At 38.9% G+C, this 118,905-nt stretch overlaps 1 protein-coding gene and 1 pseudogene across 2 annotated transcripts; one reads left to right on the forward strand and one right to left on the reverse strand.

The window, feature by feature from the left end:
• The first annotated feature begins 6,180 nt into the window (after positions 1-6,180).
• LOC148117605 (kinetochore protein NDC80 homolog) lies at positions 6,181-30,648 on the forward strand (annotated as a pseudogene).
• A 13,841-nt stretch (positions 30,649-44,489) lies between these two features.
• LOC148117606 (zinc finger protein 431-like) lies at positions 44,490-103,911 on the reverse strand. 2 transcript variants are annotated; one of them, XM_087902469.1, is made up of 7 exons: positions 103,770-103,911; positions 102,143-102,247; positions 54,993-55,119; positions 54,737-54,797; positions 53,925-53,963; positions 48,427-48,575; positions 44,490-46,149 (listed from the first exon to the last, which is right to left on the reverse strand). In XM_087902469.1, exons 2-6 carry the CDS (start codon positions 102,161-102,163, stop codon positions 48,431-48,433), a joined length of 393 nt encoding a protein of 130 aa, XP_087758595.1. In that variant the 5' UTR covers positions 102,164-102,247; positions 103,770-103,911; the 3' UTR covers positions 44,490-46,149; positions 48,427-48,430. The 2 variants fall into 2 exon arrangements, with proteins under 2 accessions (XP_087758595.1, XP_087758596.1); XM_087902470.1 differs by lacking the exon at positions 53,925-53,963.
• Positions 103,912-118,905: the final 14,994 nt, after the last annotated feature.

Genomic DNA, 118,905 nt, shown 5'->3' on the forward strand with positions numbered 1-118,905 from the left:
ACAGCATTTTCAAAGTAAAGCAACACTCCTATCACTTTTCACAGTGATGTCAAGTGTTTCAACAGCGTTCTTCTCTTTTAGAGAAACACTCGTGCGTTTCTTATGAAAGCTTCCAATAAACTATATGCAATTTCAAAAGTAAGTGATTTTCTTTGAAAGAACAACATTTACAAAGTAAAGCCACACTCCTTTCACTTCTACCAGTGCTTTGAAATGTTTCAGTAGCATGGTTCATTATTAGAGAAATGCATGTGCATTTCTCATGAATGCTTCTAAGTAGCTTAATGCACTTTCAAAAGAAAGTGTTTATTCTTGAAACTAGAACATTTACAAAGTAAAGCAACACTCTTTTCTGTGCTCAAAGTGCTTTGAAGTGTTTGAACAGACTGCTTCTCCTTTAGATAAACACATGGGCTTTTCTCATTTATCCTGCTGTGAAACAAAATGCACTTTCAAAAGAAAGTGAATATATTTCAAACAACAGCAATTTCAAAGTAAAGCAACACTCCCTTCACTTCTCACAGTGCTTTGAAGTGCTTGAACAGGCTGCTTCTCCTTTAGAGAAACACATGAACTTTCCACATGTCTGCTACTATGAAGGTAAATGCATTTCCAAATGAAATTGATTATCTTTCAAACTACAGAAATACAGTGTAAAACAACATTCCTTTCTATTCTCACAGTGATTTTAATTGTTTCAACAGATGGCTTCTCCTTTAGAGAAATGCATGTTAGTTTCTCATGAGAATTTCAAAGAAGCAAAATGCACTTTCAAGAAAAAGTGATTATCTTCAAAACTATAGTAATTAAAAAGTAAAACAACACTCCATTCACTCCCTGAAGTGCTTTGAAGTGTTTAAACAGACTGCTTCTCCTTTAGAGAAACACATGTCTTTATCTAATCAAAGCCTCCTAACTAAAATGCACTTTCAAAAGAAAGTGATATTTTTGAAACTACAGCATTTAGAACGTAAAGCAACACTCCTTTCTCTTCTAACAGTGCCTTGAAGTGTTTCAAGAGTGTGCTTCTCTTTTAGAGAAATGCATGTACTTTTCTCATGAAAGCTTCTAAAAGTTTAATGCACTTTCAAAGAAAGTGATTTTCTTTGAAACTACTGCATTTACAAAGTAAAACATCATTCCTTTCACTTCCCACAATAATTTGTAGTGTTTGAAAAGACAGCTTCTCTTTTAGAGAAACGCATGTGCTTTTCACGTGTATGTTTCTGTGAAGCTGAATGCACTTTCAAAAGAAATTGATTATCTGTCACACTACAGCATTTTCGAAGTTAAACAACACTTCTTTCACTTCCCACAGTGCTTTCAAGTGCTTGAACAGACTACTTCTCCTTTAAAGATACACATGTGGTTTTCTCATTATAGCTTCTAAAAACTTAAATGCACATCCAAAGAAAGTGATTATCTTTAAAACTACAGCATTTACAAACTAAAGCAACATTCCAATCACTTCTCTCAGTGCTTTGAAATGTTTGAACTGACTGCTTCTCCTTTAGAGGAACGCATGTTATTTTCACATGTATGCTACTGTGAAGGTAAATGCGCTTTCAAATGAAAGTGATTATCTTTAAAACTACAGAGTTTTCAAAGTAAAGCAATACTCCTTTCACTTATCACAGTGATTTGTAGTGTTTCAAGTCTATGCTTCTCTTTTAGAGAAACACATGAGCATTTCTCATGAACGCTTCCAAGAAGCTATATTTACTTTCAAGAGAAAGTGATTTTCTTTGAAAGAACAGCATTTACATAGTAAAGCAACACTCCTTTCACTTCTAACAGTGCTTTGAAATATTTCAGTACCGTGCTTCACTAGTAGAGAACACACGAACATTTCTCATGAAAGCTTCTTAGAAGCTAAGTGCACTTTCAAAAGAAAGTGATTATCTTTCAAACGACAGCATTTACAAAGTAAAGCAACACTCTTTTCTCTTCTCACAGTGCTTTGAATTGATTTAAGTGCATGCTTCTCTTCTAGAGAAACACATGTGCATTTTTCATGAAAGCTTCTGAGAAGTGAAATGCACTATCAAACAAAAGTCATTATCTTTGAAACTACAGTATTTACAAAGAATAGCAACAGTCCTTTCACATCAAACAGTGTCTTGTAATGTTTTAACAGACTTCTTCTCTTTTAGAGAAATGCATGTGATTTTCTCATGTATGCTACTATGAAGGTAAGTACACTTTCTAAAGAAAAGGATTATCTTTCAAACTACAGCATTTTCAAAATTAAGCAATGCTCCTTTTACTTCTCACAGAGATTTGAAGTGCTTGAACAGACTGCTTCTGCTTTAGAGAAATACATATGCTTTTCTCATGTATGCTTCTGTGAAGTTAAATGCACTTTCAAAAGAAAGTAATTATCTTTCAAATGACAGCATTCACAATGTAAAACAACACTCAGTTCACTTCCCAAAGTGCTTTGAAGTGTTTGAACACACTGGTTCTTCTTTAGAGAAACACATATGTTTTTCTCATCAAAGCTTCTAAGAATTAAATGCACTTTCACATGAAAGTGATTATATTTCATAAGGCAGCAACACTCCTTTCACTTCTCACAGTGCTTTGAAGTGTTTGAAAAGCCTGCTTCTCTTTTAGAGAAACACCTGTGTGTTTCTCATGAATGCTTGTAAGAAGCTAATTGCACTTTCAACAAAAAGTGACTATCTTTAAAACTACAGCATTTACAGTGTAAAGCAACACTCCTTTCCCTTCTAAAAGTGCTTTGACGTGTTTCAAGTGTGTGCTTCTCTTTCTGACAAATGCAAGTGCATTTGCCATTTAAGCTTCTAAAAAGCTAAATGCACTTCAACAGAGAGTGATTATCTTTCCAACTCCAGCATTTACAAACTAAAGCAACACTCCTTTCACTTCTCACAATGCTTTGAAGTATTTGAACAGACTGCTTCTTTTTTTTAGTGAAACTGATTTCCTTTTCTCATGAAAGCTTCTAAGAAGGTAAATGTTCTTTCAACAGAAAGTACAGCATTTACAAAGTTAAACAAAACTCCTTTTACTTTTCACAGTGCTTTGAATTGTTTGAACAGACTGCTTCTCTTTTAGACAAAAGCATGTGTGTATCTCATGACAGCTTCAAAAAGCTTATTGCACTTTCAACAAAAAGTGATTATCTTTCATACTACAGCATTTACAAAGTAAAGAAACACTCCTTTCACTTCTAACAGTGTTTGAAGTGCTTCAAGAGCGTGCTTCTCTTTCCGAGAAACACATGTCCATTTCTCATGATTGCTTCTAAAAAGCTAAATGCTCTTTCAACAGAAAGTGATTATCTTTCCACCTCATGCCAAAACGTCCTCCTCAATTATTCAGATTGGCATTAAACTACTCTGTACTCAAGGAAAGCCTTGAACTCACAAACCTTCTTCTTTGGCTTCTTTGGCTCACAAGTAGTTGAGACTACAGGACTGGCACATATTGACTCTTAAATTACTGCATGTAGGTTGTTCTAGTTTATTTTGTTTTGGCTGTTGTAGTTAGGCATATTGTTACTTAGCTCAGTTACCACTTCCCAAAAGTAGTTGTGCTAAATGTGATAAATGGTTGAGTATGGTGGTACACTCCTATAACCTCAGCACACAGAAGGCTAAAAAATGGTAGATCATAAGTGGCAAATTATTTGTTGGTGAGGTTTCTGTCTTGGCCGGTTTCCACAATCATTAAGCCCCAAAGAACTCACACAGATATATACATTAGTTATAAACTGATTGGTCTGTTATGTCAGGCTTCTTATTAACTCTTATAATGTATATTAGTGCATTATTCTTATCTGTGATAGCCAAATGGCTCAGTACCTTTTTCAGCGGCATAGTCACATCTTGCTTCTGTGTCTGGACAGGACTAAAGAGGTAGCTTCCCTCTACCCAGAATTCTCCTGTTCTCATTGACCTACCTCTACTTCCTCTCTGGTTGTCTCACATATACTTCCTGCCTAGCTACTGACCTTTCAGCATTTATTTAAAACATAGTTAATGAAATATAGACAATTGTCCTGCACCAATTATTTTTTTAAAAGTAAGTATAAGTTGGTCCCATATGCTTTATTAGAACATAAAATGTATTCTAAAATACAAACATTAGCTCGAGAATAAACTTGAAATTATTTCAAGTTGAAAATATATATGCCTGATATATATTAAGGACCATAGGCATCTCAAAATAAAAATTGCTTTGTGCACTAGTTTTAACTGTGTCTGGTTAAAGCCTGTTTCACAAAATGAAAGTGGTAATCATTTTAGTCTCATCTTTTATGAATGCCTGAGAAATAGTTTAAAGTTATATTAACTGACTAGCATAATATCAATGACTCTTTTTTCCCTCAGAGTGTATATGTGTACATTCATGTGTGTCACATGCACATGTGAGATCAGAGGACAACTTTAAGGAGTTGACTCCTGCTCCCACTATACACCCTGAGTCTCAAACTCAAGTGGGCAGACTTGCAGAGGAAGGACTTTCACCCACTCAGCTGTCCAACCAACCCACCCCTTTGTTTTAAACAAGAATGAACATGCCACATTAAGCAGTGATCCAGGCTGCAGAGGCTGCTGGAGAACCTTTTATCCTTTCCTCTTTAGAATTCTCAGGCTGGAGACAGAGCTTTTCCAGAGCACTTGCCTGAAGCTCTGTCAGCCCCTCAGCAGTAATAGCAAAGCTCCTAGGGAAGATCCCTCATGGCAGGGCATGTACAGAAGATTCCATTTCTAGCCCAGTTTATCACAGGGTAACTCAGCTTCTGGGTCGTCAGCTTTGTGGGACTACAAACTACCTAAGGTTCAAATTTACCACACCTAAGGAGAGTGATTCACAAGAGAGCAGACTGAAGTAGCATGAAGGTATAGTCATTAGCCAAGAGTGGGCTCCCTTTCTGCCTACCGGAATGTTTACTGCCTATTTAGGCTATCTCTTCCACATCAACAGGGTCATGAGAGGGTTTCTTAGTAAGCACAGTATTGAGGAAAGGATGTGTGTCTGTCTTGGGAAATACTTACTTTATCTGGGCTGTAGAATACTCTGATTAGCCTTTCTTGGAGTCACGTGTTGTGAGACACTATGATTCCAACATTCATGGAGGCTGAGGAAGGAGAATCACCAGTCAGAGGCCACACTGGGCTACATAGTGAGTTCCAAGGCAGGCTGAACTACACTGATCAAAATGCTTCATGTTTGAAAACAGAACTTTCTCTTGGGCCACAGTTCTAATAGTCTCCTGTTAGGGCTCCACCTTCCACGGCATTATTCACCTGAAGATTCTGACTTTCATAATTAGTCCCTGTCTGTCTAATTGGAATTAGATAATCATAATCCATTTCAATTTTTCATAAAGTGCAAATCCTTTTTTTTCTGCCAGTCTTATAGATGTGTAGTATTGACTCATAGCTTTTGTTTCAGCTTGTTTCTTTGTTTAAAAAAATACTATTATGTTATGTATGTGGATGATTTGCCTGCATTTAAATCTGTGTACCATATGTGTGCAGTGCCCGTTGAGGCCAAAAGAGAGAGTCAGATCCTCTGAACTAGCATTACAAAGAGTTGTGAGTCACCATGTGGTTGCAGAGAACCAAACCTGCTCCTCTACATTAACAACAATTATTCTCAGACACTGAAATATCTCTGTAGCCTCAGCTTCATCATCATCATTATCATCATCATCATTATATTTATGTGTTTTTAGTTTTTTATGTTTAGACATATTTTGCCTGCATACATGTTTGAACCACATATGTGCCTATTGACCCAGGAATTCAGAGACAGCATTAGATCCTCTGGGACTGAGGCTGTGAATAGTTGTGTGGTGCCATGTTTAAAACAGAACACGTGATGCGAACAAACCTGGTCCTGTGTAAGAGGACCACTGAGCCTAGCCAGCCCCAGCATTCTTCTTAAAGAAGACTAAGTTTCTTCATTTCATGTCAAATTATAATTTTTAGTAAGCTTCCTGGGTTGACTTCAAAATTTCTTCCCAAATAGTGTATTTTCATCCCTATTCATGTTTAGAAGTAATAGATTGTGTATAAATTTATAGAACAGTTAATGGCAGGTTTTCAATCTCTTATTCTAAGGAATTTATATAACTGCCTACTCCATTTTATTCAAATTTAAATTTCCAATTAGAAAAAAATGAAACAAACTGAATAGAGAATCATGTCTTTGTTTTTAAAATCTACTCATCACAATCAGTTGTTTCTGGAATACACCATCAAATGCTATGAGAGTTTCATAACAAGCCATTATAATTCCATATACGTTATTTTTCTCTCAATATTACCTAGTGATGCAGGAATATCACTTTGACACCTATTGCACAAAAGGTCAGAGGGGAAAACCAACATTCCCCAGGATGCACTAGGAATGTAAGAGTAGAGGACACTCCAGCTGTTGTAACTATCTTCCATCTGTCCAGGGAGCAGATAGATACATTTAAAAAGACAAAACATGAGGGTAAGAGAAATGGTTCAGTCTATAATGTCATCCTCAATAAGCATGAGGACCTGTGTCTAATTCCAACACCCATAAAAATGTTGAGTGTAGCAGGTGGAAAGATAGAGACTTGAGATCCCTAGAGCTTGTCAGCCAGTGAAACTGACCAGACTGGAGAGAGATCTTCCCTAAGACATTAAGTGGAAACAGCTGAGTAAGGCTCACAATGTAACCTCTGACTTCTATAAGAACACTTGCATACTCATGACCACATACACATACATAATGCACACAAGGGAAAATTCATTGTGATCTAATAGGGAAACCATTTAATGAGTTATTTAATGTTTTTATATATAATTAAACATATAAACTAATCTACTCAAATATTTTGACATTCCTACTGTGTGCCAGGCACTAAAAATGCAGTTAGGAGGAACAGAAAATCTTCACATTATTCTGTTGGAAAGAAAGTAATGATAATTAAATGAGAAACCATAAAGCCAATTACAACTGGTGCTATGAAAGAAAGCTTAAGAAGGTTGAGGACAATAGACTATACCATGGAGTAAAAATAACACTTGCTGTTATAGAAGGTAGCATCTACTGCATTGGGGGAAAGAGGGAAATAAGGTACTGAAAACTTGAAGGATGCTGTAGGTTGATTTGATGAAGTGTTTGGGCTTTTTCCCAGAGGATTTATATAAGGTAGAAGCGTCCAAGCTGCAGTCATTAGCAGAAGAAAACAAATAACTCAATGAACAGATTGCAAGATTGGAGCAAGAAAGAGAAAAAGAATCGGTTAGTAACCGTGTTTTTGAACTCACTTGACAGCTCTTTAGACTCTTGAGCCTGTTTGAGAAGACCCTCTTATGGAAAGTGTTTTTAAATGGGTTAAAAAATAAGCTTCTTAAAGGTAAGATAGTATAGACTTTCAGTGAAGCCATATGTGATATCTGCGGTGCTTTGTTTTTTCTTGTGATCTTCTAGTCGTGAACTAATGGTGCTGGGAAAATGATGAAAGCTTCCTGCCTGTTTACATAAGGCCCAAACTACCATTTGAACAGGGTCCCTGGGGAAGGAACTTGCAAGGAACATTGTTCTCAAGAGGTCCTCCTGAGTTTAGGTAGAGAAAACACGGTGGTAACAAACTGGCTTATAGAGTATACTGTAACATGTATGTTTTTATAAAAGCAAGATGATATTGTTGCTGTTTATTTTAATATGTATGGGTATTTTGCCTACATGCATATCTGTGTACCATATGCTCACAGCGCCTGTGGAGAATAGAAAAAGATGTCAAATCTGAACTCAAGATACAGAGAGTTGTTAAACTGAATCCAGGTCCTGTGAAAGCAGGCAGCGCTCACACCCCTGAGCCAACTTTCCAAACTTGGTAGCAGAATCTTTATCTTGATTTTATTAGTGGAGCATGCAGATTGCTCTGAAAAGTAATCAGATATTAAGTATATGTGTTACATTATCCTTGATCTTTCCCTATTATAAAATGAAGTCTTTCATTAAATTATTACGTTATAGTAGTAATACCAAAGTTCTTTTTAGTTCTTTTGACTTCCTCTAAGATAAGTGTAAATAATATTGTTATCTTTAAAATACAGAATGCTTCTTGGTAAAAATAACTAACTTAGTATGTTTTTTTAATCAAGAATCGCCTAGAATCATTGAAGAAACTGAAAAATTCCTTACAAGAAGATGTTCAAAAGTATAAAGCATACATGAGCAGTTTGGAGTCACATTCGTCCATCCTAGACCAGCAACTAGGTGGTCTTGATGAAGAAATTGGGAGACTACATAAGCAGAGATAAGGGATCATGTAGATTGGCCTATAGGCCTAAATAAACAGCTATGTGACCTTTTTCTTCTTTGGTAACTTTCTGTAGCAGTTATCAAGTTTTCAGTATTAGTTCTTTCAGCCAGATATAATAGAACATACCTTTAATCCTAGCACATGAAAAGCAGAGGCAGGTGGATCTCTGTGAGTTGGAAGGAAGCCTGGGCTACAAAATGAGTGACAGGACAGCCAGAGCTGTATCGTGAGACCCTGTCTCAAAAAAAAAAAAAAAAAAAACACAGCAAAATAATAATTGTTGTATGGGTTTTCATCCTGCCTGGTTTCTGTTATCCCCAAAGAAAGCACACAGAGGTCTATAGTAATAATAAACTGACTGGCCCCTTAGCTCAGGCTTCTTATTAACTCTTATAACTTATATTAACCCATTGTTCTTATCTATGATAGACACATGGCTCTATACCTTTTTCAGCGGGGCAATCACATCTTCCTTCTTTTGTGTTTGGGACAGGAATGAGGAGGAATGGGCTTCCTCCTTCCCAGAAGTCTTCTGTTCTCCTTGACCTACCTCTACTTCCTGCCTGGATACTGGCAGATCAGACAATTGTCCTGCACCAATTAATAATTACTTTTTCTCTCATAGCTCCAAATGTAATTTAAGAGCCAATAAATACGTACTTACCAAAGGACTCAGGAAGAATCTGTTTTTCCAGCTTCTATGGTTGACAGCATACCTAGGTTTATGTCCACATCACTCTAATCTCTACCTCCATTTTCTTACTGTGTCTTCTCTGCATCCTCTTTTATCTTCCTTTTTAAAACTATATTTGTATCCCATGCTGTTTTTTATTGGCCCCAGCCTCCAGTGGGCCATAATGATAAATAGCCCTAGCTCACCTCAGACTCAGAATATTGCCTCCAAAAATTAGAATGATAAATTGCCACCACACCCTTCTTCTTTCTGTTCTCTTTCTTTGTTTTTTCTCTTTTCTTTTCTTTTTTTTTTGGTTTGTTGGCTTTTTGTTCTTCTGAGATAGGGTATCCCAGAAGTATATAGTGGTGTAGTGTAGTCCTGGCTGTCCTGGAACTCTCTTTGTATTCCAGACTGGCCTTGAACTCACAGAAATTCACTTCCCGAGTGCTGGGATTAAAGGTGTATGCCATTACTGCCCAGCTCTTCCTTTTTTTAAGTTTTAAGTGTATGTTAATTTTATGTCAATCTGATACCCTCAGGTCAGAAGAGGGTGTCAAATCTGCTGGAACTGGAGTCAAAGATGGTTGTGTATGTTGTCTGTATGAGGACATGCCACAGGATACAAGTGGAGGTAAAAGGACAACTCTTGCAGTCCATTCTCTCCTTGCAGTTTTACATAGTTCTGGATACCAATCTCAGTTTGTCAGGCTTGCTCAGCAAGGACTCTGCCTGCTGAGCATCTTACTGGCCCTAACCAGCTAGACTCTTGATCTCTGCCTCCTTCTGTTGCCTGTAACTGTCGTATCCTCTATCAGTGCCATGTAAGCAAGTCCGCAGCTGAAGCAGATTAAAAACAAAGTGGAAAGCTGCATGTGCCCCATCCTCTACATGCAACAGCACGGCAAAGGGTGCACCAGAGTGTCCTGTGTCTTCCTAACATTGGATTCAGGAGCACATGCCTACTGTAGTTAAGCTTTGGAAAATATTATGACACATAGTACTTGCTAACTTCTGTGATGGAGAAACAGAGCAGAAGTTGACTTAAGTCACAGAGCCATGAAACTACAGTTTAAAAATAAATATAAGGAGAGCTGCAGTTTTCCTAGAATCTGCAGTTTCTTCTTTCCTTATGTCACTCTTAATGTTTATCATATGTAAATTGTGAAGATGGTCTTTAGAGTTTTGGATTTAACCCTTAGTCTATGTAGTTCTGATCATCTACAAAACCAAAGCTTATAATTGTCACATAGTATATACTAAAATCAAGTTTATACAAAATACTCCAATTGTGCATATTGTGTTTGCTCTAAATGAACTCTCACTGTTTTCTTAGCCCATGATCAATGTCCTTTGCTCTTCCATATCATAGACTATTCTCTTAATCCCAATGTAATTAAATCAATACTAATATTATTCTTTTCTTTACACATAATCAAAAGAACTAGTACATATCTTCTTTTTGTGACTGTATAGAAAGTGGCATACATATGTCTATGTGTATTTTTATGTACATGTGCGGTATGTGCATACATGTGGAACATGGAGATTAATACCTAGGTCTTCCTTGATTACTCTGCACCTTACTTTGAATCATGGCATCTCTCTAATTTGGTGCTCATTTGTTCAAGTAGGCTGGCAGCCACTGACCTCTAGGGATCTTTGTCCACCTTCCACCCACAACATGAGGGTCACAGATGCGTGCCCAATGACCAACTTTTATGTGGGTGCTGTATCTAAACTTAGGCCCTCCTTTCCTTGCACCATAGACTCTTTACTAACCACACCACTTCGGCACCTCCTTATTCTTATGAGAATATTATATCCAAAATTGCCAGCTGAGTAGATGAGAGAGTAATATCATCTGTCATTTGTTTTAATTCTCTGACTTGGATAGCTTCCTTGATTACTTAAAACCATTCAAGACTACAATTGAGTAGGTCATACATACATTCTGTAGATCTATCTTGCTTCTGTGCAGAGACATAATAGAGTCATAAATTTACTTAAGCCAGCTCAGAGGTAGAGTTTACCAACAATTGTGTAAAAACCACATTTCTGAATAGTTCAAGTTTGTAAAAGAGTATTAGAAGCATTTAAAATGAACATAAAAAAGTTGAACTATGCCTGTTTCCAAGTTTTAAATGTAACTTTGGATGGAGCCACAATTTGTCAGACCCTTCTTTCTGAAACTGTAGTAAGGCAAACATGGAAGATATCAACCTAAAGCTCTAGTTGTATGGCTTATGTCATTAATGAGGTAGGATCACTTATCCATAAGAAAGAATGTATACACACACACACACACACACACACATATATAGTTAACATTTAAACAATCATAAATGGTGCCATCAGTTTCTCTGTAAAGTATTTTTTTAAAAAAAATTTTTTTGAAAGATTTTGTTTCTTCTATTGTCGAATTAGATTGTGAAGCAATGAGACAGGAGAATGCTCGGCTACAGAATATAGTTGATAACCAAAAGTACTCGGTTGCAGATATCGAGAGAATAAATTATGAAAACAATGAGTTGCAACAGACCATTAATAAATTAGCCAAAGACCTAGAGATTGAACAGAAACAAATGTGGAATGAGGAATTAAAATATGCCAGAGGCAAAGAGGCGCTAAGTCAAAGTGTATTCTTAGTAACCCCTCATCATGGAAGACCTTACTAAAGACCTGTGTAACCAAGGGGAATTCTGTAGGTAGAGAGATAAACTTTTCTAATGCTGACATTTAGCACAGCTAAAACACTCATATCCTTATGCCAGCTCATCAACACCTCTATTATTTATCAGTCAAATTTAAGATAAACTCAGTTTTCTGATGATGAACTATGATCTCAACAAATAAATAAATGTATGTATGTGATTATAACATAAGGTGACAAAACAGTTCACTGTAAGTAGTCATTTATCTTCCCTTATCTCCTAACTCTGGTAGGTAAGCTCCATTCCTGCGTATAATGGAAATAGGTATACATCTGTACACACATTTATAGGAGCTACCATCATTATGGGTCTACATAATGATGGAACACAAGCTTAGCATGCTCAGAGTATCAAGTTCAATACATAATACTAATGAAAAGGATGTGGCACCCAATCTTTGAGCACAGAATTTGGTCAAACTTGATTTAGTTTTAGCCTGTAATTTTTTATTAACAGTATTCACAGTCCTTATCATCTCGCATTTTATAGCCTCCACTTGCTTCTTTAGAAAACAAAGTGTAGGAGGCAGAGAGAGGCCAATGTCTGTGAGTTCAAGGCCAGCCTAATCCAGAGAGTGAGTTCTAGAACAGTCTCTAAAGCTCCAGAGAAACCCCGTTTTGAAAAAAAAATGAAAGAAAAAAGAAAATGAAGTGCAATTAGACCACATCAGTTAATCTGAAGTGAGTTACTTCAGAATACCTTGTCTCTCAGAGGCTGTGTAAGAAAGGAAAGGTTATAAATCTCTGGAATAAGTAAACATTGAGTTTATGAAACTAAAAAGGATAGCATTTTTTTGGTTGAACACTCTGAAAGAAGAAAATAATCTAGGGAGTAGGAAAGCTGAGTCCTAGGGACATTTTTCTGGCTATGAGAAAGGAACTTAGTGGGCTGGTCACCTGAGAGGTAAGAGTATCAAAGGTCTGTCCAGGTTACAAAAACTCACCTAAGCAATAAATCTGTAACCTTTTTTCTGTACGGATTTTGCCCTACTTGTTAAGTCTGGTAGTACAGCAGAACTCTTGTGAAATACAACTATATATATATATATATATATATATATATATATATATATATATATATGTTTATATATATAATAAATATATACAATTATATATATATTTATATATATGTAAAACATCTAGAACTCTTTTGAAATATAATGTTTACAACTGCATCTAGATCATCAGAAGTGTTGACTGTGGGAACTAATAATGAGAGAAAGAAGTAGAGACATAAGCAGTGAACTCCTGGAAGCTTTTTCATTAGACTGAAAAGAGGAGCCCGAAGCAGTAGAACAGACCACTGATTGGGCCTACAGAGCAACAGAAGAGAGCAGAAACTGCCAGGCTCTGTTCTAGGGCCAGAGGAGGAGATACACACAGAGATACACACACGCACACACACACACACACACACACACACACACACACACACAGACACACACACACACATACACACACACAAAGATATATATCAGATTCTATAGAGCTTACATTCAGCTAGTAAGAGTGAACAGATATGTCACATTGTAAAGTAAATTAAGAGTTTGGGAAAACTGGGGACTCCATTAGAGGGAAAAAACACTGTTCTGGTAACAGATGTACCCTTAAAGGACAGAGAAATATGAACTATTAAAAAATTTGATGGAGGAGGGTTATCTGTCTATTGTGTTATTTTCATTGGTCAATAAAGAGACTGCCTTGGCCCTTTGATAGGACAGAAAATTAGGTAGGCGGAGTAAACAAAATAGAATGCTGGGAAGAGGGCTATGAGCCAGACGCCATGGAGCCAGCCACCAGGTCAGACATACTGAATCTTTTCAGGTAAGCCACCACCTCGTGGTGCTACAGATTATTAAAAATGGGTTAATATCAAGATATGAGAGTTAGTCAGTAACTAACTCTCTAGAGATAATGGGCCAGGCAGTGCTTAAATGAATACAATTTGTGTGTTATTATTTCTGGGGCTAAGCTAGCTGTGCAGGAGCCGGGCAGGATGAAAAGCAGGCCTGCCCGTAGCCCCTCACTACAAAAATTTTTCAATGTATTTGAAATAATACTTTGAAATGTAAATTGTCTATATGTTTTATTTGGTGTAATAAAAAGGTGTTAATACTATAGTATGTAAGTTTTGAATTTCCACTCACACACTTTGGATTTTTTATTTTGTTTTTGTTTGCTTGTTTGTTTGTTTGCTTGCTTTTTCCAGGCAGAGTGTCTCTGTATGTAACCCTTGTTGTCCTGGAACTCCCTCTGTAGACCAGTCTGGCCACAAATTAACAGAGATCTGCCTGCCTCTGCCTCTGCCTTCCAATTGTTGGGATTAAAGGCATGCCGAGCTCTAAACTTTATATTTATATCTAGGTTTGAAAATGTAAATTTTAGTTGATAACAAAACATACTCTAAGTTATATGGAGTAAATGAACAGTGGTATACTTCTCACCAATCAATAATTAGAATTGTGGCCTTAGAATTATTGTTCAAACCTTTCATCCATATATTTTCATATTACTATAGTTAGCTATCAAACTACTAAAAACTGGCATAACTGCTTGTGTAGAGTTATAGAAATGATCATTGAAAACCACACAGTCTAAGACTGCTTTATTTTTAACATTTCTTTTTGTGTTCTCTTTACTAGATTGAAGCACAATTAGCAGACTACCACAGATTGGCTAGAAAATTAAAACTTATTCCCAAAGGTGCTGAGAACTCCAAAGGTTGTGACTTTGAAATCAAGTTTAATCCTGAAGCTGCTGCCAAAAGCCTTGTCCAATACAGGACTCAAGTATATGTAAGTCTGTGTCTGAACCTCACTTTACCTTAGTGCTATAAGACTGGACTAAGAAGCAGCACAATTCTTCTGAGTGGTAGACATCTCATTTCCTACCTGACTTTTGACTTTAAAAGTCTATTCCTCTCTGCCTCCTTTACTTCATCCAACTATCCATTAAAATATTGGTTACAAGTAAAACATATCAGGACTATGTCAACAATCTTAGGTAAGCATTGTTTTCTAGTTACCTTCAGTTCCACTTGGAAGATCATCAGTAGCAAATGTCAGGTGCCTGCTTTACTGATAGTAAAACTTACAAGGTTAGTTACCTTGAACTCACAGAGATCTGCCTGCCTCTGCCTCTGCCTCTGCCTCTCACGTACTGAGATTGAAGGCATGTGCTACCACTGTCCTGCTGGCTGGTACATTGATTTCTGTTAGTAGCCAGGTAGCTGGCTGATATTGCATATCACTACTTTGAGTGGTTTCATATTACTCCAGCAAGAAATTAATTGCCTAATTTAAATAATTTTGTAAAGAGTATTTAGTCACAAAGAATATGTTCATAAAATTTTCTTTTCCTTTAGAAATATTTTATACAGTAATGAGCAATGGACGTAGAAGTAGGAAGCTGGAGAGAAGGCTCAGTGGTAAAGAACATGTGCTGCATGAAGAGATATCCCAAATTAGAGGTTCAGTGCCTGCTGCATCTAATTCACATCTAATTTTACTGCATCTCCAGGAGATTCCCATGTCTCCGGCCTCTACAGGCATCTGCATTCAACTTGCACATGTATCCACAGAATTAATATAAATAAATCCCAAAAGGAGAAATTAGAAATAGTTAGGAATGAAGGAGAGCATCTGTCATCCCAGCCAATTGGAAGAGAGTTGTAAAAAGGCATTGAGTCTCAAAAAACAGGCCTGGGATGGGTTTTTGTTTTGTTGTGTTGTGCTGTTTGGGGTTTGGCAAGTATTTTCATTTGTTTTGCTTTTTATTCAAGTGTGAAAAGACATGTGGGAGAGTGCATTCCGTGACACACATGTGGAGGTCAGTTCTCTCGTACACCTTAGGTGGTTTCTGAGGATCAAACTCAGGTCTCCAGGCTTGATCAGCAAGCTCTTTATCCACTGTGCCATCTTTCACATCCTGTTTTTGTTTTGTTGAAACTGTAACTCGTAGTCCAGAGTGGCCTCAGATTGCTGTGGTTACAGGCATGTACAACCACACCCATTACAGGACGTTGGATTTATATTCAGTGGTAGAGCCCATGTTTGTTGTAAAATTTCTGGGTTTGATGGACAGTATAAAAAAGGAACTGATTAAAACTAGAAGTCAATAACAGCTTTAAAAGACTTACTTGAGAACTAGGTGTGATGACACAAGGCTATAATCCCAGTATTCAGGAGGCAGGAACACATGGATCTCTAACTTTGAGGCCAGCCTGATCTACATAGTAGTTGTAGGGCAGCCAGAAATACATAGAGAATCCCTGTTTCCTAAAAACAGAAACAAAGAAGACTTAATACATAATGACATATGGCACTTTCTTTTGGTGTAATGAAATATGTTTAAAGTACAAATGACATTTAGATAACAATGTAAGTATATTACAGCCACTGAGTTGTATCCTTTTTGTATAAACTAGTTTTATAGAAAGTTTAGTTTTAGGTTAAATTTAACATAACTATTTCTATTTAATCATTTTAAAGTGGGTATTACCTCAGTTTTCTCAATAGAGTGAGAAACAATGCAGTAGAGTGTTGAAATAAAATCAGCAGGTTAGAAGACAAATAGAAGTACAACAAGAATCTTAAGCAAGGTATAAAGAGAAATGGGGGCTGGAGAGATGGCTCATAGTTAAGACTGTTTACTGCTCTGGGAGGGGGCCAGGTTCTATTCCCAGTCCCCACATCAGTCACCTCATAGACTCCTGTAGCTCCAGCTCCAGGGAGACCCAACTCTGGCTTCTGCAAGGACCCGCACTTATGCATCCAGACACAAAAACAGATATGGACAGAAGTGGACTGTCAGGTACTGTGACGGATACCCATAATCCTCTCACTTGGAAGAAGGTTGAGAGCAGCTGTTTATTCTTTCCTAAACCTTGGCTTCAAGAAAATAAGATGTTTTCTCACCAATTGTATAGTATATTTAAAATGTCATGGCTTTATTTTTTCCTGTGAAACTGTCTTAGATCATAATATAATAATTTCTCTGGGAATTTCATAATATATCTTGACTCCCATATTTCATCTATTTTCTAGGTACCTCTCAAAGAGCTCTTGGCTGAAAAGAAGAAATTAGCAAAGTTTTAGATAAAAAGATTGCTTTGGAGGACAGTTTAGAGCAAGTAAGTGTGGTGCATGTAATGCAGCCTAGCGTCGAGTGTGACTTGTGATTGCTGAGCAACGTGGTTTAAATTCTGGTTAGTCTGAGACAGCGTTTCTCTGTGTAGCTCTGACTGTTGCTGGAACTCACTCTGTAGACCAGACTGGCCTTGAGCTCACAGAGATCTTCCTGCCTCTGGCTCATGAGTGCTGGGATTTGTTGGGATCAAAAGTGTGAGCCACTACCACCCAGTTTTATTCATTTTTGTTTTCAAAGTAATCTGTAATTAAAACCCACAGCTTTACATAAATAGCTATTTAAGTAATCCACACAAGTTTGTTTTCACTGTTAAATTCTATGGCATCTGACCTCATGGGCTACAAACATGGCCCTGTGGTAAAGTACTTTCTTAGCATATGGCTGCAGCCCTGGCTTCAATTCCCTGTACCAACAGAAAAACAAAACATCTACTTTTTACAAGGAAGACCTTTTCCTCTCCTCAATAAAGTAGAGGTCAGGAGTCTGCCTTGTCCTGGCAATTCCAGCACTTTGTTATCAGAGGCTGGGAGGATTGCAAGTACCAGGCCATGCTGGGTCACATAGTAAGACCCTATCTAAAAAAACCATAACAGCCAGGAAATTTTAAAATGAAAAATGGTCTATGTTTAGTAATAGTGCAAGTTAGTCTGTGTAATTAAAAATTTAAACAAAAGTCAATCTTTAAAAAAAAGTTAATGAGGGGTTGAAGAGATATCTCAATGACTAAGAACACTGCTTACTCTTCCAGAGGTGTTGAGTTCAGTTCCCATTAACCAGATGGTGGCTCACAACCATCTACAGTAGGTCCCAATGCCTTCATCTGACATAAAGTTGTACGTGCAGATGAAGTACTCATATACATAAAAATAAGTCTTTAAATAGAAAAAGAAGGAAGGAAGAAAAAGAAAGGAAGGAAGAAAAGTTAATGAAGCCCGTGGTGGTAGTGGTGGCAGCATACGCCTTTAATCCCAGCACTCAGGAGACAAAAGCAGGAGGACCTCTATGAGTTAAAGGCCAGCCTGTGCTTCACAGTGAGTTCCAGGACAGCCAAGGCTACACAGAGAAACCCTGTCTCAAAAAACCAAAAGAGTTGATGATCTAAACATTTGTGCAGTAGGACATACCTATAATCCCAGTTTTAGAAAGCAAGAGAATCCAGTGTTCTGGGCTACATAAACCCATGACTCAAAAAACAAACAAACAAACAAAAAACAAAACAAAAACAACAAAAACTATATATGTGTGGGACTGGAGGCTTTGTTCAGTGATTAAGGGCACTGGTTGCTCTAGCAAAGGACCTGAATTCAATTCCTTACATTCACAAAGAAACTCAAAACCATCTGTAACTCCAGTTCTTCTGATTCTAGGAGCAGGTAACACATGTGCGTACATGCAGGGAGGACATTTGTATACACACACACACACACACACACACACACACACACACACACATATATGTAATTGATGAGAGGTTGAAGAGGTAGCTCAGTGGATAGAGCACTTGTGCTTTCAAAGGGCCTGTGTTCATTCCCAGCACCCACTTGGTCAATCACAACCCTTAGTAACTCCAGTCCCACAGATCTGATGCCCTCTTCTGGCCTCCTTGTTCACTGTGTGCAAATGATCTATATATGCTTACAAAACACCCAGACACTTAAATTATTTTAAAACTTATTGAGCTAGACATGGTGGTGCATACCAGTAATCCCAGCACTCTGGAAGCTGAGAGGAGAATTTTGAGTTCAAGGTAAGCCTGAGCTACATAACAAGTCTAAGGTTACCCTGGTATGTATAGCAAAAACCTTCTAAGTTTTAGAAAATAGATATTAAGATGGTTGACAGCATGAACAATAAAATATCAAAATAGGAAAGTCAAAATAATCATAAAAAAGTAAGATTGATTAACTCTCAATAAAAGATTTCATTAACAAATTATTTTACAGCCGAATACTTTCAAATATTAAAGGTCAGATGACTTTTAGACATGAAAGTTGTCACAGAACATAAACATATAATTATCAAGAGGCTACTATAGGCCTGTGCAACAACTTATAGGCATCACAATAAAATTAAACCAAACACTGACAGACATAAAATGCAAGGTCAATAATTGCATCAAAATGTATTTGGCAAATATGCTTTTCTTATTTAAGACAAGGTCTTGCTCAGTATAGGTGAGTCTCTAGCCCACAATCTTCGGGGCTTACTTAGTCCTCTAAATGTTGGAATTAGATGCATCCATGCCAACAACTGGCTCAGCAAATGCTTTTTTATGACCATGTGCCTGGTACTGTAATAGATGTCTCTGTATTAATATAGTACAACACCTGCCCCATGGATACCATTTCAACTGCGATGATGGCTGTAAGAACAAGTATTTTCCATTACAAGATTATTAAGTTAGCTACAAAGTAGTATATTTCATAATGGCATTTTTTACATGCTTTCTTCTTCCATATCCTGCCCTCTGGCCTTTGCCTTCCCCTCCCCTGTGTCCCATTCTTGCTCTTAGTCCATTGCCTACAACAACCTAATTTCTGCTTTCCCAGTATAGTATTGCATTATCACTTTCAGGGCCCCTGTACCCAAATCCTTCAGGTCTCTTTTTCCCTCTCACAGTTCTCTAATTTCTCTAGTTTCATTCCACACATGTACACCAACCCACTCACACATAGAAACTTAAATCAAGGCTCCACACATGAGAGAAACCATAGTACTTATCTGAATACAGTCTATATCAGTTAACTTTCTGAATTGCAATTTGACCTTCAATTTTCCTACAGATGTCATTTGTTTGGTTGGTTTGGGTTTTTTTGTTATTTTTCTGCTTGTTTTTGGTTTTTGGCTTTTTTGTTTTATGGGTTTTTTTGTTCTTTTTTCAGTTTTTCAAGACAGGATTTCTTTGTGTAGATTGGAGACTGTCCTAGTCTGTAGACCAGACTGGCCTTGACTCACAGAGATATGATTGCCTCTGCCTCCCAAGTTCTGGTATTAAGATGTGAGCCACCACCAAGCAGCCATTATTTTGGTTTTGAGATAGAATATTTTTTATATATAGCCCCTGCTTTCTGGAACACATTATGTAGTTCAAACTGCCTGATATTGCTGGGACTAAAGGCATGCTCCACCACAGCCAGCTGTAGACATTTTAAATAATTCAGAAATGCATAATAATGCAAAATATGGAACTCTTCAACTTAAGAAGACCTACAAGGCCAGACAGGCACTGTAGCCTAGCACTTGAGTGAAGAGGTGGAAGGTTTGTCTGAAATGGAATGGAGGGTCACAGCATCAGGGTAGATGACCACACATCGAGTGAACAGAAGCAGCTGGTAGAGATCTGAGCTGTGTGCTTACATTTGCATTTGCATTTGCATTTACATTTGCATTTGGATGGATTCTACCAGCCATGGTTTTCTTGGGAGTGGGGATGGACAGGGTTTCTCTGTAACTTTGAAGCCTATCCTGGAACTCCATTCTATAGGCCAGCTTCAAACTCACAAATATGCGCCCATCTCTGCCTCCTGAGAGCTGGAATTAAAGGTGTGTGCCACCACTTATGGCCAGGTATGGCTTTCTTTATTCACCAAATATTTCTCAGGGAAAATAATAACATATATAAATGCAAAATTTATATTTTTCTCAGGTTACTACACTGTACCAATTTATTCATTTATTTTCTAGATATTAAGTGTTTTTTATTTTAATTCTGTAGATACCAACTGGTTCTACAAAGCACAGCTGAAGAAAGGAGAAAAGTGAGATGTAACTTACAGCATCTTTTAGAGATGGTTGCTACACATGTAGCATCTTTGGAAGTAAGTATGATTACTTCCTGCTGAATTGGGGCATTGAAGTTCTTGGGACAATCTTGATGTTCATCCCCAGGATATAAGTGAATGCACAGGCCTCTGGTTCTGTAGCTATAGGCTGGTAATCCTGCAATAGTAACTTGTTCAAAGTCTGGTTAGAAATCCTTTGGATTTGTTGTTGAAGAAATTTAGACAAGAGGTTTATGAGACAGGACGTAATTAGTAGAACAAAGAGAAATAAGGAAAGAGAGGTTAAGGAGGGTAGCATCCAGTTCCATATCTGACTATTAGTGATCCACTGGCTAGGTTTTGAAGATCCATTTGGAACTGTTGGGTCTTATCCTTCACTACACCAGATTGATTGATGTAGAAATAACATTCTTCTCCAAAAAAGAGACACAGACAAACTCTCTCTTTTGTGAAGAGTAAATCCACTCCTCCTCGATTTTATAGTACTAAGGTGGCCAGTGAGTCCATTCGTCCATGAAGACTAAGGATAGTCTGGGATACCTGTAGGAAATTCCCATGGATTCTGAGGAAAATGATGGCAAACAGCTAGGGAAGCAGTCAGTCCTGCTATTCCAGTGGCTGCAGTGCAGTTATGCCCAGGGCTGCTAGAAAGGGTATCACTTGGATTGCTCATTTGCCATGCCATGCCATGCCATGCCATGCAGTTATGAACTTGGCGATGGGAATTGACAAGGATTCTTCACCAGGAACCACCTCTAATTCAGGGAAGGGGAACACTATGACACAAGTCTCAGACCGCCTAGCTGGTAAGCAGGGTATCACAGAGAATAGAAGCATTATGAATGTTTGGATGTAGGAGCTGGGTGGTAGTACAAGGGTAGTGGTATTATTGCAGGTTTCAGAATCCTACATTCCCACAAAGAACCTACCACCTGAGTGATCTAGCTGAACTTCTGAGTATATTTGCTGAACCTCAAATCTGCACATGTTGAGATAGGGAGTGTATGAGGAGATAGAATGAGAAGAGGTGGAGCATAATCCAATAGGGTTCAGGATGAGTATTGACAGATGTGGATGTGTGAGGCCTCATTTTTCTAAGACCAGAGGGAGGCTGTTTTGGTATCTTCTAAAGCTTAAGAGGGCAAATTCTTGCTGGGGGTCATAAGATTGTTTTGAGCTGATGGTGTAAAAGGTTTGAAATGGGAAAGATTAATCCAGTGAGGGAACTCCTTAAGCTTAGCAGCAGTTGGAGTAGTAAGGATTACCCTGAATAAACTTCTCCATTTTGGAGCAAGAGGATGGGAATTTTGTCCAGGAGGAGAGAGGAGAACTAAATCCCCAGTGTTAATTGGAGAGGGAAGGGGATCTGGGAGGGGTTGAGGTAAATGATAATTGGTGAAATTCCAAATAAGAGTGTGAAGATAGTGGAGCAAATGGGTAAGGGGTGATCGGGAAGGGAGGATGGCTTGGATGTAAGACCAGGAGGCATAATCGACCCTCCATGTAAGAGTTTAGAAGGGGAGGTAAAGAGGAATTTCTTTGGAAGCACTTTTAATTGCAGGAGAGCTAATGGTAGGAGTTTCATCCACTCAGTATGGAGCTCTCGAGAGAGTCTGATAAGAATATTTTTGAGGAAATGATCGGATTGTTCAACTTTTCCTGAAGACTGGGGATGGTAGGGGATGTGAAAACAACATGGGCTGTTAAGGGCCCTGGTTTGAGGCTTGTGAAGTAAATTCAGGGTCATTATATGATTGAAGGGATGTAGGGACTCCAAAATGGGGAATGATTCCCTGAAAAGGAGACTAGAAACTGTCTGTGATCCTTTATTATGGTAGGGAAGGCTTCTACCCATCCTGAGAGTGTGTCTACTGGAACTAGTAGTATCTGAAAGGTCTAACTGTGGGCATGTGTGTGAAATTGGGCTGTCAGTCTGATCCAGGGAGGAATCCCTTGACTGTTGATTGGGAAAAGGGACTCCGATGCACAAAGGTATGACTAGATGTTTGGCAAATTTTACATGAAGCTGTGATAGTCTTTATAAAGGACAGATCCTCAGAGGTGAGCTGTAAATAAATTTTGATAGTGAGGCAAAGGCTGACTACTGGCATGAAATATCGAGTGTAAACACGACAAGATCTTTTGAGTACCTGGGGATGATAAAGAGAAGATTGGTTGTAAGAGGAGAGTGTCTTGTAGTGTGTGAGATGGATCCAGATTTCCAAGAGCTGCAGCTCTAGCTGCCTCATCAGCTCAGCTAGTTCCCATGGAAATAATGGAATTGTTTAATGTGATCAACAGTGGACAATTCTTACAGCTGTGGAAGATGGGAGGCCCCTAATAGGGCTATAATTTGGTCTGAATTAGTTAAGGTCCTCCTTTTGTTGTTAAAAGTCCAGTTCTCTCCAGATAGCTACATGGGACAAGAGAATATGTAAGCATACTTGGAGTCTGTGTATAGATTTAGGGATTGTCCCTTTGGAAATTAACAGGCACAGGTTAGAGCTATTAATTCAGACTGCTGATTTGTGCTGTGGTCTGGAAGGACCCATGCTTCACCTGTTCTGCTTGAAACAATAACATACCCTGCCTTATGTACTCCTTCATATAGGAGGGAGCTGCCATCGGTGTACCACGTATAGACTGAGTGTATATGTATGGGATAAGGTAGTAATTCTTCTAGGGTCTCACTGTATGATTGTAATATGGAGTATTTCAGGAATGGTTGGAGGAGAAGATTTGAAATCATAAAAGGTGGACATGGTTAAAAAGTTAGTATTTTATCTTGTACCAAGGCTACCCAAAGGGAGAGAACTCGGGATGAAAGTAGTGTTTTGAAGTCCCTTGTATGTTAGAATATGTGACAGGTGGTGAGGAGAAAGAGCAGTAATTGGTGACCTAAAGGTTAACTTCTTTGATTCACATATAAGCAGTTCAGCTGCAGCCAGAGCGCACAGCCACGTACCCAATCTTGCATAGTCTGGTCTAGTTTTTTTTTTTTGACAAGTATGCAACAGGTGCAAAGGATGGATTCAGATGGTGACCCAAGACCCCTTTTCAGTAACAGAGAGAGAGAAAGGGCGAGTTAAATCTGGAATGTTTAGGGCTGGAGCCTGGAGAAGTGCAGGTTAAAGCTCATGAAATGACTTGGTAATGGGCTAGAAGAGGTTCAAGTGAGGGGCCAAGGGCTCCTTTATATAGGGATCAGGCAAGAAGAGAGAAGGAAGGAATCTGGAGTGAAGGAAGCCTGCCATACCTAGGAAAGATAGGATTTCATCCTTTGTGTTGGGGACTGTGACTGACTAGATTAATGGCCTTATGAGTTGGAGTGATGGCTAATCCCGGTTGAGTAACCAGAGGAGTAGATAACTGGACCTTAGAGAGGCTGGACAGAAAGTTCAAAAGGGCCAAGGCATCTGCCTGGCTAATGTGTGGGGATAGAATACAAAGGAGAAGTTATCTGCGTACTGTATGAGTTAAGATTTAGGGAGTGACAGAGAGTGAGGCAGAGGCTAGAGCTCTGTCAAATAAATGTGGGCTCTCCTGGAATCCCTGGGGTTTCCAGGATGGTTCAAGTTAGCTAGGTAGAGACATGAGTGTCTGGGTCAGTACAAATAAAGGCAATGATATTTTGTGACTGAAGGTATAGAGGAATAGAAAAGAAGGCATCTTTGAGGTCAAGGACAAAGAAATGGGAGGTTTTTTAAGGGATAGTGAAGAGGAGAGTATAAGGATTAGGTAGTACAGGATGAAGGGGAACTACTGCTGAGTTAAAAATCTGAGGTCCTGAACCAAGTGGTGTAGGTTCCACTGATTTTTTTGACTTAAGAGATCAGAGATAAGAGGTGAAGTCCTCTGGGGCTTTGGAGAGAGAATGGATATTGGGCCCCCGTGTTATAATTGATTGTACTTTGTAGTGGATGATGTCGGGGTTGATGTTTGATTATGCAGGGATTCTGGGTGACTAATACCTTGGGATCTACTTGCTATTTGTGGCTATTGTGATGGTTGTTGGTTCTCTGATTTCTTCTCCTGCCCTTTTATCATCTGTGTACAGGAGGGCTACTAATTTTTTTTGAGTTAATTTGCATCCTACTACATTGCTGAAAGTTTTTATGAGTTGTAGAAGTTCCTTAGTAGAATTCTTGGGATCACTTATGTGAACTATCATATCATTAGCAAACAGTGAGAGTTTGACTTCTTCTTTTCCATTTTGTATCTTCTTGATCTCCTTTTGGTGTCTTATTGCTCTAACTATGACCTCAGGAACTATATTGAATAGATAAGAAGAGAGTGGACAACCTTGTCTTGTTCGTGATTTCAGTGGAATCACTGGGAGTTTCTCTGCATTTAGTTTGATGTTGGCTGTTGGCTTGCTGTATATTGCCTTAATTATGTTTAGGTATGTTCCTTGTACCCATCCTCTCTCCAAGACCTTTATCATGAAGGGATGTTGTATTTTTTCAAAAGCTTTTCTAGCATCTAATGAGATGATCATGCGGTTCTTATTTTCAGCTAGTTTATATGGTGGATTACGTTGACAGATTTTCATATGTGGAATCATCCCTGCATCTGTGGGATGATGCTGATTTGATCATGGTGGATGATGGTCCTGATGTGTTCTTGGATTCAATTTGCCAGTTATTTATTTAGTATTTCTGCATCAACATTCATCAGTGAGATTGGTCTGTAATTCTCTTTCTTAGTAATGTCTTTCTGTGGTTTGAGTATCAGATGATTTGTAACCTCATTAAAGAGTTAGTCAATGTTCCTTCTGTTTCTATTGTGTGGAATAATTTGAGAAGTATTGGTAGTATTTCTTCTTTGAAAGTCTTGTAGAATTCTGAGATGAAACCACCTGGTCCTTCCTGGGCTTTTTTCTGTTGGGAGACTTTTGATGACAGTTTCTATTCCTATAGCAGCCATCGGTCTCTTTAATTTGCTTATCTTGTCTTGATTTAATTTTGGTAAGTGATATTTCTCCAGAAAATTTCCATTTCCTTTAAGTTTTCCAATATTGTGGAGTACAGGTTTTTGAAATATGGCCTGATGATTCTCTGTGTCTGTTGTTATGTCCCCCTTTTCACTGATGATTTTGTTAATTTGTATATTCTCTCTCTGCCTTTTGTTTAGTTTGGATAAAGGTTTGTCTATTTTGTTGATTTTCTCGAAGAACCAGCTCTTTGTCTCATTGATCCTTTGTATTGTTTTTTCTGTTTCTATTTTATGATTTCAACTCAAACTTTCATTATTTCCTGCGGTCTATTTCTCTTGGTGAGTTTGCTTCTTCTGGTTCTAAAGTTTTCAAATGCTCTGTTAATTCACTAGCGTCAGATTTTCCCAGCTTCTTTAGGTGGGTGTTTAGTGCTATGAACTTACCTCTTAACACTGCTTTCATTGTGTCTGTTAAATTTGGGTATGTTGTGTGGTCATTTTCGTTGAATTTTAGGAAGTCTTTCATTTCTCCCTTAATTTCTTCCTTGACCCATTTATAATTCAGGTGAGCATTGTTTAATTTCCATGTGTTTGTGGGTTTTCTGAAATTAATGTTGCTATTGACTTCTAGTTTTATGCCAGGATGATCTGATAAGGTACATTGGGTTTTTCCAATTTTTTTGTATTTGTGGAGGTTTGTTTTGTTACTGAGTATGTGGTCAATTTTTGAGAAGGTTCCATGAGGTACTGAGAAGAAGGTATAATCTTTAGTCTTTGGATGAAATGTTCCATAGATGTCTGTTATGTCCATTTGAGTCATAACATCTGTTAGTTCTCTTATTTCTCTGTTCATTTTTTGTCGGATTGACCTGTCCAGTGGTGAGAGGGGAGTGTTGAAGTCTCGCACTATTAGTGCGTGGGCTTTAATGTATGATTTAAGCTTTAGAAATGTTTCTTTGACATATGAGGGTGCCTTTGTATTTGGGGCATAGATTTTCAGTATTGAGATTTCCTCTTGATGGATTTTTCCTGTGACTAATACTAAATGGCCTTCTTTGTTTATTTTGTTTGATTTTAGCTTGAACTCTATTTTGCTAGATATTAGGATAGCTACACCCGCTTGTTTCTTAGGTTCATTTGATTGGTATATTTGTTCCCAACATCTTACTCTGAGATGATGTCTGTCTTTGAGGTTGAGATGTGTTTCTTGTATGTATAAGAAGGATCAATTCTGTTTTTATATCCAATCTGTTAGCCTGTGCCGTTTTATAGGTGAGTTGAGTTCATTTACATTAAGGGATATTAATAATCAGAGATTGCTATCTCCTGTTAATTTAGATTTCATCGTTGGTGATGTTAACTTGTGTGTTTTTGTCTTATTTAGGTTATACTTATTATTCTTAGGTTTGATCTTTTTATGGTGTCCAGATTTCCTGGATATTTTGTGTTAAAAATTTGTTGGATTTAACATTTTATTTTTCCCCTATTGTATCTTCAAAGCCTGAGATTTTCTCCTCAATTTCTTGCATTTTGTTGGTTATGCTAACATCTGTAGCTTCTGTTCATTTCCCAGATTTTCCATTTCCAGAATTCTGATGGTTTCTATATTCTTTATTGTCTCTATTTCATTTTTCAAGTCTTGAACTATTTGCTTTACTTGTTGAATTTTTCTTGGTGCTCTTGGGTTTCTTTAAGAGATTTACTAATTTCTTCCAATTTTTTCTTTGTCTTTTACTCTATTTCTTAAAGGAATTTTTTTCCTCTTTAAAGTTCTCTATCATCTTCATAAAGTTATATTTAAGTTTTTTTCCTGCTGCTTCTGAGTTAGGATGATCAGGTCTTCTTGTTTTGTGACCACTGGGTTCTGGTGCTACCCTGCTGCTTTTTAGATTGCTGAATAAATTCTTGCATTGGAGCCTACCCATCTCTTCTCTAAATGGTGCCAGCAGTGTCTTTGCATCTTGGTCCAATCCTGTGTCTGTGTCTCAGGGATCCTCTCCTACACCAATTATTGAGGTTACTATCTGTGTCTTAGGGAGCTACTCTTGGTCTGTTCTGTGCAGTTGCTGTCTGTTTCTTAGAGAGCCGGTAAGGTCTTCGGGGATGGTTGGGTATAGGGGTTGAGTGGAACATGTAGGTTACAGGGTCTGTTCGATGCAGGGGATGTTAGAGCAGCCTACCTGCAGATGGCTTGCCTGTTGGCTGGCTAGTGAAGCTGAGGCAGGTAGAGAGCTTTGGGTATTTGCCCCATACCAGGACCTATCCAGCTGGGGAGCTGGTCACTCACGAATTGGTCCAATCTGTGCAGTTGCCGTCTGTGCAACAGAGTTCATCTGTGGTCATGGTTACAAATTTTAGTTTGATGGAAACTATTGATTTATTAAAATAATCTTTTCTACTGGTGCTGCAAGGTTACAGTAGACCACTTTTATATTTTACAAAGTAGTGTTTTGTTCATGTGCATAACCTACATAACACATACATCACACTCAGCAGGAAGGGGCTGTGTAGAAGTAAATTAGGCACGATATTTATGCCTTTAATCCCAGCATTTAGGAAGCTGAGGCAATACGATTGCTATTAGTTCATACCTGGCCTTTGTCTAAGATTCCAAAAGTAAGCTGGGCAGTGGTAGTCCATGCCTTTAATCTCACACTCAGGAGGAAAGGTACATACCTTCAATCCCAGGACTCAGGAGGAAGACAGGTGGAATCTCTGAGTTCCAACAGAGCCAAAGGTACACAGAAAGAACCCCTTTCTCAAAAATCAGAAAAGATCTCAAAGTAGATATATGAGCACAGAAACCAAATTGGTATGTGAGAGCTAAGCACTGTAGAAGACCGAAAGTAACAAACTACTGTCTGATATTGTTGGATCCTGCCTTCCAAAGAACTCAGGTCCCAATGGACTATGAACATAATGTGGGGCTAGAATATAAGACTACCTTTACAACTCATGGGCTTATAAAATGCTATTAAATAAAATACAAAAAGGAAGTTTTGTGAGACAGGGTTTTTCTGTGTAGGATTGACTATCCTGGAATTCTCTCTGTAGACCAGGCTGGCCTCAAACTAGAGATCCTCTTCACTCTGCTTCCTGAGCACCGAGATTAAAGTCATGCACATCCACATAACCACTACCTGGAACAAAAAAAACTCTTTTTTTAAATTTTGTGTGAGGGGGCGGGGTTCAAGACAGGGTGATGGAGGAAGGTTATCTGTCTATTGTGTTATTTTTATTGGTCAATAAAGAGACTGCCTTGCCCCCTTGACAGGAGAGAAAATTAGGAAGGCGGAGTAAACAGAACAGAATGCTGGGAAGAGGGCTATGAGGCAGAAGCCATGGAGCCAGTCACCAGGTCAGACATGCTGAATCTTTTCTGGTAAGCCACCACCTCGTGGTGCTACACAGATTATTAGAAATGGGTTAATATCAAGATATGAGAGTTAGTCAGTAACTAACTCTCTAGAGATAATGGGCCAGGTAGTGCTTAAATGAATACAATTTGTATGTTGTTATTTCTGGGACTAAGCTAGCTGTGCGGGAGCTGGGTGAGGCAAAAAACAGGCCTGCCCGCAGCCCCTCACTACAACAAGGTTTCTCTGTAGCTTTGGAACCTGTCCTGGAACTAGTTCTTATAGACCAGGGTGGCCTCAAGCTCATAGAGATCCACCTGTCTCTGCCTCCTGAGTGATGGGATTAAAAGTGTGTGCCATCACTGTCCAGTTTAAAATTAAGGCCTTCTTAACCATCATGGTAACACATTCTGTAATTCCAGTACTTGGAACATCTAAATCCTTATCTTAGGGCTAGATCTAGTGAATTGCACATGATTATAATCCTAGTACCACATAGGCCCAGGTAGAAGGATCACAGGTTTGACACTAGCCTGAATTACAAAGGGAGACACTGTCTCAAAAAAAAAAAGATCAGTCAGGCAGGGGTGGTGCATGCAGAGGGAGGTGGATCTCTGGGTGAAAAAAGATTGACTACGATCTAGCAATGTATGAATAGAACTATAGCTATACGCATCAATATGAGTGACCTGTAGCAGACCAAATAAGTCTGGGGCATGATGGTTTTACATATCTGTAATCCGAACCCTCTAGAACTGGAAACAAGAAGACTGTAGACTGAGGCAGCAAGATTACCATGATTCCAGGCCACCCTGAGTTACAGTGATGACTTATCTTCAAATAACAAAAACAAAAAATGCAAGCAAAAAATTCATACAACACATGTAATGTAATAAAATTTAAAACCATGTCTCAGTATACTTATATGTTGCATAAGGAGGAGGTTACATTTGAAGATATGTTGCAAGGCAACAACTGGGTTGGTTGTAAACATTACAATGTCCTTGAACAAACCCAGGTTGTGTTAGAAATTGTATTATCATGAGACTGTTCTTAGTATGTGCTGTCTATTAACAGAAATATCTGCACAAGTGACTTCATGTCATAAATGTACATAGCTCTGAGACAATTAGAGATAATAAAAAGCTTATCAATTAGATGATCTCTGGGGAAAGAAGGGAATGTCATTCAGAAAATAGAATGTGCTGGTCAGTGATGGATCAAGCCTTTAATCCCAGCATTCGGGAGGCAGGGGCACGTGGGATCCATTTGAATTTGAGGCTAGCCTGGTCTACAGAGGAGTTCAAGGACACCTAGAACTACACAATGAAACTTTGTTTCAACAAAAAAAAGAAGGAAAAAAATGAGAGAAAAAGAAAATAGAGTTCATGTGAACATAAGAATATTTTTTTCTTTCAAGGTGGCATTTTTTTGGCAGCTGAGACATATTAAACTGTGATCCTCCTGTCTCAGCCTCTCATGTGCTGAGTTTACAGTCATCTACTATTATATCCACCTGGTTCTTTTCTTAATTTACAAATGTCATTCTTGTATGTACATGTCACACTTGAAACAAAATTCATGTCTGTGCATTAAGAGTTATGAATTGTTTCCACTAGAAACACCTTGAAGAACAGATTGCAAAAGCAGATGGGGACTATGAAGGATGCATATCTGAAGACATCTTGGAAAATATCAATGAGATTGCTGAGAAGTACAAGAGTAGTGCTGCTCTATTTAAGACTCTAAGTGAATGAAGATAAATTGCTGGTGGCTCTCTTGTATCTGGCATGTATTAACTCAAAATATTTATATCTTAAAATTATGGTAACTTAGTAGGTTAGCTTTTTAAGTGTAACAAGAAGTTAATAAAGTACATTAATAAAGTGTGGGTTTTGCCTCCATTTCTGTGACTCACTTTTGATGAAAGTACATGGTAAGGGCTATACTGAAAGTTAGCAGACTAAAGTGTGAACTAAGAAAGACACACCCATTCACTGCCTTTCTGCAAGTGCTTGCCCATGGTCATCTCATTAAACAATTTAAAGAAGACACCACTTGACCTACAGAGCCAGACATAAGGACCTGAGGGTCCTTGTGACTTTTCCTCAGAGGGTGGGAAGAAGCATCTGTTCACCCTTCTTTCACCCACATGATAAAGCTAACAACAAACCAAAGAAAAGATTCCATCCCAATCCAGGTAGTGAATCAGTGAGTTCATTAGGGTCACTTGTAGGATCGCAAATGACTCTAAGCATCTACAGCACCAGGGAGTCTCCTGGACAGCATACCAGCACTTAGACCATGAATAGTGTCGCCGACAGCATGGGCAACTCACAAACACCTTTACCACCGAAGAGCTGTGGGCAGCTTAAGGGAGGCTACACTACCGCAAAGTTCCCCCACTCCAGTCAATTATGTACATCTTATACATCCTCAGGTCAGGGGCCCCCAAGCTCCCTAAGCTCCCTACTCCATCCGTGAGGAAATGACAATTAAAAGACCGTTATCTTCAGATAGAACTAAATGAACACAGTCTAGAGGTAGTTTTAACACTCAGGAGAATGGACCAGGGAAGAGGAAGATTCTGCCTGTTCAAGTCAAGCAGAGCAAATATATGGGGCACCACGCTGGCCTTAGAGTCAGAAACAATTCCTGTGCAAACCCTGTGAAGGGGACTACTACCTGAGAGTGGTGGGATTACTGCTGCTCCTGAGAGCTCACTGAGCAGCAGAGCAGCACTGACTGAGACCAACAGGGCACTCGGTACCAAGCAGGCTCCATGAGGTTTCTTCCAGCCTTGTGGAGCCAGGACTTGAAATTTCAACAGGCTGTCCTGTCTGTGAGAAAGGGAAACAGTGAAAATAGTCTGGAAAAACGTGAGCTGTTGAACTATTTTTAGATATAAATTATGGGCGGTTAAAATCTTAAAACTGCATTGTTAATAAAGTGGAACCCAGAGGAAAAGCCATAGCTTTGGAATTCATTTTCTTTAGATGATATAGTGTATCTGGCTAGTAGTGGTGCAATAGGCTAGTGCTAGCTAGAGTAGTGTCTAGCATTTCATAGCCTTTGGATTTCATCCCAGAACCCAGAACTACAAGTTCAGTTAAGCATGATGTGCAACACATGTAATCTCCTGCACCCACATTCCGAATGCTGAGAAGCAAGGATTTTGAGGTCAGACCAGGTTGAGCTATATAGCAAGGTAAAGACCAAGCTGGTCTTTAAAGGCTGTGTCTCAAAAAAAGAAGCCAGAAAAAAATTTATTAATAAAATATTTATTAATTACAAAAGTAATTTTTGAGGCAAAGTCTCTAGCCTAGACTGGTCTCAAATTCCCTGTATAGTTGAAGGTGACCTTGAACTTCTGACCCTCTGCCTTCTACTTCCAAAGCATGAAATTACAATTTGTCTCCTTGTTTGGATTATGTGCTTGGAGATGAAACTCAACTCCTTTTGTTTGCTAGGCAAGAAAAATTATCACCAACTGCTGAAAAGCAAAACTTAAATTAAGAAAGAAAGAAGGTGGACGGTAGTACATACCTGTAATCCATCCTTTGGGCAATTGACAGAAGAGGATTATGAGACCCTGTCAAAACTAAAGAGTAAAGGAGCATGACAGAGAAACACTCAGATGAATGTGGCCTTCCTTGGCAGTAAAGTGTCAGCTCTAGTTATCTGGGCTTAAGGACTGCTTGATTTACAAGCACAAAGTTCCACATGCACAGCTAAAGAAATAGAAATGAACCCATGAGGATGACATCTCCTGGCTGTACTGGCCTTCTAGAATGCTGAAACAGATTCTAAAGGTGCAACCAAAATGACAGCCTCAAGAACTCTGAAAGGACAGAACATTATCCTGTACTATGCATCCCATTTGTGAAATCAGAAATTTTTCTATGGCACTGTGTCCCAGTGAAAGGATGCCTGTCAGTGGAATCCAAGAGTAGAACTAAGAGTCAGTCTTGGTTTGGCATAGATTTCAGCAACTAAGAATTTGGTGCTTTCTACCAAAAAATTTACTTAGAGGTCATGTGCTGTGGGACAACCTTCCTGTATGTTGTATGTTTTATTCCCATTGCTTAATAAAGAAGCTGCTTTGTTCTATAGCAAGACAGAATAAAGCTATGCAGGAAAGCCAAACTGAAAATACAAGGAAGAAGGATCAGGTGTGGGAGATGCCACCGAGCTGCCAAAGCAGCAAGATGTCCTAGACCACAGATAAAGCCATGAGCTATATGGCAATGCATAGATAAATAGAAATTTGAGAGTAGGAAGTAGTTAGTAATAAGCCTGAGCAACGGGCCAAATAGTTTACAATTGATATGATGTCTCCAAGTGGTTATTTAGAAGCAGGATGGAGAAACCTCCAACCACAAGTTTTTGTATCTAGAGTGGGCTTATTTCATCTACAGATAGAGCAAGGGTACTTTGACTTGAAGGCATAGGTCACAAGCAATCCCACACCAGTTTGGAATTATGATTAACAGAATGGTTATTTATTCAAAGGGGAAAAAGCTTACAGAATACCATCCTAGACAACAGCCTCTCTGCATGATCAGGAAAGGAGTCTAGGAGCCAGAAGCGGAGCCGGAAGCCAGAGAGAGAATGGAGGACAGCCACTGCTTTCTTAAAGAGAGGGAGACCACGCCCCAGTGGACTGGTATCTCAGCGGCTATTGGCTGAAGGAATGAAAGGAGCTCCCGCAGCATCTCCCCCTTTTGTTTAAGTAAGAGAGTTCTAAGCCTACTATGAAATTATGTACAATAAGTACAAACCTACGAAATTATATACAATAAATACAAATATCCTATTCTAGCTTGTTGTTCCGCGCTTCCTCTCGCCAGCAAGAACCACGCGGGACACAGGATTCTTCTGCAGAAATAGCTTTAATGCCTCTTGGGAGCTAGAGCATAAGCCACATGGCCGGAGACCCAGATATGAAGGAAGCCATCCCTTATATATGAAACAGACCCTGCTTCGGACATGTCACTCTTCGATTGGTCCACTGCTCCCAGTCCTAGGTGATGCCTCGGGAGTAGGCGGGGACACAGTAGTGGAAAGTTACCAACACGTGTGCGCTTTCTTGCTCACCTGGCGGTGCCATGAAAATGGGGACATAACCACAGACACAGAGGAAATTCAGAGAATCATTAGATCTTACTACAAAAGCCTGTATGGCACAAAATTGGAAAATGTAAAAGAAACGGATTTTTTTTAGATAAATGCCATATACCAAAGTTGAACCAAGACCAGGTGAACAATCGAAATAAACCTGTCAGTCGTGAAGAATTAGAAGCTGTTATCAAAAATCTTCCTACCAAAAAATGCCCAGGACCAGATGGTTTCAATGCAAAATTCTACCAGAACTTCCAAGAAGAGCTGATACCTATACTCCTTAAGGTATTTCACAATATAGAAACATAAGAGTCATTGCCAAATTCTTTTTATGAGGCTACAGTTACCCTGATACCAAAACCACACAAAGACACAACTAAGAAAGAGAATTACAGGCCAATCACACTCATGAACATCGACACAAAAATTTTCAATAAAATCCTGGCAAACCGAATCCAAGAACACATTAGAAAAATCATCCATTATGATCAAGTGGGCTGCATCCCAACGATGCAGAGAGGGTTCAACATATGCAAATCTATCAATGTAATCCATCATAAAAATAAACTGAAAGAAAAAATACCATACGATTATTTCATTAGATGCTGAAAAAGCATTTGACAAAATTCAACATCCCTCTATGATAAAGGTGTTGAAGAGATTGGGGATACAAGGATTATACCTAAAAATAATAAAAGCTATTTACAGCAAGCCGACAGCTAACATCAAACTTAATGGAGATAAATTCAAAGCCATTCCATTGAAATCAGGAACATGACAAGGCTGTCCACTCTCCCCATATCTCTTCAATATAGTGCTTGAAGTTTTAGCAATAGCAATACGACAACATAAGCGGATCAAGGGGATTCAATTTGGAAAGAAAGAAGTTAAACTCTCATTATTTGCAGAAGATATGATAGTATATATGAACGAGTCCAAAAACTCTACCAAAGAACTCCTACAGCTGATAAACACCTTTAGTAATGTGGCAGGATACAGGATCAACTCCAAAAAGTCAGTCGCCCTCCTATACACAAAGGATAAAGAAGCAGGGATGTAAATCAGAGAAACTTCACCTTTCACGACAGCCACAAATAGCATAAAATATATTGGGGTAACTCTGACCAAGGAAGTGAAAGACCTATTTAACAAGAACTTTAAGTCTTTGAAGAAAGAAATTGAGGAGGACACCAGAAAATGGAAAGATCTCCCCTGCTCTTGGATTGGGAGGATCAACATAGTAAAAATGGCAATTCTACCAAAAGGAATCTATAGATTCAATGCAATCCCCATCAAAATCCCATCAAACTTCTTCACAGACCTTGAGAGAATAATAATCAATTTTATATGGAAAAACAAAAACCCAGAATAGCCAAAACAATCTTATATAATAAAGGAACTTCTGAAGGTATAACCATCCCTGACTTCAAACTCTATTACACAGATACAGTATTGAAAACAGCTTGGTTTTGGCATAAGAACAGAGAAGTTGACCTCTGGAATGGAGTAGATGACCCAGGTATGAACCCACAAACCTTTGAACAATTTAATTTCGACAAGGGAGCTAAAGGTATGCAATGGAAGAAGGAAAGCATCTTTAACAAGTGCTGGCATAACTTGACGTCATCCTGTAGAAGCATGAAAGTAGATTCATATCTATCACCATGCACAAAACTCAAGTTCAAATGGATTAAAGACCTCAATATTAATCTGACCACTTTGAAGCAGATAGAAGAGAAAGTGGGAAGTAGTCTACAAGACATAGGTACAGGAGACCACTTTCTAGGTAGAATCCCAGTAGCACAGACTATAAGAGAATCAATGAATAAATGGGACCTCCCATTTATTATTATTATTATTTATTTATTTACTTATTATTTATTTATTATTATAATGGGACCTCTCCATTAATGGAGAAGCTTCTGTAAAGCAAAGGACACTGTCAGTAAGACAAAAAGGCTACCTTCTGACTGGGAGAAGATTTTCACAAACCCCTCATCAGACAAAGGCCTGATCTCCAAAATATACAAAGAACTAAAGAAACTAGACACTATAACTCTAATTAACCCAGGTAAACAACGGGGTGCTGATCTGAACAGAGAATTCTCAAGAGAAGAACTTTGAATGGCCAAAAGACACTTAAGGTCATGCTCATCCTCCTTAGCGACCAGGGAAATGCAAATCAAAACAACTATGAGATACCATTTTACACTGGTCAGATTAGCTAAAGTCAAAAACACCAATGATAGGATATGCTGGAGAGGATGTGGTGTTAGGGGAACTCTCATCCATTGTGGGTGTGAATGCAAACTTGTGCAGTCACTGTGAAAACAGTGTGGCGGTTTCTCAGGAAACTGGGAGTCAACCTCCCTCAGGACCCAGCAATTCCACTCTTGGGAATATACCCAAGAGATGCCCTATCATACCACAAAAGTATTTGTTCAACTATATTCATAGCTGCACTATTTGTCATAGCCAGAACATGGAAACAACCTATGTGCCCCTCAATAGAAGAATGGTTAAAAAAGGTGCGGAATATATATACATTAGGGTTTTACAAATCGGTAAAAAACAATGACATCTTGAATTTTGCATGCAAATGGATGGACATAGAAAATGCTTTACCGAGTGAGGTAACCCAGACCCAAAAAGAGGAATATGGTATGTACTCACTCATAAGTGGATTCTAGCCATAATTAAAGGCCTTTGAGCCTATTATTCGTGTTCCGAGAGAAGCTAAATAAGAAGGTGCACCTGAAGAAAATCATATAGTTATCCTCCTGGAGATTGGAAGTAGACAAGAGTGCCAGGCAACCTCGGATGCATGGGGGGTGGGGGGGGTTGAAAGGGGAGATGGTTAGAGAGAAGAGAGTAGGGGAGGAATGTGGAAAGCTTGGGGGATTGGGACGGGGAAGAGGGAGGAAAGATGGATATGGGATCAGGGAAGTATATATCTCTACTAAGGGAGTCATTTTAGGGTTTACAAGAGACTCGATTACAAAGGGGATTCCAGGTCCAAGGAGAGATCCCCAGATTGTTCTCTGGACAGAGGATAGGGTTCCTGAAACAGCCTTGGCCCATAACCATACTGATGAATATTTTGCATATCACCATAGAACCTTCATCTGGCGATGGATTGAGATAGAGACAGAGGCACATATTGGAACACTGGACCTAACTCCCTAGGTCCAAATGAGAAGCAGAGAGAGGGAAAACGTGAGCAAAAAGGCAAGAACAGAGGGAACCTTCACCCGTTGATGGATGGAGATTGAGACAGAGACCCAGATTGGAGCACTGGACTGAGCACCCAAGGTCTAAATGAGAAGCAGAAGAAGGGAGAACATGAAAAAGAAAGGCAGGACCATGAGGAGTGCGTTCATCCACTGATACAAGGGGACTGATCTAATGAGAGTTCACCAAGGCCAGTTGGACTGGGACTGAATGAGCACGTGATCCAACCAGATTCTCTGAATGTGGCCAGATTCTCTGAATGTAGCTGGCACGGGGTCTTTCTGAAAAGCCATTGACAATGACACTGGGACTTGTTTCCTCTGCATATAGTGGATTTTTGGGATCCAGTCTGTTTGGATTATCACCTTCTTGGACCAGGAGGGAGGGGGGAGGAACTTGAACTTCCCACAGGGCAGGAAACCCTGACTGCTCTTAGGGATGGAGAGGGAGGAGGAGGGGGAGTGGGAGGAGTGCGAGGGTGTTGGGAGGAGGGGCGGAACTGGAAACTTTTATAAATTAATAAACTTTTATAAAAAAATTGTCAAATGCTTTTTCAGCATCCAATGAAATGATCATATGGTTTTTCTTTCTTTCAGTTTATTTATGTGATGGATTACATAGATAGACTTGCATATGTTGAACCAGCCCAGCATCTCTGGGTTGAAGCCCACTTGATCATAATGGATAATTTTTCTAATGTGTTCTTCGAATCGGTTTGCCAGTATTTTATTGAGAATTTTTTCGTCGATGTTTGTGAGTGAGATTGGTCTGTAATTTTCTTTCTTGGTAGTGTCTTTGTGTGGTTTTGGTATCAGGGTAACTGTAGCTTCATAAAAAGAGTTTGGCAATGACTCTTCTGTTTCTATATTGTGAAATACATTAAGGAGTATAGGTATTAGCTCTTCCTGGAAGTTCTGATAGAATTTTGCATTGAAACCATCTGGTCCTGGGCATTTTTTGGTAGGAAGATTTTTGATAACAGCTTCTAATTCTTCACGACTGACAGGTTTATTTCGATTGTTCACCTGGTCTTGGTTCAACTTTGGTATATGGCATTTATCTAAAAAAAATCCGTTTCTTTTACATTTTCCAATTTTGTGCCATACAGGCTTTTGTAGTAAGATCTAATGATTCTCTGAATTTCCTCTGTGTCTGTGGTTATGTCCCCATTTTCATGTCTGATCTGATTAATTTGCATGTTCTCTCTATGCCGTTTGATTAGTTTGAATAGGGGTTTGTCGATCTTGTTGATTTTCTCCAAGAACCAGTTTTTTGTTTCATTGATTCTTTGGATTGTTTTCTGTGTTTCTATTTTGTTGATTTCAGCCCTCAGTTTGATTATCTCCAGTCTTTTACTCCTCCTGGGTGAATCAGCTTCTTTTTTTCTTGAGCTTTCAAGTGTGCTCTTAAGTCTCCAATTTGTGTTTTCTCCGTTTTCTTTAATTGGGCACTTAGTGGTATGAATTTTCCTCTTAGCACTGCTTTCATAGTGTCCCATAGGTTTGAGTATGTTTTGTCTTTATTTTCCTTAAATACAAGGAAGACTTTAATTTCTTTCTTTATTTCTTTCTTGACCCAGGGGTGTTTAGTAGTTGACTGTTCAACTTCCATGAGTTCGTTGGCTTCCTGGGGGTACCATTGTTGTTGAATTCTAACTTTAATCCATGGTGATCTGACAAGACAGAGGTAGTTACTAATATTTTTTTGTATGTGTGGAAGTTTGCTTTGTTACCAAGTATGTGGTCAATTTTCAAGAAGGTTCCATGAGCTACAGAGAAGAAGGTATAATCTTTCGTTTTTGGGTGGATTGTTCTATATATGTCTGTTAAGTTCATTTGATTCAATACCTCCAATAATTCTCTTATTTCTCTGTTAGGTTTCTATCTGAATGACCTCTCCATTGGTGAGAGAGGTGTGTTGCAGCCTCCTACTATTAGTGTGTGTGGTTTGATGACTGCCTTGAGTTCTAGAAGTGTTCCTTTTACATAAGTGGATGGCTTTATTTATATTAGGGGCATGGATATTCAAGATTGAGACTTCTTCCTGATGAATTGTTCCTGTTATGAGTATGAAATGTTCATCCTCATCTCTTCTGATTGATTTTAGTTTGAAGTCGATTTTGTTAGATATTAGAATGGCCACACCTGCTTGTTTCTTAGGTCCATTTGCCTGGAAAACCTTTTCCCAACACTTTACTCTGAGTAGGTGTCTGTCTTTGTGGTTGAGGTGTGTTTCTTGTAAACAGCAGAATGTTGGATCCTGTTTTCGTATCCAATCTCTTAGTCTGTGCCTTTTTATAGGTGAATTGACTCCATTGATATTAAATGATATTAATGACCAGTGGTTGTTGACTCCAGTTACTTTTTTGGGGGGGAGTAGTAGAGTGTATGTGTTTCCCTTCTTTGAGTTGTGCTTGTGAAGGGTTGCTAGATATCGGAGTTATTATAGGCAGTGTTGGCAATGTTGGATTTCTTGGGTTGTGATTTTCCTTCTAATACTTTCTGTAAGGCTGGATTTTTAGCTACGTATTGTTTAAATTTGTTTTTATCCTGGAATATTTTGTTTTCTGTGTTGATAGTGAATGATAGCTCGGCTGAGCATAGTAGTCTGGGCTTGCATCCATGGTCCCTTAGTTTCTGCAGTACCTCTATCCAGGACCTTCTGGCTTTCATGGTTTCCATAGAGAAATCCGGTGTAAGCCTGATAGGTTTTCCTTTATAAGTTACTTGACCTTTTTCCTTTCAGCTCTTAATATTTTCTTTCTTTAATCTGAATGCTTTGTGTTTTGATTATTATATGGCGAGGGGATGGTTTTTTTTTTATTTTTGATCCTGTCTATTCGGTGTTCTGTATGCTTCTTGAACCTTCATAGGAATATCGTTCTTTAGGTTGGGAAAGTTTTCTTCTATAATTTTGTTGAATATATTTTCTGGACCTTTGATCTGCAATTCTTCTCCTTCTTGAATCCCTATTATTCTTAGATTTGGTTTTTTTTTATTATTATGTCCCAGATTTCCTGAATGTTTTGTGATGAGCATTTGTTGGATTTGCTGTTTTCTTTGGTCAGAGTGTTTAATTTCTCTATGGTGTCCTCAGAGTCTTAGATTCTTTCTTCTATCTCTTGTATTCTGTTGGTTATGCTTGTTTCTGAAGTCTCTGTTCATTTACCTAGATTTTCCATAGCCAGCCGGCCCTCGGTTTGTGATTTCTTCATTGACTCCATTTCAGTTTTCAAATCTTGAACTGTTTCCATTACCTGTTTGATTGTTTTTTCTTGGTTTCCCAGAATTTCATTTACGGATTTACTCATTTCTTCAAACTTTTTGGTATATTTCTCTTCCATTTCTTTACTCATTTCCTCAATCTTTTTGTTATACTTATCTTCCATTTCTTTATGGCAGGTTTTCACCTCCTGTTTAAGTTCCTCTATTATTTTCATATTGATCCGCTTAGAGTCGATTTCTTCTATTTCTTCTGGGGTAGGGTGTTCAATTCTTCTCATTTTGCGCTCCCTGGATTCTGGAGATGTCATGTTGCCTTTCAGGTTGTTGGAGGAATTCTTGCATTGGCACCTGCCCATCTCCACCTCTCTAGATGAAACTCCTCCGCACTCTCTGGATAGAACTCCTCAGCACTCTCTGGATAGAACTCCTCAGCACTGCAGCTGGGCCTTCCCAGGGCCCAGGAGAAAAGAGTGCAGGGCAATGGGGGCAGGGAGGTGTCCAGTGAAACACGGAAGACCCTGCCGCAGAAGCTGAGGGGGGAGGGGCTGTGCTCTCTTCCTGGGCTGGCCACCCAGGCTAGCACCCACTTACCTCTCTGGGTAGAACTCCTCAGCACTGCTACAGGGGTAGCTGGTCTTCCCAGGGACCAGGAGACAAGAGTGCAGGGCAGTGGGGGCAGGGAGGGGTCCGGTGAAACAGGGAAGACCCTGCTGCAGAAGCTGAGGGGGGAGGGGCTGTGGTCTCTTCCCGGGCTGGCTGCCCAGGCTAGCTCCCACTCACTTCTCTGGGTAGAACTCCTTGGCACTGCTACAGGGGTAGCTGGATTTCCCAGGGCCCAGGAGACAAGAGTGCAGGGCAGTGGGGGCCGGGAGGGGGCCGGTGAAACATGGAAGACCCTGCCGCAGAAGCTGAGGGGGGAGGGGCTGCGCTTTCTTCCCGGGCTGGCCGCCCAGGCTAGCACCCACTCACCTCTCCGGGTAGAACTCCTCGGCACTGCTACAGGTGTAGCTGGTCTTATATTGCTGTGTTTGAGATAGGTTCTTACCTTATTTTCCTTCTTTTTTATTTATTTATTTATTTTTTTAAGACATGGTTTCTCTGTAGCTTTGGAGCTTGTCCTGGAACTAGATCTTGTAAACCAGGCTGGCCTCAAAATCACAGAGATCTGCCTGTCTCTGCCTCCCAAGTGCAGGGATTAAAGGCATGCACAATCATCAGGCGGTTTGTTTCTTAATTTTATGAGAAATCACCATACTGATATCCAAAGTGGCTGTTCCAATTTGCATTCAAATCAGCAATGGAGGAGTGTTCCTTAAACCCTACATTCTTTCCAGCTTAAGTTGTCATCAGTGTTTTTGATCTTGCCTATTGTTACAGATGTAGATGGAATCTCAGAGTTGTTTTGGTTTTCATTTCTCTAATCGCTAAGGATGTTGGAAATTTCCCTAAATGTCTCTCAGGCAATTTAGATTCATGTGTTAAGAGTTCTCTGTTTAGGTCTGTACCTCATTTTATGATTGGATTATTTGGTCTTTTGATGATCATTTTTTCTTAGTTCTTGTTATGTTTTGGAGATCATTCCTCTGTCCAGTGGGGGGTAGGTGAAGATCTTTTCCCATACTATAGGCTGCCATTTTTGTATTGCTGATCATGTCCTTTGGTTCACAGAAATTTCTTAGTATCAGTAGGTCCCATTTATTAATTATTGCTCTCCGTGTCTGTGCTGCTGGGTTTATATTTAGAAAATAGTCTCCTGCACACATTCTCTTTTTTTGTGATTCACCGTGGTTGGTTTTATGCTGTGGGTTTTTGCTTTTCTATATGAAGTTGAGCATATTTTTAAGGTCTTTGAAAATTTTTGCTGAGATTTACATGGGAATGGTATTGAACCAGTATTGCTTTTGGAAAGATTTTCATTTTTACTATATTAATTTCAACCTACCAAAGGGCATGGGAGATCTTCCCATTCTCTGGTCTCTCCTTTAATTTCTTTCTTCCAAAGTGTAAAGTTCTTGTCATACAGACCTTCTACTTCTTTAGAGTTATTCCAAAATATTTTATATTATTTGTGGCTATGGTTAAAGGTGATGTTTCCATGATATATTAATGGTAGCCATCTTTCTATTTCAAAAAAATATTCCTTGTAACTACCTTCTATCTACCTTCCTGATGACCACTCACAATCTTTGGTAACCATAATTATATCCCCATCTTCTAAGAGAAATTTTAAACAAAACATACAACTGAACTCATGAGAGATTTGACTCTTCATTCCTGTCATATTTCACTTCATGGTATCCTTCAGGCTTAAAAACATTGTTAAAATTTTTAGGTTTTCATATTTTACAACATGTTTTGGTATTACTTTATGATTGTTATTCTGCAAATTTGGAGCATTTTCTCTCATTCCTTTTCTGATTCTAAAAACATGAGTCTTATTTTCTAAAAGTTTAGAATTTGATTACCATTTTCTAAAGAATCATATTATAGCTTTATTGCATTTCTTATTCATTTTCTGTATTATATCATTATTTTCTGTGCCAATCTTTTTCCTTGCTGTTGTAGAAGCACCATCCATGGCAGGTCCAGCCATAAGCAGAGGTGTTATACTTGGTTCCTCCATCCTTTTCCACATTAAGAAATTCAAAATACCTCATGAATTCCATGTCACTAGATTTTTACAACACCCCTGCCCCGATCCAATTCTCTTTCCTGGTGTTGCCATATGTGAGTTCCTACGTCCATCTTCATGTCTTACCTACAGTCTGTATTTCCTCCTGTGCCTCTCGGTGCTCACACCCATACCTGTGCTTTAGACAAGGCTTCCCATGGTCTGATGAGTTTGGGGACATCCAAGCAGTAAACCAAAATTCTTAGGGTGACCAGATCATAATCCTCAGTTTCCACAGCTCCATTCCCAGAGATTCAAATTGAAGGCCATGTCACTTTCCCTGAGTCCTACCCTGGATGATTTCTCTTGTTAAGGAAATTTATGTTGAGCTCCAGGGACCACTTCCAAGAAGCTCATTTAGACTGTGGTAATGAATCGTTGCTTTTGGTGATCTTCATAATCATATAGATGTCCTGATAAGAAGCAAGCTCCCTGACAGTCATCAGTATTTCTTACAAGAATAGAAAGCCTCATGTGATTTGAATTCCAGGGAATTTCCTGACCTTACCAAAAATAAATAAAAGCTTGTTGCTCAGTATAGATTGTAGAACAGGATTCAGCATCCATGAGTAGAAGGCACTAGTGTGAGGGTATTAGTTTTCATCTACCTTCTAGTTTCTCAGAAGCTCAACCAGTGTTACTTTGGAGAGGACTAGTCTACCTTCTTCTGCACAGCCATACCTTTATAGGATACAAAGCTATTTGTTATTCTTTGTAGCTGTCATCCTTGAACGCTGTGTATTTTAGTATACTAACATGTTCAAAAGTACTGACATTTCAATATGTTGTCCAGGAAAGTGTCTATGCTTGATATAAAGGCATCAAACCATATCTTGAGCAAGGCAGTCACTGTGATTCACAACAGCAGAAATCACATGGACTTCTCTTGTCCACCCCATCTTGGTCCTGGATTTTCAGCTCTCTGACTTCACTGACAGTGTTAGATTCATCTATGGTTGCTCCAACACAGCTTAAAGCACTAAAAGTGAGAAGTAGTTCTGCCCAGTAATGTGTCATTTAGTTTTTCACCACTGTAATATAACTTATTGACATCTGGAAATACTAAATCTCAACAAAGAAATGTCTCTATCAGATCTGACCTATAAGGAATGTTTTGTGATTAATGATTTAAGTGGGAGCACCCAGAGCACTGTGCATTATGACACCCCTGGGCAGGCTAAGCAAGAAATGAGGAACAAAACACTAGCCAATGTTCCTCTTCTTTAGTTCCTGCTGCGATTTCCTCATTGACAGGTTGCAAATGGAAAATATAAATCAAATAAGTCCTTTCCTCCTCAAGCTGCTAAGAACATTGTGAATGATATCATAATATTAAAGAAACTGGCACAAGTAAAAGTGCAATCAAAGTCATGTTTCAAGCAATTTAGCAGTCATAACAGAATTACAGAAAGAAGAAAAATAAGTAACTTCAATGTGTGAATAGAGTCATTTGTTGTTTACTAAGTGTATTAACTTTGATTACTAAATTTTGGAGTAGAGAAAGTATACAGTACTCTAAGTATCTCAGTTGAATCAAAGCTCCCTCTTCAGTGATCATATTATTAATTGCTGCAATATTGGGCAACATTTGAAGGTTCGCCTTACCTACCCACTCTTTCAGTTATCTAGTTTTCTCTCAGTTTGCTTACTCTCTCTTTCTTTCTTTCTTAATTCCCCTCTTTCATGTCTTCCTTTGGTATGTAGGTATGAAAAATTTTAAAATACAGAAAAAGTAACTTGAGATAAATCTACAACAAATAACTGTAGTGGATAAAGAGCTGTAGGTTCCAGTGACTGTAACAAAAATACCCATGAGAACAACTCAAGGACAGGAAGAAATCAGAGGTTCAGTAGGTCCAGTCAAAGATAATGTTAATGCAGAAACACAACTTCACTGTGGAGGACTATTTTGAACTTCACAGAAACTCTGTGCAGGGGTGACTTGAGGTGGCACTCTTGCTGACATACTTGGCATGCCAAGTAAGGAGGAAACATAACTCCTCTATCAGTAGAATGCCCTGCCAATAGTCAGTCATTGACTACACAGAAGTGCACTATAGTTCACTCGCTATGATTAGGTTGTTGTTTGATTATTGGTGAAGTGTTTTTATATATTACAGCTAAAGTTATTTGCATAACAACAGGCTTCTTGTTTTGATTAACTAGGGCACAAAACTCTTGAAATAATTTGTAACAAAGTTGGTAGTTTCTGTAACCATTTCAAGTAATATGAGACCCTAGCTTGGATTGTGATTTGAGTATTATTGGAGAGCACTGGCTATGCAATAAAGTATGCAGTTGTATCTTCTACTCTGCATCCCTTGTGTTCTGATTTCTGTGGTACTACCCAGGGTCATCCATAACCGAGGTAGTTGGGGAAGGGACCTCAACTATTGGCACCTGAAACAGGGACCCTAAAAGAATGACAGGAGTGTTGGATAATAAGAAAATTAATTACAGGGTAATGGGAGAAGGTAACATTTCTCTGCATCTATCTATGCCTAAGTATTTACTGGAAACTTATGGTGCCCATGTATCTCTATCAGACTTAGAGATGTGTCTTGAAATTATCAAGGAATATGTTCCTTGGTTTACCACAGATGATAATTTAATGGATATGGAAAATTGGGTTTGGCTTTGTTTAAATGTGGGGGAGGCTGCTAACTCAAAGACAGAAATGACCTTGTGGTCAGATACTGACTGACTATCTGTGCTCTGCCTTTTTTCTGCTTTTCTATTTAAGGAAGTTCTGAGAGAAACTCTGGGCTGTTTGGCTGCTTCAGCATGACTGGACACACTTCCCGATTCTATCCTGTCTTCTGCTTCTTCTGACTTTTTTTGGCCTCGAGGATCCCCTATCTAGGATCCTTGGCTGACCTTGTAGGAGCAGCTCCTACAGGTGACATCCAGTTGTGCAGCTTTCTGGAGAGGGGCATCTTCACTGGGACACTGAAAATTCCAAGGGTGCTCTGAGGTGCATTAAGGATATCCCGGGAGTATCAACAGTTGCACTGTGTAAATATAAAGAAGAGGTTAGCTGCATAGCATGAAAAACAAGAAGTAATGAGTATAATTGTAAAATAAGTAATAGTAAAATAAGAAGTAACTTGTATATAATTTTTAAAAGGTAAATATAGGACAGGAAAAGAGCAAACAGGTGTTTGTATATGACTTATAGATATTTTAAAGGTCAGGCGTACTAAGGAAAGACAACAATAATTGCTTCAGTTTTTGAAATGTATAAAAGATGTGTGCTCCTGGTTTCCTACAGAATGGAATATAAATCTAGAACTTTAAAAAGGTGTTTGTGTGTGTGTGTGTGAATGAATGACTGCTTGTTCTCTTGGTCTGTGTTTTGACTGCTATTATGTTGCTGTTTTATGTGATTATGTTTCTAAAAATATTAAGCGGTACCAGTACCTGTTTGTTTGTCATTACTGTACATCTTTGTCTATTCACCTTCTTTTTTTATTCTGAAAGAGATGAAGTAGGCAGCCTCTGCCTTTGGTCTACTGTGAATTTTTATTGGATCAGTTCTAGAACTTTGGGTCCCAAAAGAAAAGCCTCTCTAAGGAGAGGCATGACACTAACCACCTTCCTTCATTATTCTCTAGACCACAGCCTGCAGCAGTTACTGCAGAGGGCACATGCATGCTTGCGTAGGCAGAGATCCTACAGAGAAACATGCTCATGCAAATGGGGCAGCAGCAAAGAATTGTCTGCTTGCAGTTAGAGTTGCAGAGATGTGAAACAAAAACTTTATTGTGGCCAGAGAAGTTTTAAGTGATCTATCACATCTGGGATGAGCTCAATCCTCACAAGGGTTTCCAAAGGGAAGTAACAATTGTATGTTACTTCCCTTTGGAATAGTATGTTAGGGAGGGTGAGTGGGGAGAGGGGGAGGGAAAGAGGAGAAGATGGAAATTTTTACTACTACTACTACTACTAATAAAAACCTAAATAAAAATAAAGAATATTTAATTGATAGAGCTCTTATAGAAAAGGTACTATTCAGTTATAAAAAAAGAGATATAGTGCTTGAACAGATTTTTACATAATCCATTTTTTTTCTACACAATAACTGATGTTGCTTAACTGACTGTATGTGTGTTGGCTTAAGATCTTTAAAAAATAAGTTATAATAAGTCCTCAGTTTCTTTGACAAGTCCAAATGATTAGGATGCATAAGCTTTATCAGATTGATTACACACAAAAGTCTTACTCCTGTATGAAGTACAAAACATTAAAACAATAAACTCACAGAGTTTCACTATAGTATGATTTTTCTCATGGTTTTGAAGAATACATACATTAAATTCATAGAGTTTTTCTGCAAGATGGTGTATTTTATGTATTTGCAATTGAGTGTGACAAAGGATTTACCAGATTCCATTCACAATTATCTCTCCAGTCTGTGTTCTTTTATGAATTTGAAGATGAATAAGATGTGAAAAGTATTTCTTACACTGATATACATTCATAAAGTTTTCCTACATTTTGTGTTCTTTTATTACCTTGAAGAGTACAGTGGTCACCAAAGGCCTAACCACACTGACTATAATCATAGGTGTTCTCTCTACTCTGTGATCTATTGTACATTTGAAGATGACTGTGTTTTGCAAAGGACTTACCAAAACAATTACAATCATAGGATTTTTCTCTAGAATGTGTTTTTTTAATTTTGGGGGGATTTTTGAGACAGGGTTTCTCTGTGGCTTTGGAGTCTGTCCAAGAACTAGCTCTTGTAGAACAGGTTGGCCTCGAACTCACAAAGATCCACCTGCCTCTGCCTCCCGAGTGCTGGGATTAAAGGCATGTGCCACCACTGCCCAGCTATTGAGTCTGCTCAATTTAATGCAATTGAGAAGACTGTGACTTGCAATGGCCTTATCACACTGATTATATTCATAGTGTTTCTATCCAGTATGTGGTCTTTTTAAAAATTATTTATTTATTTATTAAAAATTTCCACATCCTCCCTTCCTCCCATTTCCCTCCCACTTTTTCCCTCCCCTTCCCCTTCCCTCTCCAGTCCTAAGAGCATTCAGGGACGCCTGCCCCATGGGAAGTTCAAAGTCCTCCCCCCTCCATCCAGGTCTAGGAATGCGAGCATCCAAACAAACCAGGCTCCCACAAAGCCAGTACATGCAGTAGAATCAAAACCCAGTGCCACTGTCCTTGGCTTCTCAGGCAGCCCTCATAGACAGCCACATTCAAAGAGTCCAGTTTGATCACATGCTCCATCACTCCCAGTCCACCTGGCCTTTGTGAGCTCCCATCAGTCTCACCATCTCAATGGGTGGATGGACCCCTCGTGGTCCTGACTTCCTTGCTCATGTTCTCCCTTCTTCTGCTCTTCATGTGGACCTTGGGAGCTCTGTCCAGTGCTCCAATGTGGGTCTCTGTCTCTATATCCAGCCAAAGCCAGATGAAGGTTCTATGGTGATATGCAAGATAATCATCAGTGTGGCTGTGGAACAAGGCCAGTTCAGGAACCCTCTCCTCTGCTGCCCAAGGAACAGCCTGGGGACATCTCCTTGGACCTGGGAACCCCCCTAGAGTCAGGTCTCTTGGAAACCCTAAAATAGCTCCCTTAATTAAGATCTACTTCCCTGCTCCCATATCCAGCCTTCCTCCATCCCAACCATCCCATTATACCAAGCTCTTAAAGAAGTACTAGAAGGAAAAGCTCAAGCAAAGGAAGCCAACAACACCCATAATAACACAGGAATCTGACAACCCTCCACCAGCACAACTCAAAGAAGGGAAACACACAAACACAAGCACCAGAAAAAATAACCAGAGTTAACAATCACTGGTCATTAATATCACTTACTATCAATGGACTCATCACCTATAAAAAGGCACAGGTTAAGAGAAGGGATATGAAATCAGGATCCAACATTCTACTGTTTACAAGAAACACACATCAATCTCAAAGACAGATACTACCTCAGAGTCAAGGGCTGGGAAAAGGTTTTCCAATCAAATGGACCAAAGAAACAGTAAGTGTGGCTATTCTAATATCTAACAAAGTTGATTTCAAACTAAAATCAATCAGAAGAGATGGAGATGGACCCTTTATACTCATAACAGGAACAATTTATTAGGAGGAAGTCTCAATCCTGAATATCTATGCCCCTAATATAAAAACACCCACATATGAAAAAGAAACATTACATTACTAGAACTTAAAGCATACATCAAACCCCACCATCTAATAGTGGGTGATTTCAACACTCCTCTCTCACCAATGGACGGGTCAACCAGACAGAAACTTAACAGAGAAATAAGAGAAATAACAGATATAATGAACCCAATGAACCTAACAGACATCTACAGAACATTCCACCCAAACAGAAAAGAATATACCTACTTCTCAGCATCTCATGGAACCTTCTCAAAAGCTGATCACATAATTGGTAACAAAGCAAACATCTATAGATACCAAGAAATTGCCGTAATCACCTGAGTACTATTGGATCACCATGGAATGAAGTTAGAATTCAACAACAATTTGAACCCCAGAAAGACTACAAACTCATAGAAACTGAATAGTCAACTACTGAATCATCCCTGGGTCAAGGAAGAAGTAAAGAAAGAAATGAAAGTCTTCCTTGAATTCAATGATGAGTTCAATGAAAATAAAGACACAACATACTCAAACCTATGGGACATTATGAAAGCAGTGCTAAGAGGAAAGTTCATAGCACTAAGTGCCCACATAATGAAAATGAAGAAAGCACACATTAGAGACTTAACAGCACACCTGAAAGCTCTAGAAAAAAAAAAAGCAGATTCACCCAGGAGGAGTAGAAGACTGGAAATAATCAAACTGAGGGCTGAAATCAACAACATAGAAAAACAGAAAACAATCCAAACAATCAATGAAACAAAAAGCTGGTTACTAGAGAAAATCAACAAGATTAACAAATCCCTATCTAAACTATTCAAATGCCAGAGAGAGCACACAAGTTAACAAGATCAGAAATGAAAAGGGGGACATAACCACAGACACAGAAAAAATTCAGAGAATTATTAGATCTTACTACAAAAGCCTATAATGCCACAAAATTGGAAAATGTGAAAAAAAATGGACACTTTTTAAGATAAATACCATATACCATAATTAAGAAAAGACCAGGTAGGCAGTTTAAATAGACGTGTAAGGTGCGAGGAAATAGAAGCTGTCATCAGAAACCTCCCAACCGAAAAAAGCCCTGAACCAGATGGTTTCAATGAAGAATTTCACTAGAACTTCCAAGAAAAGTTAATACCTATACTCCTTAGTGTGTTTCACAAAATAGAAACAGAAGAGTCACTGCCAAACTCCTTTTATGAAGCTACAGTTACTCTGATACCAAAACCACACAAAGACACAACCAAGAAGGAGAATTACATACCAGTCTCACTCATGAACATTGACACAAAAATTCTCAATAAAATACTGGCAAATCGAATCCAAGAACACATTAGAAAAATTATCCATTATGATCAAGTAGGCTTCATCCCAGAGATGCAGGACTGGTTCAACATATGAAAATCTATCAACATAATCCATCATATAAATAAACTGAAGGAAAAAACCATATGATCATTTCATTAGACGCTGAAAAAGCATTTGACAAAATTCAACACCCCTATATAATAAAGGTCTTAGAGAGCTTAGGGATACAATGTTCATTCCTAAATATAAAAAAAAAAAATCAATATACAGCAAGTTGAGAGCTAACATTAAATTAAATGGAGAGAATCTCAAAGCCATCCCACTAAAATCAGGAACAAGACAAGGATGCCCACTCTCTCCATACCTCTTTAATATAGTGCTTGAAGTTCTAGCAATTGCAATAAGACAGCATAAGGAGATCAAGGGAATTCCAATTGGAAAGGAAAAAAATCAAACTTTCTTTATTTGCAGATGATACGATAGTGTACATAAGTGACTTCAAAAACTCTACTAAATAACTCCTACAGCTGATAAGGACCTTTAGTAATGTGGCAGGATACAAGATCAACTCAAAAATATCAGTTGCCCTCCTATACACAAAGAACAGAGAAGCAGAGAGGGAAATCATAGAAACATCACCGTTCATAATAGCCACAAATACCATAAAGTCTTGGGGTAACTCTGACCAAGGGAGTGAAAGATTTATTTGACAAGAATCATAAGTCTTTTAAGAAAGAAACTGAAGATGATACCAGAAAATGCAAGGATCTCCCATGCTCTTGGATTGGGAGGATCAATATAGTAAAAATGGCAATTCTACCAAAAGGAATCTATAGATTCAATGTAATCCCCATCAAAATTCCAATTAAACTCTTCACAGAACTTGAGAGAACAATAATCAACTTTATATGGCAAAACAAAAAACCCAGGATAACCAAAACAATCCTATACAATAAATTACTTCCAGAGGCATTACCATCCCTGACTTCAAATCCCATTACAGAGCTACAGTAATGAAAACAGCTTGGTATTAGCACAAAAACAGAGATGTTGACCAATGAAATCAAATCAAAGACCCAGGTATTTATCCACAAACCTATGAACACCTGATTTTTGTCAAAGGAGCTAAAAGTATACAATGGAAGAAAGAAAGCATCTTTAATAAATGGTGCTGTCATAGCTGGATGTCAACCAATAGACGAATGAAAATAGATCCCTATCTATTACCATGAACAGAACTCATGGATTAAAGACCTCAGTATTAATCTGACCACACAGAGTCTGATAGAAGAGAAAGTAAGAAGTAGTCTACAACACATGGGCACAAGAGATCACTTTCTACGTAGAACCCCAGTAGCACAGACAATAAAAGCAACAATGAATAAATGGGACCTCCTGAAACTGAGAAGCTTCTGTAAAGCAAAGGACACTGTCATTAAGACAAAAAGGCAATCTACTGATTGGGAGAAGATTTTCACCAACCCTTCTTCAGACAAAGGTCTGATCTCCAAAATATATAAAGAACTCAAGAAACTAGACATTAAAACTCTAATTAACCCAATTAAAAAATGGGGTACTGATCTGTACCGAGAATTCTCAACAGAAGAAATTTAAATGGCCAAAAGATACTTAAGGTCATGTTCAGCATTATTAGGGATCAGGGAAATGCAAATCAAAACAACTTTGAGATAGCATCTTACACCTGTCAGAATAGCTAAAATCAAAAACACCAATGATAGCCTATGCTGGAGAGGATGTGGAGTAAGGGGAAACTCATCCATTGTTGGTGGGAATGCAAACTTGTGCAACCACTTTGGAAATCATTGTGGCGCTTTCTCTAGTATGTGTTGTTCTATGCAATTGAAGATTACTGTGATGTACAAAGGCCTAACAACACTGATAACGTTCATAAGGTTTACTTCTCTCCAGTATGTTTTCTTTTATGCAACTGAAGACTATTTTGATATGCAAAGGCCTTACCACATTGATTACATTCATAGGGTTTCTCTCCAGTATGTGTTCTTTTATGCTTTTTAAGAACACTGTTGTCAGCAAAGGCCTTACCACACTGATTACATTCATAGGGTTTCTCTCCAGTATGTGTTCTTTTATGCAATTGAAGATGACAGAGACGTGCAAAGGCCTTACCACAATGATTACATCCATAGGGTTTCTCTCCAGTATGTGTTCTTTTATGCAATTGGAGATGACTTTGTTGAGCAAAGGCCTTACAGCACTGATTACATTCATAGGGTTTCTCTCCAGTATGTGTTCTTTTATGCACTTGAAGACAATTGTGTTGTGCAAAGGCTTTACCACACTGATTACATTCATAGGGTTTCTCTCCACTATGTTTTCTTTTATGGTTTTGAAGAGCACTGTGTTGAGTAAAGGCCTTACCACACTGATTACATTCATAGGGTTTCTCTCCAGTATGTGTTCTTTTATGCAATTGAAGATGACTGTGCTGGGCAAAGGCCTTACTACATTGACTACATTCATAAGGTTTCTCTCCAGTATGTGTTCTTTTATGATTATAAAGATTGCTGTGATGTGAAAAGGCCTTACCACACTGATTACATTCATAGGGTTTCTCTCCAGTATGTGTTCTTTTATGCAATTGAAGACAATTGGGTTGTGCAAAGGCTTTACCACACTGATTACATTCATAGGGTTTCTCTCCAGTATGTGTTCTTTTATGATTATGAAGATTGCTGTGATGTGAAAAGGCCTTACCACACTGACTACATTCATAGGGTTTCTCTCCAGTATGTGTTCTTTTATGCAATTGAAGATAATGGCGTTGTGCAAAGGTTTTACCACACTGATTACATTCATAGGGTCTCTCTCCAGTATGTGTTCTTTTATGCAATTGAAGATAATGGCATTGTGCAAAGGCTTTACCACACTGATTACATTCATAGGGTTTCTCTCCAGTATGTGTTCTTTTATGCAATTGAAGATAATCGCGTCGTGCAAAGGCTTTACCACACTGATTACATTCATAGGATTTCTCTCCAGCATGTGTTCTTTTATGATTTTGAAGATCAGTTTGACATGCATAGGCATTACCACACTGATTGCATTCATAGGGTTTCTCTCCAGAATGTGTTCTTTTATGACTTTGATGAGTTTCATAGACAACAAAGTCTTTATCACCTTGACTATATTCATAGGATTTTTTTCCAGAGTGTTTTCTTTTAAGCACTTGAAAAGGACTGTGATAAAAAAAAGGCTTTACCACACTGCTTAAATTTAGAACACTTTTCTCCAGCATCTGTTTTTTTAATTCTTAGAAGGTGAGTGTCATAAGACAAGGCTTTAACACAGGGAGTATACCCTGAAAGTTTCTTCTGTCCATTTTGATTTCTTTCAATCCTGCAATGATAATTGGCACTTTTTAAAGCTTTACCACATTCAATACACTGTTAAAACTTATATCTATATAAATTAATTTTATAACTTATTCCAATTTTAAAGAGGAATTGGTTATTAAGGTTTCATAACTTGGTTTAAAATAATGTTTGCTTTTTAATTAGGGGTCAGTTTGCATCAAAAAATTAGTATGATGATAAATTCCTTTGTTTCATGGTTTACCTTTTCACATTGACAAAAATATTTTCATATGATATTATTCACATTTTTGAAGACAACTGAGTACTTTGAGAACTTTACCAACTTTATTACATTCATAAATTTACTATACTGTGAATCATATTACATTTGCTAGGTGAACTAGGATATTCAGAAGTATTTACATAGACCTAGAACTCATGGGGCATTTTTGTAATGTTCATATATTAATACTGATGGTTTTCTACCATCAGTATTGTATACTTGAATCAAATTCAACAAGTATACTCTACATGGGAACTACTGCTTACCTTCTTTTTGTTCTTAAAGAGAGGTATGTTAAATCTTTCCATATCCCTATGCTCATAAGCTTATATCAAGTGTAGTGTATGATACACATAGGAAAGGAAGAATAATTCACATACATGAAACTGGGGTATATAGATTTGTGAGAACTTAATAACCATCTATGCACTTAAAGCTGTGCTTATTTGCATTGTTGCTTTTACTTAAAAGTTCCAGGATGAAGTGCAATCTCATCAGAGACACACTGTTATCAACATGCACATGAAAATTACCTTGCATGTCTTCTAGAACATTGCCAATGTTCTTCAGTGATATGGTCTTCCACAATGTATCCTAAAATACAGGACCAGAAAATATGTTATATCATTTAACAATGGGCAACATTTAGCTAATTATCTTAAGTGCACCTAAGAACTATGACTGGTTTATTCATCTGATTCTTATTTTTAAATCAAGTTGCAGAACAACACCCTTAACCAAGGAAAAATTGTTTCCATATTTTGAAACAGAAAGGAAATTCATTTTTACCTATAGAAATGAGGTTCCTGTAGGTCTCCAGCATTACATCTTTATAGAGATTCTTCTGGAAAGGATTCAGCAAATCCCACTCTTCCCGGGTGAAGTTGATATGCACATCATCATAGGTCACTGCCTTCTAAAATATACCACACATGTGGAAAATGGAAAGCATGACAGTGACAAAGTTGGAAATGCATACTTCTTTCAGAGTACAGACATATGATTCTGGTGTTCCTTACTCTTATTCCATGGCATAGACAGTAACTTTAGAGGGAAATTGAAATGCAGAGTCAACTCTATCATTTCTGTACCCTTTGTATGGGATACCACCTCATAAGAGCAATGTCTATTGAGAGGAAGAGACAACAAAAAAGATCAACAATATAGAGTATGCATGAGAAAATTGTACAAAGAGTTACAGACCACACAAAAAAAGTAATATGGACACTCTGCATGTATCGGTATATTGTTCTTTTAACCACAACACTCAGAAAACAGAGGTGAGTATATTTGTCTTAGACTTGAATGTCAGTAAAGTCTGTGTAATCAGGTCCAAGACAGGTAGAAGTCCACATTAAGACACTGTCTCCATTGCAAAAATCAGTGAAACAAACAAGTGGGATAGAAAGAACTGAAAGGCGTTTATTGAAGTTCTTACAAATAATTTTGCATTCACTCCAGTTCTGAATTCATCTTCCAGACATCTGAAGTGCCATAATTTAAACTGTAATTCCAATAACATTTTGTAGAAAGGAAGTTCATGTATAAAGCAGTTAAAATAGACAGATGAAAGCACTAGAAATATAAATGTTGGTCATAAATAATCAACACAGAGCTGGAGAGAGGGCAGAGTAATTCAGAGTTGTTGCTGGTTTTGAATGGAGGTGGGCACATTTTCCAGGACTTACAAGGGGACCACAACTTTTCATTGTTCCACAACCAGGAATTCTGAGCTCTTTTGACCACCTTGATGACCAGGTACCCATATAATGAATATCCATACAGACATATAAAATAGTCATAGTGATTTTTTAAAAATATCAAATCAAGCATAACAAGCCAGCCAAAGTTCAAGTACCTGCAATTAACTGACTCACAAGGCTCAGGCAGTGTTAATGTCATAAATACATGGCATCTTGGGAATCAGAGTGATAACCGCTTTCAAAGTATAAAATTCAAGATATGCATAAAGCTCAGCACAGCAGCATATACTTGACATATAAAAAAACCTATATTCCATGGCTATCACCCAATAATAAAAAATGAATTGAAAGACTCTAAATGCATTTGTAAGCCCCCTCAGCCATAAGACATTTTTCTAAAACCTTACACTCACTCTCTCTTGAAACAGGACAGTTGCCCACACACATATATGCTTGACTGCTCATCCTCCTGTGTCCTTGTGAATAATCTTCAAACATAACTCCATTCTGGGAATTGAGGCAAAGACAACACACAGATGTTGTCTCAGTTCCTGATTTAGTCACTAGAACAAGGTCAGGAAGGCCCACAGATGCTCTCCCTTATAGCACCCAATCACGTAGCTATTCTCCTGCCCTGGAATAGACCAATCACTGCTAGTAATTGTAGCATGAGGGCCGGCTTGTTGGGGTTTCCGTCCCGCCCGGTACCCCAACAGCCGGCAAATCCCAAAGAGAAATTACACACAGGACTCCATAAGGTTATAAACTGATTGGCCCATTAGGTCAGGCTTCTTGTTAACTCTTATAACTTATATTAACCCATTATTCTCATCTATATTAGCCATAATGGCTCCGTACCTTTCTCAGCTGGGCAAGTTACATGCTGCCTCTTCAGTGATCTGCGCAGGAGTGGCTGAGGAACTTTTCTCCTCCTTAGCCTTATCCTATTCTCATTACTCCGCCTCTACTTCCTGTCTGGTTGACCCGCCTATACTTCCTGCCTGGCCAATCAGCGTTTTATTAAAATAAATGATTGACAGAATACAGATAATTCTCCCGCACCATTTCCCTCTTTTTTTTTTTTTTTTTTTTTAAACAAAGGAAAATACCCATAGTCCATTTGTTGGGAATGTGGGCGTAGTATTTCAGGCTACTTCCTGCTGGTTGGGGGCGCTGATAATCTTATGGGGACCTAAAGAAAATTTAGAGTTATAATCAAGTCATGACTGGAGTATCCTGTGAGTCTCGATCATCTCAGGCAGCAGTCTTGAATCTGTTCTGGATGTAGAACTCAGACATCTTGGCCATCTGTTCCTGTTGGAGATTTCTCAGGTGGCCTCCCTTGATGGAACCTGATTATTCTTAACTCAGAATGAATCCACAGCTTCTCATTTTCTGTGGAAACAAAAGCAAAATCTCTTCTCCAAAGTACCATACCTTTTGACTTCAATTTTGAAGCCAAGGTATTTTCAAAATACCTATCTTGGGTTAGTTCAGCAGCATTTATAAACAAAAGTCTTTTAGCAGTTGTTGCTCCTTCCTCAACAATCAAACAATTCAAAGAGAGCATAATTGCATACAGTATCAAGATTCTCTTTGTATTTTTCATCTTTGTGTGGCTTTACTTTAACCTCTTTTTTTTTATTTTTACTTTTACTTTTTGAGACAGGTTCTCTGTATATCTTTGTCCTGGAATAACACTGTAGACCAGGCTGTCCTTGAACTCACAGAGATCCTTCTGTCTCTGCCTCCCCAGTACTGGGCTCAAAGGTGTTTGCTACCACACCTTGAACTCACAGAGGTTAACTACCTCTATCCCTTAAAGTCACAGAGGTCAACATGCCTCTGCCTCCCAGGCATTGGGATTAAAGGTGTGTACCACCACACCCTATATCTCCCTTTCTTTCTTTTTTATTTTTAATGACTTTAACCTTTTAACCTGCATATATTTTTAACACACTGTAAACCATTTAGAGGTTTTCTTCATCTTTGAATCTCTCTTTACTGTTTATCTCTCTTTTTCTGACCACATGAGCCTTTAATTTACAAAGCAATATGGAAAGCCATTGCTTTGACAGCTAGATCCAGCTCATTCCTTAGCTTTCCAGACTCATAGCTGAGATACCAGCCACAGCTGTGTTCACTGCCACAACTCTGTCGTGTTTCAAGGTCCTTGCTAGCAAGCAAGCTGCATCATTCTGCTCACAGACCACACTCAGTCGGACTGCCTGCCTGCAAGAGTCAGAGTTTGTCCTGGCAGGACAGCCCAGAAAGCCGGCATTTTAAAACAGCACAGCTTTTTTCCTGCTACGACTGAAAACCGAAAAGCATGCGTTCAGCTTTTCACCAACAGCATTTAAGTGTTTCGTGGCAGGACCTCTTAATGAGCTGTAAGGTTTTGCAGCTAAGGCTGAGTCAAGAAGCCTCTCTTATATGAGAGCATTTGCTTGCCTCTAGCAAGCAGAGCAGAACCGAAAAATTGCTGCTACCAAGAAAACATACTTTACTCTATTCTTTCCCAAACTTTCTCAAGCTTTCTGTGGATTCATTTATCCACGTCTGGGCGCCATATGTAGCATGAGGGCCGGCTTGTTGGGGTTTCCGTCCCGCCCGGTACCCCAACAGCCGGCAAATCCCAAAGAGAAATTACACACAGGACTCCATAAGGTTATAAACTGATTGGCCCATTAGGTCAGGCTTCTTGTTAACTCTTATAACTTATATTAACCCATTATTCTCATCTATATTAGCCATAATGGCTCCGTACCTTTCTCAGCTGGGCAAGTTACATGCTGCCTCTTCAGTGATCTGCGCAGGAGTGGCTGAGGAACTTTTCTCCTCCTTAGCCTTATCCTATTCTCATTACTCCGCCTCTACTTCCTGTCTGGTTGACCCGCCTATACTTCCTGCCTGGCCAATCAGCGTTTTATTAAAATAAATGATTGACAGAATACAGATAATTCTCCCGCACCAAGTAATGACTTAGATGGCCCTATCCTTGTAACTTCTCACACATTTCTCTCTTTGGTAACTTCCACTCACTATAAGCTGCTAGGTTTCCACTGAAGTTGTGTCATAACTTAGGAATCTTAACATCTTTGGGCTCAAAATGTAACCCAGTATGCTGTGAAATAATAATTTTAAATGTGTTATATTTATTTATGTTGTGGAGCATTTGTTTAAATGATGCAAAAAAATTGCTCCATTGGTTTAGCTCTATGAAGTTGTGATGCTTTGCCTATTTAAAATACCTGGTTGCCATTGTGATAGTGGGGCTGATCTAATGGGAACTCACCAAGGCCAGCTGGACTGGGACTGATGGAGCATGTGATCAAACCGGACTCTCTGAATGTGGCTAACAAGGAGGGATGACTGAGAAGCCAAGGACAATAACACTGGGTTTTGATTCTACTGCATGTACTGGCTTTGGGAGAACCTAGTCTGTTTGGATGTTCACCTTCCTAGAACTGGCTGCGGGGGAGGACCTTGGACTTCCCACAGGGTAGGGAAACCTGACTGCTCTCTAGACTGGAGAGGGAGGGGGAGGGGGAGTGGAGGGAGTGGGAGGGATATGGGAGGAGATGAAAATTTTTAATAATAATAATAATAAAAATAAGACCTGAAAAAATAAAACAAAATACCTGGTTGGTCTAAAAAAGAATTGAATGACCAAACGCATGACAAGAAAGGATAGGCAGGGCTGCCAGGAAAAGAGAGTGAATGGGAGGGGAAATCTGGGAGGAAAAAAGAAAGAAGAGGCAACAAAAGGAGAAAACAACAGGAGCCTTTAATCCAGCTACACAGCAAGCCATGGGGTAAGAAATAAAGAGAGGAATACAGAATAAATATAAAGGCTAGGGGAAATTATAGAGAGAACAATTAAGTTAAAAACAACCTGCCTTGAAACAAGTAGAAGTCAAGCATTTATAAGGAAAAAAATAAGTCTCCCTGTGTGAAATTTACTTGAGAACTGAGTGCCAGGCCCTAAAGAAACAAGAGAGTAAAAGAAACAACCAACAACTCCACACCCAGTTTTAATCCTCACAGCTTCATGCAATGAACTCTCACTGTCTCCTCACTGGGCTTCTGACTCTACCAAACACAGATTCCTGCAACAATGGTAAACTGTAACCATAAACTAAAAAGCCATGATCTTAAATTTTGATTATTTTATGTTTCCAAAAATAAAAACACATGATTGGTGATGATGACAAGTTGGAATTCTTAATTGCAAAGGACACTAACATGCTTGGATCACAGGTGCAGAAGGTTTTGAATGAAGTAGCTTCCTAAGACTATGAATCACATTGCTCAATCTACCCTAAATTGAAGGTTTATGTGTATGGAGTCTTACCCTTAGGGCACCTTGATAAGCTTCCACTGCACAGTAATGGCTTTTCTGTAATGATAAACTCTTTGAAAATTCCTGCCTGTTGTAACACAAAATGCCCTTTGAAACTACCTTTTTATTTTCATTTATTTCTGCCCGACTTGGGTTTTTATACTGTACACCTAAATGAGTCACCAGTGATAACCTTTGAACAGCTTCAATATTCCATTTAAGACATTAGCCCATTACTTTTAAATTTGGCATTACTAAATTTCTAGAGCATAGGCAGAATGAGAAAAATTTGGAGCCAAAATATCACACAAAAGTCTGGATGGTGGTGACACAAGCCTTTAATCCCAGCACTCAGGAGGCAGAGGCAAGTGAATTCCTCTGAGTTTGAGGCCAGCCTGGTCTAAAAGAGCTAGTTTCAGGATAGGTAGAACTGTTACACACACACACACACACACACACACACACACACACACACACACAAATCAGGCAAAAGACCTCAGGCTTAATTTTTTTCATTAAGTTTATTTTCAACTGAGGTCCTATGATCTCAATACCCACTTTCTGACATTACATTTTCATTTTCCTGGTCCCACAAGAACAGTTAATTATGTTCAGGTTTCTATTTTCTTTGTCACATAAAAATCTTGATATCTTCCACATTCTTGCAAAACTCATCATTCCTAAATTCTGACAAACAAAATGAACTTTTGTGTTATAATTGTGCTGCCTGCTTTTATGCTATTGTGATTAAATCCTCAAACTGAAAGCATCTCAGGCAGTAAATGGAATTATTTCATTGATTGTGTCAAATCACACTCAATCATTTTGGAAATGTAGGAAAAACTGCAAGTTAACAATTGAAGGCAAAACTCACCTGGAAAGACTGTTTACAGTCTTTCTCTCTTGCCTAATCACTACCTCATGCTCAGAATGCTCCATATCCCAGCACAGGTCCACCTTCTTAGGGGCTTCCTGCATCAATCATCAATCAACACAATCTCTCACAGACAGCAGTTTCTGGCTGTTATGAACAGAATCATACAAGTGTCCATGTGCTAGAATGGAAGAGCATGTTTTGGGAAACTGCACAGAGTGGTATACCTGGGTCTTGGGATAGATTGATTCCCAATTTTCTGAGGATTGCATATTGATTTCCACAGTGACTGGACAAGTTTGCACTGCAATGAGTCCCCTTGATCCACATCCTTGGAGCATTAGCTGTCACTTGTGTTGTTGAACTCATCATTTCTGTCAGGTTTATGATGAAATCTCCTGATGGCTAATGATACTGAACACATTTTTAAATTTGTCTCATCTATTTCAGATTCCTCTACTGAAAATTCCATTGGGAGATGTACCCCACCATATTTGAATGATTTGTTTGCTGTCTGGTTGCACATGTATTTATTATCATGAGTGATCTAACCCAGAAGCATATAAACCAATATGATATACTCAGTTATTAGTGGATATTAGCAGTTAAGTTAAGTACAACCATAGTCAATCACAGTACAATCTATAGATGCAGAAAGCCTAAGTAACAAGAACGGATCTAGGGGACATGCATGGATTTCTCTGGGAAGACAGAATAGATTTTGTGGGTGCACTGGAGGCAGGTGGGGATGGGAACAGAAAAGATCAAGTAAGCAAGAGACAGAGATGAAGTATAGGAGGGAGAGATGACAGGAATAATGGAGCTGTGTGCACAAGATGTGGAAACAGTTCTCTGCAAACTTCCAGAAGTACAAGAAAGACACTATTGAAGATTCCTAGTAGTGAGAATTACAGAGGCTGAACCAGCCATCTTCTGTAAAACCATAAGGCTCCCAGTGGTGGGACTGGGACACAAAATCAGTCACTAAACTTAGAACTACACTTGTTCTGCTAGCAAGATACACTGGAGAAAAGGTGCCTCAGTGTTTGTGAAGTGAACAACCAATGACTGGTATAACTTTTAGTCCAAAATCAGAGAGGAAACCAATGTCTGATACTGCCAGGATGACCAGGAACCAGAAATTGGTTGCTTCCAAATTAGGGTAGAACCAAATACAACTGAACAAGAAAAAAAGAAATGAAATGAGTCATATCTAAAATCATACATTGATTCCAAGCACAAATGTAACTAGAGAGAATTCTTCCAGCAGCTGATGGCTGCACAGGCAGAGAACTCTACCCAAACATTACCTTGACTTCTTGGAATCCTGTGGAAGGAAGGGGTATAAAATGTAGGATCTGGAGGGGTTGAGAAGCCCAGGAAAACCAAACCTACAGAATGAACAAAACAAGTCTCATAGTGTCTCAGAAAAAAAGAACTGACAATCATGGAACATGAACAGCTCTGTATATGCCCTGTGAATGCACACTTTGGTTATTAGCTTGGGGTGTTTGTATGATTACTAACTCTAGAACTCTTGGTATATATTACTCTTGCCAATTTTTGTGACCCTTTCCTTCCTATTCGATTGTTTTGTCCTGTTGTGATAAGGGATCTTACCTAGCTTTCTTGAACCTTTTTATGAAGGGTTTCTTTGATTTCCCTTAGAGGCCTTCTATTTTGTGACAGATAAAAGAGAAGCAATGGATCTGGGGGAATGAGGATTGGAGGCAAATGGAAAGAGTAGAAAAAGTGGAAGCAGCAGTCAACATGTATTTTATAAGAGAAGAATAAATAAAAGAGAAAAGAATAAATAAAAATGCATTTAGTCTGAGTTCTTTGATCTTCATAATCTTTAATAACCCATATAACACAAATATCTAAAAATTCTTCTGGCATTCAAGCCAATCTGTTGATTGACACATTTTGAAATTCCAAGTAACAAATTAAGGATTTCCAACAAGCAATGGCATAGGATAAACTCCCATTCAGAAAAAAGAATATAGTTGTGTTTCATCCCCAAATTCAAGCAGAAAACCCTTGCTCATGTGCACATTATTCCAGCCAGAAGAATAGGTAGGCAGTCCACCAGTCTATGAAACTAACACACTCACTACATTCCCAGACACAATCTCCAACCAACCCTACAGTTACCACAACCTACACATTGGGTGGAAAGCCTCTGCTCAAGTACAGGACACACCACAAGAAGAACAAGTAGGTAAAATGAGGAAAAGACCACATGCTGGATGAGAGGCCATGGCAACCATCAAAAATTCACATAGACTTCCTTCATTCTTTCAAAAACCCTTAATACTAAATCAAAAACCCATTTCCCTCATCATGTCTGTATTGTAGCTTCCAATTTGGGTGGAGACCCCAGGACAAATCACCTGCCAGAATTCCATGTAGGCCACCAGCCCACAGACCTCCCCAAATCTTTCTGACACCATGAACACTTTCTGTAAGTTCCCCTCTCTTTTCCATTTGCAGTCCTAACCTCCTTAGGCTCATAGCCCACTCTATAATAAAGGCTACACATACTGCAAAATTTCAATTCCAAAATTGGTATACTGCATGTACTGGCTTTCTGGGAACCTAGTCTCTTTGAATAATACCTTGCTCAGGCTAGATACAGTAGGGAGGGCTGTGGAATTTCCCCAAAGCAATGCACTTTAGCCTCTCTGAAAATTGGATAGCAGGGTGGGAGGGTATGTGGAGGCAATAAGTGTCGGAGTGGGAACAGCAACTTTGATTGGTATATATAAAGGAAAGAGATAGTTTGTTTTCTTATTTTTAAAAAAATAAAGTGCCAAAAGATGTTAAAAAAAGAACCTCACTTCAACCATATGCCACACAGACTAGATTACCAGAGATCAAACAAGAATCAGTGAAACAAACACCCATCCAAGAAAGACAAACTGAGTAATTGGCACCTACCACAGTCACAAGCCCAAATTCAGGACAAAAGGAAAGAACACAATCAACAACAGACAGAGCAATGTGTCACTACCAGATTCCAACAATCCTACTGCACCACACCTTACAAATCAAAATGACTCTGCAATACCTGTCAGAATGGCTTAGATCAAAAATGTCAATGATTGCTTAGACTGGAGAGGATGTTGAAAAACGGGGACACTAATCCATTGCTAGTGGGAATGCAAACTTGTACAACCACTCTGGAAATTATTGCAGTTTCTCAGAAAATTGGGAATCAGCCTACCTCAAAACAAAGAAATAAAATTCTTGGGCATACACATAAAAGATTCACAACAAAATAATTATACACGAATATCTGTTCAACCATGTTCACAGCAGCATTATTAGTAAAAGCCCAAAGCTGGATACAACCTAGATGCTACTCAACAGATAATGAAAATGCTATATGTAGTAAAGTTCAAAGGTTAAAAGACCAAAATACGTGCAGTATACGCAGAATTCAAAAACTTAATTTTAACTTACTTGATAGAAACTTAAGCACAAAATAATGGATAGGAAGTAAGAAGAAGACTTATTTTAGAATTAGTAGTTATAGCACAAATTCTAATTGGTCTTATTCCTAAAACCTGGAGTCAGATATTAGGGTGAAAGCTAAAAGATTAGAGAAGCAGAGCAGCCAGCCATTAGTTCTTAGCTCTATGAAATCCTGAGACCAATCTGGAAGCTCGCGTATAACTCAGTTTCTATTTAGAGTCCTTTCTGTCTTAAAGAAGTCATTTGCGTTCAAGCTTGCTTGCTCTGCATTTTCCAGTAATCTTGAGGGCTATGAATAATGTCTGTGTTGGCCCATAGAAAGAACATTTTGCCCAGTTCAAAGAACACACTTTTTAAATTAAGATATGGGCTGGTGTAGGCCAGAAATAGCAAGTCATCTTTAGAGATTAGAAGCTGCTTAACTGAATAAGATAATGCACCTCTTTGAACTATATTCCAAAAATAGTGCAGAATAATGGTTACCTGACTTAACTGCTCTTTGTTCTGCCCAATGACTGTATCTAGTTTATATACTGGCTGAGAAATAAACTCAGGGCTGTTTGGTATTGGCCTTCAGTCCTCCCAGTCTATTCTATGTTTCTGTCTTCATTTCTCTTAATCTAACTTTTTCTCAGTCTCAGTATCCACTCACAGCGAATTGCCAGGAAAATTCCAATGACTGGGCTTTGAGAGATTGGCACCAAATGCTGGGATGTGCAAGGGGGTGGGGTGGGAGGAACAACACAAGGACACCTCAGGATGAAAGAGTGTACTCAGTATCCAGTTAAAGGAAGATCTGCAGTGAGTTTTCTCAGGGAGCCATTGCCGTAAATACAAAGGAAAGTAAATGCAGGAGTGTACGTACAAGACAAAAGAGGTGAGCTATGCAGCATGAAAAAATAATTTAGTAACTGCTGTGTAAGTGTAAAATAAGGAAAGAAGTAACTTGAATAAGAAGTAACTTTTAAATAAATGTAAAAAGTAATTATGAGACAAAAAACAACAAACAGCTGTTTCTACATTATTTAATTATATTTTAAAACCCATAGGTGCTAAGGTAGGGTGTCAGCAACTGTATAAATTTTGGAAATTTACTGAAAGAATTTGTCCTTGGATTCCTGAACAGGGAACCTTGGATGCAGATATAAGTGGCTGTACTGGAATTAAAATACAGCAATATTATGATGTACACGGTTCAGAGAACATTTCAATAGATATTTTCAGTCTCTCAATAGTTATTCGTGACAGCTTAGATCTTTGTCCTGAAAGACAGAAATTGTACTCAAACTGAACTAAAAGTAAAATGAAGTTTCTCTTTCTGTGAAGGAACTGTTTAAGGCAAATGCTTCTGAAAATTTGTCTGATGATGTCACATAAGATACTGATAATGAGGTAAAATTTAAAAGAGAGGTTCCAAATAATTAGGTGAAATTAAAAAGAGGGACTTCTAAACATCCTAATTTAGATTTTCCACAGTACCCATGAATACTGAAGAATAGTCATGTAAATGATCTAAGACAGTTGAAAAACTGTCAGAGGCTAAGGGTCTGAGGAATCTGATGGATTCTTTAAATAAAAAACTGGAAGAATTCCAAATTTCTTCCTGGCAAAAAGAAAAACTCATGAAAGATCCCACAAAGGAGTTCATGGCGAAGCTCAAGAAGGATCACTCTCTTGCCTTTCCAGAGAGAGAAGACAGATTTAGATTCTCCTGTGGATTATACTATTAAAGAAAAGAAATTTCCTATAATCTCTATAGTACAGAAGCCTGCAAATTCTTAACAGACTTTGACTATTATATGACTTTCCCATTATATGGAAGTATCAGGAGAGGAGCCAAGAAAGAAGTCATTCAAGGATTTAATTTATTTCCAGGTATAGATCATCAGGATGCTCAAGGAAATGTTCTGAGAGTTTTCATGTCTTTAGCTTTTACACAACTTAAAGAATTAAAAAAATGCTGGTTCCCAATATGGGCCAAAAACTACTTTAATTCAAGCAATTTTGTAGACAATAGCAGCTGAAGCTTTGCCTCCTGTGGATTGGAAACACTTCACTAGAGTTTGGTTGTCTGGAGGAGATTATGTATTGTGGAATCATAATTCCAAAAGTATGTGAACTTAGAGCTAATAGTAACAAAACTCAAAACATGCCAGTCTGGGACTGGAGAGATGGCTCAGTGGTTGGGAGCACTGACTGCCCTTCCAGAGGACGCAGGTTCAATTCCCAGCATCCACATCCAACTGTCTGAAGATCCAGTTGCATGGGATCTAACGCCTTCACACCAATGCATATAAAATAAAGTCAAATAAACCATAAAAATATTTTTAAAATATACATGCCTGTTAAGTTTGACATGCTAGCAGTAGAAGGTGATTATAAAGATTTAGATCATCAGTTGAACTTTGATGTGGCAGTATATGCTCAACTTAATATTGCAGCAAAAAAAAAGTCCTGGTATAAATTACCCTGCACTGGAAAGAAAACAGAAGAATTGTCTAAGATAAGACAGAGACCTGATGAATTGTTTTAAGATTTTGTTTCTCAATTTGATGACAACTATAGGGAGACATTTAAGAAAGTCAGAGACTGAACTTTACTTGAAAACAGTATATATGTTGTCTGAGAAATAAACTCAGACCTCTTTGGTAGTGGCCTTCAGTCCTCCTGGTCTAACCTATGTTTCTGTCTTCATTTCTCTTGATCTAAATTTTCCTCAGTCTCGGTGTCCCTTCTCAGGGAACCCCCAACTTAATTCTACTGGACAGACCATACGGGGTATTATACTAAGCTTGAACAAAATTGACTACAGGTTCTGTATGATGTTGCCCTGAGATAAGGAATTTTGTTGTGTATGTCTTCCATAATTTAAGAGATTAGATGGATACAGTCTTACATTGTAGGGCACATTGCTTGGCTTTCAGTGCAGAGCAAGGGTCTTCTCTTTAATGGTGCAAAATCATTGAAAATACCTATTTTCCCCCACTAGACTGCCATCTGAAATTACCTAATGCTTTTCTTTCTTTTCATTCTTTTCTACGTGTTTCTTTTTGAATGTAGACCTAAAGGAATCAGCAGTAATAACTATCCAACAGAAGTGATATTTTTCCTAAGATATCAGTCTATTACTTTTTAATTCTGCCTTAACAACTTTCTTGGCACATGGAAATATTAAGAACGGTTTGGAGCCAAAGAATCACAAAAATAATCTCCAGGGAAATTTTTTAAAGTCTTCTAAGCACCTGTACTTACTTATTAGAAAAGTATCACCCAATAGAGACACAAGGAATGAGGCCAGGCTTGAGCTGGAGGGACCAGAATTAGATGAGGCTATGAAAGCTTATTGAGAGCAATCAGAATTTTTATATATTTATCAGGAACAGAAGTTAATGGCAATTCCTGGGCTCAATACAGTTGTAGTTCCCGGATGCCATGAAGATTGTAAGCTATACAGGGAACACAAGTTCATTGTCTCAGACTGGTTGTCCTGTAAAGCTTCCAAGCTTCTTGACTACTAAGGGATTATAAGGAGAAACACAAATTAGCCTGAGTGCCTCTGCCTGAGTGAGTCCAGCAATCTGTCAGGAACTGGAAGTCACACTGTGCCCCAGTAGCCATTGACTTAACCTGGAAACCCTGAGACATAGATCTCTCAGGATGGATAGGCCAAACCAACTCCTTATTTCGCTGTAGGGCATTTTGCCCACTAAAATCCTATGACCTTGACCTCCATATCCTGCCAGCACTGTCAACATTCCAGGCTTTCAGGTCCTACAAGAATAGTCAGTTATGCTCTGTGTAGAGCTGTCCATGACATTTGGATTTTTGCCATCTAGTCTCGATATCTTCAAAATTCTTTCAAAGTCCATATTTCCAAGTCCATTGCAGCAACAAAATCACTTTTGAGGTACCATTTTTTTGTTCCTACTTTCATCTCTGTTGCTGTGATTGAATTACCTAACCAAAAGGAACTCTGGAAATGAATGGGTTTATTTGGTTGTTATGTCTAAGCCAGAGTGCACCAATGTGGGAGCTTAGGATCAAAACTCAAGTTAATCACTGAAGGCAAACATGCAGAACCATTGTTGCCTAATTTTCTCTTTTGCTTTGTGACTGTCTTATGCTCAGCTAGCTCTCTTAATCAGCCCAGGCCGACTTGCTTAGAGATATTGCCAACTCAGTGGAAGATCTTCCAACATCAATCGTCAATTAACACAATGTCTTTCAGACAGAGATCAGACATTCTGATCTAAGCACATGCTTAATTGATGTGCCCTCAGATGAACCTTGGCTTTGTCATGTTGACAGCTGAGGCTAATGAGCACACAGATAAAATAATATATGAGAAGGTTTTAGAGAACCAAAGACAATGTCTTAATCTTGTCAGTGAGCTAAGCAGCAAACACTCAAACATGAAGATAGCAACAACTAGAAAGCACAGACATGCCAGGAAATGGAAAGTGGCAAGCATCTAAGATCAATAAAAGAAAACTAAAACTGTTCATCCTACAAACTATTATAAATGAACAATTAAGGATAAAATAGCATAAGCAATATTCTGAATACAAATTGGTGAAGGTCTATAATTTTCAAGAAAAATGAATGCTGTAATAAGATTACGATTCAAAAAAATCAAAAATATAGATGGCACCATTATAGAACATGACACAAACACAGATCTACAAATATATATTATGGTCCATTAATTAAGAACTACAATATACTCATCAAAATCAAACTCCAAGAAATCACTGGCATCCTATACAGTCCAGTTCTCTTCTTTACCAATGATAGAAAATGGGTTGGGTGAGTAGCGCTGTTCTAAAAAATTCAGAAGCTTCACTTGAAGTCTTCTGATGTTTTTACTTTGTAGAAAAAAGTTTTGATTACTTAAACATTTCACTCTCTTGTGATAAAAAATAACGTGTCTTAGGATCACCTAGATAACATTTTGTTACCTACTATTGGTGATTGAATCTTAGTCTGCATCACAGTGAGGGAATGAAATCTTTTTAATAAAAATTTCAAAAGAACAGATTTTTGAAGAATCAGGGTACATGTAAAGCAACTTCCTTTGTTCTGACTTTAAGTCACAAGCACTTTTGAAAACAAAGTTATTGCCATTTCTTGTGTATGTTTGTGTATGACAGAGAATGTCTTGCATATGTATACAGGTGACATACAGAAAAGGAGGTTGTCAGATCTGCTGGATTGAGAATAGTGGAGAGTTTTTAACCACCCAACTTGAGTGTCACTATCTGAACCCAGGTTACCCACAAAAAGAATATGTTCTGAGCCACTTGCCAAGATACATAAAACCTTTTATCCAATAAGTCAAATCTAACTAAGATTGATAAAAACAGGAAAAACAAATCATAAATAAATAAAGAAGGAAAGAAATGATCCTTATGAAGATGATGCATCAAAATTAATATTTTGTGTCTGGTAAATTTCCACAATTAAATGAATGGAATTCAATAACTTTGTCCAACATTTTACAACTGGAAAGCTGAATACAAAGCTACATTTACAGTGGAAACACAAGGAATACTCAAGGGGATTATGTATTGTTCATACCAACACTTTAGTAGCAAAGACTCAAATATAAGATAGCAACAACTGGAATGCACAGATATGATAGTAAAGAGGCAGGCATCTAAGATAAAAAAATTGAGTTTCTCCACAATAACTATACCAAAAAACAAAACTTAAGAAATTGATCACATAAGAGAGTTTCTGAATAAAATTTGTGAAGGTCTACCATTTTAAAGAAAATTAATAATATGGTTAAATTACAGTCATACATTACAGAAAAACAGATTCATATAATGTGACACTTTACTTTCCACAAATGCACATCAATCAAGAATGTGTACAAAAGTTGTAAAAGAATGATAGGGTTGGAGAGAAACAAAAACAAAAGCAGTGGAATATTGTCAAGTTTAAATCAAAAGACCAAAGGAAACTTAGGTAAGGAAAAATGTGAACTTGACCAATGTTACCCAGCTGCCTTTGATAATAAGTGAACAGAAATTAAATAATTACAATCTTCACAACTTTCAACTAGTTTTTTCAAAGTGATCCTTAAACTGTTATTTCTGACTCGCTAAGTTACTGATGTCTTCAAAAAAAAAAACCTGATGATATAGATGCTGTCATTCAAATGGAGGAGATTTCTTTCAGTGGCTCTCCTGCCCATCATGTTCTCTTCTGGTTTCTGGGAAATGCATCTCCACTGATGACCAATCCCAAAGCAAGCATAAAATGATTTAAAATGGCTTCCTGCTACATGGAATATGGCAGGAGGTGTGGATTGTACCATCTCTACCTGTCAAACACAATGCACACCTGAGAAGTCTCTGCACATCCGAAATTGCTTTTGTCTTCTGGAACTAAGCTTCACTGTATTACATCATTGTGGCTAGCAGCAACATCATGTTAAAAAAAAGCCTTCAAAACATGAATTGCGGAGGAGTTCTTCCCAGAGAGGTGAGTGGGTGCTAGCCTGGGCAGCCTGCCTGTGCGGGAACAGAGCACAGCCCTTCCCCCCTCAGCTTCTGCGGCAGGGTCTTCGGTGTTCCAAGGGACCCCTCCCCTCCCTACACTGCTGCGGGCCCTTTGTCTCCGGGGTCCCGGGAAGACCAGCTAGCCCTGTTGCACTGCTGAGGAGCTCTTCCAAGAGAGGGCTGAGGAGCTCTATCCAGAGAGTGCTGTGAAGTCCTACCCAGAGAGTGTTGAGGAGTTCTATCCAGAAAGTGCTGAGGAGTTTCATCCAGAGTGGAGGAGATGGGCAGGCGCCAATGCAAGAATTCCTCCAACAACCTGAAAGGCAACATGACATCTCCAGAATCCAGGGAGCTCGAAACTAGAAGAATTGAACACCCTAGTCCAGAAGAAATAGAAGAAATCGACTCTAAGCGGATGTTTATGAAAATAATAGAGGAACGTAAACAGGAGGTGAAAATCTGCTGTAAAGAAATGGAAGATAAGTATAACAAAAAGATTGAGGAAATGAGTAAAGAAATGGAAGAGAAATATACCAAAAAGTTTGAAGAAATGAGTAAATCCGTAAATGAACTTCTGGGAAACCAAGAAAAAACAATCAAACAGGTAATAGAAACAGTTCAAGATTTGAAAACTGAAATGGAGTCAATGAAGAAATCACAAACCGAGGGCCGGCTGGCTATGGAAAATCTAGGTAAATGAACAGAGACTTCAGAAACAAGCATAACCAACAGAATACAAGAGATAGAAGAAAGAATCTCAGACTCTGAGGACACCATAGAGAAATTAAACACTCTGACCAAAGAAAACAGCAAATCCAAAAAATTCTCATCACAAAACATTCAGGAACTGTGTGGCACAATAAAAAAACCAAATCTAAGAATAATAGGAGTAGAAGAAGGAGAAGAATTGCATTTCAAAAATCCAGAAAATATACTCAACAAAATTATAGAAGAAAACTTTCTCATCCTAAAGAACGATATTCCTATGAAGGTTCAAGAAGCATACAGAACACCGAATAGACTGGATCAGAAAAAAACATCCGCTTGTCATATAATAATCAAAACACAAAGCATTCAGACTAAAGAAAGGATACGGAGAGCTGCAAAGGAAAAAGGTCAAGTAACTTATAAAGGAAAACCTATCAGACTTACACCAGATTTCTCTATGGAAACCATGAAAGCCAGAAGGTCCTGGATAGAGGTACTGCAGAAACTAAGAGACCATGGATACAAGCCCAGACGACTTTACCCAGCCAAGCTATTGTTCGCTATCAACGGAGAAAACAAAATATTACAGGATAAAAACAAATTTAAACAATATGTAGCTACTAATCCAGCCTTACAGAGAATATTAGAAGGAAAATCACAACCCAAGGAATCCAACATTCCCATCACTGCCTACATTAACTCAGACATCTAGCGACCCTTCACAAGCACAACTCAAAGAAGGAAAACACATACACTCTACTACCCAAAAAAATGACCAGAGTCATCAATCACTGGTCATTAATATCACTTAATATCAATGGACTCAACTCACCTATAAAGAGGCACAGACTTAGAGATTGGATACGAAAACAGGATCCAAAATTCTGCTGTTTACAAGAAACACACCTCAACCACAAAGACAGACACCTACTCAGAGTAAAGGGTTGGGAAAAGGTTTTCCAAGCAAATGGACCTAAGAAACAAGTGGGTGTGGCCATTCTAATATCTAACAAAATCGACTTCAAAGTAAAATCAATAAGAAGAGATGGAGATGGACATTTCATACTCATAACAGGAACAATTCATCAGGAAGAAGTCTCAATCTTGAATATCTATGCCCCTAATATAAAGACACCCACATATGTAAAAGAAACTCTTCTAGAACTCAAGGCAGTCATCAAACCACACACACTAATAGCAGGAGACTTCAACACTCCTCTCTCACCAATGGACAGGTCAATCAGACAGAAACCTAACAGAGAAATAAGAGATTTATTGGAGGTACTGAATCAAATGGACTTAACAGACATCTATAGAACACTCCACCCAAATAGGAAAGAATATACCTTCTTCTCTGCAGCTCATGGAACCTTGTCGAAAATTGACCACATACTTGGTAACAAAGCAAACTTCCACAGATACAAAAAAATATTAGTAACCACCTGTGTCTTGTCAGATCACCATGGATTAAAATTAGAATTCAACGGGTGGATGGGGGGGGTGGGAGGGTTGATGGAAGGGGAGAGGGTTAGAGAGAAGGGAGTAGGGGAGGAACGGGGAAAGTTAGGTGGCCTGGGATGGGGGGGGAGGAAGGATGAATATGGGATCAGGGAAGAATATATTTCAACTAAGGGAGTCATTTTAGGGTTTACAGGAGACTTGATTATATATGGGATCCCAGGTCCAAGGAGAGATCCCCCAGATTGTTCTCTGGACAGAGGAGAGGGTGCCTGAATCGGCCGTGGCCCATAACCATACTGATGTATATTTTGCTTATCACCATAGATCCTTCATCTGGCGAAGGACGGCTATACAGTCGGAGACCCACATTGGAGCATCGGACTGAGCTCCCCGAGGTCCAAATGAGGAGCAGAAGGAGGAAGAACATGAAAAACGAAATCAGTACTGCGAGGGATGCGATCACCCACTGATACAAGGGAACGGATCTAATGAGAGTTTACCAAGGCCAGTTGGACTGGGACTGAACGAGGAGGTGATCTAACCAGATTCTAGGAATTTGCCCGGATTCTCTGACTGTGGCTGGCCCGAAGTCTTTCTGAAAAGCCATTGACTATGATACTGGGACCTGTTTCCTCTGCATATACTGGATTTTGGGGATCCAGTCTGTTTGGACACTCACCTTCCTGGACCTGGAGGGAGGGGGAGGGAACTGGAACTTCCCACAGGACAGGAAACCCTGACCGCCCTAAGGGACGAAGAGGGAGGAGAAGAGGGAGTGGGGGGAGTGGGAGGGTGCTGGGAAGAGGGGCGGAAATGGAAACTTTTATAATTTAATAAAATTTACTTAAAAAAAAAAGAATAAAAAAAAATAACATAAATTTAGAATTCAACAACAATGGTACCCCCAGGAAGCCAACAAAATCATGGAAGTTGAACAGTCAACTACTAAATCACCCCTGGGTCAAAGAAGAAATAAAGAAAGAAATTAAAGTCTTCCTTGAATATAATGAAAACAAAGACACAACGTATTAAAACCTATGGGACACAATGAAAGCAGTGCTAAGAGGAAAGTTCATAGCACTAAGTGCCCACCTAAAGAAAACGGAGAAAGCACACATTGGAGACTTAACAGCACACTTGAAAGCTCTGGAAAAAAAAGAAGCTGATTTACCCAGGAGGAGTAGAAGACTGGAAATAATCAAACTGAGGGCTGAAATCAACAAAATAGAAACACAGAAAACAATCCAAAGAATCAATGAAGCAAAAAGCTGGTTCTTGGAGAAAATCAACAAGATTGACAAACCCCTATCCAAACTAATCAAACGGCAGAGAGAGAACTTGCAAATTAATAGGATCAGAAATGAAAAGGGGGACTTAACCGCAGACACAGAGGAAATTCAGAGAATCATTAGATCTTACTACGAAAGTTTATATGCCACAAAGTTGGAAAATGTAAAAGAAATGGATATTTTTTTAGATAAGTACCATATGCCAAAGTTGAACCAAGACCAGGTGAACAATCTAAATAGACCTGTTAGTCGTGAAGAATTAGAAGCTGTTATCAAAAATCTCCCTACCAAAAAAAGCCCAGGACCAGATGGTTTCAATGCAGAATTCTACCAGAACTTCCAGGAAGAGCTAATACCTATACTCCTTAATGTATTCCACAATATAGAAAAAGAAGAGTCACTGCCAAACTCCTTTTATGAAGCTACAGTCACCCTATTACCAAAACCACACAAAGACACAACAAAGAAAGAGAATTACAGGCCAATCTCACTCATGAACATCGATGCGAAAATTCTCAATAAAATACTGGCAAACCGAATCCAAGAACACATTAGAAAAATTATCCATTATGATCAAGTAGGCTTGATCCCAGAGATGCAGGGATGGTTCAACATACACAAATCTATCAATGTAATCCATCATATAAATAAACTGAAAGAAAAAAACCATACGATCATTTCATTGGATGCTGAAAAAGCATTTGACAAAATTCAACACCCATTTATGATAAAGCTGTTGGAGAGACTGGGGATACAAGGATCATACCTAAATATAATAAAAGCAATATACAGCAAGCCGACAGCTAACATCAAATTGAAAGGAGAGAAACTCAAAGCCTTTCCACTAAAATCAGGAACACGACAAGGCTGTCCACTCCATACCTCTTCAATATAGTGCTTGAAGTTCTAGCAATAGCAATAAGACAACATAAGGAGATCAAGGGGATTCGAATTGGAAAGGATGAAGTTAAACTTTCGTTATTTGCTGACGATATGATAGTGTACATAAGCGACCCCAAAAACTCTACCAAAGAACTCCTACAGCTGATAAACACCTTTAGTAATGTGGCAGGATACAAGATCAACTCCAAAAAAACCAGTGGCACTCCTATACACAAAGGATAAAGAAGCGGAGAGGGAAATCAGAGAAACATCACCTTTCACGATAGCCACAAATAGCATAAAATATCTTGGGGTTACTCTAACCAAGGAAGTGAAAGACCTATTTGACATGAACTTTAAGCCTTTGAAAAGAGAAATTAAGGAGGATACCAGAAAATGGAAAGACCTCCCATGCTCTTGGATTGGGAGAATCAACATAGTAAAAATGGCAATTCTACCAAACGCAATCTATAGATTCAATGTAATCCCCATCAAAATCCCATCAAACTTCTTTACAGACCTTGAGAGAACAATAATCAATTTTATATGGAAACACAAAAAACCCAGGATAGCCAAAACATTCTTATACAATAAAGGAACTTCTGGAGGCATTACTATCCCTGACTTCAAACTCTATTACAGAGCTACAGTATTGAAAACAGCTTGGTATTGGCATAAGAACAGAGAAGTCGACTTATGGAATCGAATAGAAGACCCAGATACTAACCCTCAAACCTATGAACACCTAATTTTTGAGAAGGGAGCTAAAGGTATACAATGGAAGAAGGAAAGCGTCTTTAACAAATGGTGCTGGCATAACTGGATGTCAACCTGTATAAGAATGAAAATAGATCCATATCTATCACCATGCACAAAACTCAAGTCCAAATGGATTAAAGACATCAACATCAATCTGTCCACTTTGAACCTGATAGAAGAGAAAGTGGGAAGTAGTCTACAAGATATAGGCACAGGAGGTCACTTCCTAAGTAGGACCCCAGTAGCACAGACAATAAGAGAAACAATGAATAAATGGGACCTGCTGAAACTGAGAAGCTTCTGTAAAGCAAAGGACACTGTCAGTAAGACAAAAAGGCTGCCTTCTGACTGGGAGAAGATCTTCACCAACCCCTCATCAGACAAAGGTTTGATCTCCAGAATATACAAAGAACTCAAGAAACTAGACACTAAAACTCTAATTAACCCAATTAAAAAATGGGGTACTGATCTGAACAGAGAATTCACAACAGATGAACTTCGAATGGCCAGAAGACACTTAAGGTCATGCTCAACCTCCTTAGCGATCAGGGAAATGCAAAGCAAAACCACTTTGAAATACCATCTTACACCTGTCAGAATAGCTAAAGTCAAAAACACCAATGATAGCCTATGCTGGAGAGGATGTGGAATGAGGGGAACACTCATCCATTGTTGGTGGGAATGCAAACTTGTGCAGCCACTGTGGAAATCAGTGTGGCGGTGTCTCAGGAAACTGGGAGTCAACCTCCCTCAGGACCCAGCAATTCCTCTCTTGGGAATAAACCCTAGAGATTCCCGAACATACTACAAAAGCATTTGTTCAGCTATGTTCATAGCAGCACTATTTGTAATAGCCAGAACCTGGAAACAGCCTAGGTGCCCCTCAATAGAAGAATGGTTAAAAAAGGTGTGGAACATATACACATTAGAGTTTTACTCAGCGGTAAAAAACAATGACATCTTGAATTTTGCATGCAAATGGATCAAAATAGAAAACGCTTTACTGAGTGAGGTAAGCCAGACCCAAAAAGAGGAACACGGTATGTATTCACTCATAAATGGATTCTAACCACAATTAAAGGTCTTTGAGCCTATTATTCGTGATCCTAGAGAAGCTAAATAAGAAGATGAACCTGATAAAGATTATTTAGCTATCTGCCAGGAGGTAGGAAATAGACAAGAGTCCCAGGTAACCTCGGGTGCATGGGGGGGAGTGGGAGGGTTGTTGGAAGGGGAGAGGGTTAGAGAGAAGGGGAGGAATGGGGAAAGCTCGGTGGACCGGGATGGGGGCGAGGGAGGAAGGGTGAATATGGTATCAGGGAAGAATATATTTCAACTAAGGGAGTCATTTTAGGGTTTACAGGAGACTTGATTATATATGGGATCCCAGGTCCAAGGAGAGATCCCCAGATTGTTCTCTGGACAGAGGAGAGGGTGCCTGAACCGGCCTTGGCCCATAACCATACTGATGAATATTTTACTTATCACCATAGATCCTTCATCTGGTGAAGGATGGCGATACAGACAGAGACCCACATTGGAGCACTGGACTGAGCACCCCAAGGTCCAAATGAGGAGCAGAAGGACGAAGAAAATGAAAAAGGAAATATGGACTGCGAGGGATGCTATCACCCACTGATACAAGGGGACGGATCTAATGAGAGTTTACCAAGGCCAGCTGGACTGGGACTGAACGAGGACGTGATCTAACCAGATTCTCTGAATTTGGTCGGATTCTCTGAATGTGGCTGGCCCGAAGTCTTTCTGAAAAGCCATGGACTATGACACTGGGACCTGTTTCCTCTGCATATACTGGATTTTGGGGATCCAGTCTGTTTGGATACTCACCTTCCTGGACCTGGAGGGAGGGGGGAGGAACTTGAACTTCCCACAGGGCAGGAAACCCTGACTGCCCTAAGGGACGAAGAGGGAGGAGGAGAGGGAGTGGGGGGAGTGGGAGGGTGTTGGGAAGAGGGGCGGAAATGGAAACTTTTATAATTTAATAAAATTACTTTCAAAAAAAAAGAAAAAAAAGAAAAAAATGTATTGCTATAAAAAGTTTAATATAATCATTTTCCTACCAGTTACCAAAATATTTAAAACGTTTATAACACAAACCTGAAATTAGAATTAGATATTCAAAACTTTTGGAATCTAGACATTCAGTTTTCTAATCTCACTTCCCACTGCACAACAAAAGCAGTGCCCATGTGTATATTCTGGAGAGTTATACAACCTACATCATATTCTTCATTTCAAGGGCTCCAGAGTCTCCCTTTACCCTGTAAATCTCTACAAAAGGAGGCTCAGAGAACAAGGGGCCCTGACAACATGAACCACATGTCTCATGGTCTATTCAAGTCACAGTAAAAGTGAAAGTTCAACAGATGTGCCCTGAACACCTTCCACTCAACAGGTATAGCTTTTTGTCTTCCTACAACAGAGGCAGAAGAGAAACATGGAAACATGGAAAGAACTCACTAACCTGCCACTAGTACTCCTGATTGCTAACCCTTTGCAGAATCCCTAATTGGCTAGGGTCACCTAACTGGGCCTCAGGATATTAGCAGCTCCCCTACAGGATGACTAGAGATTAAATGACTCAGACAGCACAGTTTTTTTTCCAGTTCTGCCCTCCCAGCCGAACAGACAGTTCCCTAGTTCACTTTGTATTTGAGTACATATTATTTCACTCTCCTAGAGAACATTTTGTTCCTCATCCAAAGCACATGGTTCATTGTGCACACATTCCATTACACACTCCCTTTCCAGTGCAGCCATCCCATTGCCTCAGAGATGGGAAATCCTGCAGACAAACACAGGTCACATTCCTAATGTAACTACTGTTAATGTGTAACTGTTGTTAAAGAAAAACAGAGCAGGAATTAGAAAACTATTGGGGTCATGTTGGGGCATAGAGGGAGCAAAGAGAATGTGAGTAGGATGCAAGGTTAATCTCAAAATTCATTTTGAAAAGTTGAAACAGACTTTTTGGCCATGTGCTCCAGAGACTAGGGATTTGTATTAGAGCACATTACAGATGTCCTAAATCTTTTCTCTAAAGATGAATATCTTAATCCAGAAAAGTAACAGTTCTGTCCAGCAGGACCAAAACATTTTACCCAGATCTTCTATTTTTGGATGAGCTACTATAAATATAGCAATTAGGTTTAAAGATGAGGTCTATAACTTCCCCAGATTCTTGATTGCCATGGTCTGTGCATGGCCAACAATGGTCAATCAAGATAATCATGCCGCATCTACCATGGACTGCCTGATTCCACATAGGTAATCTCAACTACTGTTGAAGGAGGAAAGCTCTCACCCTCCATCCATCCTCTCCCTTTCTGCACTGTGTCTCCACAGCAGTTCAAAGTTGGTCAATGAGCTAAATCCTTGCACAAGTCCATCTTCTTCTTAGTCCCCAGTAAAAGCCAGAAAGACCAGCAGACAGTCATTAACTGTTCTATTTTTCTTTCTCATTGCTAGTCAAGGCCAAACCTGGAAGAAGTTGCAGGACTCTTTTCCCAGCACTGGGCAGCAGAGGCAGGATTAGGTGTTCAAAATGATTCTCAGTTATGTAGCATGAGGTGAGGCAAGGCTAAACTGTAGGAGATATTTCTCTACACAGAAATCAAGAGTCAATATCATGAGAGAAATGAAATGAAACTATTACTGACTTGGAAATATTGGAGAACAGAAACAAATAGAGATAAGAACAGCAATACACTTAAATTAAATATTTTAAAATGATTCCAATAAGTGATTTCTAAAGTGATAAAAAATATTAAACTTTTAAGATTAAATAAAATTTTGCTATATTGACTTTGAGAAAGAGTAGGCCCTTCCCTAAGAGAGAGGACATCATTAATGGGAGATATATTGATGTTGCTCCTATGCTGAGATGTATAACGTGACAGGTAGAGTTACAATCAGTGGCCTGTTTCTCAAACCTCTGAGTTGACATATCTGTGTCAAGCAAGATCATTCAACTCTTCATAGGATTGTTTCCTAATTGCAAATTCAATGTTCATTGCCTCACAATAACCTTCCCAAAGTGTTCAACACTCACCATCTGGTCTGTATATATTAACATAGCAATAATTAAAATAAATCATACTGGGAAATTACAAAATCCACCCCTACCACAGTTGGGCCCTATTTCATAATGGTGGCACCAACACCAGATTGCCTGTGCTTTGTCTTCTGCAGTGTACACAATAATCTATTCCTCCTATTGTGGTCTGAAGACAGAAGGAATGCTCCATATGCAAATCCTTTAGTTGTGACTCCATTGGATAGTCAACTACATGACTCAAATGCATAATTTTAAAGCTATGAGGTGGTACAGTCTTTTTATTTAATAATTTTGAAAGTATAATATGGAGGACAGCAAGGTCATTGCCCTGGACAGGAACAGACCAAGGCCAACTAAGTCAATATAACAGAAGTTGTCTCAGAAACAATTTTTCTAACAAGATGGAAATGAAGCTGTTCTAGAACTGACATGCCTTTCCATTGAGAAACCACTTCATTCACTTAATAAATTAATAAAGAAAATTCTGTTTAATAATGACATGCATCCATCTCTGGCTAATGCTCAAAGAAGAGTAAACTAAGACAGATTTTGATTGCCACATATGCTATTATGCTTAAGTGTCCTTTAGGTTCAGGCTCCAGGTTACACCTTGAACAATTAAAATAAAAACAGACAATTTGCCAGGCTAGACATTTAGGCAGACAGGAGAGTTACACAGCAAAGTTATTCTCAGAAAAATTTCTTAAGTACAAGGGTGACCTGAATCAGCAGGACATTCTTCACTGATAAAGTTCTGAGGTGAAGGTCACAGGGAATGAGAAAGACAGGACAAGTAAAATGTAAAAGGGATAGAAGTTAAGTTAAGGTAGTCTTGGAGAAGATATGTCCTATGCTTTGTAAGCTTCTTAAGAAAAGTAGCATCTTCCCAGCAATGGTGGCACAAACCTTTAATCTCAAGACTCAGGAGGCAGAACCAAGTAATCTCTGTGACTTTAAAGCAAGACTGGTCTACAGAGAGAGTTCTAGAATAGTCAGGACAGTCTAGGGTGGTCAGGTCAGTCCTACAGAGAAACTCTGTTTCAAAAAACAAAAATAAAAAAAAAAAGAAAGAAGAAAAGCATCCTGTATCTTGTATACTTCCAGGGGGTAAATGGAAAGAAATGGAAGAATTTTATGAAGTCAGTAGAAACTATTACACAATGGGAAAAATTTAGGAGGAGGCAGTCAAACAATTCTACACTAGAGGAACACAGGGTATCTCAAGAACTTTACTACGTGAAGAGTTGGCTTTGGGACTGAAAATCATAGCTCCATATGCTGGGAAGAGTTGGTTTCTCAGGACCTGAGGAAACTTCTCCACAAAGGACTTCTCCCTAGACCCATACCAGCTTGTCCAAACATATTCCTGGTTTTAGAGAAGGAGTTGTGTTTTATTAACAATACATCAGGCCCTTAGGGAATGTTCCTAAGAATATTCTTTCTCCCTGCCTGAAGTTCTAAATGAAAGCCTTAATTGATAAGGTCAGTCCTTACCAAAACATTATTTTCCTTTTCAAATATTTGTCACCTGATACCATTTTGCCCAGCTGACAGAACTATGCTTTTCTCAAACAGATAGGGGAACTTTAAGGCACACCAGGCCTTAAGGTTGGTTGTGACCCTGTAATTATTCCTTGAGCAGCTTGTTAGAGGCCTATTTTTTGATATGGGGAAGGCCAAGTGACTAGTTTAAATGGCTTCTTTGTAATGGTTTGAAGCCAAATATCTGAACATTCTGGTTGAAAAATGTGTACACAAGCATTCTAATCTCTAGCAGTCCTGACTGACATATACTTAGGTTTTGGATGTTTTAGATGCAGTCCTCCCTTAGCTAAAGCTACTTTGTTAGACTATGTATTAAGCATTGGTAGTGGAGTGCTACCCAGCACATGAAAAGCCATTGATGACCTCCACAAATTTAAAATTAATGATAACTATATGTAAGGGTTAAATGAAAAGTATTGAATGTCAGGGAACTACTAGAGAAACTAGGCAGAGGCCAAGTTTGCCAACTGTTTTCCATGAATGTATAATGCCTGCAGAAATGACTTGAAAGACGTTTGTACACACAGCTCCCTGCTCCCAACTCTCTAAGAATATTAAGCCCATAGAGCAGAGTTATTTAGAGGCCTGCCCAGAGGTGCATGAATTAGCAAGTACCGCATGGTACTTCACAACAAAGGAAAACTGGCTGCAGGTTCCCACCCAGATCCAGGGAGAATGCACCTTAGTGTCTCCCACACCTCACCCTCTGCTCCTCCCCATCTGGAGACAGCATTCTCTTGCTCACCATGTTGTGGTTCCCCAGCTCGCCAAAGCTCTCAGTTCATTATCTCCCTGAAGCAGCACAAGAAACCACTGGCGCCACCTCCTCTGGAAAGCCTAACATGGAGGACGGTCGCAGGAAGAGCACTGCAACACTTTGGACTGGCAGGTCAACTGGAGGGCCTGATTGGCTAGTGAGGCCTGAGTGAGATGAACCTTCCCAGAGAGATATAGTTTGATTAAAGGGACAGCACAGAGGTTCCTGGCCATTCCTTTCTGCTCCCATCAAAAGTCTTTTCTAGATCTGCCAAGCTAGGCATTTCAATAGCAGTTGCCCGAGCCTTCACTGCCACAATCCTGCACTCCGTAGAAACTTTGCCTTTTTCCTCCAGGACACAACGTGGCTAGCTAGCTTATACACTGAACTGTGCTAGATGGGTGCAGGGATTTCCTGCCCCACAGGTAGAAGGCAGCCCAGAATATTAACAACTAAAGAAAAGTTTTAGACCACAAAAAGAAATATTTGTTGTGTGATTTCATGCAGAGGTCAGATGAACAGAAGGTACATTTTACCTGGTTGTCACAGGGATTTCAGACAACCGTGATAAAAAAGCAGGAACTGGATCTCAAAAAAGATCTTTCCCCCATTAGGGGGCTAAGTGATGGCTCTATGGCTTTACAGGTTTTATTCCTGAAATTCAGAGCAAATTCCAGGCACATGAAAAATATTAAAGAGAGTAGGGTTCATGAAAATTTGAATACATAGAGAATAATGGAGCCAGGAAGAATGTCTTTATGAGCACTGCTGTTAGCCAGCACATTCCTCCATGGGCTAGTGAGTAAAATATACAGCTAAATTACTACATAAACAAGAGAGGTAGAATGAATCTCACCATTTTAGTAGAAATTGGTCTTATTACAAAGTCTCACAAGCTTTGGTCCAGGTCATCTTAAAAATAGCTGTCTATCAATGGAAATTGGAAGAATCCAGTAGATTTCTGCACAGCATTTTGTCTATGATCCAGTGAAGAATCCTGTAGTTGTTTAGTCCATGAGGCTCAATGTCTCACCTGGTTTTCAGTATACATCAAAATTCCAAAGAAGTTAGCTCTAATGCCAATAATGGAATGAACTTGGGAGTCAGAGCTTGATACCAGAGCAAAAAGAGTGCTTCTTTCTTCAATATCCTTTCTATAAGTCAGTTGATACCAGAAGGTGAGATCTAGGATAAACGTGGATCATAGTCTTTGTTTGGTTTATTGTTTGTTTGTTTTATCTGTTTTTGTTTTGTTTAGTTTGGTGTTTTTAAGACAGGATTTATCTGTGTAGACCTGAAACTCATTCTGTAGGCCAGACTGGTCTCAAACTCAAAAAAATCCCATTGCCTCAACCTCTTGAGTTAAAGGTGTGCACTGCCACCAAGCAGCTAAAAGTGGAGATTGCTGGGTGGTAATGGTGCATGCCTTTAATACCAGCAGTTGGGTAAAGAGGCAGGCAGATCTCTTTGAGTTGAAGGCCAACCAACTCTACAAAAGCTAGTTCCAAAACAGGCTCCAAAGCTACAGTGAAACCCTGTCACAAAACAACAACAACAACAAAAAAAATGTGGAGCTTATCACCTCAGATGATCCACATGAATGAAGGGAATGAACCTATTCCCCATATCAAAAGGGAATGAATGAATGAACCTATTCAAACACCAACCTTTCTTTATCTGTGAAAGATAGGACGGCAGGAGAGGTGTGCAAAACTCTACCTCCTCTGAGACTTGAAATTACTCTGTTCTCTTCTTATTAAACAAGGTCTTGATACGCAACCCCCCCCCCAGTAAAACAAAACCTTTAATTAAATAAAATCCCTCTCAGGTATAATCAATTCGTTGTGTAGTCGATAATCCCAGAAGTAGTCTGTTTTACTACTAAGAATAGCCATCTCAACAGCCAAAATAAAGAAATGAGAAAATTTTCTTCCCTGCAGTCGGCATAGAAGGCAAAGGCATTTTTTTCCAAAGCAGTCTTTTTCCTAAACAAGGGAAGGATGGAGATTTTACATAGGGAGTCTCACATGTTCACGTAATATTCTTCCTCTTTTTAAGCATGATCCATCAGTGAATCCATTTCTAAACATGATCACAATGTAAAAGCAAAGACATTTTAAGACATTCTTACCTCAATCATGTAGGACCATATAAAAATTATAAAATGGTGGAAAGAAATGTCTCCAGCATGTTCATATTGTACCACAAGGTCTTATTTGAAAATCCAGTAAATGACACTGTGAAAAGTTGATTGTCAATGATAATGCTTGATCTAAAAGATAACTGAACCAATACCTTAATTCTCACAGACACACAAGATAGAGAATGCAAAACCAGAAAACTTCAAGATAAAGTCACCTAACAGCACTACATACTGAGTGAAAGAATCAGAGAAAGAAAAAAGAAAACTGAATAACAAGAAATGAAGCATTGGAAAATTCGGACAATTTCACAGTGTCAAAGACAGGGGTTAGGCATGAGCTCAACAATTCATAATGGCTGATCTGACTAAAGCTGCTGCTGATTGTCAGATGTCAGTAAAGACCAACATTGAGCCCCAGATAGGACACCATTGCTGCAGTAACCAGCCATCAACCTACTGGGAAGTTGACTACACTGGACAACTTCCTCCATGGAAAGGACAATTTTTTGACTTAGGCTACTTTCCACCTGTCCCCATAGCTGTTCAGTCACAAAGAAGAACACAGAGGCTTACATTAATTATAAACTGGTTGGCCTATTAGCTCAGGCTTCTTAATAACTCTTACATCATTCATTAGCCCATAAATATTGTTGTGTTACCCACGTGGCTTGGTACCTTCCATCAGTGAGGCTTTATCATCTTACTTCATTTTACTCTGGGGTGAGATTGCAGATTCAGCCATTCCTCTTCCAGAACTCCCCTGTTCTGCTTGCCCCACGTAAACTTTCTGCCTGGTTACTGGCCAATCAGCCTTCTATTAAAGCAATATAAGCAACAAATCTTTACAGGGTAGAAGGCAATTGTCCCTCAGCAACAAGTTTTAGTCCTTATAGGGGTGGATACTTATCCTGGTTATGGATTTGCCTTTCCTACAAGTAATACTTCTATAAAATCCTGATCAATGTATTTACAGAATGCCTTATCCATAAACATTGTAATCCCCACAGTATTGCTTCTGATCAGGGATCTCTCTTCCCAGCGAGAGAAGCCTGAGAGTGGTCCTATAATCGTGAAATCCTATGCTATTAACATGTTCTCCAGCATCCTGAAGAAGCTGAACTGATAGAAAGGTTGACAGAACTTTGTTCATTTGAAAAAAAGAGTTATAGCACCAATTAGGTTTCAGCGTCTTGAGAACTGGGGCAAGTTTTGCAAGAAAGTCCTATATGCTCTGAATCAGCACACAATATATGGTATGGTTTCTCCTGTAGCCACGATCCATTGGTCTAGGAATTTAGGGCTGAAAAGGAAATATTTCCACTCACTATTACTACTAAGGTCCATCTAGGAAAGTTTATGCTTCCTATATCTGCCACCAAAGTTCTGATGGCCTGGAAGTTTTGGTACCAAAGAGGAAGGGCTCCTATCAAGAGACACAGCAAATATTCTATTGAACTTTAAAAGAAGACTTCCCACTGGTAATATGTGCTTCAAATGCACTTAAGTCCATAGACAAAGAAAAGAAAAACAACCTTAGGCATGGTAATATATCCAAATTACCATGGGGAAATTGAATTACCTCTGCACAATTGAGGTATGAAGTGCAGGAGTGCAGGAGATCCTTTAGGACATCTCTTTCTGGTACTGTGCCTTGTGATTAAAGTTAATGGGAAACTACAACATCTTATCCAGGAAGGATGAAAAAGGTCACATATCCATCAGGAATGAAGGTATAGGTCACTTCTCTAGGAAAATACCAAAGACCATGTGATGTATTAGCAGAGGGTGATAATAGATAATGGCCTGGCATTCTTCAGCATCCTGAAGAAATGGACCTCAGAGAATGATAGAATGAACTCTGTTCTTTTTAAGAAACAGTTACAGCACCAATTAGGTTTCAGCATCGTGAGGACTCGGGCAAGTTTCTCCAGAAAGCACTATAAACACTGATCTGCATGCAATATATGGTATTGTTTTTCCTATAGGAAGGATCAATGGGTCCAGGAATCAAGGGCTGAAAATAGAATATTTCCACTCACTGTTGCCACCGGCAACCATCTAGGAAAATTTCTGCTTCCAGTTTCTGCCACACTAAGTTCTGCTGGCCTGGCCTAGAATCATTGTTACCAAAATAGAGGGACTCCTGTCAGGAGACACAGCAAATATTGTATTGAACTTTCAATGCAAACTTCCCTCTGGTCATTTTGGCTTCAAATACTCTCAAACCAACTAACTAAGAAAGAAATAACAACTTTTGGCAGGGTGATATATCCAGATTACTACGGGAGAATTGACTTGACTCTGCATGATGGAAGTAAGAAGGATTATGTCTGGAATGCAGCAAATCTTTTGGGGTGTCTTGATTTGACATTGTACCTTGTGATTAAAGTTAATGGGAAATGACAACAATCTAATACAATAAGTATGACAAAGATCACATATCCACCAGGAATGAAGGGATAGGTCACTTCTCTAGGAAAACGTCCAAGACCATGTGAAGTGCTTGCCGAGGGTAAAAGAAACACAGAATGTGTAATAGAGATGGCAGTTCTACATACCATCTAAGCCACGTGACCATTGCAGAAAGGAGGCTTTTAACTGACATGAATGCTTCTGTTATATTTTGTTGATAATGCATTTGTACAGTTATTTCTATGTTCTTTTAATTTTCTAAACATATGCTGCAATATCAATTATGAGTATATCTGTGGTTATTAGAAATAATTTTGAAATAATAGAAAAAATGAGCTCCAAGGGACATTGCCACTATTCTAAATAGATAATGCATTTGCAATTGTATTTGGTATACTTATGTTATGCCTAGGCATAATTACAACCTGGTTATTGATTTTCATTTGGAAATTAATAAGTTGATATGACTGTATGCCAAGTTGACAAGTGATTGATTATGAAAGCTGTTTTTGGTTGTTAACTTTGCTATATCTAGAATGAACTATAGTTCCAAAATGGAGAACACAATTGTGATCAGGACCTTAAGGCAAGAAAACATGCCTTTGATCCAGATACTGAGGATGGATGACTCCTGCCTGTAATCTAGAACTTGAGGCTGGGAGGCACGTGTTTAGTCTGGGTCATATCTTCTGCTGGAAGGAATGTGGGCTGTTATTTCTTTCTCTGCTTTCCCTGACCTTGTCAGCACATGTACTCATTGTCATAGAAGTCTACTTCTCAGGGATTCCAGCACATACACTAAACAGCTGAGACACCCAGTCTGCTGGAACTGAGTAACTACGAGATCTTGCACTTTCCAGTCACTGACAGCAATTGTTGGAGTGCAGCCTTTAAGTTGTTCCAATAAATCCCCATATACACCCACACATAGACAGACAGACAACAGACAGACAGATGTATAGATGGAGAGTGATATTCAGTCCTTAAGTTCTGTTACTCTAGACTGTTACTCTGACTAATATACTATAAATTTTAGTCAATTAAATTTTTAAACTTCTAGTTCCCAATTTTTTATTAATGCCATAATTATATACCTGAAGCACTTTTAGCAAATTCTTCAGTATCACATTATATACACATGAAGAAAATAACCTTTCATGCAGTAATAGTCAAAAGAGTATGGGAAAAATGAAGTGTAATATTGAGTGTTATTTCTGATGAAAAATTTATCAAACAGTATGAGCCATTAGATCTATGGCAAGATTTAATCATTTGTTTTGATCAAGTTGAAGGTGCTTGTTAATAGAAATCTATTTATCTTTAAATTTTATCTTGCTGTCATTTATTTAAGTCTATTAAATTTAAAATTAAGTAAATGAATTCTTGAAAGGAATATAACACCATTAAAGCTTAAACCACAGCAAGGGAAAACCCACTGACATTTTGTATTGGATGTGTTGAATTAACAATCTGAATTTTTTTCTGAGATAGATTTTACTCATAATTTCTCAAGTCCCTAGCTAGTAAATCATTGTATGTTTAATAAAACATTTTAAGATTATTTTAACAGGCTCAGTTATTTAAAAGAGTGAAAAGTGTTCATGCAGTATATCTCCCCTTGAGAATTATGAAGTTAGAATCTACAATAAGTGCTAATTAGTTCTCCATTTTCATTTTAGGTATTGATTTCAGCATTCCCAAACAAATGGGTAGAACTTTGTTAGGTTTAAGAAACAGGAAAAAGAACAACAGTCTGAAACATTTGGGGAGGGGAAGTTTTGTTGACCAGGGTCTCACAAGATACCTTAGCCTGGTTTGAACCTACTGGTGATACTCCTGCATCAACTTGCTATGTTCTGGAATCTAAAGTATGAACCACCAAAATCAGCACAAATGATATTTGCTTAATGTTTTCTTTTGAGACAGGTTCTTGCTATGTACACTAAATGGACCTGAAAGGCAAAATCCTCCTGTACCCACATTCAATGTGTGGGGATTATTGGTGGAGAACAATGGGTACCCAGCAGAAATCTGTCTCATTTGTCAATCTCTAATTGGATTTAAGGCACTCAGCCTTGAGTTGGGGAGATTGCTGAGAGGCTAAAATCACTTACTGCCCAAAAGATGATCTCAGATATATTTCCCATGTCTGTGGGGATTTGGAGCGGCAAGAAGTTAATGTGGCTGTTGTGTTGCTTCTCTGTTCTATCAGCTTTACCCCAATATCTGACTCTGGGATTTTATTAATACTACTAATCAGGATCACCCTTCAATCAATCATCTAGAATATATCACCTCACAACTTATTTCTAAAGTAGACTACTTTAGTAAGTTTTCATGCTTCTTCTTGTCCATCCCTTTCTGTACTGGGAGTCCGCATGCTTTAAGTTGGTCATTGAACGCAATTTGTACACAATCCATCTTCATTTTTAAATTTGCATGCTAAACCATAGAAGTAGGAGGGCCCCCATTTAACAGTCTATTTTCCTTCTCACTGACCACTTAAGGCCCAGCCATGAAGCAGTTGCAGGACTTTTCAACACTTGGAAGCAGAAGCAGGATTAGGTGTGCAATGGAATTCTCAATGGCATTGTGTGTGGCCAGCCTATGTTACAGTAGATATTGCTCTAAACATAAATAAGTAAACAACAGACTGCATAAAAACTGGAAAGAAATCCTCAATGACCTGGACAAAAGGGGAATAGGAGGAAATAAGAGATTAGAACAATGATGCATTTAAAGAAATTCTAAGTTAAAAATTGAAACTCATAGTTTGTTTTAAAAAAAGATGTAGCTGAAACACCCACAAAGGTAGACTGACTTTGAAAACCACAAAACCATTCTCTGGCAGAGGGAATGGAATTAATGAGATATTATTCCACCCTGTCCTTAAATGCAGTGTTAGCTGCCGGAACCACAGCTAGAGCTAATGGACATAACTATGACAAGCAAGATGGAACACATCTGTATATGAGAGCTCCTTGTTGGAATTTCAAATTGGATCAGTTAACATTCCCACATTATACACCCAAATCTGGCCTGCCTTCACTACATTACATGGATCAATACATGCTGAGAAATTACAAAATTACTTATCCATCTACAATTATATCTTATTTCATAATGGTGACTTCACAGCTGTTTGCCTACAGTGTTTCCCCTATAGTATACACAGCTTGTGTATACTATTAAGGTCTGAAAGCCAAAACCATGCTCCACACAAATCCTTTTTCTGTTACTGAAATGAACAGTTGACTCCATGACTCAAGTTTGAAATTTCACAGTACAGTGGTGACTAAGATCTTCAATCTAAAAATTTAGTTGGTTTAATAACCAGGAGAACAAGGTCAATTCCCTGGGGAGCAATGGAGTGGGATCAAGGCTACCTGATCCAAAAAAAGAATTTTTGTCTCAGAAACATTTTTCTACAAGACTGATGTTCAGAATATGCCTTTCCAGGCATAAATCATTCCACAAACTTAAACATTTAATTAACATAAACTGCTGTAACAACAGCAGGCATCTAGTAGTGGTTAATGCTATAAAGAGGAGCCAGCCTGGGACACATTTTGCATTCCACACATGCTGTCATCTTGAAGTTTCTTTAGAGTTCAGGACCAAGGTTATACTCTAAACAACTTTAAAAGAGACATGAGAAGTCAGGTGGTGGTAGCACACACCTTTAATCTGAACTCTTGGGAGTCAGAGGCAGACAGACTTCTGTGAGTTCAAGGCCAGCCTCATCTACAAGAGATAGGTCCAAGTCAGGCTACAAAACTATAGAGAAACTTAGTCTTGAAAAATAAAACAACAAAAAAGGGAGGGAGACAGGAGAAGGCATGTCTAACCAAGTAGGCAGATGGAGATTTACAGAGCAAAACTATTGTTCTGATCAAGCAAGATCTAAAAGATACATTTAAAAGATATATCAACATATGTAGGAAATAGACAACAAATACAAAAATATGGGAAAGTCCTGACCACGTTGTAAAAGATTGTCTTAAATTAACAGCTATTCTGAGCTCTTCTAACTTCAGAATAAGGCTTCTTTTGACACTGAAAATGGTGGTTCAAAGGAAGATGAGAGAGACTTCTAAGAAGGACCAAAAATAGTTCATTTTAGCTAGCCCTGACTACTATCTGTTTCAAGGATGTGAAATTTACTCTACAGGATTTCATTCCTTAAGCTTCATTTTATACGTGTGAATGTTTGCTCAAATGTGTCCATGTCAAGACCTGCAGAGGCAGAAGAGGAAATCAGATCCCTTGAACCTGAGTTACAAGGTGTTCTAGCAACATAACCTCTGATATCTTCAAAAACAACCATTGTTCTTAATTTCTAAGCTCTTCTTAAGCCACATTTTATTAAAAATTTTATTTTTACACATTGAAATTAAAATATATTACATCTCTTTACCCTTTTGTGTTCTCTCTCTCTATCCCTTTCCAAGTATTTCTCTTCCAATTCCTTCATTGTTAAGTATGTACTAATAAGTTTGGACAAATATGTGAATAGAATCTGCTGGGTCCATTTCTTTTCATTGTGTGTTATGGTTTCAAACCTGAACACATTCATTTGAACACACAAATATGAAGATCATCCATGTCTGAAGCTAATTCACCCACTTGCAGTAAAGATCTACTTGTTACTGAGCAACATGATTCTGATCTGCTTTTGACAGAAAACATTATTAAAGCTACGTTATGGGTATTTATTAATATTTGTGTATTTTTTAATATGATTAAGAATATATAAACATGAAGAAAACCTATTTAAAACATAGAGTCACCGACATATCTTTTTCTTCAACATTTGCCAATCTGGTGCCCTAAGGCCAGAAAAATGCACCAGATCTTCAGAACCTACAATTACAGGGATTTCTGACCAATCTGATGTGTGTGCTAGAAAATTAAACTTGGGTACCAAGAGGACCAGTACTCATGAAACGACTCTCTGTGTTTCACATATGTCATTACAGTGCTGAAGGTGAAGGTGTCCCAGTTTCCTTCTGTCTCTTATCACTTGAAAGATAAAGTCACCTCTAGATGGTTGTCAAGGGATTCAATGGACAGAATGGGAATGGGAATTTGTATATTCCTTCTTATTTTCATTGTTAAGACAGCTCTCTCTCTATGTGAGTAAAGATAAAAAAGGATGGTTGAATTCAGTCTAAGTCCAGTCAAATTTTATGAGGAAAAGTTCCATAATTTAAAGTAAGCTTTCTTCTGGGCCTTTTTTGAGATAGGATATGTCTACATAAACATGGATGCCAGGAATTTATTATGGGGAACAAGCTGGCCTCAAACCCTCAAACGCACTGAGATTGGCCCCACCCACACTCCTGTGTACAGTGATTACAGCCATACACCTCTAATTCCAGCTTAAATATGCATTTTAAATATGCATTCATATCATTGAATGAGAGAAAAAAGAATAAAATAAGCTTTAAAGGGTAGCATGATTGTTTTGATGAATGTCAATATTCAGTCTAAAAGTGAGTTAGTAATAAGCCTAAGGGACGGCGCAAGCATTCTTAAGTTTTATTAAGCTTCCGGGTCAATTGTTTATGAGGTGGCTGCTGTGTATTTGAGTTTTGGTAGAGCAGAAACATCCACCTAAAAAAAGGCACCCAATGAAATGATAGAATAAAAGTGTAGATTATTGAATCTTCTCTTTATCCCTATAATTTGCTAAGCAATATGGCTATGGATAAAGCCTTGGTTTCGACAGCTGGATTACCCTGATTCTTTAGCTTTCTGAGAGGCTAGCCTCATTGGTGAGGTACTGGCAGGAGCTATGTTTATTGCCACAATTCTATGGAGTTTCAAGGTCCTTATCACCAGTAAGAAGCATGATGGTAACTGAACATAGATACCATTTAAATGTTTGGTGTGGTGCTATTTAAAAGGACTGCAAGGATTTTACAGCTAAAACTGAGACAGGAAGGTTCTCTTAAATGAGAAACACTTGCCTGTATCAAACAGAGCCCAGTTAGGAAAATACTGATACCAAGAAATCATGCTTAACTCTGTTCTTTTGTGTCTAAAATTAATTTCCAAGCTCTCTCAAGTTTAAATTGGATTTAGGTATCCACATTGACAACATTTGTTAACAGAGGTTTCTGTTTCACCAGCTCCAGTAGTCATTCAGTCCCCCAAAACAAACAGAGGTCTACGTTGATTATAAACTGGTGTGCCTATTAGCTCATGCTTCCTATTAACCCTTACATCCTACAATCATCCATAATTCTTGTCTGTGTCAGCCACATGGCTTGGTACCTTCTATCAGCAAGGCAATCTCATCTTATGTCCTCTGCTTGTGGGTGATAACTGCAGGCTGAACCTTTCCCCTTCCCAGAATTCTCCTGCTCTGATCAGCCCTGCCTATACTTCCTGCTTGGTCATCCAGCATATACTTCCTGAAAGGCTACTGGCCAATGAACATTTTCTTAAAACAATACAATTGACAAGTCTTTAAAAAGTCCATGACCATTGTCCCACAGCAAACTTTCTCTAATTTATAATCAAAAGGAATAGGTAAGGAACAGTTAAAAAGGACCCAAATTACATGATCAAATATTTGTACCTGATTTCAGTCCAGGAGCAAAAGTAGCAAGAGAAGTCTAAATAATAGTCCCTGAAGGGACCTGGTAAATTGATCATAGTTCTTGTTACAAAGAGATCAGAATTTTGGTTGTTAAACTCTTATTAGTATTTCTGTCTATTATGCCAAAAAAAAAAAAAACACATTTCAAAAACAACAGAATGGAGTCAGGGCAATTGGAAATGTCCATATGTCCTTTTCCATAGAAGACACATAGTTTTACCTGAAATTTTCTTTGGAAATGATTTGAAAGCTGAGAGGAATTCACCATGGTGATAGAATGAGATAGTGACAGGAAAGACATGAAATGAATGGGAAGTTTGTAAACTTTCTTCAAATTTAGTACCAGTGCATCAACTCTCCCTAGATTTTGTGTTTCATGCAGAAGTTTAAGAGAACACACTCATTCTAATTCACGCAAAATTACATCTGAAAACTCAGTCAGTTAAAACCATCCTCCTTTAATTCAGAATGAATTACTTAGAATAGCTAGTACAACATTGGGCCCATTTCTTTTGTGTGGTTATGCAAGTGTAAAGACAGTTTCTATTGTATGAAATCACACAATAAAATATTACCATATTTTCACACAAAAAAGAATATAAAGAAATGCAAGTTTGGCCAGGAAGTGGTGGTGCATGCTTTAAACTCCTGCACCTGGGAGGAAGAGACAGGCAGATCTCTGTGACTTTGAGAACAACCTGCTGTATGACTTGTGTACCAGCAGAATCAGATAAACACAGAGAAACCTTATCTTGAAAAACCCATTAAATACTTGTTTGCCAAAGAAGAGTGATGTACACCTTTAATTCCAATACTCAGGAGGCAGAGACAGGTGGATCTCTGTAGGATTGAGGCCAACCTGGTCTACAAGAGCTAGTTCCAGGCCAGACTCTAAAACTACCTGAAACCCTGTCTTGAAAAACCAAGAAGAAAAACAAAACAAACACAGAAAACAAAAAGACTTCAAAGGTACAGAAAAATCCCTGTCTTGAGAAACTGAAAAACAAACAAACAAGCAATAATTGAAGAAACTTAAAATCTGAAGTTTAAGAAATATACTCATGATCCATTGGACCCTGATTTCTACAAGTCCCACTCTGCCCCAAATCTCCAATTACACCCCTACAAACCCCTGCCAGAACCTCAATGGAACTCTGAAACACAGCCTGCTACTATACAGTGTACTATGCAGCACACTCTCTAGGCCCTCAATACCAGAAAACCCCAGGACCTCCCCTCAGATTCTCAAGCCTGCTAGCCTGTGAGTTTCCTGAAAGTAGGCTGCTCCACCATCCCCATCCCATCCATTGAACCTTGAAAGATACAAGTCCCACTCTACCCCAAGCTCTCCTATCTGTGCACACTCAACCTATGTAGAACTCTGAAGCACAGCCTGCTATTACACAAAAAGGACCAAGAGTTGAGTGGTGACCCACCCAGTAGGACAACCTCTCTAGGACCTCCATATTGGGGCAAAACCCTGGGCCCAAACACCACCTGCTTTATTTCTCTAGCCAGGCAACAGACAAGTTTCCTCTAGGTGTGCTGCTCAAACACCCCCACACCATCCATCAGATCCTGAAAGCTACAAGTCTCACTCCACTACCAAAGCCCCCCATCCTACCTCCCAGTCCCTTGCAACTTCAGAGGAACATTAAAACACAAGATGCAGCTTCACAAGGTGGCCCAAGAGAGGGACACTGAAGCACAGGCTGTTGTGCCAAGAACAGGTCTCAAAGACACAAACAACCACTTTAAGGATTGGACAAAGACGCTGCTGTCATCAATTGAAGGATGAGATGGGTAGGCACCAATGCAAGAATTCATCCAACAACATGGAAAGCAACATGGTAACACCAGAACCCAGTGGTCACACAATAGGAAGACTTGATCATCCTAATGCAGGAGAAGCAAAAAAAAAATGATTTTCAATGTAACTTTGTGAGAATGATGGAGTCTCCAATGTAACTATAGGAGGATGATGAAGGAAATAAAAATTTCCTTAAAGAAATAAAGAAAAAAAAAAGCAAAAAATTGGAAGACATCAATAAGTCTCTCAAAGAAACCAAGAAAAAACAATCAAACAGATGAAACAAACAGCTCAAGACTTGAAGACTGAAATAGAGACAATAAAGGAAACAAATGAAGAAAATTCTGTATATGGAAAATCTGGGTAAACAAATGGGAACTACAGAAGGAAGTGTAACCAACAGAATACAAGAGATAGAAGAGAGGATCTCAGGTGCTGAAGATACTATAGAGGAAATCAAATCAATGGTCAAAGAAAACAATAAATCCAACAAATTCTATACACAAAACATCCTGGAAATCTGTGACACCATGAAAAATATTAAAACCTAAGAATAATAGGGATAGAAGAAAGAGAAGAACACCAACTCAAAGGCACAGAAACTATATTCAACAACAAAAAAAAAACATAGTAAAAAATTTTCCCAACCCAAAGAAGAATATCCTTATGAAGGTACAAGAAGCTTATAGAACACCAAATAGACTGGAACAACAAAAATCCACTCAACATATAATGATCAAAATGCAAAACATAGAGAATGGAGAAAGAATATTAAGAGCTGCAAAAGATAATGGTCAAGTATAATATGAAAGCAGACCTGTCAGAATAACACCCGAATTCTCCATGGAAACCATGAAATCAAGAAGGCCCTGGAGAGATGTGCTGAAGACACTAAGAGACCACAGACACCAGACTCACCAAAGCTTTCAATCACCATCAATGGAGAAAACAAGATATTCCATGGCAAATCCAGATTTAAACAATACCAATCCTCAAATCCAGTCACACAGAAAGTACTAGAGAAAAAACTCCTACCCAAGGAAGCTAACTATAAATACAGACAACAGATAACCAGACATCCACAAACCCCAAAGATTGGAAACACACAAACACCACTACTGAAAATTAACAGGAACTAGCAATCACTCATTTACACCTCTTAATATCAATAGACTCAATTAACCTATAAAATGGCACAGACTAAGAAAATGGATACAAAAGCAGGATCCATTCTTTTACTTTATGAAAAAAACATGCCTAAATCTCAAAGACAAACATTGCCAAAGAGTAAAGCATTGGAAAAAGATTTTCCATTCAAATGGATCTAAGCAGCACACAAGTATAGGTATCATAATAGCGAACAAAATAGACTTCAAAGTAAAGCCGATCAGAATAGATGAAGAAGGACACATCATACTTATAACAGGAACAATCCATCAAGATGAAGGCTCAATCCTGAACATCTCTGCCACAAATATAAGAACAACAACACATGTAAAAGAAACATTACTAAAGCTTAAATTGCTTTACAAGAGTAGTAGGAGATCCCTGGATTCTGGTGATGTCATGTTGCCTTTCGGGTTGTTGGAGGAATTCTTGCATTGGCGCCTGCCCATCTCTTCCTTCAAATGCAGCCAGGAGAGTCTTGGTGTCTTGGTCCAACCATTGATGTGACTGACTCTGGGTGGATCTCCTCAGTGCAGGTCCAGGAACTGTTCCCCGGTTGGCCGGTCTGAAAGGTTGTCCTCAGCACAGGGACAGGACTCTTGGAGGTCTAAGGACCCCACGGACAAAAGGGTGAACTCCAGGGGGAGGGGAGAATTGTGCAGAGGCAAGAAGCCCCTGCAGCAAGAGCTGGAGGTGCAGTGCACTCCCCTCCTGGGCGGGTGCACAGTCACCCCTCTGGGTGGGTAGCCTCAGTGAAGGAGCAGGACCTGCTCCTGGGCCAAGAAGTTCACAGACAATAGGGCAAGCTTGGTGGGGGGGTGAGCAGTGGGAAGGGAAGGGTGGAACAGAGAAGACCCTGAAGAAGGAGCTTAAGGGGCCCAACTTGAATTTTGCATAAAAATGGATAGAAATAGAAAACGCTTTACTGAGTGAGGTAACCCAGACCCAAAGAGAGGAATATGATATGTATTCACTCTTAAGTGGATTCTAGCCATAATTAAAGGACATTGAGCCTGTAATTCTTGATCTTAGAGAAGCTAAATAAGAAAGTGAACCCAAAGAAAATTATACAGTTATCCTCCTGGATATTGAAGAACTTGAGCAAGGAAATCAGGACCACGAGGGCTGTGTCTACCCACTGTGACGGTGGGACTGATCTAATGGGAGCTCACCAAGGCCAGCTGGACTGGGACTGATGGAGCATGTGATCAAACTGGACACTGTGAATGTGGCTGGCAATGAAGGCTGACTGAGAAGCCAAGGACAATGGCACTGGGTTTTGATTCTACTGCATGGACTGACTTTGTGGGAGCCTGGTTTGTTTGGATGTTCACCTCTATAGACCTGGATGGAGGAGGGACCTTGGACTTCCCACAGGGCAGGGAAACCTGACTGCTGTTAGGACTAGAGAGGGAGGGGGAGGTGGAGACAGGAAGGGAAAAGGGAGGCAGGGAGGAGGTGGAAATTTTTAATAAAGAAAGAAAGAAGGAAAGAATAGTAGGAGAGTTCAACACCCCACTTTCCCCAGTGGGCAGGTCATCCAGACAGAAACTTAACAGAAAAATGAGACAACTAACAGATGTCTTGACTTAAATGGACTCAACAGACATCTACAGAACATTCCACCCAAACACAGAAGAATATACCTTCCTCTCAGTACCTCACGGAACCTTTTCTAACATGGACCACACACATGGTAAGAAAGCAAACCTCGACACAAAAAAGAATGGAATAACCCCCTGTGTCTTATCAGGTCACCATGGTTTAAAGTTAGGATTTAACAACACTAATCGCAGAAAGCCTAAAAACTCATGGAAATTGAACAGTGTTCTATTAAACCACCCCTAGGTCAAGGAAGAAATAAAGAAAGAAATTAAAGCCTTTGTAGAATTCAACAAAAATGATGGCACAGCATACCCAAATCTATGGGACACTATGAAAGCAGTGCTAGGATGAAAGTTCAGAGCACTAAGTGCCTACATAAAGAAAGAGGAGAAAACTCACACCAGTGACTTAACAGCACACCTGAAAGCTCTAGAACAAAAACAAGCTGACTCACCGAGGAGGAGTAGAGGATAGGAAATAATCAAACTGAGGGCTAAAGTCAATAAAATACCAAAATTAAATCAACACCAGATGAACAATTCAAATTAGCATAAAAACCTGCAACGAAAGAGAAGAAATCATCAAAAGCCTTCCAACCAGAAGAAGCCCATGACAAGACAGTTTCATTTCAAAATTCTGTCAGAACCAAGAACTAATAACTATACTCCTCAAAAGGTTCCACATAATAGAAACAGAAGTAAGATTGCCAGACTCCTTTTATGAAGCTAGTTACCCTTATACCAAACCACACAAAGATTCAACCAAGAAGGAGAATTCCAGACCCATCTCACTGATGAACATAGATGCAAAAATATTCAATAAAATATTAGCAAGTAAAACCCAAGAACACATCAAAAAAATCATCTACCATGATGAAGTCAGCTTCATCTCAGAGATACAAGGATGGTTCAACATACAAAAATCAATTAAGAATCTTTCCCTCTTAAAAATTCCTTCCCTGACATCCTTTAACAGTGAACAACAATATAGCAGTATAAGTCAAATTAACCCCTTTCTCGCAATCTTGCATTTTGGTCATCATGTTTCATCACAACAACAGAAACTCTAATTAAGACACCATGTTGGTTGATATGTATGAGTGACCTGCTCTTCTCTAAAGTTAAACAAAGAAAAGAGATTTGGGGGAAGGTTGGGACAGAGAGCAATGGTGGGAGGAAACACTGATGTCAAGATGAAAGAAGAATAAATAAAAGATAAATAAAAGAGAGGAATGAGGAAAACTGAGGGAAGATTGGATCAAGCAAAGATGAAAATTCAGCAGGGCAAATGAGAAATTCTGTGACTCTTTCTCTGGTACATGGGCTTCATTTTCAAAAGGCTTAGAAATTTCTATCCATGCTGATGCATTAATCTAATTGACATTTAACAATAAGAAATCAGGAGTCAGAGAGCAGGTTAAGAAACTGAAAGATCAGAAAAGCAGTTAACCAGCAAATAGTGACTACCATCTCTTCAGTTTCTCCATATTAGTAAAGTGCTAATATTCTCTTAGGCCTGCATTAGTAATCCTGACTCTTATCTGTCCAGAGTCCTCCAAACCTCTATGGTAATTTTTGGTCAAGTAGTTATTAACTATGCTGTGACTCTAAGCCTAAGCAAGCTTTATTATCAGAATATAATCAAACTATCACACATTTCCCTATTTGTCTAATTAAAAAGTGAAGGTTTTAACTAACATAGTAAAGCTATGTACACCAAATACAATAAATATATATAATATATACATTGAAGAATTATACTAACAATTTGCATTTGGTAAATTCAGAGAAAATGTTTGATCATCTATCCTATCTTAGTACGCCCAAGGTGTACATAAATTAATTTTTATCCTAACCTTACCAACCTTAAACAATCTTTTTATGTCACCTAGCCATATATACTTTATACATTTTATGTCATTTTTTTTCAATTTGTTAACATGCATAATTACAATTATCGAGTCCTTAGCTCCATCAGAGAACCCAGAAGGATATAATATTACCTGAGTAAACAGGAAATATAAAGCAAACAACATTTAAAATGAAGAAACAACACCACCCGTCTATTTAAAATAAATTTTTGCCAGGCTACAGTGGTGCATGCCATTAATCCCAGCACTTTCATAGCAGAGGCAGATATATCTCACTGAGTTTGAGGCCAGCCTGTTCTAGAAAGTGAGTTCCAGGAAAGTCAGAGGAACACAGAGGAATCTTTCTTTAAAAAAAAGAGAAAGAAAATGTCTTTTTGTTTCACCTTGAAAACACACCTAACATGATTATAAGGATGATTATAAAAAGTGACTGTTAAGACAATTTATTCTTTTAGATGGGGATATTTTATTTGGATGATGTGTTATTTTTTAGATATCTCAGTTGTTTAGTGGTTTTTAGATTCCTTAGTTCGATATTTTCATGCTTTTGTAAAGACAAAACTCTGCCTTAACCCTAACTTTTTGGAATTTTATTTTTGGAAATTATATTTAATCAAAAGGAAAACATCTGTTAGTCTTACAAATTAGTTAAGATTGAATGATAATGCTCTCTGATGAACTATTGTTTGAGATCTTTTTTTCTGAAACTAATCTTTAAGGATTTAAGTGGTCTCAATAACTTTCTTCCCCAACTTAATACATTTCTTGGTTTATATTCTGAATGCAATGTATCTTTAAAGCATACAGGTTGGTTTCATGTAGCAGGGATTTTTATTATCTAATGTTTACCCACACCTGTTGCTTCTTTTTTATTAGCATTTAAAAATTTAAAAGTTAATAATTTATTCTGTAATATATCTCTGCGGGCCTTAATTACCCCTTTCTGTTAACTGAGCATATATTTTAAGATGCCTGATGAAGTGTTAACTTAATTAATCTTTTCCAATCCCAAAACAACCTAAAAAATGATTTAAAATCTGCTTCCTGCTACATGGCATAAAGCAGAATATGTGGATTGTGCCCTATCTACCTGTCCAACCCAATGCACACCTGAGAAATCTCTGCACATCAGAAACTTTCTATGCCCTCTGGAACTAAGCTTCACTAGATCACACCATTGCAGCTAGTGGCAACACAATGTTAAAAGTACTCTACTCAACTATTGCTCTACCAGGTCCTATACAATGTGTAATCTTTATAACACAAACCTAAAATTGAAATGCAATATTCAGAACTTCTAGAAACTAAACCTTCAGTTTTCTAATCTCTCTTCCCACTGTACAATGAAAGCAGTGCCCAGGTGAATACTCTGGACAGAGATATAACCAGCATCATTTTCTTCCAGTCCAGGGTTGCAAAGTCTCCCCTTCCCCAGTATTTCCATACACAAAGAGGTTCAGAGAACAAGGGCAAGAGCCAACATGAACCACATGGACCAACATAACTACAGTCTAGCTCATGATACTTCCAAGTCCCAGCAGAAATGACATTTCAACAGACCTGCTCTGCACACACCCCCACTCATTACAGGAGAGCGTACAGTCTTCCTTACCACTCCCTACAGCAGAGACAGAAGAGAATCATGGAAAGAACTCACAAACTGTCTGCCACTAGTACTCTTGATTGCTAACACTTCCCAGAATCCCTCACTGACTAGGGCCACACAGCTGGGCCTCTCAATATTAGCAGCTCCTCTACAGGAGGATCAGAGATCAAATGACTCAGACAGCACAGTCCCTCCAGTTCTGCCCTCCCAGCCCAGCAGACTGGGCCCTAGTTTAGAAAATTTGTATTTAGTACACATTATTCCACTCTCCTAGAGCACATCTTCTTCCTCATCTAAAGCACAGGGTCCTCTGTGTGCACATTCTGTTACATACTTACTTTCCAGTGCAGCCATCCCATTGGCTCAGAGATGGGAAATCCTAAAGACACGGGTCACATTCATAAAGTAACTACTGTTATTGTGCAACTGTGGTTACTTTGTAGCTGTTGTTAAAGAAAAACAGACCAGGAATTACAATCCAGGCATATTAGGGCTTGGAGGCAGCAAAGAGAATGTAAATATGATATAGTTGTCTTTGCAAAAACTATTTTGAAAACTTGAGACAGACTTTATGGTTATGTACTCCAGAGACTAGAGATTTGTATTAGAGCACATTAAAAATTTCTCATGTATTTTCTTGAAAGATCAATGCCTTAATAGAGAAAAGTCTTGTTAAGTAGGGCCACAACATTTTACCCAGATCTTCTATTTCAGATGAGCTATTGTAAATATAGCAATTAAGTTTAAAGATAAGGTCAGTCCCTTTCCCAGATTCCTTTTTGGGCTGGTCTGTTTGACTACAAACAATGGTCAATCAGGACATAAATAGAGCATCTACAAATGACAACCTGATTCCACATAGCTAATCTCAACTATTGTTGAAGGGGGAAAGTTTTCACCCTCAGTCCAGCCTCTCCTTTTCTGCACTGTGTCTCCACCAGCTTCAATAAACGCTTCCTCCTATTGTGGTCTGAAGACAGAAGGAATGCTCCATATGCAAATCCTTTCCCTGCAACTGCATTGCATAGTCAACTATATAACTCAAATGCATAATTTTAAAACTGTGAGGTGGTACAATCACTTTTTAAAGGAAATTTGAAAATGTAATGTATAGGACTGCAAGGTCATTGCCCTGGATAGCAACAGACCATGGCCACCGGAGTCAACATAAGAGAATTTGTCTCAGAAACAATTTTTCTAACAGGATGGAAATGTGGCTGTTTTAGAATTAATAGGCCTTTCCATTGAGAAATCACTTCACGCACTTAGGGTGCCAACCTGTAATGCCTCCTTGAGAGGCTTGATAGAGGTTGTTCTTTGATATGGGGATGTGCCTGGTGTCTGGTTTTAAACCAGTGGTGACTTCTTTGTAATGGTTTGGAGCCAAATATCTGGACAAACCAGTTGAACAATGTGTACCCTAGCATCCTAAACTGATTAAAATACATTTATCTTTTGTGTGTTTTAGAGGCAGTCCTCCCTCAGCTAAATTCTACTTTGTGAGATTTAACTCTTTCCAAGGCATTGGCAATCCTTTGTATCAGCAATTCTACTCTTCTACGTTGCAGCTTAGAAGTGCAGTGCTACCCAACAGGTGAGATGCCTTGATAACATCCACATAGTTAAATATAAATGAAGATTATATGTAAAGTTAAATAAAAAGTGCTCAATATCGAGAAGATACTGGAGAAACTAGGCTTCTCCAACTTCGGCATATTGAAGTTGACAAGAAAGATGTTTGTACACACAGCACCCTACTCCCAATTCTCTAAGCGGATTAAGCCCAAAGCACAAAGTTATTCAGAGGCCTGTCCCTAGGTCTAGGAATTAACAAAACCGCATGGGACTTAACAATGCAGAGAATCTGGCAGCAGGTTCCCACACAGATCCCAGAAGGACACAATACTGTCTCCCGCACCTCACCCTCTGCTCCTCCCCATCTGGAGACAGCATTCCCCCGCTCACCATGTTGTGGTTTCTCAGCTCGCCAAAGCTCTCAGTTTATCATCTCCTGGCAGCAGCAACTTCACCACAACACAGGGAACCACCGGCGCCAGCTTCTCTGCAAAATCGAGACTGAATGCGGATGCCCGGAAGAGCCCTGTAGGACTTCTGACTGGCAGGTCACATGGAGGGCCTGATTGGCTAGTGCGGCCTGAGTGACAAAAACACCTCCCACATTGCAGAAGTGTGCTTAGCTTAAAGAGACAGCACAGAGGTTTCTGGCCATTCCATCCGCCTGAGTCAAAGACCTTTTCTTGATTGGCTGAGATATGCATTTCAATAGCACTTGCCCTTGGCTATAAAAGCAGACACCGCCAAAATCTTGCATTCCATAGGAACTTTCCCTTTTTCCTCCGGGACACACCGTGGCTAGCTGACTTGTACAGTGCACTGTGCTGTGCTACGTGGGTGCAGGGATTCCTTGCCCCACAGGGGAAAGAATGCCTAGAATATTAGCAGCTAAAGAGAATTTTGAGGTCACAAAAGGAAATGTTTATTCTGTGGCTTCATGCTGAGATCAGATAAACTAAAGATACTTTTTACATGGTTTTCACAGGGATTTCACACAACAGAAAAGAGAAAAGCAGGAGCCAGTTCTTAAACAAGATGATTTTCCCCCATCAGAAGGCTGGATGACCATTTTATTACTGAAATTTGAAGCAAACTCCAGGAAAATGAATAATAATAAAAAGAGTACTGTTCATGGAAATGTAAATACGTAGAGAATAATGGAGCTAGAAGGAATGTCTTCATGAGCACTATTGTTAACCAGCACATTTTCCTTCATGGTCTGGTGAATGAACTGCGGTGTTCAAGATTCTCTGCATGAACAGGACAGGTAGAATGAAGCTCAACAAGTACATAGAAAGTGGGCTTATTAGAATGTCTCACAAGCTGTGTTTCAGTTTGTTTAAAAAATTACTACTTATAAATGACAAGTGAAGAATCCAGTAAATTTCTTCTCAGATTTTCCCCAAAGATCAAGTGAAGAATCCAGTTGTTATTCATCCCACGAGGCTTGATGTCTCAGCTGGTTTTAAGTATTCACCAAAATTTTAAAGTAGTCTCTAGTACTAGTAAAGGAATGAGCTTGGTAGCCAGAGCAAGGTGACAAAAAGAGACTTTTCTACTTCAATATACTTTATATGTAAGTGCTGCTACCTGAAGGTGAGAAGGTTAAAGTTAGATCATAGACTTGTTTGATTCAGATTTTCTTGTTTTGGTGATTTCAAAACAGGATTTTTCTGTGTAGTTGTGGAACTCATTCTGTAGGCCAGACTGGTCTCAAACTCAGAAAATCCAAGCGCCTCTTGTTGTGCCCAGATTATGACCCCCAGAGAGAGACCACCAGAGAGGCCCAGACTGTAATAAGCAAGGTTTCATCAGCATAAGACAAACATGTTTGGAACTCATCTCTATCCCCCTTAGAACAAGGTTTAGAGAGGAGTTGAATCTCCTCTGTGGGGTAAGCTTTTAAAGACATAACTGCAAAGAGAATCTTTGAAGCTGCTTTGGTGCGGGAGAATTATCTGTATTCTGTCAATCATGTATTTTAATAAAACGCTGATTGGCCAGGCAGGAAGTATAGGTGGGTCAACCAGACAGGAAGTAGAGGCGGAGTAATGAAAATAGGATAAGGCTAGGGAGGAGAAAGGTTCCTGAGCCATTCCTGTGCAGACCACCAAAGAGGCAGCATGTAACATGCCCAGCTGAGAAAGGTATGGAGCCATTATGGCTAACATAGATGAGAATAATGGGTTAATATAAGTTATAAGAGTTAACAAGAAGCCTGACCTAATGAGCCAATCAGCTTTATAACTTATAGAGATCTCTGTGTGGTTTATTTTCCTTGGGGTATGCCAGCTCTGGGGTACCGGGCTGGACGGAAACCCCAACAAGCCGGCCCTCCATACTACACTGCTTTGGCATGGGTACAAGGACTTTTGTTCCCTCCCATTCTGTTAAGTCAGCTTGCTCCTTGTTCTTAGAGCAAGGCCACTGTTCATGAGTTAGGCCATCTTTAACAACCTATACCATGTGGCTGACTGGACTGAGCTAAGTGACCTTGTTCTTGGAATCTCCCAAGTGGGAGAGGGGAAGGCCACTGTCTTCCTGGGAAAACATTCTGCTAGGAAATTTCTTCTTGCCCCTTTGAAAATAAGGGGTGAGGGTTCCACATTCCCCACTCCTCTGGGTCCTAAGCTCAATAATGAGCTGGCTTTGCTAACTTTGGCCAAATTGTCTTTTACATTTACAGAGTCTTTTTTATGTTTTTTTGACAGCATTTTAACCAGGGATTTTTGGACGATGGATTCTTTTAACTGCTTCTAGTTGATTTTAAGGCGTCATGGTCAATAGTTAACAAAGGTGAAATGCTAGGCAAAAAGAGAAAATTTTGGGAACATTTAGTTTGTAGGCTTTGTTGAAGAGCCAGGCAGCATTGACATTGACTAGACTGGTCCACATCATTTTTAATAAGTCCATGGTCCACAGTCATTTGGAGCAGGTTATAGTCAGCAATTGATGCTTGTTTTTATCCACCAACCAAGGCAAAACCCATTGAGACAAATTTAAACTAGGAACAGAACTCAATACATTTGAAACTTTTAGGCCCATATTAAAATCCATATTATAGAAATAGCAAATAACAGATATCTATGAAACAGTAAAAATAGACTTATACCTTTGAGTCCTAGCAAAAACACAGAAAATTTTGAGCTTGTAACCCAAATAGTATGTAGTCATTGTTTTACTTTTTATGAACTTTTATGTCCTCAGATCTTTATATATAATGAGCTAACAGGCTGGCTGTAGCTTTGTGTATGGATCTGGATATCCATTTTGCTCTTAAATTGATATTATAGCTGGCCTAGCCATTAATACAATCAGAGATCTTAGAAGGATAAATAAACTATATTTAAGTACAGACAAAACAGAAAAATGACAGAGACCAGCCCATATACAGTCATACCCAGGTCTCCATAGCATTGGAAGCAGAAGTATCAGAACAGCAGGCTTTACCAGACCCATATGGTGATTGGTTTCTGTGGAAGAGGGACATGGAAAAGACTGACCTTATTTTGTCTAGGCAAAAGCAGTGCAATCAATTCTCCAAGGTCCAACTGTTTGTTCACAGTCTGGGCTGGGTCCTGGCAGCCATTGCTGCACCTGGGGTCATCTTTCCCCATGGTCAGTGTTGTTGTTATTCAGGTGGAGACATTGTGGTGTCCCATAGTCTTCTTTGGAGACCTTGGGTCACTGTTAGGATTTCAGAGTCTCTGTCTGATATAAGCTTTTTAAATTTTATTTTAAATGCCATTTTTTATAGATCTGAAGTATTTGGGCTGTTTAGGTATCTCTGATTAGACAGACTTTACTTTAAGAAACATATATAGGTGACTAAATAAGGCTTATCCCTGCATTTATATTAGTACTTTGAGGATGACTGATTATTGACTTGTATTTTTAACACACCAGAACTATATACCATATTTTTGTCAGACTGAACCTTTAAATTAATGATTTTAGCAAAGACAGTGAAGCTAAAATCTAAGTATTAACAATATGAAACAGTTTATAAGAATATATGTTTTAAAACCTAATTTATTGTAGTTGATGCTTTTGGTGACTCACTTGACATTGGTGTTTTTTTCTTGTAACTTTTTTTTGGGGAGTCTAGCCCCAGCTATTCCCAATGGTAACTGACATTCTTGAGAGTCAATAAAAAACAGCATTTAACAGTTTTTTTTTGTTAATGGGCCAATCAACTTTATTTTTTAATTTTAATTAAAAATTTCCACCTTCTCCCATTTTAATCCCCCTCCCCCCATACCCTTCCCCCCCCTTCAGTCCAAAGAGCAGACAGGCTTCCCTGCCCTGTGGGAAGTCCAAGGGCCTCCCCCCTCCATCCAGGTCTAGGAAGGCAAGCTTCCAAACAGACTAGGCAACCACAAAGCCAGTACATGCAGTAGAATCAAAATCCAATGCCATTGTCCTTGACTTCTCAGTCACTATCAGAGAGTCTGGTATGATCACATGCTCCATCAGTCCCAGTCCAGCTGGCCTTGCTGAGCTCCCATTAGATCAGTCCCACCGTCTCAGTGGGTGGACGCACCCCTTATGTCCTGACTTCCTTTTTATGTTCTCCCTCCTTCTGCTCCTCATTTGGACCTTGGGAGCTCAGTCCAGTGCTCCAATGTGGGTCTCTATCACTATCTCCAACCATCACCAGATGAAGGTTCTATGGTGATATGCAAGATATTCATCAATGTGGTTATAGGATAGGGCCAGTTCAGGTACCCTCTCCTCAGCAGCCCAAGGAACAAGCTGGGGACATCTCCTTGGAAACCTGAGAACCCCTCTAGAGTCAAGTCTCTTGCCAACCCTAAAATAGCTCCCTTAATTTAGATATATACTTCCCTGCTACCATATCCACCCTTCCTCCATCGCAACCCTCCTGTTCCACCAAGCTCTTCCCATCCCTTCTCCCCTTCTCACTTCTCTCTTCCCCATCTCCCCTTACCTCCACCTCACCCCCACTCCTAATCTCGAAATTTTTTCCTGGCAATCTTATCTACTTCCAATATCAAGGAGGATAAATATATGTTTTTCTTTGAGTTTACCTTCTTATTTAGCTTTTCTAGGATCACAAATTATAGGCTCAATGTCCTTTAAATTATTGCTAGAATCCACTTATGACTGGGTACATACCATATTCATATTTTTGGGTCTGGATTGTTTCACTCAGGAAAGTGTTTTCTATTTCCATCCATTTACATGCAAAATTCAAGATTTCATTGCTTTTTACCTCTGAGTAGTACTCTAATGCATATATATTCCATACTTTATCCATCCTTCAACTGAGGGACATCTAGGTTGCTTCTAGGTTTTGGCTATTACAAATAAAGCAGCTATGAACATAGTTGTACAAATGTTTTTATAGTATGATAGGGCACCTCTTGGGTATATTCCCAAGAGTGGTATTGCTGCATCCTGGGGTAGGTTGATCCCCAATTTCCTGAGAAACTGCCACACTGATTTCCGAAGTGGTTGCACAAGTTTGCATCCCCACCAACAATGGATGAGTGTTCCCCTTACTCCACATCCTCTCCAGCAAAGGCTACATTGGTGTTTTTGATTTTAGCCATTCTGACAGGGGTACGATCATATCTCAAAGTTGTTTTGATTTGCATTTCCCTGATAGCTAAGGAGGTTGGGCATGACTTTAAGTGTCTTTTGGCCATTCAAAGTTGTTCTGTTGAGAATTCTCTGTTCAGTTCAGTGCCGCATTTTTAAATGGGTTAATTAGCATTTTAAAGTCTAGTTTCTTAAGTTCTTTATATGTTTTGGAGAACAGACCTTTTTCTGTTGCTGGGTTGGTGAAGATCTTCTCCCAGTCAGTAGGTTGCCGATTTGTCTTAATGACAGTGTCCTTTGATTTACAGAAGCTTCTCAGTTTCAGGAGGTCCCATTTATTCATTGTTGCTCTTATTGTCAGTGTACAGGACTTATATATAGGGAGTTGTCTACTGTGTCTATGTGTTGTAGACTACTTTCCACTATCTCTTCTAACAGGTTCAGTGTGTCCAGATTAATATTGAGGTCTCTAATCCATTTGAGCTTCAGTTTTTTGCATGGTGATAGATATGGATCTATTTTCATTCATTTACAGGTTGACATCCAGTTATGCCAGAACCATTTGTTAAAGATGCTTTCTTTCTTCCATTGTATACTTTTCGCTCCTTTGTCAAAAATCAGGTGTTTGTAGGTTTGTGGATTAATATCTGGGTCTTCGATTTGATTTCATTGGTCAACATCTCTGCTTTTGTGCCAATACAAAGCTGTTTTCATTACTGTAGATCTGAAATAGTTTGAAGTCAGGGATGGTAATGCCTCCGGAAGTACTTTTATTGTATAGGATTGTTTTGGCTAGCCTGGGTTTTTTTGTTTTGCCATATAAACTTGATTATTGTTCTCAAGGTCTGTGAAGAATTTTCTTGGGATTTTGATGGGGATTGCATTGGATCTATAGATTGCTTTTGGTAGAATTGCCATTTTTACTATGTTGATCCTCCCAATCCAAGAGCATGGGAGATTCTTCCATTTTCTGGTATCCTCTTCAATTTCATTCTTCAAAGACTTAAAGTTCTTGTGAAATAGTTCTTTCACTTCTTTGGTTAGAGTTACCCCCAAGATACTTTATACTATTTGAGGCTATCATGAAAGGTAATGTTTCTCTGATTTCCCTCTCTGCTTCTTTGTTCTTTGTGTGAAAGAGGGCAACTGATTTTTTGGAGTTGATCTTCTATCCTGCCATATCACTAAAAGTCCTTATCAGCTGTAGGAGTTCTTTGGTAGAGTTTTTGGGGTCGCTTATGTACACTATCATATCATCTGCAAATAATGAAAGTTTGACTACTTACTTTCCAATTTGAATCCCCTTGATCTCCTTACACTGTCTTATTGCTATTGCTAGAACTTCAAACACTATATTGAAGAGATATGGAGAAAGTGGACAGTCTTGTCTTGTTCCTTATTTTAGTGGGATGGCTTAGAGTTTCTCTCCATTAAGTTTAATGTTAGCTGTCGGCTTGCTGTATATTGCTTTTATTATATTTAGGTATGATCCTTTATCCCCAGTCTCTCCAACACCTTTATCATAAAGGGATGTGGAATTTTGTCAAATGCTTTTTCAGCATCCAATGAAATGATCATATGGTTTTTTCTTTCAGTTTATTTATATGATGGATTACATTGATAGATTTGCATATGTTGAACCAGCCCTGCATCTCTGGGATGAAGCCTACTTGATCATAATGGATAATTTTTCTAATGTGTTCTTGGATTCGGTTTGCCAGAATTTTATTGAGAATTTTCGCCTCGATGCTCATGAGTGAGATTGGCCTGTAAATCTCTTTCTTGGTTGTATCTTTGTGTGGTTGAGGTATCAGAATAACTGTAGCTTCATAAAAGGAGTTTGGCAATGACTCTTCTGTTTCTATATTGTGGAATACATTAAGGAGTATAGGTATTAGCTCTTCCTGGAAGTTCTGTTAGAATTCTGCATTGAAACCATCTGGTCCTGGGCTTTTTTTGGTAGGGAGATTTTTGATAACAGCTTCTAATTCTTCGCAACTAACAGGTCTATTTCGATTGTTCACCTGGTCTTGGTTCAACTTTGGTATGTGGTGCTTATCTAAAAAAATGTCTGTTTCTTTTACATTTTCCAACTTTGTGGCATATATACTTTCGTAGTAAGATCTAATGATTCTCTGAATTTCCTCTGTGTCTGTGGTTATATCTCCCTTTTCATCTCTGATCTTATTAATTTGCATGTTCTCTCTCTGCCATTAGATTAATTTGGATAGGGGTTTGTCGATCTTGTTGATTTTCTCCAAGAACCAGCTTTTTGTTTCATTGATTCTTTGGATTGTTATCTGTGTTTCTATTTTGTTGATTTCAGCCCTCAGTTTGATTATTTCCAGTCTTCTACTCCTCCTGGGTGAATCCGCTTCTTTTTTTCTAGAGCTTTCAGGTGTGCTGTTAAGTCTCCAATGTGTGCTTTCTCCGTTTTCTTTAGGTGGGCACTTAGTGCTATGAACTTTCCTCTTAGCACTGCTTTCATAGTGTCCCATAGGTTTGAGTATGTTGTGTTTTTATTTTCTTTAAATTCAAGGAAGACTTTAATTTCTTTTTTTATTTCTTCCTTGACTGAGGGGTGATTTAGTAGTTGACTGTTCAACTTCCATGAGTTTGTTGGCTTCATGGGGGTAGCATTGTTGTTGAATTCTAACTTTAATTCATGATGATCTGACAAGACACAGGTGGTTACTAATATTTTTTTGTATCTGTAGAAGTTTGCTTTGTTACCGAGTATGTGGTCAAATTTCGAGAAGGTTCCATGGGCTGCAGAGAAGAAGGTATATTCTTTTTTATTTGGGTGGAGTGTTCTATAGATGTTTGTTAATCTGTCCACTTTGAACCTGAAAGAAGAGAAAGTGGGAAGTAGTCTACAAGATATAGGCACAGGAGACCTCTTCCTAAGTAGAACCCCAGTAGCACAGACAATAAGAAAAACAAAGAATAAATAGGACCTACTGAAACTGAGAAGCTTCTGTAAAGCAAAGGACACTGTCAGTAAGACAAAAAGGCTACCTTCTGACTGGGAGAAGATCTTCACCAACCCCTCATCAGACAAAGGTCTGATCTCCAAAATATACAAACAACTCAAGAAACTTGACACTAAAACTCTAATTAACCCAATTAAAAAATGGGGTACTGAACTGAACAGAGAATTCACAACAGATGAACTTCAAATGGCCAAAAGACACTTAAGGTCATGCTCAACCTCCTTAGCGATCAGGGAAATGCAAATCAAAACCACTTTGAGATACCATCTTACACCTGTCAGAATAGCTAAACTCAAAAACACCAATAATAGCCTATGCTGGAGAGGATGTGGAGGGAGGGGAACACTCATCCATTTTTGGTGGGAATGCAAACTTGTGCAGCCACTGTGGAAATCAGTATGGTGGTTTCTCAGGAAACTAGAAGTCCACCTCCCTCAGGACCCAGCAATTCCACTCTTGGGAATATACCCAAGAGATGCCCTATCATACTACAAAAGTATTTGTTCAACTATGTTCATAGCAGCACTATTTGTAATAGCCAGAACCTGGAAACAACCTAGGTGTCCCTCAATAGAAGAATGGTAAAAAAAAAGGTGTGGAACATATACACATTAGAGTTTTAGTCAGCGATAAAAAACAATGACATCTTGAATTTTGCATGCAAATGGATGGAAATAGAAAACGCTTTACTGAGTGAGGTAACCCAGACCCAAAAAGAGGAATATGGTATGTACTCACTCATAAGTGGATTCTCGCCATAGTTAAAGGTCTTTGAGCCTATAATTCGTGATCCTAGAGAAGCTAAATAAGAAGGTGAACCTGAAGAAAATCATATAGCTATCCTCCTGGATATTAGAAGTAGACAAGATTGTCAGGCAAACTTGGGTCCACGGAGGATGGGGGGTGGAAGTAAGGGGAGATGGTTAGGGAGAGGGGAGAGGGAGAGGATTGGGGATGGCTTGGGGGAATCGGAGGGGGGAGGGAGGAAGGATGGTTATGGAAGCAGGGAAGTTTATATCTCAACTAAGGAAGCCATTTTAGTGTTTGCATGAGACTTGATTCTGGAGGGGTTCCCAGGCCCAAGGGGAGGTCCCCAGATTGTTCCCTGGGCAGCAGATGAGAGGGTGCCTGAACTGGCCTTGGCCTGTAACCATACTGATGAATATTTTCCATGTCACCACAGATCCTTCATATAGCAAAAGATGAAGATAGAGACAGAGACACATATTGGAACAGTGGACTTAACTCCCTAGGTCCAAATGAGAAGCAGAGGGAGGGAGATCGTGAGCAAGGAAAGCAGAACCAGAGGGAACCTTCATCTGATGATGAATGGAGATAGAGACAGAGACCCACATTGGAGCACTGGACTGAGCCCCCAATGTTCAAATGAAGAGCAGAAGGAAGGAGAACATGAAAAAGGAAGTCAGTACCGCGAAGGGTGCTTTCACCCACTGATACAAGGGGACTGATCGAATGAGAGCTCACCAAGGCCAGCTGGACTGGGACTGAACGAGCATGTGATCAAACCAGATTCTCTGAATGTGGCTGACATGGGGGCTGACTGAGAAGCCATTGACAATGGCACTGGGTCTTGATTCGGCTGCATGGACTGGCTTTTTGGGATCCTGGTCTGTTTGGATGCTCACCTTCCTGGACCTGGAGGGAGGGGGGAGGAACTTGGATTTCCCAAAGTGCAGGAAACCCTGACTGCTCTTGGGAATGGTGAGGGAGGAGGAGAGGGAGTGGGGGGGGCGGGAGGGTATTGGGAGGAGGGGAGGAAGTAGAAATTCTTTAAATAAATAAATAAGGAAAAAATAAATTATAGCAGTGCTAAAATAGAGGATGAATTCATATCTCCTGAATTTCATTTTATTCCCATGAGTGAGGATATTGGACATCTCTTCATGTACTTATTGATAATTTTTGTCTTTGAATAAAATGTCCTAAATCCTTGTGTGAAAATTGTATTACCTATCTTTCTGCAAGATCTTTGCAAGTGGAAGACCTTGTCAGATGGATTCACTGAAAGCACCATTTTCCATCCTTTATATTGTTTTGAGCTGCCTTTTCACTTTTAAAGATGTCTTTGAATGTCCCTTGGCATCTTTCTTCCTAATATTATGAGGGATTGGTATTCTTTAATTGTTGGGTAAAATGACTAGAAAAGTCACTGGGCTTCTCCTTTTTCTATTGCCAAGTCACCCTTTTTATTGAGGATAAGTTAACCTGGTTTGCTCCAAACTGTTGTGAAACAACATGACCACAAAGTGCATGGGGGGAAACAGAACTTATTCCCAGTTTAGAGGCAGGAGAAGATGCAGAGGCCATGAGGGTTACCCTTCAGGGCTTGTTCAATCTGATTTCTTATAGCACCCAGGGTCACCAGACCAGCAATGGAAGCACTCACAATGGGCTGGGCCCTTCTGAGTCATTATTCAAAAAAATTCCCTACACAGTTGTTTACAGTTCATCTGATGCAGATGTTTTCTCAATTAGGTTTCTCTTCCCAGATAATTCTAGCTTAGGTCAAGTGGATGGACCAATAATCAGAACATAATTCTACTCAGAATTTCTATTTTCTCTGGGTGAATTTGAGTGTACAAAATGCTTGCATGCATGTGCATGAGTGTGATTGTGTGTATGTGTGAATGCTGATGTGTGTGCACAGCAAGTGTTACAGCTCCAGAGGTGAAGGTGTCATGACATGTCAGGAAGTCAGGCTATATTTCAAGGTGTTACAACTCTGGGGGGAGTATTCTAACTTTTTGGAAAGTCCAGATATACTTACAAGTGTTATAGCTATGGAGGTAAAGATATCTTAACTTCTCAGGAAGTCAGGCTATACCTCCAGGGTTTTTGTGTTTGTTTGTTTGTTTGTTTTTGGATTTTTGAGACAGGGTTTCTCTGTAGTTTTAGGTGCTTGTCCTGGTACTAGCTCTTGTAGACCAGGCTGGCCTCGAACTCACAGAGATCCGCCTGCCTCTGCCTCCGGAGAGCTGGGATTAAAGGCGTGTGCCACCACCGCCAGGCTTATACCTCCAGTTTTGAAAGTAATGTAACCTGGTTACATACAGTCATGAGAAAAAAAGGTATCCTGACTTGATGGGATGTCAGACTATACCTGAATCTGGGGTCTTGTATGGGATGGTCAATCACAAAATAAGGCAACCCTGCTCTTCTCTGAGAGAGAGCCATTAGAGCTGATTTCTTGTCTGCTTCTAAGGGAGATTCACAGCAGAAATATCCTTTTAATCTCAACTACTGCGAAAGTTGTTATTACTTCTGCTTCACTCTGCTAAGGAGAAACCCTGCAGAAATGAGCCAATCTGCTGTGTATAAAAAGAAGTTATTACTTTGACTATGCTACCCTATTGGAGTTTCCAAGAACAGACTCTGATGTGTGTCAGCAAAAGATCTTGACCCAAAATTCTTTCAAGATAAATTACAGAAGGAGGAATACAGGAAACTGGCTGGCTCAGCAAAAGTGGAGAAGGACAGTTCCCAACTGAACGTGAGCAGGGGCTTTTCTAGGGCTTCTTAGAAATGGAGTTTTCCAGGGAGAATTTCTATTTTTCTGGGTGAGTGTGAGTGTGTACAAAATGCTTGCACGCATGTGCATGAATGTGATTGTATGTATGTGTGAATGCTGACGTGTGTGCACTGCAAGTGTTACAGCTCCAGAGGGAAAGGTATCCTGACTTGTCAGGAAGTCAGGGTATACTTCAAAGTGTTACAAATCTGGCAAAGGAGTATCCTAACTTCTTAGGAAGTAAGGCTATACCTACAGTTCTGAAGCTAATGTAACCTGGTTACCTAAAGTCACGAGAAAAAAAGGTATCTTGACTTGATAGGATGTCATGCCATAGCTGAATCTGGGGTCCACTATGCGATAGTCACCCACAAAATAAGGCATCCCTGCTCTTCTCTGAGAGAGAGAGTCATTATAGCTGATTTTTTTTCTGCTTCTAAGGAAGATTCAAAGCAGAAATATCCTTTTAATCTCAACTACTGCTAAAAGGTATTACTTCATCTGCTTCACTCTGCCAAGGAGAAACCCTGAAGAAATGGGCCAATCTGCTGTTTATAAAAAGAACTTATTACTTTGATTTTGCTACCCTGTTGGAACCTCCAAGAATAGACTCTGATCTGTATCAACAAAAGATCTAACCCAAAAATTCTTTCAAGTTCATTACAGAAGGAGGAATGCAGGAAAGTGGCTGGCTCAGCAAAAGTGGAGAAGGACAGTTCCCAACTGAACATGAGCAGGGGCTTTTCTAGGGCTTCTTAGGAGTGGAGTTTTCCAGGAAAAAGATTTTCAGGGAGGGAATTGGTCAGGTTTCAATCCCCTTGAGTTTAGATAGCCTCACATTGGTAAGATTTCATAATTGGGACTTAGTTGATTTTATAATTAGCTATTGGTTGGTTTTCCTGCAAAGGGATTGTTTAGTTTTATGTTCAGTTGGTCAGAGGCCAATTCGATTCTGGTTCCAGCACCAAAGTGAATTCTTTGACTCTGGTTTTTATGTGAGGTTGTGTTCCTTTTGTTCTGCTTTCAGGGTTAGGGTGTGTTTCTTTCTCTGAATCAGCTCTCCCCTCCCCTTCTACCTTTTCTCATGATCTGTGTGCTCCCAATTTACCCAGAGATCTTGTCTTTTTCTACATACCACAGAGATTATGTTCATGAATATCTCTATTAGGGTCCTTTTTGCTGTCTATGTTCTCTGTGATTGTGCATTGTAAGCTGGTTGTTCATTGCTTTATATCTAAAAGCCATTTAGGAGTGAGTACGTATTTGTCTTTCTTGGTCTGGGTTAACTCATTTTATATGATGTTTTCTAGATCCAGCCATTTGCCTGGAAGTTTCAAGAGGTCATTATTTTTTTCCACTGTGTACTACTCCATTGTATAAATATACAACAATTTCTTTATCCATTCTTATGTTGAGGGGTTGTTTTTAGGTTCTGGCTAGGACAAATAATGCTGCTGTAGATATAGATGAGCACTTGTTCTTGTGTTATGATCGAGTATCCCTTGGGTAAATATAAAAAAAGTGTTATTACTAGGTATTGAAGTAGGTTGTTTCTTAATTTTTTTCTTTTCCTTTTCTTTTTTTTCTTTTTGATTTTCAAGACAGAGGTTCTCTGTAGCTTTGGAGCCTGTCCTAAACTATCTCTTGTATACCAAGCTGGTGTCAAAATTACAGAGATCCACCTGTCTTTGCCTAAAAAGTTCTAGAATTAAAGGCATGCACCACCACCCACCCAGTTTGCTTTCTATTTTTCTGAGAAATCACCATATTGACATCCAAAGCAGCTGTACCAGTTTGCTCTCCCATCAGACATGGAGGAGTATTCCCTTTATCCCACAATTTCTCCAGCTTAAATTGTCATCAGTGTTTTTGATATTGGCTATGCTTATAGATGTAAGATGGAATCTCCGAGTTGTTTTGGTTTGCATTTCTCTAATGACTGAAAATGTTGGGCATTTCCCTAAGGGTCTCTTAGCCATTTTCAATTCATTTGTTGAGAGTTCCATATTTAGTTCTGTACCCCATTTGTTATTGGATTTTTTTGATGACCAATTTTTTGAGTTCTTTATAAGTTTTGGAGATCAATCCTGTGTCCTATATGGGGTTGGTGAAGACCTTTTCCAATTCTATAGGCTGCCGTTTTCTCTTGATGACAGTGTTCTTTGCTTTACATACGCTTCTCAGTTTCATGAGGTACCATTTATTAATTGTATCTCTCAGTGCTTTTCCAACTGGGATTATATTTACCAAGTGGTCTCCTGTGCCAAAGCATTCAAATGTAGTTCCTACTTTGTATTCTATGTGGTTCAGTGTGGTTTTTTTATGTTGAGGTCTTTTATACATTTGGACTTAAATTTTGTATGTGACACTAGATATGGATATTTTTATTCTTCTACATGTTGATATCCAGTTATGCCAGAACCATATGTTGAATATGCTTTGTTTTTTCCATTTTATATTTTTTGCTAATTTGTCAATTGTCAATTTTTGCTAATTTGCTAATTAGGTCCACCTTCATGTATTATGAGAAGACACTCGGGTTCCTTCTGTAGTCTGTGATCCATCCTGTACCTCCTAGTGCTCAGACCCTTATCAGTACTTTATCCAAATCTTCTTATGGTCTGATGAGCTTGGAGAACGCCAAGTACATAAGTCAAATTTTTAAGGTTCATCTGCTCATACTTCTCAGCTCCCACAGTTCCAAATCCAGAAAATCAATTGGAATTCTAAGTCATTTTCTTTAGGTAATGGAAGAGTTATACTGCTATGGCAATTCATGCTGAGTTTCAGGGACAACTTCCAAGAAGGACAGTAGACTGTGATAATTGAACATTGCTTTTGGTGTTTATCAAAATCTTGCAAATATCTTGCTAAGAAGCAAACTTTCATCTGTCTGCCATCAATGTTCCTCATACCAAAAGGGTGGCTCATGTAACTTAAATTCTAGGGAATATCCTGACTTTATCATAAATAAATAAAAAACATATTGCTCAGTATAGACTGTAGAATAGGATTCAGAGTCCTTAAGAAGGAGGCAGATGTGTGTTGGATTTCCTCTACCTTCTAGTTTCTCTGCAGCTGCACCTGTGATACTTTGGAGAAGACCAGTCTACCTTCTTCTGGACAGACATACTTTTGTAGGATACTCAGCTATCTATGATTCTTGAACACTAAGTGTGTACTCTAGCATACTAACAAGTTCAAATGTACTGATATTTGAACGTATTGTTCAAGAAAGTTAATATTTCTGATCTAAAGAAATCAAACCATATTCTCAGCTAGACAGTTACTGTGATTCACAGCAGCAGAAATCATCTGGTGTTCTCTTCTCCACATTGACTTGGTCTAGGATTTTAAGCTGACTTCAGTGAATGTCAGATTCATCTTTGATTTCTCCAAAACCGAACACAGTTTGGAGCGCTAGGTATGAAGTGTGTTT

This window comes from Myodes glareolus, chromosome 27, assembly GCF_982192425.1.
Source record: "Myodes glareolus chromosome 27, mMyoGla1.1, whole genome shotgun sequence".
Taxonomy (NCBI): Eukaryota; Metazoa; Chordata; class Mammalia; order Rodentia; family Cricetidae; genus Myodes; species Myodes glareolus.

Bases quoted from the DNA above. Each gene is read 5' to 3' on its own strand.
- LOC148117606 (XM_087902469.1), bottom strand. From the start codon at position 102,163: ATGGGATGGCTGCACTGGAAA. The intron at 55,120-102,142 runs GTAAGTATGTAA...GGTATATTTTAG, and splicing joins TGGGATGGCTGCACTGGAAA to AAGGCAGTGACCTATGATGA. The intron at 53,964-54,736 runs GTAATTTTCATG...TTATCATTGCAG, and splicing joins TGTTCTAGAAGACATGCAAG to GATTGAAAGAAATCAAAATG.